At 45.4% G+C, this 142582-nt stretch overlaps 2 protein-coding genes and 1 long non-coding RNA gene across 9 annotated transcripts in view; all 3 read left to right on the plus strand.

Annotated features, from left to right (window-relative positions):
- Positions 1-11130: 11130 nt before the first annotated feature.
- HMGB3 (high mobility group box 3) lies at positions 11131-17531 on the plus strand. 2 transcript variants are annotated; one of them, XM_017816932.1, is made up of 5 exons: positions 11131-11191; positions 13968-14124; positions 14648-14787; positions 15297-15471; positions 16040-17531. In XM_017816932.1, exons 2-5 carry the CDS (start codon positions 13975-13977, stop codon positions 16181-16183), a joined length of 609 nt encoding a protein of 202 aa, XP_017672421.1. In that variant the 5' UTR covers positions 11131-11191; positions 13968-13974; the 3' UTR covers positions 16184-17531. The 2 variants fall into 2 exon arrangements, with proteins under 2 accessions (XP_017672421.1, XP_017672412.1); XM_017816923.1 differs by lacking the exon at positions 11131-11191 and adding an exon at positions 12745-12863.
- Positions 17532-31387: 13856 nt separating this feature from the next.
- Positions 31388-86907, plus strand: GPR50 (G protein-coupled receptor 50). Of its 6 annotated transcripts, XM_017816913.1 has the most exons (4): positions 38918-39092; positions 80475-80691; positions 80798-80836; positions 83775-86902. In XM_017816913.1, the coding sequence occupies exons 1-4, from the start codon at positions 38918-38920 to the stop codon at positions 83866-83868; spliced, it is 525 nt and encodes a 174-aa protein (XP_017672402.1). In that variant the 3' UTR covers positions 83869-86902. The 6 variants fall into 6 exon arrangements, with proteins under 6 accessions (XP_017672375.1, XP_017672359.1, XP_017672402.1 ...); XM_017816895.1 differs by having other exon boundaries at positions 80475-80836; positions 85942-86907; XM_017816904.1 differs by having other exon boundaries at positions 80475-80836; positions 83775-83884.
- A 28233-nt stretch (positions 86908-115140) lies between these two features.
- LOC108497243 overlaps positions 115141-142582 on the plus strand; it is a 71033-nt gene continuing 43591 nt past the window's right edge. Inside the window, exon 1 of the long non-coding RNA XR_001874722.1 lies at positions 115141-115276. This is a non-coding gene — a long non-coding RNA (uncharacterized LOC108497243). The remainder of the gene's footprint in view (positions 115277-142582) is intronic.

The raw sequence follows: 142582 nt of genomic DNA on the forward strand, positions 1-142582 counted from the left end.
AGGAAAGGGAGCCTGAATCCCCTTCCTGCACAGAGAGCTGCCAGGCTGGGGGCCAACACACAACCCTCGGCATTTTATTTATTTACTATAAACCTCTTACATAAAGGCTAGGGGATGTTTTTCATTTGCCGTGTTACTGTATGGAATCAATCACTATAAATTTAAATGGAGAGCTGGTAGGAGCACACTTACCTTTTATATAATAATTGTGCGAGCGCCGCTGCCGAACTGCTATTAGGATTATTCAGAGCTTCTCGGATTTCATTGTAAAACATTAGGCTGCGAGAGGTACTGTAAGGGTGTGATTATCCAAAGAAGGTAAGTAGTAGTAAGCGTTGTTGGCCAGAATTACTACAAGAGGGGAGAAATACTGAGTAGCTGGAAGTAGATGAAGCTGAGGAGCAGCTTCCATTCAGAAATACAGTGCGCTGTGCATGGAGAAATCCCACCTGATTTCTATCTGGATCAACACAGGCTTGACAAGTTTGACTTAAATTGTCATCAGGCGCGATTCAAATCCTTGGCTGAGCGTAGGTGTTAACCCTGTGCTCCTCTGTGGAAACCATAACACAGACTACGAGTCATGCTGACACTCAAGACAGTGCTGCAAAATCCCGCCGGTGTGGCCACACTGGCTTGGGGCATCAGAAAGTTGTGCTCTGCCTTTGATGGGTTTGACTGGTAAGGACCTGTCACAGGTCCAGCTGTGAGCTGGGGGCTGGAAGGGGCTGCCAGCTTGGTGGAAGGGGTGACTGTTCTGCTTGCTGCCCCTGCTGTGGATGCAGTCTCCTCTCCTTCTGAGCAGTGCAAAGAGCTGGGAGACAAGCAGTTGGTGAGGTGGGTGATAGCTTGGCTAGAGGTGCGGACCTGAGAGGAGCAGGGACCCAGGCTGGGGGAACACAGGCAGGGCTCGGTGTCTGGTGACCAGAGAGTCACTGCTCTGAACAGAGCCAAGAAAGGCCACCGTGCTGGGATGGTGCTTGGCTACCCTGGGACAGGCATTGACCATCTCACAGTGTCACCTCTGTAGGGACAAGGCATCTGCAACTTCTTCTAGGAGGCAGGAAAAAAGGAGCAATTCTGTGTAGACACTCGTCTGCTGCCTTGATTCTTCACCTGTGATTGAGATTTTAATTTTGCATCCCATATGATTTTCCTGTTGTAACACACGCCTCTGGGCTGTCACTGTAACAATGCCTTTTCTTGGCAGGGAAGGCAGATCTGAAAGGGAGCTCTTGAGCACTCTACTGTGTGAGTTCCTCGAATGATGGCTCTGTTTCTCTCTCGTTCCACCCGTTTTCAAATAATTTTCATGCTGGGAATAAATCTGAGTGCAAAACAATCATGTTCAGCATATGATAACCAGAGACAATTGTACGTACACAAGCAACCACATGGAAAACAAATGAGCTGATTGAAGGACAAAAAGAGCACAAGACAACCCAGACACCACAGTTACTATGTTCACAGTAAGATCAAATAACTGCCATTTACATGTAATTACACTTTTTTTTTTCCCCCAGGAAAATGAGATTCTGGAAAACATTTTTACCTCCCCAGTTTATGCAAAAAAAAAAAAAACATCTCCCAACTGTGGTGGGAAAAAACCATCTCCTAACAGCAAAAATACTATGGGCCAATTATACTTAAGCAAGACAAAGTTGAATTCTGTCCTGAATTTAATCTGTGAAATTCCAGTGAATTCAGTGGGGTTTTGTAACCAGAGGTCAGGATTTGGACACTAGTTTATAAATCAAAGAACAGCAGGGCCTGTGCAGGGTCTATGCTATTTGGATATTTTTAAACATAAACTGGGCTGCTGCTGATATCCTAAAAGTGTGTTGTCTCTGATGATACAAGGAAGGAAGTTTGGCAGATTTTTTTATTTTTATTTTGCTTTAATCTTTTCAGTATGTTTGTCTTTCTTTTGTCATTGAAGCTGTTTCTCTTTGAAAGGCATCTACTTTTAGTTGGGGGAAAGCACAAAGCTGAGACTTTTGGAAGAATTTTATCAACTACCTTTGTCTTGATATGAGAATTTGTAATTAATTAAAAAAGTTAATTATAGATATACAATACACACCCCAATCTCAATAGACAGTGTCTTTTAAACTTGAAATGGGTTAACAAACCTAAAAGAAAATTTAAATAGCGCAATTTTTTAGGAGGAAGTTCATCTTCCTTTAACTGTAAAGTGATTCTTAATGTATGTGTGTATACATATGTGTGCCTCTATAAAGAATATGTGCACACATAAATTAACTTAAAAATCATTTTCATTGTAAATACATTTTCTGTTCACTCATTGTAATGTTCCTACACTCCTATGCATAACAGGGATTAAATATGTTAACAAAACAGATGTTCAGTGAATGTAAAGCAGAAAGAATTCAGGAGAACTTGGCAGAAATCTACACCCTTTATTATTAAATTCCTTCCCAAATCAATTGTTCCTTCGACATCATCAAAGATTGATGTAAGCACTTGCTGGTAGCAACCTGAGTTGGATACCTTGTCAGAGTCTATGAGCACAGAGTTCCTGGGCTTTCTGTGATGTAAAGATATTCGTGTAAGTCCCAACTGTGCATTGCAACACTCCCTTTCCTCTCCTTCATTGTTTCATCATCCTGTTGACCTCTCTATCTCCCTGCTGTCCTGCCAAGAGGAACACCTGCATGGTCCAGCAGCAGGATTGAGCTTCGTGTGCTTCAGTTTTTGCTCAGATCCATCCTCACTGCTGGGCATCACTTGGGAGGCACCTGGACCTCTGGTCTTTCACAAAATATCACCCCCAGGCTCTGGTAGCTCGGGCATTGCTGGCAGTTTGGTCCATGCCAGCATAGAGGTGTATGTAGGGGAACTGCCTAAGATGGACCCAGCTGCCCTTGCGGGGAGTTGTGGTCCAGATCTCTCTCCAGAACTTGAGGTAGTTACTTTAAAAGCAGCTTGGTGTGCCATGGGAGCTGCTGTCATACCTTGATGACAACGTAACTGTATACAAGTGTACTACTGAAAACATTCCTGCCTCTACTGATAGTTTAATTGGTGGCATTTACTTAATTGTGTATGTTCTCTTTTAGTGGAAATAAACCTAGCATTATGCAACTGATGATTTTTCCAGGGAGTCGCTCAAGGCTGCTGCGGTAGGAGAGCCCACCTGAGTCAGCCAACAACTTCCAGTTGTTCGAGCTGCTGTTTGCTGTCTGTTGCTATGGTGAAGTGATGGCACAAAACTGATACCAAAAAGGAAACGATATTTTCTGAACAGATTTATAAGAAGAAAAAAAACACATAGGGGAAAGAGAGGTCATGGGAAAGAGTGGGTGAAGCTTAAAGGACTTTGAGGGCTTTCCTGAGCCAATGTTTCTCCTTTGCTTTTTAACTGAAGGTCCACCTAACCCTTTGAAGACAATCCAAGAATCCTCCTGTGCAGTGTCACCCTGGTGGGGTTTTTTTTATAACCAATTTAATATTCTCCTAGACTGTAAATACTTTCAACTTCACATTCTTCCCTTGCTTTTTGGAAGTTTACATGCATATAGGCAATGTATTAATGTCCTAGCTTTACGGTCAGTTTTTCAGATCTCATGTCCCAACAGTGTAGTGCAGATCACAGATCAAGAAACCTGCTTTACTCTCCACTTTGCAGGACCTATATTTCTAAAAATTAGATTTTTAACCCCTCCTAAAGCCCTGTTGTGCTGGCAGCATGTTTCCCCACCTGGCCAGAATCACCCAATGCTTTCCTTGTTTTCTTACACCCAGACCTTCAACCTACTTCAGATGCCAGCTGGAGCAGCTGGACTGTGCAATGCAACCCCGCAGCTGATTGCCCGGCAGCCTGACCAGGCAGGGAAGAGACCGAGCTCCTGTGGAGAGAACTTGTTCCTCCTCTCTAGCCAAGGATTTTGTATGTCACTCCCTGTCTCACAGTGACACTGGCGTTTGGAGACAGGCAGCTGGTCTTGAAAAGTTACAAACCGTGGCCAGACCCAAAGCTTCATTCAGAAATGCGTTGTGGGACAGCGTAGCACCAAGATTATGCTTCTTGAAGAACATTCTCCTCTCTCACATATCTGCACGAGTGGTTTTAGTGCATCATCTCGTCTGTATGCCGGGTGCTGTTTGGAAGTGTGGTCAGTGGCAGGATGGCCAAAGAGGAAAGGATGCACACTGGAGTTCAGATATTGCTGAGTGGGGGGTGTGGGTGTGGAGTGGGGGCAGGGGCAGGTATTCATGGGTTTGGAAACAGTTATTTGGTGATCTGAAAGCAACTCTCCTTATAGCAAGATTTCAGGACTGTGAAATAAGTATCCAGTGCAGCTTTCTTGTCCCAGTGCCAGACTCTCTGATTGCTTCGGTTAGTGTCACATCAGTGGTGCCTGAACTACACTTTACCTGTATCATCACTGGCTTCTCTCTAATGTGGGGTCATGCTTCCTTTTATATCCAGCCCTTTGCTGGACTGCTCTTGGGTTGTAATTGCATTGGATTCTTAATAGAGTTTCTTGGTCTGCTGTCACAGCGTGATTGCAAGAACTTGTGTTGCATTGAATGTGGTCTTGATTACTTGCCAATTAAAGTGCAAGGGAAACACTTACAATCTTCTCCTTTAAAATTACATCTAGATTCCATCTCCTCTGAAGGCTATGTGAAACACTCAGAGATTGTTTCCAGTTGTCCTGTCTTCCTACTTTTAAGTCTTTGGCTTGGTGAGGTAGGTAGATAAATGCGCTTTTTTTTATTTTTTTTTTCATTCATTAAATACCTTTTTCTTTTGTGTGTGTGTGTGTGATTCTTTGCATTGAAAATGGAAGCAGAAAGGCTCTCTGAAGTTGAGTGTTGCTCATTCCTCTTACACCAGGTCGTTTGGGGTTTACAAGGTTTGGGATAGTGCGTCTTTAAAAAGAAGATACGTGAAAACAGATGGTCCTGTGGTAGCTGAGCATGGAAGGAGATGCCTGAAGAAAGTGTGTTGTGGCAGGAAGGATGTGTTAGATGAGGGAGCAGAGACGAGCCAGGAATGTAAGGAGGCAGTATGCAGGGGGCACTCGATTTCCAGGAGCCTGGTAGCGTAGGAGGTGCTGTACTGCGGTGGCAAATCTCATGGAGCAGGTGTGCAGGGGCAAACTGCCTGCCTGCCACCCCCTGGGCAGCCTGGCAGTGTGTGCTGGGAACGAGCCAGGGCCGAGGTGTGAAGGGAAGCAAAAACAGGGAGAGGAGAAAGGAAGGAAAAAGCCAAGAGGAATGTGGACAAGATGACAAGACGCAGGGGGAGCCCACCTGTGAAGGTAACCGTGACTTTCTGTTTATCTTGCCTGTGGTTATACTGCAAGGAGGTTTTGAACTGCTGCCTAGCATGGCTGTCAATTATTTTAACTTGTATTTCTCACCTCAGTCCCCATGAAGTGCATTTGACAATAATTAATTTTGCCTGTGCAACTGGGAGTGTATCCTACTCCTGCAGAGGTGTCAGCTTAATGGGATATGGCTACAGGGGATAACAGTCTGTGCCACCCCACTAGGGAATTTGGGGGGTCACCTGCTCATCTGGACTAATATTTAAATAGTTGGAACATTAGGTTTCCCATAGTTGAATTGGTACCAGATTAACCTGTCTCTCTGAACTTACATGCTGCCAAGCTCCTTAAACAGCATTGCTAATTTTATTTTCTACTTTCAGCATGTATTTAAGATAACTCTTTTTGTTTCATAGGGTAAAGAGGAAATATTCTAACTGGCTGAGATCCCAGTGAGCAATTACAAATATTTTATTATAGTTACGGGATTTGGAATTCAGCCTCAGGCCGTGGGCATCAGAAAATCCATGTGTGGAAATCCCACATGTTGTAAGACTAGGAGTGTTTTGCACAGAGGGATTCCTCCTCATCTTGCTGAAGTCAAACTCTTCATTTAAAAATAAAAAGCCCAGCTCTCGGACTTGTAAATCAAACCTCTGCAAAGAGTTTTTGACTATACCAGTTAGAGAAGGGTTAATTGAGCCTCTTCATCTCCATTGCATGTTAACACAGAAGGTCAGTGGTGGGAGAAGCTAGGTCCACACTGAAGGCTTTTGAAACAGCCCCCTAACTAGCCTAATGAATATGCTGGTGAGATGAACAGGTCATTTAACACTTTTCATGTCGCTATTGTCCATCCAACCTTAAATGTCAACTCTGTCACTCTGATAGGCTGGTTCTGCTTAAAAAGGTTTCCTGGCTTTGTTAGATTCCTCGGAGGGATTTCCCCCCCTCCCTTATTCCTAATTGCTGGCAGAACCCTACGGATGTATTTATATCAGCCTTTTCATTCGGGTCAAGTCTTCACTAGAGAATTTTGCCAGTGGGTACGGGTTGTGAAGAGATATGATGTGGATAGAAGTGGAAGCGCCAAATGCAGTTGTAATTATCCTGGTGGAACTGCAACTCAGCGACCACAACGGAATGACTGGCTTTGCTGAGGGCAGGATGGTTTGATACATCTGATGAAGTGCTGGGATTGCTGTGTCCACACTAGGGATGTTTCACAGGGCTGGTGAGCAGAAGCTCAGCTGTCTGTGAACCCCCCAAGTCCACTGCGGTGCCATCCTCGAGGCAGGGCTGGGAATGGGGCTGGTGGAGTGCACCTTCTGCTGGCACCTGCCTTGGAGCTCAACCCTCGTGACAGAGTGGGTATCCCCTTCTCTGGTGTTTCTGCCAGGGCTGTGAGCACATCTTTAGTGTGGTGTTGTTGGATTTTCAGGTTGCTTGAAAAAACATCTCATGTGAACCAAGTTGCATGCGTTGGTAGAACTGAATATTTTTCACAAATGTTTTCCTGAACTTCCTCACTCTGTGAAACAGCAAGCGTATGTCTTTTGGGGAGACTTATTTTTTTTCTGTGACCCATGGCGTTCTGTTGTCTAGAAGGCCTCAGAAAATTACTTATCTCAGGAGGACAGCAGGCAGATGGTCCCAGGCTCCCCTGTGAGATTTCTTGTCTCCTGTACTCCTTGCCTTGAATGAGCTCCCCCCACATACCCCCCAGTGGCATGGTCAGGAGCACAACAGCACGGGTAATTCTGATTTAACCACACAGTCATGGGCTCAACATATTCCAAAGGGGGGTAAAGAGCAAAGGGACTGATGCTGTGTTGGTATCCAATACCTCATTGTAGCTATCTGCAGACTTTCTTGGCTTTCTGATACCTGCATCAGCTGACGGATAAAAAGGTGGAAATTCAGGTATCAGCAATGGAAAATAAATGCTAATTGGGTGAAATAGCACATCTCCAAGTGTGCATGCTAGAGACCAGAGGAGCTTATGTGGCTATTGCCAGTAAAGCTGCCAAATCTGAGTCCAAGAAGCTCCTCTGTAAGGAAACTGCTTTGACAACGCACTGTGTATTTAAACTGCCCCTCCAGAAGGGGAGCCAGGTAACTTTTATTCCCCTTGGAAATTATAGTGTATGTTTGGGAAGCTTTTCAGCATGATAGCTCATTTTGAGCATATCATTGCATTGAAGGCAATCCAATTCACTGAGAAGCTTTACAGTTTCAATGTGTGAATTCACACCAGCCTCCTCCTAGCTACTAGTAGGTGATGCTGCCCATGATGAAGATAGCCAACAGAACAAGCACAACATGCTCTGCCCAATATTGGACAAACCCAGTAAGAACATCCCTTCAAGGCATTCACTGTCTCACTGATGGGAATGAGATGGTGGAGGTACCTTGTGAGAATGGGTGGATGAGCTGTGGAGCTGATCAGTGGTGGGAAGGATGTAGTTTCCCTCCTACACCCATAGAACAGTGTTCCACAAAAATCAGTTATGGCTCTGGTCCTTTTCAGCACTTTCGTTTCTGAACAGCTTAAGTACATGGTGGGCCTTAATTTGCTGGCCCTCTGGCACAACAGGAGCTGGACACAGCTGTGAGAAGGCCAATCCCACCAAGCTGTCACTAGTGTTCAGGTGAGATCTGGCTGTTGGCTGAAGGATAGGTGAACTTACTCTAGACCTCGGGCAATTACAGGGAGCAGAAGGCAGCGTTTCATTGCAGATGACTTTCCTGAATTTAAAGTATATTTATGTAGTCTGTTGACTTGTTAGAGAACTCCTCAGCAACTCCAGAGTTTTTCACAGCAGCCTCCCTGTTCCATCATCTCCAGCAAAAGAGAAGATATTGTTCCACCTAGGCAGGTAATGGTGTGGTCTCAGGTGTTTGCAGCTCTGCCATTTCCCAGACAGCACCAACTAGATGTACGTGGCCCAGAAGCCTTCCGTGTTTGGCAGCTCTAGCTGGGACTGGTCTTTGCAATCAATCTTCTCAGCAGCAAGCTACTGCAAGTATTGGGAGATGTCTCTTTGCTATGGGACCTTGAACCACATTTTATGCCTCAGTTCTTTTATTCAAGATATTGCCTGGCCTGGGTCCCTGCTGTGGGAGGCAGGGTATGGCTGACAGTTGCTTAAAAACATAGCGTGTGTTTGCAAAATAAATCCTGCCTGGTGGGAATCAGGTCAGAACTTTCTGAAGGGAAGGTCCAGAACTCTTCATTGAGCTCTCCTAGCATCACTGAAAACCTTGCTGCCTGCTGTGCCAAAAGCCAGGCCTCTTAAAATTTCTTTTGGTTTTGGTTTTTTTTTCATGCTTCCTATAGCTAAATATGCAGTAACCTATAATATTAAAACAAAAAAAACCAAACAACCCCACTAAAAGTTGCCAAACCTACACTTGGGAGTGTGTCCCTGCTCCTGGCTCTATCCTTCTGCACACTCCTTTGCCTTAGCTCTGGTACTCATCTGAGTCCTTGGTGCACTGGTTCAGGCCACTAATCCAGCAGAAAACTAACCTAGCAAAAAAACAGGTAGAATTTTGGGCTTTGTTTACTTTTTGTCGGGTTGGTGAGCTGCCTTGTCTCCCAGAGGGGCCAGGTGAGGACCCAGAGCTGAGCTGTGAGAGGCAGAGGGACTGCGTGACCTGGAAGATGTTACAGCAAAGGGTTGTATTTGCTCAGCCAACTTTCTAGGCTGTTTTCTTGGTGCACGGCAGGAAGGCACCCAACGCAGGGGCCAGGTGCAGTGTGTGGGGCAGAGGCCACTGCAGGAGAATTTCGGCAGTGGCAGTTCTGGGGGCGAGTCGAAACTTTCCCTATGGGGGTTATGTTCACCCATTTGCTACTCAGCCCTCCTCTGCTTTCAAAAGCATGCTGCGAGTGCTAGGATAAAACCTTCAACCCAGCTGTCTCTCAGCTACCAAAATATCTCCTTTGCCCCTTGACCAGCTGTCAAAACTTTCCTGGCCTTCCTAGAACAAGCGTCTTGGGGAATGTTTCTCTTGGCCAGTGAGAAATTGGAGGGATGCTCTGGAGATGACTAGCAGGACTGCATATTCGATGTCCAGTGCCTGTCCTAAGCCAGCTCCTAAACAGCCTATCCATCACCTTGGTAATGCTCCCTGCTTGATGTTCTCTGTAGGATGAAATTGTGGTTCAAGGAAGAAAGTATTTCAGAATAAAAAAATTGTGCAACTCAGGAGCCAAGAAAAAAAAAGCCTTAATTATTCAACTAGTTTAGAACACTTGAAAGTATCCCTAAAAATAGGTGAGAGGGAGGTTTGTCAGCTACAAAGAGATTATCCTGCAGTAGTATTGCTTGTCTTATTTTATGATGATGCTACAGAATACAGTCCCTCAGGTAGCATCATTAATGTTTATGAATGAACCCCTTGTTTTATGTTTTTGGTTTTAGAAAGCAGAAATAGGGCAAGAGGCTAATAAGACTGGTTTTACCATATATGCTTTGGAAAGCCCAAGGACACGGGTGTAAGGTCTCCATAAGCATATGGATAACAATTGGATTTTTGGCGCTTGTTAGACTGGCTGAGATGTACCCTAAGGGAGAAATCCAGCCAGGACTTTGGCTAAAATCCTGGGTGAAATTCTGCACACTTCCCAGTGGATCTGTCAGCAGGAGGTTGGCACTCTGTGTTTCATCAGTCGTTTTGTTTTGATCTCTTCCGGCAAAGGCAACCTGTGACCATATGTTGTTATAGCCATAAGCACTTCCACAGGGCAGTATCTGGTAAACCCTGCTGCCTGACAGCGTCTCAGCCCAGGCCCAGGGTGGAGGCTTCTTTTCGCTATCTGTTCTTTAAAGAGGGCAACTGTTTCTTCTGGCTATCATAATAGTGTGGCAGTTACGCCCAGCCCATAACATAAGGGGTGGTTTCTGAGTTTTACCACTCCATCCTTAAAAATAACAGCTCTTTTTTCCGAGCCAACCAACAGTTGTGGTCAGCCACTAATACCAGTTTAACCATTTGGCAGCTGCCCTATAGGAAATAGCTCTTTCAAGAGAGCCAAAGGAGCCTATGGCCCCAAAGCCGCGCTGGGCTGGTTTCAGTCAGCAGAGCATGTTTACGGATTTCCTTGTGTGCAACCAGCCTCTTTAATAACAACCAAATCTTAGAAAGTTAATACCAAACAAATTGTGGAAGTATGTTAGAAAGAGTAACTCAAGTTGATCCTTTCGGCGTTTTATTTCCTGAACGAGCGGGCAAAGCTCCGTTCCTCCCCACCAACGTGCAGTTTCTCGCTCTGTAGTTCCTTTTCCATCCATCGCGTGTTGGGACTGTCAGCAGAGTTTACTTTGGGCTCGGTTCCCTCCCTGCTACGCGCAGAGTACCAGCCGGCTCTACAAACAGCGCGCTGCGACTGGAACCGCCCCTTACACGGCTTTAGGACAGAAATCAGCAATAAAGGGTCAGTGCTACTGTCGCACGGGGTGCTGCCCCAAATCCCTGTGGCTCCGCTGGACTGGCTGCGGGGCTGACTCTCCGGCGGGGCAGCGGCGTGCGCGGCGGGTGAAGCCCCCCGGGGGTCCCGCTCCGGTCCGGGGGTCCCGCGGGGGGGAAGGGAGGCGGGATCCCCGCGCCGAACTCTCCGCGCCCGCCGCGCTCCCCTTTTTTTTCCTTCCCCCCGGCGGGCGCTTCGTTTTGAATGAATGACCTCGCCCGCCAACCGCCGCGCGGCCGCGCTTAATATTCATGAGGCGCCGCGCCAATGAGCGGGCGAGGAGGTTGTTTTAAACGGCAGAGCCCCGCAGCCAATCAGGCCGCTCTCGTAGGCAGCCAACGCGAGGCTGAGCCGCGCCGAGCCCCGCGTCGTGCCCTGCGCTCCGCTCCTGTCCACACTACCGCGAACAATACAGGTACGTGCAGCCCCGCCGCAACTTTTCGGGGGGCGGCTGCCCCCTGCCCGCCCCCGCCCTGCCCCCGCGCCTTCGCCCCCTCTGCCCTGCCTTGGCCCCAGCCTGCTTTTTTTTTTTTTTCCGCTTTTTTGCCCCCCCTTTTTTTTTTTTTTAATCGTGTTTCCCGTTTCTTCCGTCCTCTTGAGTTTTGGTGGTTTTTTTTTTTTTTAATCGAAAAAAAAAAATCGGGGAAAATCACCCAAAACTTTGTTTCCCCCCCCACTCCCCGCTGCCTCTCTCACGCGGGGATCGGCGGTGCCGGGGCAGATGCTGCGCGCAGCTGGCGGGGCGGTGGGCAGCGGGCGAGGCGCAGCCTTTGCCCCCCGTCCTCCTCCCCTGCCCCGCCGGGAGCTCCCCCCGCCGCGGAGGGGCCACCTGCCCCCCGGTGCAGCCCCGTAGCTCCGCGCCGGGCTCCCGTGCCGCCGAGAGTAATATGGCTGGTGCAGCAACTACACCGGGACTAACTCCTCTTCTCCCCCGCATGGGCAGGGATTTTTCTCTGCCGCCTCCTAATGTCGCACGGCAAAACGCGCGGCGCCCTCGGCTTTTATGTGCCCCCTTCCCCGGGTGGGCTCGGTGGGGCTGGTGGCGGTGGGAAAGTTGTCGGCCGTGCGCAGTGCCGTGCCCGCTGTTTATTCTGCATTAATATGGCTGTCGCTTTAGCATCTGACAGGGATAAACCCTGCGCGCTGCGCCCGGCGGTCCCGGCCAGGCAGTTTTTTTCTCGCCGCCGACGCCTCCAAACTCCCCCGATCCCTTCGCTTCTGCCTCCACTTCTCTTCCCCCACCCTGGAAGGTGTCTTTGGTGGGGCTGCGCCCGCGGCGGGGCCCCGCATCGCCTTCTCCCCGCGCCGCGCCGCCCGTGCTGTGGGCATTAATATGGCTGGCGCTGGAGAGCCCCGGCGAAGGGAAGAAAGACGTGTGAGCGGCACGGCGATGGGGAGGGGGGTCGCGGCGGGGAAAATCTCCTTCCCGGCGCCCCGCCGGGGGCTCAAACCTTTCGCTTTCGCCCCGGCTCCTCTCCCCCCACCTCCTCGTGCCCTCGGACGGGCGCCCGGGGGCCGCCCCGGGGCTCCCCGCACTCTTTTTCTGGCGGCGCGGAGGAGCGTAGCGGCGGCGGTAATGGCTGCACGGGAGCCTTTGTTAGAGAGCGCTGCGCTAGGCAGGGGCCGGGGGGGGGGGGGCCCCCGCCCGCGCCCCGGCCCCGCCGCCCCCGTCGCCCGCCGGGGGGCCAGCGGGGAGCCCCTTCGCGGCGGGGGCGGCGTTTTGGCGGGGCCGGCGGCCGGGGGCGGCGGGCGCGGGGGGCCGAGCGCGGCGGAGGGGGAGCGCGGCTTTGTTCGGCGGCGCGGCGGCGGCGGCGCCGGGAGAAGCCATCTTAGCGAGCGGGGCCGGCCCTGGGCGCGGAGCGCGGCCGCCGCCGCTGCTCCCGCTGCCGCTCGCCCCGGCCGCCCGGGGCCGGCCCGGCGCCCCGCGCCCCCGGCCGCCGCCCGGCCCCCCGGCGCCCCCCGCCCGCCGCCCCGCCGCATTTCAGGGGCACTTTCTTTCATCAGGAGGCGTTTCACAAAATGGAAGATGAATTATTGGCGTCTGGCGGAGCCGCCGCTTGCCCCCGCCGGCCCCGGCCCCGCCGCAGGTGCCCGCGCCCCGCGCCGCGGAGCGCGGCCGCCGCCGTGACCTTGGGGGGGCGCGGGTGCGGGAAGGGGCGCGGAGCGGGGCCGGGCCGGGCCGGCGCGACCGCCGCGGGCCGCTCGCCCCTAACTTCGCCCCCAACTCCGCTCCCCTGCCCCGCTCCGCGCCCCGGCCCCCGGTACCGCGGGTTTTCCGCTCCCCGCGGGGCCAGCGGGGCATCCCGGCGGCGGCCGGGACAGGCAGGGCGCCTCGCAGCTACTTGTGCTGCACCTGGGGGGGTTAATGGGCGCAATTAAATATTAACGTTGTGCTAATAAAAGTTAAATTTTCAAACGCCTGGGAAGCTGTAAATAGGAAATATTGTTGCGGGATTTTTTTTTTTTTAATAAAAGGGGAAAAAATTAATGCGGAAGCGGGGCAAGAAATAGAGCCCAAAAGTTAGCATCATCCTCTCGGTGACTTGCTGATCGCATCTTTGCGCTGACCACTATGCCTGGAGCATGTGTCACTTGGTGGAGCAAGAGCAAGCACTGCTCACCTCGCAGGGCTCCACGGGGTCCCATCGTGGTTGAAGTCAGCCTTTATTTGCGCCCTTTTTTATATATAAAAGGTTATTGCACTTTTATGGGACGAGTAATCTGTCCTACCTTTCTACCTGAGCAGCAGCCGCTAACATGCGAGCTCCAGCTCCTGAAGGAATAAGTCACAGCCTGGCACTGTGCACACCCAGTGTGGTAGCCAACTAAAACAAATATTTTATATTAGTTCATATATAACGCTTAATAGGTAGAAGTATGTATATTTAATAGGCTGTCTCCAGTCTTTTGGACATGATGTAAATATATATTAATGTAAAATTTAAATCCAGTGACTGGTTTCTCTTGGCTTGTCTGCAACCCAAGTGTCAAGGAAGAATAATTTAAGTCTCTGTATTGGGAATGGTAAGAGGTGTCTGGGGGAAGAAAGGCCTGTGTTACTGATGGGACATAATGTCAGGAGAAGGTGGTGTGTATATATAAATATGTGCACACCATATATGTATATATATAGGTGTATGTGTTCATCCATATGTCATTCACTTGTTATTTTTTCCCCCTCTTCTCTGCAGAGTCAAGATGGCTAAAGGTGATCCGAAGAAGCCCAAGGGCAAGATGTCTGCCTATGCCTTCTTTGTGCAGACATGCCGTGAGGAACATAAGAAAAAGAACCCAGAGGTTCCAGTCAACTTTGCAGAGTTTTCCAAGAAGTGCTCAGAGAGGTGGAAGGTACCTTAATTTGTGGCTTCCTCAAGGGATAACTTCTTACAGTATCTGCTAGGATGACACGTGTGTGTCTGAACACCAAGGGAGCTGGTGCTGTTTTGGTCTGTGAGCCGTTCTTGGCAAGCTGTCCTGGCCATTGATTGCGTGTTGCTGATGCCTGTAGCACTTGTGAAGGTTTCAGCCTGGTATATCTGTTCACTTAGGTGCTTCCACTACAGTCTGGCCTTTTTTCCTCTTCCCAAGCAATGCCCTTTAGCAGTTACCACCTTCTAGACATGTGTCCCGAAGAAGACTCTGGCTGTTCTTGTTCCATTCCCTTTGCTTCCCTCTTACTGAGTATTCTAGTAGTGTCTGTGATTCCTGGTACAGGACCTTCGTCCCCAAGGTGGTCCAGTTAGAAAACAAACAAATTCTGAAACTCCCGTATTGAGTTGGTATGTGTTGGCTTGTTTACATAAAGTTTGCCAGCTATTGAACAGTTGGGTAATCACAGGTTTGGTGTCTTGTTTTTGGGGGTTTTTTTTAGACCATGTCAAGCAAGGAAAAGGCTAAATTTGATGAAATGGCAAAGGCTGATAAGGTACGATATGATAGAGAAATGAAGGACTATGGACCAGCTAAGGGTGGCAAGAAGAAGAAGGACCCCAATGCCCCAAAGCGACCACCGTAAGTAACTTTGAGGCTTTAAATGCACAAGTGTTTTCGTTCATTTTCGCAGTCTGTGTGTAACACAGGTTTCCACGAAGGAAGTAGATGGGGTCATAGTGTTGGTGTAGCAGGATTGGTAGGGATACTGTCCTGTAGACCTTTTAGGCAGCCTGTAATCTTGAGCATGTAGAGCACTAAGAGTAGTTATCAATACTTGATACTGTCAAACTCATAGTTATGGAAGACATGGAAGTGACTGTAACACAATGAGCCTTGTGTATCAGATGAAATTGGGTGAGGGGGATACACAACACTTAATTAAAAAGAGCATTGAGTGAAGGCTGCAGATCTGGGCCTCAGTAAAATTGAAACACGTTTGGGTTTGTGTTTCATTTTATAAATAAAAATAAAGTTTCTACTCAGTGTGTGAGTGCACGTTTGAGTGTTGTGGGTGAGGGATGGAGGAAGGGGGTGTTCCCTGGGCATGCTGCTGCAATGCTGACTGTCCTCTCGTGTTTCTCCCCAAGGTCTGGCTTCTTCCTCTTCTGTTCAGAGTTCCGCCCCAAGATCAAGTCCACAAACCCTGGCATATCCATTGGGGATGTAGCGAAGAAACTGGGTGAAATGTGGAACAACCTCAGTGATGGGGAAAAGCAGCCTTATAATAATAAGGCAGCTAAACTGAAGGAGAAGTACGAGAAGGTAAGTCTAGTTGTCACTTGTGCCTCCTCTGTACCGGCTCTTGCACTGATGTGTTTCTGTAATTGTCATGGTTTGAGACATGACAGTAATGTAGACCCAGCTCAGGTGGCCCCAGCACAGTGAGCACCTCCAGCTTACAGCCCTGTTCTCATCGTGCTGCGCAGCCGAGCTTTGCGTAGGTTGGGGCAGAGCAGGATAGAGAGCCACAGGCGGATTCTAGCGAGGAGGGACAGCTTTACCCAGTGATGCACAGTGTTGCTCCAGCAAAGGGTTTGCTGTGCTGTTACAGGAACTTTGTCCCATTATCAGGAAACTTTTAAGAGAGGCTGGGTTCTCATCTCCTCTTCAAAGAAATAACCGTAAAACGCAGGGTTCCCAGCCTCCATCATCTGTGGGCAGTTGAGCACCCTGAGGTGTCAGCACACCTGTGTACTCCAGTGCTGGCTGTCTCCCCTCTGGGGGTGCAGCTCTGGAAGGGCCAGTCCCTTTATATAAACACCTGCTGCTGTACAAATGCTCTGTATGTTTGCTGCTTAGAGCAAATTAAGACATCCCCTTGACTTTGCAGGATGTTGCAGACTACAAGTCTAAAGGAAAGTTTGATGGCGCAAAGGGAGCAGCAACCAAAGCTGCTCGGAAAAAGGTAGAGGAAGAAGATGAAGAGGAGGAGGAGGATGAAGAAGAGGAGGATGAAGATGATGATGATGAATAAAACTGTACAATACTTGTCTCCATGTGAATACCATAGAGTAGGGGAAACACCATAAATGAAGCACCTCTTATTCGAGATGGTGTCTCTTGCCCGTATTAGGCTTAATTAAAAAAAAATTTGGATTCCGATCGCGTTGTAGTTTCTAAAAGTGCTCTAGAAATTGTAACTGGTTTACATGAAGTGGCCATGGGTGTAGTGAGCACCCTGAAACTGTATCAAAGTTGTACATATTTCCAAACATTTTTAAAATGAAAAGGCGCTCTAGTGTTCTCCTAACTCTGTGCACTTTGCTGTTGGTGTAACAAAGCATTTAAAAATGTTTCAAGCATTTTTTTAATTTGTAAGGTGGTGTTACTATATGGTTATTGGCTAGAAAATCCTGGGTTATAAACTGTACATATCTATAGTTTGTAAAAACTAGACAGATTCTTGTGGTACATGCTTAGAGTTATGATGCCTTAGAGGAGCAGTGATTACTTGGAAAGGCTGTACGTTCCCCGGGGTGCCATGGCCCAAAGCATGCACTGTGAGGGTAGATCTATTTACACTACAGTGGGCGTCCATTTAGCTTAAAGTTGTCTTTCTGTATATAGTGAAATAGCATTCTGCTGCCATTCTTAGTTGTGGAAGGGGGTTCAGCTGGCATGAGAAGTGTATGGATTTTTTTAGTTAAGTGCGGTAGTTTTTAAACTGAAACTGTAGACATCTCTTCATCGTCAACTAAGTGAAGAGCCAGTGCAGCAACTGAAGTTCAAAAACACTCTGTACTTAAACGAATTTGCAACGTTCTGTTTTTTTTGTATGTTTAGAATGCTGAAATGTTTTTGAAGCAAAATAAACAGTATTACATTTTTAAAACTGTTCTTGACAACATTCTAAATTTCTGGTTTAAAAAAGGATCTTAACAACAGCAAGAGGTTCATTTTGAAGTCTGTGGCATCCCTCAGGGCTGGTGACTTAGGAAACATTCTGACTCAAGGATTAAAAAAAAAAAAAAATAAAAAAATGGTGGCCAGCCAAAACTGGCTGAATTGAAAGAGATGGCTGCTCCAGCTAATATGCAATCGTAACTGTTTATGGCTGAGTGGCATAAGATGCTATGCAAGTTTGAACTTTATTACTTGAACTTGGGAGCCTAAATGAACATTCATGACGTAATTGTTTGTTTGTGTGTGTATATAGCAGCATTCAGAGATGCAGAGAAAGGTAGGTGGCTAGGAATGAGGCTGACACCATGGAATAAGTATAAAAGCATAGTTTGGATTTTTTTTCAGTTGTGTTGGGTAAATTTATAGCCCAAATGCATTGCTGTACATATTAAAATGTGCCTTTTTTGTCCTGTGTTAAACTGTTTCAGACTTGTGGTTTTTTCTAGCCTCTTGATTCGTGGCAGGAGCCAGGCGCCTACCCTAACTCCCTGCTGAAGTAGGAGCGTGGCGCAGGTACTTAGTCTGTGTCCTTTCTCTAACAACGCAAGTTTTAGCAGGAATTGGGTGCTGTGAGGTGGGTTGGGGCAGCTTGGCATGTCTTCCCCCCTTTGTTGACCAGCTGGCTGTGTTGAAGTCTTACCTTCTTTCCAAATCCGAGCTGAGGATGTTTTGCAGCCCTTGAAAGCGAAAGGTAACGCCTGGTCTCTAACTGGTGACTCTAATCTCATTTTTCCTTAGCACGGAAATGGCACCAACTGGGAAAACTACAGCACTCTCTCTCTACCCCTGAATTTCTCCCTTGTGCTGGCTGTAGCTAGCAGTTGGTGTTTGCTTGGCAGAGAGGAGGAGATGGGGTGTGCCAGGGTACTCGGGTAAATAGCAGGTCAAAGCTGTGGGCTGCTGTGTTCAGCTGATTTAAGAGTCCAGGGTAACTCAGGGGTGTAAATGGTAGGTATGGGCTGCTGCCACTGCTGCTTTGGAGCCAAGTTGTAGATTAATGAGGGCCAGGCTTACAGGCAGTAACTACTTAGAATGTGGTTAAAACTTCTTTGTTGCCTAATTGGGTAGCACATCTGGCTTCCTCTGACTTCTCAGCAACCCTACCGTAACTTAACAACAACAGCTTGGCAAAAATCTGATCTAGTGTTGAGATGAACTGAAACCTGAAAGCGAAACTTTCAGGATGGAGCAAGCTAATAAACTTTCATGAAACATAGCAACATGTAGCAACTTTTATTTTTAAGGCAAAGTTACAGTTCGATCACTTAGAAATACTTTTATAGTTGCTTAATTATGCTAATTTTTAGTGTCTTTAATGCACAAAAAAACCCCAAGTGTGAAATTTGCCCCTATTTTATGGGCAGTTGCATTTTAAAAGCCTCAATAAAGCTGCATCTGGAAAAGAAATAGGTACTTTTGTATTTGCTACCCTTTCTGCACGTCTTCTGATGCAAGGGAGAAGGCAACTGGAGATTCCAGCACGTGGAAATTTGATGGGGAAGTGGTGGAGTAGAATAAAAAAGTGATGGCATCAGTTCAGGAGCTCTAATACTGTTTCTATTGTCTAGTTGGCAAAATCTCCCCTTAGCCACATATGGGAATTAGTGTAGATCACTGCTGTGCAAATCGAGCTTGGCTTTGAATTAACTGCTAGTGAGCTGAACCCCTATTGATAGTATTAGCAAATGAGGACTAGAGCTGACACCTCTTTGTCTTTGTTATATTGGAAATCTATTGAGTTGCAGAGCTTGATTAAGGTCTTGGACCTTACAGTACACTGCCTATTGCTGCTCTGCACACACCTAAAATAAGGCATGCCTCGGGAATGCTGTTCAATACAGCGCTAGTGCAGGACTCCAGGGACTCAAGTTTGGGTATTGCAGATGTGATGTTTCTTTCCCCAATACTCTGCTGTTGATAAATACCACAGTGTGGATTTATATAAATAACACAGTTCCACCCCCCCACACTGTTTTCTATTCTGAGATGTCATCTCAAATATTGGGAACTGCTTAATTTTACCCAGCTCCATTTTTTTTTTTTTGATAGAACACCCTCCAAATGCTCTTCCTCTGCTTTGAAATGGTTGTGATGTTTCAGAGCAGACACTTCTGCTTTGAGCTGCTGCACAGCTCAAACTTCTAGTTTGACTTTAGTCTCAAGCCAAGCAGAGTAAATATGTCTCTTATTAACTCCACAATATGTAGAGACGGGTAATGATAAAATAGATTTGGACAAAGGGAGGGGAGGGATGAAAAGAGACTCTTCCTTGCTTGAATTTGACAGAGCTAGCTTGAGAGTGCCTGCATTTCCAAAATGTGATGTGTTGCATCCCCCTGTGCCTGCTGAAGTTAGGCTGAGGTGGGGATTGTGGGGGACTAAGGTTAAGAAAAAGGGAGTGTCCTGGTTTTGCAGCTGTTAAACCCCCACTCCCTGCTCTGGGGAGGCAGAGGGTAGCTTGGCTGGGTGGGATGGTCCCTCCAGATGCCTAAACCAGTGGCAGAGGTGTGAGAGGTTTTGCTCAAGAGAAAGTGTCTGAGGGTGCTGTGGGGCAGAGACAGCACTGACCCATGTCACGCAGGTCATTTCCCATGGTTGGTGCTGTTTGATTTGCACTCAGGCCTGTGTGTACTTTTGAGAACACAGTTGCTACCAAAATGCACCACGTCCCTCTGAAATCAAACCAGCTGGGGGGTGAGAGGATGAACAGGGCTGCTGAGCTGTGCTGTGCAGGGCAGAGCCTGCCTCTGCTGAAAATGAGCCCTGGAGTCTTAGCACTACTCAGGGAGGCAGAGGATACTGCTTGGTACCCTGTGTATTCCAAAATTCAGTTGAGACATGGTAAATGTCTGGTATGAGCCAAATGTGAGCACTTTGACTGGGAGTGGGGGCTCTGGGGGAGGGGCTGAATTGAGGGAGTCCCCCTGAGAGTCTGGGAGTCACTCTCCACAAGCAGGCACAAGGAAAGCCACGTTGCAGGATGGTTTCCTAGTGCTGTGTCGGTACCCTATCGCATCTGTGGGGAAGCAGTGCATTAATTTTTCTATAATAAAAATTAATTAAAAATCCTACTCCAAATGCATATTGAATCAATTAGCAGTGAACGTCTGCAGCTCTAATGAAGGTCCATAGGAAGGTGAGAGTCTGCTTTGGGGATAGGGGTGGGGATACAGGCAGAGTGAAAACATCTCTCTTATCTGCTCGCTTTGAACAGCTGATTTTTAGGTAGTTTTATTCACTCCTAATAAACCCTGCAGGAACAGCAGTGAGGTGCAAGGGCTTCTGTTGGCTCTGGGTCAGGCGGTGGCAGGTGAATGGCTTTTCACTTCCAGCCTCCAGCACGATTCTGGCAGCTGCCTCAAGTTTGTTTTCCCTCTGCTCACTCAAGCTGTTGCTTCACAGGCAGAGGAACATCCCCTAAGTAAGCCCTCTTCTGCTGCAGGTTTTGGGAAGCTTGGATGAGGAGGAGCAGCTGAGATGGGAAGTCCCCACTGGGGTGAGAGCAGGAAGCTGCATTTCTGGCCAAGCTTCCTGATGAGCCCCACACTCCCCTCTCTGAATATTCACCCGAGCTGGCTTTCCTCTAAAGGATAAAGGAACTGTGACAAGTGGCATATTTATTTCTTTCTACTAGGGCTGCACCACATTTTAATGCAATAAACTGAATTGCAAATCACAGCAGCACTGCAAACACAGTGTGCTGGAGACCCTGTTAGGAAGCTGTTGCTCTTTAAGTGTGTGTCAGCTTGCAGTGGGGAAGGGACCAAATAACCAGCATGCCTGAGGTGGGGGGTTCATCCCCTATGAGGTATCTTTGTCCCTTTCTGGCAGGCTGGGCTCCAGTGGGAGTGTGATGTGTGCTTGCCCGTGCTTGGGCAGCATTTGGCAAAGCACTTTGCAAACATCTCATCCTTCCAATAGGTCTGATCTGTACGTGGTAAAGCAGTATGTGGATGAGGGGGAGTGCTCCTTGGCTGTGCTAACAGTCTTGATTGGAGTTGTCTGCTGCTAAGAGCTCTTCCCTGAGCACCCTCCTGCACCTGGATCCCTAAATTAGGCAGGAGGAAGCAGCACAGCCCTGGTGGAGCTGACAGCAATGTATTCTGAGTGGTGAGTACCTCCTTCTCTTGTTCCTGGATGTGGCATGTCCTCACAGAAACATTGTAAAGTGGCTAAACCAGGGCTAGTCTTTTATGGAGCAGGGATGGTAGGTGACCCTTCCGTAAGTGGAGAGCCTGAATGCTGAGCAGCAAGCTGGTGCTGTGGTGGGGCTAAGACCTTTGGAGGCTGGGATGGATAAAAGCAAATCTTTGTCTTGTTGAGATGAAAATGCATTAACCGTGGTAAAGGGATGTCTGTCCTGTGTGCCCTGACACGGCTGACATTTTGTCCCTGGCTGAAGCCAGCAGCCAGGAAAACCACAGCTGGGAACCAAGCCTTGCTGTGGGGCTGGGCGTTCTGATGGTATTTGTGGTTGACTTTTGAGCCCATGAGTTGCTTTTTCTTCCCAGCCCGTCCCCTTTGTAAAGCCCCTTCAGGTATTTCAAGTCAGAAAAATGCTCTTTTTTAAAATATTAATCAAACGTGGCCTGGCTTTGTTGTTGTAAGAGCTTATTGCTTGTAAGTGTTTTTAACTGCTGCTTTGTGAAGCTTAAAATTTGCCTTATTTAGTTTAGAAAATTAATACCCGTAGCAGGATGAAGTGGTTTGAGGGATTGCTTGAGACAAATGCCTCTTGTCTGCTGCTAATGACTGTGTGATTGCTCTTTTACTGTATGTTACCTGGGATGTACCAGCAGTAATTAATGGTCCTGCAAAAGAGACTTGAGAAAAGTGTAAGCAGGGACAATTTGGTCTCCAGTTTTCTTACAAAATGTGTTGGTGGAGTTTTGTTCACTTTAGCTTTGTAGCTCAGACTGGGGTTCTTCCCTGGACTTGCCTTCTGCAGTTATTTAAGGTAGTTGCTACCTGCAGCTGCTAGCCAAGGTTCCTCCCCAGTAGCAGGGAGAGCAGAAGGAAACTTGCTGGGTTTTCTGTGGCTTTATTTCATTGCTTCATATAGTAACTTAGTTTTTGTAAACTGCTGAGAAGTTTTTCAAAGCAAGCTCAAAGATCAAGGTGTTGTGTTAAAAGTCTTAGAAGAGAACCCTTTCTTTGAAGGATTTGTCTGAAAGTAGACTAAAATGCGACCAAATAGAATCATTGAATGGTTTGGGTTGGAAGGGACTTTAAAGATCATCTCATTCCAACCCCCCACCATGGGCAGGGACACCTTCCACTAAACCTGGTTTCATAGACCTCCTGGCTTTTAAAGATCCTATTCTTCACCTGTTTAATTTCCTCCTCACCTCCCATTCCCTGCCCAGCTCTCCCTCAGTCCAGTGCAGCAGCCGTGCTCAGCACATCCAACCCAGTGGCTTATTTGAGGTGGTGTAATTTACACCCAGGTTTTGGGAGCAGACTGGCTGGTGTTTTCCCAGTAGTTGGATCACTTAGGGAAGATCTTCAGCTATCGTGGGCTGTTGCTCTGTGCCAGCTCAGACACCCACTGGTGCTATTCCCCTGAGATTTTTGTGCTCACAGCAGCATCGGGGTGAGGGTGGAGGTTACAGGGATGCAGGAGCTGCCGCTCCAGGAGTGTGCCGGACCAGCCGGCGCGTGTGGGGCTGAACGGTTGTGATGGAGGTGGGAAATGGGAGCAGGAGGCAGCTGAGGGGTGCGGGTCTCCAGGTCTTGAGCAGACGGCATCCAGCCCACAGGGTCTCTCTCTGTGTCGGGGACCATATGGTGCAGTATTTCACAGCCGGCCCTGTGTGATAAGGTTCGGCAGCCAGTATAGATGAAAGGGAAGGGGTGGTCCCAGAAATGTTTGCTGCTGCTTGTGCTTGGGTCTCTCATGGAGATGGTGATTGCCGATGAAATAGGTTAGGTTATGCCACAGCTGGGCTGGACACACCTTCTCATGGCAGGGACAGGAATGGGCTGCTGTGGGGTGAGATAAGGTGTTAGTTAATGTGTCAGTGGGAAGCACCTTCATATATATCCTCATCCTGCCAAACCTGAGGTTCCTGCCCATCAGAGGCACTTTGGTAGGGTCTCTTCCCCATTTACCTCTTTCCAGACCGTGCTTGGTTAGTGCGGCTGTGCCAGAGCAGGTGGCAGAGCCACACAATGAGAGCCTCTCCCAGCACAGAGCTGCAGATCTCTGTGATCTGGAAGTGGGATTGCCTCCAGCCCCAGAGCCCCAGGGGAGTGAGAGCCTCCCTCTTGCTAGGAGTGCTTGGGCAACCCCATGGGGAGGGTCCTGACAAGGGCTCAGGATGCCCATGGTGGGAGATGGGATCCTGTCAGAGGAGCTGCAGGTTTGCTAGAAACCTTCTCCTAAATATGGACATGATTATTTTTATTTATTTCTTTGCTTGCTCTGGAATCTTTGCATTTTTCCCTTAATCCTGGAGGAAAATCAGCAGTGCCCTGCATGCATGTGACATGGCTGTGCACAAACTCCTTTTGTGACTTCTGTCTTTCATGGGAGAGAAACACATTCAGGAAAAGCAGGGCCCTAACAACAGGAATCAAGTGTTTCTAAATATGGACATCCCTTTTTGGACTAAAAAGTCTTTTTTGTACCATGCATATTTCCCCTGTTAATCATTTCCTTTTGTTCCTTGCAAACTTGGGTCCTCCAGTGTTATAGAAGGAATTATAGCCTCTCTGTTTGTAAACTTTCCTTTATGATCCATGAACTGCCTTGCATGTTGGACGGATTTCTCTTTAATGTGGTTGGAAAGGCCAGCACTCCGGTTACTCACCCTTGGCTTTCCCTTTTTTTTAAAAAACAGTCATATTTGGCCTCAGCCCTTCTGGAAATATTGGGGATTTTACAGGCCATTGAGCTTTGCCTGGTCCTATTCACTGCTTTTGTGTTGCACTAATTGGCTTGATAAAGAAGGGCCTGGGCTCTGTGAGGCGCTTCTCCTCCAAGGTGAAATGTGAGATCGAGGGGGAAATATTCAGATGTTCACTAGCAGTTATGCTCACTGGATAATCTGAATGCATCAGAAATGAGCTAGAGCTCAGACAAAGTAGAGGATTAGGAGTCTGAGATGGGCGAGCGGGTGGACATCTGGAAGCCTGCTGTTTAGCTCGTCTGCTGGAGTGGGTTGTGTCTTCAGTATATGGGTTATAGGCACTGAAAATGAACAGCAAGCTGGGATCTCTGTGGTTATATTCCAAAATAACAATTTCTGTTGTTATTTATGGAGGACCCCACCCTCCCCAGCAGAGCTGTGTGCGTTCAAGCTCCCCCTCTGACGCTGGAGGGACATGCTCCGATGGCACTGTTTGTAAGCACCAGCTCTGCCTGCTGCTCTGAGGTTTTGGGGAGAAGCCTCGCACGCCCTCGTGGCTGGTGTTACAGTGGATGCTCAGGCCCTGGGTTGCACAGTGCTCCCTGTGATTTTGGACAGGCACCCAAACAGAGCCCAACAGAAAAGCAACTGCTTGGGGGAGGAGGAGAGAAACCCAACTCGGGGCTTCTGAGCCCTTCCGGTGTGCAGAGCCCAGTTCTCCCGAAGTTGAGCTTGCTGTTACAGCACGGGGCTGCTTCTGCCCCCACCAGCATCTGCTGTGGAGCATTGTCTGCCTGGGGTCAGCTTCCCCCACCCCATCCTGCTCTCCCCTCCAGCCCCTTGTCCTGATCCCTGCAGGCACGAGGATGTGACTCGGTCCTCAGAGTGTGGGTGGAACAGAGTTTTCTTCATTTGATGATGAAATAGGAGTTGAAAAATCCTTCTGCCTTTTTGAAAACACAGTGTTGGAGAAGGAATTACAAATATGTTGTGAACAGAAATAGCAGACTAGTGGTTTGTTTTGTTTTGTTTTTCCCCAAAAAAGTAATTTCTTTCTCAGCCTCTCGGCGTGTTCTCCCTTTCTGCTCCTCCATCTCCAGCACTTTGCTCATGTTTCCATCCCCTTTCTGGACAACCTGCCCTGGCAGCTTCAATTTTGGCCACAGCTGTAACGTCACTAAATGTGGCTGTACACAGCTGGAGCCTTGCAGTGCTCCCAGCAAATACCCACTGCTGCTGGAATAGCGTCCCACCTGCCCACAGGTGGGAAGCAGAAACATCACACTGAGCAAGCTGGCCCTGTGAGGTTCCTTGTTCAGGGGAGCAGTGTAATTCTCACCCTACCCCATTTCTGGCAAAGCCAAAGCAAAGTGGCTTGAGGGGAAGGTAAAGAGGGGACCTCCAGGCATGAATGCGTCACCCTGAGGCAGATGCACGAGGTTGTGCTGCTGTGGGTCATGCTTGGGGTGATAAAAGCAGGGGGATTTTTAATTAAAAAGAATAATCAATACTGCAGAAGAGAGGCAAGTACCAGGGCAGTAGGGACCTGGGCAGGACTGGTTAAAGGACATGTGTCCATTGCTGCTGGACATGATGCCCCAGGGAATTAAAGCAGGACTGAGGAGTGAGCCCAAAGCAGACTCTTCTGTGTGGCAGCATCCACTGAAAGTGCTGACTCAGCGATACGTGCCCGTGTCATGTCAAAGCTGTGCAAAATTCAGGGAGAGAAGGAAAGCACCGTTTCCATTTTTCTGTAGTTTGTGGGGAATGTTCTTGTTTTGCCTGTCAGCTACACACAAACTCATCTGGCCCGTGGTGCTCTGGGTTCAGCACCGATGGGTGGCGGTTCCTGCTGAGCTGCCCTTTTTTATCACCTGTTTTTTGCAAAACTGCCTTGTTTTTATTTGGGAAGACCTTACTGGGGAGCAGAGCTGGGTTCTGGCAGGCACTGGCAGCATTTTTACTTGGCGCCTCTATGACCTACTGGGGCTGAAATGCGATGTCTTATATTTTCTCCATGTGAGCTTAGGGAGCTGCTGCTGAGGGCAACCTGCAGGTGCTGGGTGGTGTGTGGGTACACAGGTAAACCAGCTCCTTTATTGGGATCAGAACACTGAGGATCCTGCCTCTCAGTCTGTGCTGGCTGCACCTTTTGTCTGGAGAGATGGAGGTCTGGAGGAGTGGTACAACACTGCTGCCATCACCTGTGGGCACCCTGGAAGCCAAACCTCTGGAAAGCTGGATTCAAAATCCTCCTTTTCATCCCAGGATGAGAGGAAGAGTATGTTTTGCCTGAAAAGCAGGGCCAGAAAGGTGTGTCTGTGCTGTGGGGGGACTCCAGATTTTACACAGAATAAGTGCAGTTAAGCATCACGGTCCCAATTCTTCTGCCAGCAGCTCAATGCATTGGAATTGCTCCATGCCAGGGGCAGAGCCTGAGGGGCTGCCTAGGGGTTTTAGGAGCCCCATGGCAGGGACAGGGCACCCTGCAGCTCCCTGATACTCTTCTGGGCTGGCAAAGCCTTTGCTGTGAGGCGGAGGGTCCAGGTTTGGAGGAGGCAGCCCTGAGCCCCAGGTCAGTTCCCCAGCTTCGGTGGGGGATGCTCCTGCAAACAGGAGCTGCTGGGAGTTCGCATCCCCCTTGGCCTCAGCCCCGAAGGAAGCCTAAAGCCTCGGTCAATAATAAGCTTATAAGACAGTAAATCTTGGTAATGAGAAAAACAGAAGACGGCATCTGCTCAACACAATGGTGCTGTGTATGGTCTGGTAAACAGCTATTGAAAGGAGTTGCCCGTTATCAGAGGGGTTGCAGCTGAACAGCCCAATTTCCCTGCAGGATTGGGGGGTTTCACTGCCCCCAGCCCTTTGGAGTAGCTGCTGGAATCCTGTTGGGGCTGAGCATGGGGAGAGGTGACTTGTTGCCCACAAGGCTGGGTATTTGCCCACAGGCACAGCAGCCCTTGCTGTGAGACCAGAGGCAAGTTGCCATTGCCCTTGTGATGTGTGGAGCTGGAAGTGGGACCTTCATAGTGGTTGTCTTCTTCTCCTGTGCCCATTCCAACATCTCCTTGCAATGGCTGCGCTGGGAGATGTACATAACTTTGGAGGGTGCTCTGCTGCAAATGGCTGGGGTAAAAATGGGAAACACTTTCTTCTCTTGTCGTGTCTTTGGAGATGCCAAAGTGAGATGACGTGATGGGCAACAGGCACCTGGGCATGAATGAGTTGTGCAGGGGGCAGCAAGAAAAGGAAGAGGCTGGATCACCTGAAATCCACTGGGATGAACCTGGTGCCCATGTGGTGGGAGCTGGCAGTGATCTTGCTCCTGCTCCAACTGTGTGAAGCCAGGTCTGCAAAATAGGAAGGAGGAGGACGGGAGAGTTAAGGGGAAGGAATCTGCATATGGTATGTAATGCATTTATGAATTGGGTCTTTAATAATTTACATTACCAGTTTAATACTTTGAATACAAATTATCTTGCCCATATGCTGTGCTGACAAACATAAAAATGGAGTAATCAAAGCTGTAATAGCACTACAGCAAAAAGACATAAAATGCCACTAGAAGGCTTAGGATAAATTATTGCATGCACACACTAGCTCTACGGCTCCCTGGTGCCAAAGGATGCATTGCAATTTCTTCCTTAGACTTTGCATTTGAGCTTGAGAACTGGTGCAGTACCAGGAGCACTGCTCAACATTCTGTAAGATGGGCAGCGTTTAACAAAGAAAAGGAAAGAAAAAAAGGCTCAGACTTGTTTGGTAAACATCACAATTTAAATTCTTCTCCTGCATTACATGGGCTGCCAAGAAAATATAGCCCTCTTATTTGTAGGGAGCCCCCTTCTTCTTCCAGCAGGGTTATTTGCATGTATTATAAACTGCAGTGCTGGCTTGCCATCTTCAGGCAGCTGCCACACACTGCACAGCATCTCTGTGCATCCTTGTCCATCCCTGTGCTAGTTGGAAGTGGTGGGTCCAGCCTGGGTCCACAAGGGATGCCTAAGCAAGGATGGACCAGGTGATCCAGGCAGTAGGCAGCATCAGTCCAGGAAAAACAAAATTTCACCTCATTCCTTTTCTCAACTGTACCTGCTCCCTTCTGATGCCTGAGTTCTGAGGGGCTGGAGGAGGTGGGAGAGGATGAAACAGTCCTGGGCCTTTGGTGCTGCTTTTTGGCCACTCTTGGGCTGCAGTTTGGGTACAAGGAAACAGTACGGGTGGCCCTGAGAACTCGTGGATTCTGCAGGTGACTTAGTGGTTTGTTTTTAACAGTCTTTTGGTGCATGTGTGCTGGTGTACCAGGCATCCCGAAGGGCATGGGGCTCTGCAGCAAAAGGAGCAGGTTTGCTGCTGAGCACAACAGCAAGTTGTGCTCACAGGGAATAGCTGCAGTTTGTAGATGTCAGTAGACCTTGTGTTGTACCTTGTGGCAGAGCCTCTGCTTTTAAATACCAGCCCATTCATTGGTGCCACATCTCAAACGCATCCCAGCTACAGGCAATCTTTCACAGAAAGAGCCATTTAAGGCTCACATTTGCATACACTGAATTTCTCAGCTATCAAGGTTACTCCATGCTGTAATCCATTCTGTGCTTCTAATACGATCAGTGAAAAATGAGGCTTCTTCCCAAATAAATCATCAGCAATGAAGGAAATGGTGGTTTTCCTTAAGGCCTGAGGTTCCTGCGGTAGCAATGTCTTTTCCAAAAGTCAGAGAAATCTGGGCAGGCTCCTTCTGTGCTGCCTGAGCTCACTGCCAGTCACCCAAGGACCCAAACCCTTTGTATATGAATGAGTTTTTTCCTGCCTTTACCTCCCCCAGGATCTGCTGGTGTGTGTCTCCCTGGAATGTGGTGCCAGCAGCTGGGATGTAGCACCCCCAAAGGCTTGGGTTGCCCTCTTTGGCTCATCCATTAATCCATGCATTGGTACACACATACCTCTCTCTAATATGCTGAGGGGAGAGGAATGGATGCCAGTGTTTGGAATCCTGTGTCCTGGTGAAGTGGTTTTGTTCAGGGCTGCAAGAAGAGAGAGCAAGCACCCTCCTCCTGCCCACCCTGCCTGTCCCTGTGCTCCACCTTGCTCAGCTTCTCATGCACCCCCAAAGCCTGGGTTTCCCTCTGAACAGGGCATTTTGAAGCAGTCTCATTCCATCCCCCTGGCTCTGGGGAGCGGTCATGTGGCACAGAAACCCTGTTATTGCAGCCAAAACCCTTGGTGCAGAGGGAGCATGAGCTTGTCCTGCCAGGGGTGATGGGAGCTGCCTGGGTGGGCAAAGGTACCTGCATGGGCCAGAATGGGGAGGGACAGGTGGGCATCCAGCCCCCACTGGAAGAACTTTTCCCATTGCCAAGTCTTCTGGAGAATAAGGCCCTCACTGATCCTTTTGCTCCACAAATAAATTGGATGGATCAAGACCACAATGAGAAATATCCCCATCCTCATCCAGAAGGGATTTTCAGCATAAAAGGCTTTATGTGACTCATAAACTCTAACATTTATTTCTGCACACGAGGTAAATATTTCCCTCTCTGAACGTCTAAGCAATGCAATTTTGTTTGAAGCCTCCATTTGTTTAAGTCTGGAGGTGACAATAATTCACCTGTTTTCCCTTCCTGTGTTCCCCCAAGCAATGGCATAAGCCAAAATAGAGCAAACTCAGCTCTGGCTGTTTGTCACTTGTCAGCTCCCTCCTTCAAATATGTTCAGATGAGCTTTGTCCTGGAGTTTACATTTGGGCACCTTCTGATCTCTAGCTGTTGGTAAATGGCCCTGCATTCTCCTGTTTAGAGGAAGAAAAACAGCACACCTGTATGCAGCCACTGCCAGGGCAGGCAGGAAAGAGAGACATAACTTAATCTAACTCCAGATAAATCACGATTTCACAGCAATCTGCCTGCCACAGGCAGTTGAGAGTCCCATCTCCTTGGCACCGTAACAACACTTGTCACTCAATGTCCCAAAGAGACCCGCTCATGGCCAGAGATCACAGATGACCGAGAAGATGCCTGCAGTTGTAAACGCCATCAATCTGGAGAGAAGAAACACTCCTGGGAGCCAATGTCAGATGGGGATGTACGAAGTCAGTGCTTGTCTCTGCAGAGCATGGGATGTGCCCATGGGCCACACGGATCCCCAGCCTCACACCTCCCCAGGTCTGTTGCCACCTGAAGCTCCAACAGATCCAGGGAGTCAAAGTGCTGCCAGTCCTCTTCCCTGGGAGGGTTTGGGTCTCCAGCTTTCGGAGGCTGTAACCCACTATGTAGACCCCACACCCCTCTCAGGAGGTGGGACCAAAGTAGGAGATAGCTGCTGAGGGGCACAGGTGTTGGGGGGTGGCCTTGAGGCACTGTCTGCTTTTGCTCTTTGAGGGAGATGAGAAAGGGATGTTCCCATTCCAGTGGTAGAGATGGCTTCTGGCTCCTCTGCCCCTGCTCTCCGCTTCCCACCCAGGACTCCCCTGTTCCCCCTGCAGCTCCCAATGCCTGTTCTCCAGGACATGTCCATGTCCAAGCCTAAACTCAATGCTAACGTGCACAGCCTGTTTCTTTATCTGTCTGCCTCTTTTTTCTTTTTTTTCTTTTTTTTTTTTAAAGGAAACTGAATCCAAGGCTGCCATGTAGTGATGATGATGACATTACTGTTAGTCATTATTTCTATTTCCATAGCTCCAAGAGGCGGAGAACAGAGTCCCACTAAGTTAAATGCAGCACATGCTGTAACAAAAAGACAGTTTGGGTGCCAAACAACTCACAATCTTCTTTTAAATATAAGGAATGTAAAATTAAGATTACTATAGCAACATCTTGCCCACGTTGCACACAGATAGGATTTGTTGGTCTTTATATATATATGCGTGTGTGTATGTGTATATATATGTAATGTACATATACAAATCCTAAATATCTCTGGCAACTTTCCCTATAGTTGAATTTATATTTAATTTCAAGCTCTCTGTATCTCAGAGAGATAAGTTTGCATCCAGCTTTCCTTCAGCAGCCTTGCCTTTTCCTTCAGGCTACTTTGTGCACACTGCATGCCAGGCTCAAGTCCCCTCTGCCTGGGGAGAGCATTTGGCCCCTGGTTGGGAGCAGGGACAAGCCCTGACTGGAGCGGGGGTCATCCCATCTACTGGGGGTTTCATTTTAAGTGGGTACAACCCTGTTAAACCTTATAACTGACTTAATGTTAAAACTCCAAATTTACTTTCTTCAGTTAGGTTTTAGGAGAGTAGGGTGAACCTGAGACATGCAAATCCCAAATTTTTCTTCCCATCTCTCTTCTCTCAAGTTATTAGTTCAACTTTAAATGAAATTTCCTATGAGTTATGAACTGCAGCTCTCATTTCTTCTCCATGACTGAATAAAACCTGGGCCCAGAAATGCCTGCAGGGAGGGCAGAGCACACCCAGGAGCTGAGGGAAAGGCAGCAGGAGGATGGATGCTCTACAGCTTAGTGTCCCTTAAATTCTCCAGGAAAGCAGCAGAAATGCAAGCACAGTTTTCACCTTGTTGCAGAGGTAAGTGGAGTTACTGATAAAGGAGAGTTTTAACACCTCCAGATCTGAGGAGCTGTCTTTGCTTATGAGTCTACAATCAGGGAGGAGGGGAAAACCAGGCACCAAACTGTGCTCAAGAGATCCGAAGGGTACTGCTTTCTGCCAAAGAAAGACACATCGGAGGGATACCCACTTCTCCTGAGGAGCAGGAGGAACTTGCGGCTCGTTTGTAGCAGCTTTGAGGAGCTGTGGAGTCGAACGTGCACAGTTGGAGGGCTGGTGGATTTGCTGTTTTGAGACCAGACTGTAGTGGAGATCTGAGAACCAAAACTGAAAACGTCTGCTGGCAGGTCTGGATGGAGAAGCTGGAAAGCAGCCTGGAGTTGCCAGCTGCAGATTTCTGGTGTCTCTGACTTAGCAGAATTAAATACAAGGAAATAAATCACAGGCAGCTCTGCCTGCAGGGTCTAGAAGGAAAGCAAAGTGGCTGGGGCGAGGCAGTGAGCAACCCCACTTCCCAGCGTGTCTGTGGGCACGGCAGAAGTGGAAGAGTGAAGAAGGGATCTGCATGGCACAAAGGGGCCAGCTTTCAAGGCCCATCCAGGCAAACACAATGGCTTTTCTTCAGACAGAACTGCTCTATGAGCAGGAATCAATACCCTTCTGCAGAGCCTGCAAAAATGCTGATGGGTGTAAGTGTGCAGAGCTGATGCCGAGTAGGAGGTTTCTGGATGGAGCTATTGAAGAGATGGGCAGGACAGAGCAAGCGTGAGTGACGCTTCACACAAATGCTGGTGTGGATCTTACAGTGGCAGCAGAAGGCACAGGGGCAGCTGAAGATCGGATCAGGCAATGGGGAGTGGGTCGAAGACCAGTGGAAATTCATGAGCAATCACGTGTTATAGGGCAGAGCAAAGTGATCGTTGTAAGATGGGCACTCAGCTGTTTGCTGCAGGAAAGTTGTCCCTTTGCTGAATCAGCCCTGACCCTAGGCTAATCCATAGGCAGAAGAGACATTGCTACCTCTTTCCCCAAAGGAAGGACTAAAGGTAGGCTCCAGGGGTCTGACAGGGCAGCAGGACTGGGAACCTGGCCTGGGAGAAGCCAACAAGGTCTGTAGGGCTTAAGAAGCCATCTCCAAGACCATTGGTTAAAATGCACACACCCTTTCTCATCCTTTTCTCTGGAAAGGGAACCCACCAAGACAAGAGACTGTTTATGATGAAAGTTAATTCTGGGCTTCCACGGGTAAGGGCAGCTGCTGTGGGCAGTGTGAGCACCAGTGCACTGGGTAAAGGTTTGGTGTGCAACCTCAGCCCAGAGACGTGGTTATTCACCCCTTGGAAATGCTGTGTGGAGCTTTGCAGGTGTCCTGGAGTGTCCAGTGAAATCAGGGCTTTTGGTGTGAGTACGCCAAGAGAAGGGAATAATTTCCCTTTCCCCAAGGGGTGCAGAGTTTCCCATCTGGGGGCTGCACATTGCTGATACATACCAAAGTGACAGCCTGAGGAAAGGGAATCTCTTCACTGGGGAAAAAAACTTTGGCTTTGGAGTCAACTGGCTGCAGCCCCTCTGTTAACTCTGCCACGCTGACGCTGTGGTGGCTGCACTTCCATAGGGGCAGGTGGGTACCACACGTCCTCCTTGGCTTCACAGCACTGCTGTGCCAGCCATCATCCCCATCCCCTCTCCACTTTTTATTTCTCTTGATCCCCGTGTTCCCATCAGCCAGTTTTAAGCAAGCCTGCCACCAAGACCATAATCGGTTCCCATGTCCTCCTATTTATGCTCTCACCCAGCAATTTGCGCAGAGCTGTCGAGCTCTCTACTCATAATTGACAGGGGAAAGCAATCTGCTTCACAAGAGGAAACATCTCCACCGGCTGCTGGATCTGAGCAGGCTATTTCCCATAATGAGGATGAAGTAAAACAGGATCTCACTAACAGCCACGGATGTAGCTGAGCCCTCATTACTGCAGGCGCAGAGGTGCTGTTTGGGACATAATTAAGAGCTTGATATTTGGAGTGCAGTGTGTCGCACTGTCCTTCCCATGCTGCTGCCTCATAGCAAGGCAGTTAGAGCCAAGTGCTCCTCAAGTTTGCTCGAGTCACAGCTCCCACAGTCCAGGCTGCAGGAGGGGCTGCTTGGGGAAAAGGGAAAGCTCTTTTCTTTCTTAAGACAGTTGTTTCTCTCCTTGCAGAGGGTGACCGTGGCAAATTTCAGCCTTAGCACTGGAACGCAGCTGCCAATGGCAATGGCTTGCACTGTCCCCAGCTGGAAAAGCAGCTTGGACTTGGTGTGGGCAGAATGTTTGCAAGTGGGTGTGCATCTGGGTGAACTGCAGTGCAAATAGGGGATGGGAAGGGCAGGAATGTGGAGGGGAGAGTCCCCAGAGCACCTCGGCAGTTTCTGTCTCACACTGTTCCCGCCCGACAAGGCAAGGTGCCTGAGCCATGCTGAATGTCTGAGGTGCTGCACAAACTTTTGGGGGTGTTGAAGATAAGAGCAACCACCTCTGCTTGGACACTATCCATGTAGAGGAGAGCTTTCCCTCTAGGCTCTCAGAAAGGTAGCCAGTCTTATCTCCTAGAGGCCCAAACCCCACCAGCTGGATCATTTCCATATCTTTCCTTCAGCGGGACTGTCACCTGGGCAGAGTCCTCTGCTACCACTGGGCTGAACATCCTCCCTTGGCAGCCTGCACAGCAACCAGGCTGCCTTTGCTGGGAGCAGGCCCTCTGATTTGGGATTTTTTTGGGGCAGGATTTAGTAAAATCATTGAAAACCCCCACATTTTGTCCTAGCACTTTGAGACCTGTAGCAAGACCTGTTCCAACCTGGCCCAGCACAGGATGCTGCCTGACACAGCTGGTGGTGAGAGCTGCCCCGATGCCCAGCACGTGTGTGCCCAGGGACACGGAGCTGGGTTCAAGCCACTGATGGCGCTGCAGAGAAGAGCTGGAGTTTCTGTGCTCGCATCGGAAGGGCTGAAGTTATTTGCTAGCAGTGACTGTACAAATCCCATGAATAATTCAGCTCTGCCATACAAATCATCCCACCAGTAAAAGCCTTTTCAGAAAGCACGACTTGATTGCAACAAACTTTGACCCAAATGTGCTGCAGCCGACAGCCCCGTATGACAGGTTTTAAACTTTTGCCGTCACTTCCTTCTGAGAGGCAGAGTGAATCTAGGTCACCCTCCCTTGCTTGTTTGTAATGAGGCTAATTCTGATTTCATTCATGTTGCATCCTCGAGTTTGAGATGGGGGGAAAAAAATGGGAGATTTGAAAAGGCAAGTCAGCCTCAAAGTCATTCTTCTTAAATCCCATCTCGGAGCAAAGGAAGTGGTTTGATGTTGCGTCCCAAGGCAACACTGACGGTGTCATTTAATATTCAGGGTAGAAAAGGAATACGAAGTTTTTCTTCTTTCCCTTTTTATTTAGATTGCAGTGTTAAGCAGTTGAGCTGAATGAACAGGCCTGTGTCCGCAGCTTTTTGAGCGATTAACAAAAAGGTCTATTCTGGGTGAGTGAGCTGTGAGCTCTGCGTGAGGCTGCTGCTCCAGGGACAAAGAGGGGAAGTGGCTGAACACGAGGTTATTAGTTTGTCTGGAGTTTCCAGGCAAGCACGACGGCACAAATAGAGCCGCTTGTTTGTTGATCTGTTCTGCGAAGGCAGCTCGGGGCAAGCTACTGTACTCATCTGTTTATTGCTGAAGCAGCCAGTGCTGTTTTTCCCAAGACTGGGATTCTCCTACGCCATGCGCAGGACGGCTGTGTTGCCTCTGCAGTAAACAGCTGCACAGTCCAAATGGACAAGAAAAAAGTTTGGGAGAGAGGAACTACCGCTTTATGTGTTTGGCTAGAGAGCTGTGGGTGGATAATGGTGAATCCCTCTCTGATAATGGTTTGGAAACAACTCTGCTTCCCAGACACATGCTGGATTTAAGGACAGAATTGAGTTATTTGCTCTGGGGAAACCACTAACCTGCCCCATGATCCTGGTGGTCCCTGTGCTCCTGGTGCCTGCTTTTGCAGGGAGGGAGTTACAGATCAAAGACACTTGGCCTGCACCCTGCCTGCAACTAAGTCAGCATAGAAGTTCAGGGGGAGGTTTCCTGGTGGCCTGATTTTCTGTCTTTCTGCTTTATTCTCATGTCTCTTCCTTCCTTTGAAGAGGGACACCAAGGCACCTTTGAATGAGCTCATGTTGGAATTCTGGATTTTCCATCCTGGTATTCCTTATCCAGTGCTAACCTACCTGTTCTAGGGAATGCCCAGGGGGCCACTAATTATTTTGGTAAGCATGAGGAGTTCCCCAGGTCCGGCTAAAGGGAATGGGTATGTCACTGTCACTTATCAGGCTCAGTCAAAATAGCAAGACAAATTGGCCTTAAATATGCCAAATTCTGTAGAGTAGTATTTGTGGAGAACAGCCATTGTCTTTGTATATTTGACAAAAGTTAATTGTCTCTGTGACAAAATCAGTGTAGTAGTCAGCCTCTCCCTGTATAGGAGGAGAAAAAAAATCCTTCATTTATAAGCGATTCATTAAGTAGCATTAAAGCTGTCTCTGAAGACAAAATAATCTTTTTAAAGAGGACTCATGGTAGCGAGAAGGAAGATTAATGCCTCAGCTATTTTTCAATTATGTAAGCTTTCATTTATTACAGTATACCTGGATTAACTCTTACTAAGCTGTGTGCCCTGGTAGGTAGGTTTGGGAAGGGGGGGGTGTTTTGTGCCCCTGGACAAGGCAGGGGCACAGAGAGAGGGATGAACAATTCTCTGCACGTGGCTGCTGTGATGGGTGTGAGTGGCACGGCAGGAGTGATGCCCCTCTCAGCCTCACCCATTACCAAAGCTGTGACATTTTTGCACAAGGAGTGTGCATTTATGGTGCTTCAATATTTTACAGTGATTACATTCTACTTGATCTTCCTGTTTGCATACAGGTACACACCCTCCCCAGTGTAGTTTGGGTACTGAAGAGCTCCAGTTTCTGACTCTAATTCAGTTGCCTTCTCCTGTGATCATGTTCATGATCCTTGCACAAGCAAATGAGCCTAAATTCTTCTAACACACTGGGGATACTCTTATTTCAGTATGATTTATGTCAGCGGTTTCCAGTAAAGTGTAATTAAAAAGGTCTTATTGATACCTCTACCTTCATTTTTTTCCCTTGCCACTGCCTCCTAGAGTCTTGTCTTAATTGAAGCAGTGAGGAGACCATTTAGCAGGAAGGTGGGAGGAAACAGCCTCAATATCATTCATCTAAATCACTCTAGTTGCTCACTACATCTATCAAAATTTCTTCTAAGTGTCTTACGAGAGATTAGTTGCTGCAACTGTGCAGATGCACACGTGACTGGTAGAGCTCTGCAGGCCTTCCCATCCAGGGCACCCACACCAAGGTGTGGAAGAAGGCTGCTTTTTGCAGGTATAAATTATGCACCAAAATAAGTTGGGCAGCTTTGGTGCTCTTGCCGACACACCTGTATATAAAGTTCAGGTCCTCTGAAGTCACGTCCCAGCTCTCCACAGCCAAAAACCACCCGAGAGCATCTTAAAAGTGGTGCAAAAGCTGTCAGGGAAGAGCAGAGTGAAGGTGAAAGGTGCCGAAAGGATCTGTCCATATGAGCTGACCCTGCTTCTGTACCACAGGTAGGTCCTGAACACAGAGCAGCTGAAAGTCTGTGAACAAAATTACTTGGTTTACGCAAAACCTGCAAAACTATGCAGAATTCAGTGCAGAGTCAAAAGGAAGCCCAAATAAGCTCAACTTCAAGCCAAAATGCTCTTTTAATATTTGAGAATGTAGGACTTTGATAATTACCTTTAAAAACTCCATTTTTGTTTCAAAACCGAGTGGTCTACAGCCATGGGGGAAAGGGAAAGAGACATTTAAGGCAGCTTGTCTCAGCTAAGGTCTGAGTGCAGATGCGGGGCTGGCTCTGAACCCGCACTACCAGGCTGGGACAGACCCTGTTTGCTGCTGCTTTCGGCTGTGCTGTGCTGCTGCTTGTACTCTGCCGGCGGGGAATGAGCCATCAAAGCGTTCGCTTTCAGCTTTGTTATTGATTCACTCGACCGGGCAGTTGTAAAACCCCCATGACGGGTTGTGACACAGGCTTTATGTTTGCTTGGGCACTTTGACCTGCACGCAGAGGGGTGGCTTTGGGCCGAAGCCAGAGGAGGTGGCGATGGGCAGCCCCAGCGCCCCTGCCCTCTGTCCTGCCCCCATCCGGGCTTCAGCACAGCGTCCTGGCTGATGCTGAGCAGCCCTGCTATGGAGTCAGTCTGAGAGAGTTGGAGTTGTTCAGCCTGGAAAAGAAAAGGTTCCAGGGACACCTCACAGCATCTTCCAGTACCTAAAGGGCTACAAAAGAGCTGGAAGAGAAGTTGTAGATGCTCCATCCCTGGGAGTGTTCAAGGCCAGGTTGGATGGGGCTCTGAGCAACCTGGTCTTAGTGGAAGGTGTCCCTGCCCACAGCCGGGGGATTGGAACTGTGTGATCTTGAAGGTCCGTCCCAATCCAAACCATTCTACAGTTCCATATTATCCATAAAACTTATGTTCTGATTTTGTTCTCTAAACAAAGCTGAGAGTTCATGTGGTTGCAGTATTGCGGCCACAGTCTGACCACAGAGGCTTGGTCTCTTCTCGCTCATGCTGGTGTGGAATGAAACACAGAATGTGCCAGGAAGCCCCTGCCGCGGGTCTGGGCTGCGAGAATCCCGGCTGCGTGCTGTTTTCCTGCGGCTGAGAAGCGTGCCAGGGCGCTGGCTCGAGTTTAAATTGTTGCTGAGGCTTCCGCATCGCGCACATTGCAACCGGTAAAAGGTATTACACCGAAAGCGAATGGTATATTATTCCGTGGCGTAAGTGGTTGAAAAAAGTCCCTGTGGGGATGGGTTTGCCTCGGGGGTGGCTGGCTGGGAGCGGAGCCGCGGGGCAGCGGGAAACACAGGCAGAGGGAAATACAGGCAAAGACTGGCAGAGAGAATCCTTCAGCTACTCGGAAAACGTCAGAGGGCGGGAGCGTCCCGGCAGCAGCGCAGGCTGGAGGCGCTCCCGGCCGGCCGGGAGGGTGAGTGGCGGGCGGGCGGGCAGGGGGTGCGGGGCCGGTGGCACCGAGCGGCCGTCAGCGAGTCCCCCCCGGGGGTGCGGGGGTCCCCCCGCCCCGGGCCCGCCCGGCGCTGCCCGGCGCGGCCGCGCGGTGGCGCCATCGGCCCGGGAGCGGCGCGGAGCCCCCGCGCACCGCGAGCCCCCGCCCCGGGCAGGGCGGCGGCGCCGCGGGGAGGGGGCGGCGGGAGCGCCCCGGGACGGGCCCGCGCGGGGCCTGGGGCCGCTCCTCCCCGCGCCGCCCCGGCGGGGAGCGCTGCCGTCGGGGCGGGAGGAGGAGGAGGGGCCCCGGCGGCGGCGGCGGCAGCGCGGGCAGAGGCGCGCATGGAGCGGCCGGGGAGCAACGGGAGCTGCCCGGGCTGCCGGCTGGAGGGGGGCCCGGCGGCGGGGGCCGCCACGGGCCTGGCGGCCGTGCTTATCTTCACCATCGTGGTGGACGTGCTGGGCAACGCGCTGGTCATCCTGTCCGTGCTGCGGAACAAGAAGCTCCGCAACGCCGGTGAGCGCGGGGCGGGCGCGGGGGGCGGCGGCGGGCGGAGCGGAGCGGCCCCGCACCGCGCCCCGGGCTCCGTTGCTCCGGCCCCGCACGGCCCCGCGGCCCGCTGGTGGCGGGGCAGGAGCCCGCGGGGGGCGGCAGGGGCAGGACCACAGCCCCGCAGCGGAGCCGTGAGGGCATCTCCGCTGGGGACCCCCGGGTCCGAGCTGCCCCGGCCGACGGGTCCGAGCTGCCGGGGAGCCGGAGCAGCGCCCGCCCGTCTGTTCTCTCCGGTGAGCGGGCTGCCGTCGGGTTCCCGGCTCGCTCTCTGTCCGTCCCGTCCCGCTGCTGCTGTCCTCCGACTTTTCGAAACTTCTGTCCCCCAGAGGCAGCTGAACGTGGAGGAGCCCGAACTCAGGTAAAACCCACGTCCCTCCACCCGGCCCGCGCTGGGAGGAGCGGGGCAGAGGCGCAGGTGAGAACTCCGAGTGCCGTGTCAGGTGCGGAGGAAGAGCGCTCGGGTTTTTGAGACGAGTCCATTACAATGCTGAACACTTGCTTTTGTGTTCCAGCCTTGCAAATGTTTTAGTATTTTCATCGTAAAGCTGCGATGCTGAAAGCAGAGTAAGATTTTACATGATTTTTTCCATGGGTAATTTAGAAGTCTGCTTTGAAGCCTTATGTATTAACCTCCCTAATGAATTAATCCAGGAAAATTGTGCAGTGGATACTATTAAACGTTTTTAAGAGGGCTCTATTGTTTGAAGGTGTAAATTTTTTTTCCTTCAAAGTCTTGTTATTTTAACAAAGAAATAGTACTGGATATCAATTTTAGCAAAGAAGTAATATTGGATGTAAGTTGCTCTGTAAGGAGTTTCAAGTAGTGTGTTGCTTAAACTGTGCTGTAGCGTATGTTTTGCTGAGGAGTACACCGCTGTCTGCTTTTATAGAGAAAGACATAAAATGACCTTCAGTTTTATAGCTTGTAAAGTGGTTTTAATGAAATATCTCCAGTGTTCATGATGTGTTGTAAGCATTTTGAGACGCTGATCTCTGTCTCTCTCGGTCCTCCGTGACTATGGAGTAACTCAACAGAGTTCTGTGAAAGTACCTGATGGGTAAGGCTGACGGGACAATTTCTCCCCAGTGCCTTTAATATTTGATTGATTCATTAATGATAGGTAGTACAGAAATGGCCATTGGCTTGAGCAGGTGCTGGATGTAGGGACCTTGAACAGTGAGTTGCTCTTTAACTGGTACGCAAAACGCTGCCCGTAGCACCCACAGTACACAGACATGCTATATTGGGTTTATGAGAAATTTAGTATGGTTGGAAAAGGTATTTGCTGTTCCCTTCAGCTTTGCTTTAAAATGTGGGTGTTGCGAGCTTGTGATCAGTGATTCTGGGAAAGAAAAAGAGACACACTTCCCTTCTCCCAAGATAACTAGTGGTTAATGTTATCTGGCTGGTTGGGAAGCAAGCAGATTTGAGTCTATTAACTGCTTTTATTACCTTCAAATTGTTAATCACTTGAATGCATTTCATGTTTTAAGACTGCCTCTGCTGTGAGTTGAGTTAAAGTTCTTGTGGAAGTGAAAAAGAGCAACTTTCTCTTGAAGTGATCACGGAGATATTTTCCAAATCTTAATCCTTGTCAGTAGCTTGTTGTCTGCTCTCCATACAAGCTATCGGGGTGTATGAGTAAAGCTAACACAAGTTGCTCACCTTCCTGATCTGAGGGAAGGTGGCTCTTGTTGCACACAAAACTTGAGTGTCACTAGTGGGGAATTCAGTGTGACAGGCTTTGAAGCAGTGGTAAGTGTCAGGAGACCCATCCTGCTTTATTCACCTGAGTTCACTTCTGCTTCTCCTTCAGTCACAGCCTAAACTGGGAATGCCTGTGCCAAATTACTAAGGGTTCAACAGCAGAAGGGTGACATGGTCAGGTTGATGGTGATGGTCTGAAGTTCAGTAAGGTGAAATGTCTAACCAGCGTCTAACTGTTGTTGTTTTGCTGAGAAGATCATGTGTGTTTAGGATGTTCAGACAATACTGCTTCTCTCCATGTTGGGAAAAAAGCAGTCTGTCAGCCTTCTTGGACCTAGGACAAAAAGTCAGGGATCTCAGCTCAGTTCATGCTCCTCCTGACATGTGAACAGCCACGTGAATGAGAGGGGCTCATTTGGAGCCCAGCAGCCAGTTTGAAGTCCTTTGGACAAAGAGTTTATCTGCTCATGTGCAAACATACCCTAAGCCAGTTCAATAAATGAAAAGGGCACCTGTGATGGCTGTGTCAGCTCTTGCCAAATCCTGGAAGCGCCAAGCCTCGTTCCCTCCATTTCTGGAGCAAGCCCATGCAAGGTTGTCCAGCTGGACCTAAAACTGCATTGGCAGGATAAGCTGTGTTCAGGCTGGGATGTGTAACTGGCACTGCTTCAGTAGCCGTGGTGGGTGATCACTCTTGTGGGGATGGGGTTTTTGGTCCTTTCCCCTGGACTTCCCTGCAGTACTTGTCACATTTGGGCACCTCTGCTCTGCACGCAGCTGCGACGGGCAGAGTACGAGTGTGTCTGTAGGGCAGGGTCTCATATCAACAGTTGCCTGGAGCTGAATGAGGAGAAGGAGGTGGGCGGTGCTTGTGGGCAGAGGAAGTCGGGATTCACTGAAAGCCACAAGCTTCCTCTGTGATGGACAGTTCGCGTTCAGTCAGTCTTGCTGGAGAGCTGCTGGCGTTAAAGTTTCCTACATTCAGCTACCCGGACACTTGTAGCTGTTTGTGTGGTCAGAGAGGTTCAATCAGAGCTGCAGACTTTGGTCTGTATGTTCACAGTGCAGGACAATTATGTGATTGAGGGTGAAGGGCGTGGGAAATAACTCTGCTCCTCTGGCAGGAGAGATATCTGTGTCTTTATGGGAGAGGTGAACTTCTATGGCAATTGAAAACTCTGACAAACCTGACCACCCTGATATCCCTGCACTGGGGGAGTTGGGAAGCAAAAAAACTGCTCTGTAAAACTTACCAAGAGAAATCACATTACTCCACTTACCATGTGGGAAGGTGTAAGGTATGTTGATGTGTCCAGTGTTGTTACTGGAAGGTGCTCAGAGCGCTGAGCACAGATTAGGACCCAAGTGGGAAATAATATGAGTGAGCCATGTATTATGTGGCACGTGCAGGATCAGGACCAGCCAAAGGCTGCTGGCATGGCTGAGTTTACAGCTTTCCATTTCTGCCTCTGGCTAGCTTTTCAAGTGTGAAAATCAGCACTAAAACCAGCCAATGTTTTTCAATGAGTTAGCCTCCTCCCTGGGCAGAGGCTCTGCAATACCCTTCTCTAGCTCTTCTGAACTCACTGCAAACTTAGGCACACAGCCCAAACATGCATTCCCTGGAAACCCACGTCTCCCAGCAGTGCTGCCTGGAGCTTTGTGTGCAGAGAGCAATTTCTGCTGCCTCACGGGCCCTTTTCCCTCTTGGGAACGTCATCTCTTGGGGGATCCAAAACCTCTGTGGGGGCAGGCAGTGCAGGTATAACTCTAACGAGGTCACTGGACTCAACTGGCTTTTAAATCCTCTGGATATACACTATACACTGCTGTTTGCACAGTGCGGGGGATTTTGTTCTTGGGCTGTCACACCAGCCAAAGTCAAGCGTCACACAGAAGTCTGCGTGTATTATGTCAACACAGTTACCTTTGTCAGCCAAATGCAAACTCTCAGAAGAAATACTAGATCCGTTTGACAAGCCCTCCAGCCAGAAAACTGTGTTGACTAACAGGAGTTGTGTTTCCACCCCCTGATTGCTGGCTGCTCCCTGCCCTGCCGGGAGCATGGGCAGGGTGACCAGCCTGCACTTCCCGGGTCAGCCGTTTGCCCTCTGGAAATACTGGCGCAGTGCTAAGTTTTTGTTTGCTTGAGCGGGGTTTTTTATTTATTATTCCAAGACCTCTGGAACTTCCTGGCTGGCCTGGGACATGTTTCTGGTGTGTTGGTTTTTTTTTTTTTTTTTTTTTTTTTTTTTGTTTCCCTTCACTTTAAAAGCCTGGAACATGCCAAGCACCTCTTTTTCTGAAACCAAAAAGGTTTTTTTTTTTTTTTTTTTTTGCTTTTAAGTCAGTGTTGGGAATTTGGTGAGCTCCTTCATATGCTCTGAGTGCAACTTTTCTAGCTACAGATGTGAAGGATGGTTAGCAGATGGTGTTGGGTATATTCCCAACTGACTTTTCGGAGAATTTTGCTTCTATAGCTGAGATTTAAGTCATCCTTATTTACAAAGATAAAAAGTATTGCTTATATTTCCACCATCTTGTATATCAGGATACTTTCACTTTTTTAGCATCAAGCCTATTGTATTGATAAATGGTTGCTTTTTTTCCTGATGTACCTATTGCCAGTAGTTATTTTGATATCTTTTAGCTTTCTTTATTAAATGTGTTGATTTCTAGCTCTAATTTTATAGTGAGTTCTCAATTTGTTACATATTTATTTTTTAAATTTGTGTCTTGTCTTAAAAAATTCTTATTTTAAACCACATAAACATTTTTTTAAACATAGTATTGCTGGTTTTGGTGCGAAGGAGGGCTCTACTAAGGCATCTTTAAACATTTCCCAATAAGGATTGTCACAGTTACTTATATTTAGGTGTTTTCTCTCAGTTATTTTTGTTTGATTGTTTCTAGTTTTGGGAAACTGACCTTTTAGAGATGTTGTGTTGGACCATGTTCTGTTTCCTTACCTCAAATGCAGTTGAGAGCTCTGATTGGTTTTCTTTCAGCTACTGCAGGATTTCCTTGTCCTAGAAAGCTATCTATATGTAGGTGTGTTGAGATTTATTTTTTTTTTAGCACCACAAACCCTCCAGCATCTGCCACAAGCCTGAAATTACATCTCTTCTTGCTGTAGATTGTGGGTAGATGCTTCAGGAGCTGCTCATCTGTTCTGCTGATTCATTTGTCTACAGCAAACTCCCACCAGTGCTGCTGATGTACCAGCCTCTGGCCCTCTGAAGTGTGGGGGACCCTGCCCAGGTGGCTGGGCTTTCGGGGGGGCTCTGCTGAGGGAAATGTGCTGTTTATTGATTAAACAGTTCGAAGGTTGCAGGGACTCCGGGGTCTTCCCTTCCCCACTCGCTGTGTCCTCAGTGTGGGAGTGGGACACCCGGCATGCCCCCAGCTGGGATGGGCACCTGTGACATCCAGCAGATGAGCTGCTGACAAATGGTCCCACTGGTTCTTCTCTGCTGTTGGTGGGGGATAATCCATGTCAATGTTCTCTTTTAGCTTCGTTGTTGACTCACCCAGCTGGTCGGTGATGAATTTGCCATATCAGGCTGACTGTCAGTGCTGCTCCCTGTGCCACCAACCATGGGAATGGTACCTGCAGCATTAGGGCTGCTCTGGAAAAGCCTGGCTGGGGCTGGGGCTTGGTGTGGGGATGGCATGGGCTGTGGGGTTGGTGCAGAGAAGTTGTTGGAAGTGGTCTGTTGTGGGGGGTGTACCTGAATGGGCTCTGGGAGTGGCAGAGCAGGAGTGCAGTTGAGGATGTGTCGATCCCTCCCTGCATCCCTCTGCTGCAGCCCCCTGCCCCCAGGGCAGGCAGGTGCTGGAGTGGGGCCACTGGCTGCAGGAGGTGGGAGAAGCAGGAGTGGCAGTAGGATGAAACCTTTGACAAAATCAATTTGGATTAAGGTGAAGAGTGAACTTCAAGCATAATAGCAGTGCAAAGTGGGGAACAGTCTTGATCTGTCTTTTTCTAGAAGGTAACTTGCATAGTGAGACACAGGCATGTCCACAGCTTGGTCCATGTCAGAGCTGTCCAAGAGGTCCATGTCCAAGCTGATGTGGAGAGGTCTCCAACAGCATCACCTTCAGCTGTTCCAGCTTTGGTGAGGGTTCAGGTTGGATTCCCACCCAGGGCCTGGCACATCCCTCCTTCCAGCAATGCTGCACTGGGTTTCTCCTGGGCTATGGGAGCAGCGTGGTGCCCAGAGTGCTGAGGAGGAGGCTCAGAGCCACCATCCTGCTCAGAGTGGCATTTGTGGCCCTGTTCTCTGCTGCTCCCATGCTGTGCTCCGGGAGCTCTGGAGGAAGCGGCAGCTCCCTCAGGCATGAGCAGCTCCTAAGTTGCTTTGGAGTGCAGTAGCTTCAGAAGTATTTCTAAATTGGTCCTTCATGCAGCTCCATAGGGGTTCCCAAGGGGATTCCATCCCCTCAACTCTGTGAGGTCAAAGCCATCGATATTTGGGTTTGCTTTTTTTTTTTCTTTTCTATTTTTGTTTTTCAGGGAAAAAAACCCCTTCATGTAGTTGCAAGTATTTTAGGAGTGTTGGATCTCAGGAGCCTCTTTATGAAAGTTTGTGTAACTTCCAGCAGATATCTCTGCTCTCCCTACTTCCAGGCGTTGGTTTTCAGGACAACCCCAGTTTGGAGCAGGACTTGAACACAGCATTGTAACTTGTGGGTGTGTGGCTGGGGAGTGGAGTTGAAGCACTGTTAGTCACTCAGTAAGTCAGCAGTACTCAGCATGCACTTCAGGTGTACCAGTGGTTTAAGAGCCAGATGGTATGTGGTCAAGTGAGTGATTATATGATAAATACATGGTTTGAGAGGAATGAATCAGGTTTCCACTAGAAACAGTAATTCTGGCATTTCTGAACTGAGGAATATTTGTCTTTGCAGTGTTTAACAAAAATTCTGTTACACACATAGGTCTCTATAAAGTTACTCACAAATTAGTTGAAACAAAAATCCTATAATTAGTCAGATTTTCATCTTGTATCATATAAAATAATACTCAGCCTACCCAGGAAGGCCACCCTATGGACCTTCGAACAAGAGAGCAAGCCGGGTTCAGCCCAGTGCTGAGCTCCTGTTCTCCCTTTCTCAATCCTTCCAAGCCCTTTGCCCTTCCCTGTCTCTAGCAAAGGTTCTTCTTTTTCTCTTTTCAGCCCCAAAGGACATTGCTGCCCCAGGACTTGATGTTCCTAGAATTTTTGGAGAGCCAAGTAGTTAATGGTAAATAATTAATTACCTTGCAGACAGTCCTTCAGCATGAGCTGGAACGTGTTTTGGGAAGGGAGAAGGTGGGCATACGTGCCCAAAGTAACTGTTCCCTGTGATTAATTAAAAGGCTCAGAAGTATCATCTGATAGCCTATAAATAAAATGGAAATTAATTTAGGGATGAGGTTTGTATGCTTTTTTTTTTGATTTTGTTTGCATTTTGTTGTCTGCATTTTGTTTGCTTTTCCCTCTCTGTGAAGGATGTTTAATCCCTTCCAAGTCCATCCCACAGCAGAGAGAAGGGGTGGAGAAAGACAGGATGATCCTTTGGGTTGGTTGGCAAGGAGAAGGCTGTGCCACAGTCCTGGGATGCTCCTGTCCCCAGCTGCCCCAGTCTGAGGGGTCTGCTCTTTGTGGAAGGTGTAGAAGGAAACCCCATGGTGTAGCTTTCTCATGTTTAACTATTCTCATTCCTGAAAGTTGGAGTGAGTACCAGTCAGTCCCTGTCTTCTGAGACCACCCACTTGATGCCTTCTGTTGAGAGACATCAGAACAATACCCTCTTGAACAATACCCAGTGTCACCTTCAGATGTCATGTTGACAAACACTGTGATGGCTGTGGAGGACTGAGGTTCAGCAGCCCGAGGTCCAACCTGCCCCGAATCCCTGCTTGCCCTTTGACATGGGTGCAACATTTGTGGACCTGGGCAGGAGGATGCACGGAGAGTGAGGGAGGAGGGGGATAAGTGGGAATGCTGATGGAGTGGTGAGAATCTGGCCACAGCAGGAGGAGTGGTGGTGGGATGTTCCAACCACAGCAAAAATGAGCAAGGCTGGGCTGTTGGATGCTCAGACTGACCAAGCTGCACCTCTTCCCCATCCCAAGGGGAAAGGTGGGAAGAGCTGGCAGCTCTGCCTATTGCAGACATTCATGTCTGACAGTAAGGGTAGCTGGGTTCAAGAGACCCTGGTGTCTCCTGGGAGTGAATCCCAGCCCTGTGGTGCCGAGCAGGAACAGAGCCTGTAGTTCCCATAGGCTCTATGAGCTGTAAGTTGAGATAAATGTATTTCATCTTACTCCTGGCCCTGTGTCTGGCCTTCAGGTTTTAGCCGTGAGTTTTATTTCTGCAGATACTGCAGCAGAAAGTAGAGCAAATTCAATCTTAGTGGTATGGGTGAAATCCACAGCAGAGTTGCTTTTGGATGCATTAGGAACTGGAGCCCTGGCCTGTGCTGCCCCAGGGAAATGCTGCCTGACAGCCAGGTAGGAGGGAGCAGCCTCCCTGGTGTGCCCAGAGCATGGCTCCTGCAAGGCACAGACTACCCTTGTGGCTAAGATGGGGGCACAGGGTTCTCCAGTACTTTAGCTGTGTCCTACTTGTGAGGAGATTCAAAAGGAGCGATTTAGGAACAAGAGATGTTCTCCAAGTGGTCCAGGATTTTCCAGTGACTTGTACAGAGTTACTAACTTACCATCCTATATGCTGCAGGACGAGGAAACCCTATGGATTTAGGTGATCCCAGCAGCTTAAGCCAGCCTTGGGACTTGCATATGAACATGGCATAGGAGGGTTTGTGGAGTGGGCAGCAGGTAGAGAAGATAAGAGGGAGTAAAAGACTGGAGTCCTGGTGCCTGGGAATGGATTTGGGCTCTGCTTTTAGGGTGGAACTGTTGGGGACTAGGAGATGATGATCTGTGTTCGGGGCTGGTTCTTTTGCACCCACCCAATCCACCTACTTAGTCTCCTGCTTGCATCTGCTGGCCAGTTTCAATGGCAAGAGCCATCCAGATCTCACTGTCCTCCCACTTCCTTGGCCCTAAGTCTCATCTGCAGGCTGCTGAAATACCCCTGCCCAGCCTTTTTAGGGGTTTACATTTGCCCTCACAATGCATTTGTCAGCACTTGGTTTTGGGGCCTCTGTGGGCCAGCAGAGAGTCCCTGGCTCAGAGGAGAGCAGGGTCACAGCAGCCTTGGCAGGAGGGATCCAGGCTTGCCTCTCTGCTGGTGAGGGAAGAACTGACGAGAGCTGTGTTTTTAGGCACGCTGATGGAGGAGGGAAGGTTTGGGGATGTCAGGGAAGGCATGTGAGGTTCCCACTCCTGTCCCTGAGGGAACAGTGGGACAGGGATGGCAGCGTGATGGCACTTCCCTTGTGCTGCTGTCGGTTTTTCTTGGCTGGTTCCTAGGAAAATGGATTATACCACATTCAAAATATTCACTACTGGATTTAATAATATTGCAAAAATAACTTACATACAAAAATGTATTTCTTTCAGAACCTTATGGTATTCCATGGAAATGCGTTCTGTTTATCTGCCGGCGTTGCCAAGCATGTACTCCAAAGCCAGTGTTCATGCAAGTCATCACTCTTTTAAACAGAATACAAGAACAATAGCCTGTGTCATTAGCTTGGCCCCATGCTGTCTGAGGACAGTGGCTGTGTGTTGTATCATTCCCTACCTGCAGCTTTTCACTGAAGTTGTCTGGGTCATATCTTTGTGTTGGCATCGCCAGAGAGGCGCCCTGGGGAGCAGAGCCAGGGCTGAGTGGCTGGGAAACCTCCTTCCACCACTATACCTTAGTTTGTTTTTCAGCCTCTGCACCTATAGAGACTGTTCTTCAGTCTCTGCATGTCAAGGGCCTTCCTCCTCATCCTTTCTTTGGACATGCTCTGGAAGTTTCTGGACACTGCCTCAGTTGAGGAGTAGCTGGGAAGGTGGTGAAGGTCTCTCAACCCTGTCCTGATGTCTTCTCTGCAGAGCTGAGTGAGCCAGCCCAAATAAAAGCAAACCCCAGTCCCAGGGATTGATTCCCCAGCTGAGTGACGTAGCCCAGCCTTACAGCACCCCTAGGACAGGCCTGTGGCTTCTCTGCCTTGTCGGGGAGGAGGAGGTCAGAGCTGAAATTCAGGAAGAGTTTGGCTAGTGGTGCCACGAGGATGTGGCATAAGGAGCATTAACTTTACCTCAAGTATAGTAAACACTCTTTCCAATTCCTGGTACAAAGATTAAAAGCAAGGCATGGAAACAAAAATAACCCTGGAAGAGTCTTCCAGTAGCATTTGGAAGAGTCTGGAGCTGGCAAAGTTAATATTTCTGCTTTCCTCTCAAGCTTCCCTCTCATCTCCACTCTTCTGACTCTTGGTGGAGGGCAGATCATGCTCTCACGATCAGTATCTGTTAATATCTGACTGAAAGTATCTGTCTCTTTTGAGGTTTGCACTGTTAGCTTATTTACAAATGGCCAGTATGATCTCAGCAGCTCAATAAACAGCAGGGGCAAAGATCATAGAATCACAGAATAGTTTAGGTTGAAATGGACTTTTAAAGGTCATCTGGTCTAACCCCTCTGCACTGAGCAGGAATGTCCTCAACTAGATAAAGTTGTTCAGAGACCTGTCCAACCTGACCTTGAATGTTTCCAGGGATGGGGCATCTACCACCTCTCTGGGCAACCGCTTTTGGTGTTTCACCATCCTCATTGTAAAATACTTTTTCCTAGCATTTAATCTAAATCTACCCTCTTTTAGTTTAAAACCATTACCCCTTGTCCTGGTGCAACAGCCCCTGCTAAAAAGTCTGTCCCCATCTTTCTTGTAGACCCCTTTAGGTACTGGAAGGTGATCTAAGGTCTCCCTGGAGCCTTCCCTTCTCCAGGCAGAACAACCCCAACTCTCTTAATCTTTCCTCCATAGGAGAGGTGTTCCAAGATGATGATTTAAAGAGTTAGCTGTCCTCTGCTTTCCATCACTAGTTCTTTCTATTTTCTTTCCGGCCTTTCCAAAAATATTGGCACCATCCCTGGGGTTTTCAATGCTGTGCTCCGCAGGGAGAAATTAGGCTTGAATGAGGTATACTGGTCCCTTTTGTGTAAAAGTAGATGTTGTCAAGGCAGAGATTATATCTTGGCTTTTCCAAGGGAAGACTAGAAATAGTAAAAACCTCTTCTACCATACCTAAGATGTGAACATTAAGTCAATGGTGAGCTCTGCCTTTATGTCTTATGTCTTAAACAATCTTTTTATTAATCAAAACTGATTAGGCAAAATTATTTGGACTAAGTTGAAAGCTTGCTGACAAAAGTCTTTAGAGTCAGTGTAGCTAATAGGCACTGAAACAGTCAGATATTGCAGTATGGATTGCAAGCTCTGCCTCTTTCATGCTCATCTGTAGGGAAGGCAGAACTGTGAGACGAAAAACACAGGTGTGACCTGTGCCAGCTGTGCCCTTGCACAGCACCCTGTGTTTTAAGGGTTCAACAAACCCAGTCTGTTGGAAGGTGCCCTTCTCAGATCACTTCTCGCCCAGGTTAGGAGTGGACTGAACATCTAGCCACAGGTAGTGCTCTGCTGGTCCTTAAGGGGTAGAATGAGAGAGTGGTTTTGTTTGGAAGGGACCTTAAAGATCATCTCATTCCATGCCCACTGGCACCAGTGTTATCCTCACAGGCAAATAGAGAATTTGTTAGGCAGTGCACTCATGTTGTTCCTGACAAGTGCTGATGAGCCAGTTCTTAACAACCCAAGACTTTGCTGGAGAGTTCAGAGGGCTCTGCTTTTGGGAGGATAAAACATTCCCTGCCTGCTCTAGATTCCTATGGAAAGGTGAGGTGATGCTGTCTGCAACCACCTAGCTTGAAGTCCTTCCAAAAGGCAAGTCAGGACAGAGGAGCTGGAAACTGAGAGAAAACCTAGGTAGGAAAACCAAGGTTTCTCATGCAAGACAGTGAGGATGTAAAACTGACTTGCCCTGCCTAATTAGGACAATAGACTAATTAAGTAATGAGAGAAGCCTTTCCAGTGTGAATGTACCATTGGAAGCCATTAATTAAAAGTCTTACTAAATCCCATGTTAGGCAAAGCCTTTGATAATAGTGTGCAAGAGCAAGAAATAACCAGCATTGTGTCCCTTAGCACATACACAGCCTTCTCCGCCTTCTCCGCGGAGTTTTTAAAATAATAAATTTGCTTTGGAATAAATTATACAGATATGGAAACAGAACAGAGGGGAAGCAACAAACAGGGCTTACAAGGAGCTAGACTGTTTCAGTCTTGCTGTGGCAGCATCTGTTCTTCCTTACTGGTATTTTGACTCCAGTTCTCTCATTTGTTATTTCCTTTTTGAGACAAATTTCTCCCAGGAGAGGCTGGATTTCTTCTGATTGATTGTTAGCCTTACAAAACCAGTTGCTGCTGCTGGGCTGTTCCCATTGCTTTGACAGACCAGGCTTTTACAGTTTTATCTTTGAAAGTGATTCTTTTGCCCATTTGTAACAAATGTGTAAAGATACCCCATTTTCCTCCCACGTGGAATGAAGACGAATGATCAAACTCTGACACCTTTTCCCTGGAATGTGATCCTGGTTTGTAATCAATCTTTCTACCACAGAAGATAAAATTTGACAGAGGTGGCTGGCATGAAGGCACTTCTGGTGTAAAGGGGAGGGTGGTTGTGCTGTAAAGTTGTGTACTGTGGTCCTGCGGTCGTTGCCATACAGCTCTAGGACTAGGGTGATACACCTGTGTTGTAAGGGTCCTTACTGCAAAGCTGGGGTGTTGTTGTACCAAACCCCTGGCCACAAGCTGTCCTTAGCTAGGGTAAAATTCTCCCCAAACTGGAATGGGAGGATACAGCATGTCAATGAAGAGGGAGGGCTGAGCAGCCCTTTGCTGAGATTTAGCTTTCTGCCATTTAATTCATTTTGAAATAGAAAGCTGACCAATTATTCTACACCATGTCATGCAAGAAAAACACTTCTTTTTTTAAAGAAGAAGAGAAGCCAGTTCCTGCAAAGCATTAGTTTTGTGTTTGTCCTTCCACAAACCCTTGCTTCTCTAATTCTGCTGAGACTGATCTTTCACCGAGGAAACGAGGAAGGCTGGGGAAAGATGCTGTGCTTGGGGCATCTAAACGCACTTGGTTGCTGACTGCAGGATGAGGATGCCAGCACAGACGGGCTCCTGGCAGTGTGTTGCACTTCTGTCTTCGGAAACCAGTGGCCCTTTTTGTTCTGTTGGGTCTGTTTTAACTCTTGGACTTTCCTCAAAGCAGGGTTCTCAGTGTGTGCTGAATCCTTTTAAAAGTATTTGGATTGAATTCAAATTGGCAGCCCACTAAATACTGTAAGTAGCTGGTGGCAAAGCTGCATTTGTTGTGGCATCCTGGCTGCAGTGCCACTAGCAGAGCATAATGTGTTCCCCTTTGCATAAGAGGGACAGATGGTTGGCACTGTGTCGTGAGCGTTGGTGTTTTAATTCTACCAGTAATGCAGGTAGAGTGGGTGCTTGTCCCAGGACACGGCTGTCCCTGCTGGGTCACTTGCACTGGTTTTGCAGAGAGGAGATGGTGCTGTGTGCTGCAGGAGGCTGCCTGGGAGCCTGCCATGCCAGTGCTGTGTGTAGGGCTGGCCCTGCTGTGGCCCTGCTGAAGGCTGGAGCGCTGACCTAAGAGCTGCCATGCTGATGGGGACTGCAGAGCTTCGCACTTCTCTGCTGGGAACAAAGACAATGGATGCGACATATGTTGTGTCCATGTGTAGGATAGTGAGTGCCTGTCCTGTTGTCCTGCTGTGCTGTGCATTCCTGGGGGCAGGAGAGTGGGGGAAAACAGGGTGGATTCAGGAGAGAGAATGACCCTTGCCCTCCCAGGCATCCTAGAACTCAAAACAGAATCACAAAATCATTAAGGTTGTAAAAGACCTCCAAGATCATGGAATCCAACTGATAATCTAACACTGCCAGGTCCGTCACTAATCCATTTCCCTATGTGCCACATCTACATGGGTTTTTTAACACTTCCACCAGTTTCATTGCTCTTCTTTGGACACAAATCACTTGAATATTACTTGAACGAATACTTGAACATCTAATGGGAAGATAGATACTTTGCAATCATGCTAAAAAGATACTGTATAAAAGTCTTCTGATTTGGGACCTTTTGTCCTTCTGATTGGTGCTGTCTTTAAAGGAGATGAGGTCTCTACTGGAGTGGCCTTGAAGTGACACAGGAATAGAACAGGGAAAGCTGTTGTGGAAGTTCCCTGCAGTGTTGGCGAAAGGACAGTCAGAAGTTAAGTGTCCTTCAGTGGCAAAAGAGAAAGAGATCAAGGTAGTTCTGAATACAGCCCCTTTCTTACACCCCTGCCTGTGATCTCTGTGGCTGTGTACTTGTCAAAAATGGTTTTCAGTTTCCTGTTGTGGAGGGTGTGAGTGGTTAGAAAGCTCTTGTGCTGGCTTTCTGGGCAGCTGTGAACAAACCTCAGTGCTATTGATATCACTACCACAAAACTGGACCTGGCAACATTTATTCTTATCCTTCACCCTTGGGAAAGTAAGACAGAAGATGTGATTTATTTAGCATGATGACGAGCTGTGGGGCTGTAATGAGAGCATTCTTTTCAGGGAACCGCTGCTGGACCAGCACACTTCAGACCCACTATGTGCTGCTTTCTTTCTCCTAGACAAGGAGATTTAGAGCTGTGATACCTGGAGGAAGCTAAGATGTATTTGTGTCCATCTATCCTACTTTCAGCTGGGATAGAGTTAATTTGCTTCCTAGTAGCTGGTACAGTGCTGTGTTTTTGATTTAGGACTAGGGGAATGTTGATAACACACTGATGTTTTAGTTGTTGCTAAGCTTGATTTAGTGTTTACACTAACTCAAGGACTTTTCAGCTTCTCATGCTGCCCTGCCAGCGAGGGGACTGTGGTGCACAAGAAACTGGAATGGGACATAGCCTGGACAGCCGACCCCAGCTGATCAAAGGGATATTCCAGACTATAAGTCATCACACTCAGCATATAAATTTGGGGGAAAGCTGGCCAGGGGCTGCTGCTCAGGGACTGACTGGGCATCAGTTGGCAGGTCCTGAGCAATTGCACTGTGTTTCACTTGTTTTGTGTGTTCTGATTCTATTATTATTGTTATTACTTCCTTTCCAATTATGTCCTATTAAACTGTCTTTATCTCAACACACAAATTTTGCCTTTTTTTTTTTTTTTCCCAATTTGCTCCCCCATCCCACTGGAAAGAGAGGAAACTTAGTGAATGGCTGTGTGATGTTTAGTTACTTGCTGGGTTAAACCGTGACACCACCTCGTGTTCTGGTTTACTTTACTTCTGTCAGAAGTGCCTAGTTTGCATTTTAACAGCTTCATCAGGGATAACGCTTCTTCCTCTTGAATAATGCTGGTGGTAGGATGTGAGATGTATAGATCAGCCTCCTGTGGAGCTACAGTTTCACCTCACATTGTATTAGTTTCTCTGTCTCATTTCTCCCTTCGTTTAAAGTTACTTTTGCTTTTAGGTGCATTTCCAAGCTGTGGAAAGCTACTGACATTCAGAAACTCTCAACCTTCATCACCAAGAGCACAGTTCTTCTGCATTCTCTCTCAGAAAGTGTATTATAATTCATTTTTCCACTAATACCTAAGTTTTCAAATGCTTAGGGGTTGTTTTTTAAATACATTAACTCCATTAATTCAGAAGGCACATGTCTGCTAATGCATCAAATCTAGTCCTCATGCCTCTTGTATTTCTCTGTCTTCCTCACAATCATGCTGTATTAATTTCTTCAGGGACTGACAGTGTCTGCCTATAACTGTGGTGGCAGAAGTAAAAAGCCAGCTGAAATTCAGAGCAGGACAAGGCAATCTTGATATGGAATTTGAAAGTGCTGCAAAATTATACATAAAAGAGATCAAGCACCTCTGCTTCTGCCCTTTCCCTTCCCTCTGAGTAGTAAATGACTTGCATTAAAACAGTTTAGCTGAACAACAAAACACAGGTAGATGTAAGCAGCAAAAAGACAGAAATAGAGCAAGAGGAATCCAAAATGATTTTGGGAAGCAGCATGGTGCCTTTTAACTTAAGATCTGTGTTCTGAATCATTGTGCAGAAACATGACCCTTAGTCCATGTAAATGGATTTCAGTAGTGTGAGATGAAGTTTGGTGTTTGGGTTTGCTTTCAATGAGCACACTGTTTTTGGGGTCACCTCTGCTGTCATCTCAGTCCCCCCTTTCCTGTGATGCTCCCATGGAAATGGGCCAAGACAGTTTCATGCTGGGAAGTGATGTAAAGGCAAGGAGCAGGGTTTCACAGCATGGAAAATATTTGCTCTCTTCTGCCAGTCTTCTCCTTCCTTTTCCTTAATCTCTGAACATCTCCATGCATAATCTCATCTATAATTATAGCTGCATTGAAACCGAGAGCATGGTATCTATTTATCACTTAATTAATATTTATTTGTTCACATAAATTTAATTCTTTTTCACCTATGTTAAAAAACAGATTTTTATTTACCATTGTTCAAAGTCAAGAATGTAGCATGTATTTAAAAAAACACAGACAAAACCGACCCTTTTTCTCTTTGAGGGAAAAAAAATCCCAACCACAACCCATGTTCTAGCCTTCCCAAGTATTTAAGCAAAAGTAGTAATAGTCTTTATGAAGTTAAACTTGTTGGGTTTTAACTACATAACCCTTTAAGGTGGTTGTGGAAAAGAAAGATCTGGGGTATGTGTCCAGTTTGTTGTCTGGCTCTGGGATGTCTGTTTTTCAAAGCAGCACCTGGGGAGGTTTAAGGGGCTGGAAAGGTATAACAGGAGTGAGTTGGCCTTGCAACCTGCCCTGTCCCTTTGCTGTGAGCAGGGACCATGCTTGGGCTGCCAGACTGGAGCTCCTGTGCTGAGCTCCTGTGCTGCTTGGCCCAGGCACTCACCCACCGACACAAGTGATTTGTGTGCCCTGTCATCTTACAACTTCTGCAAAAGAAAATATTGTTTTATCAGTGATTCTGGCAGCTCAGGCAGGGATTTCTGTGAGCAGCTGACTTAAAGGCTAGAGGGACCAAACAGGGATGCATGGTTCATGTTGTTCTGAGAAAACAGAGATGAGTCTTCAAAGCTGGATTGTGCTGGCAAACACAGCCAACCAAGTTGTTTGAGCTGAGCAGTGGAATTTTGAATTTGATAATTGGTAGACAGAAGTTTTCTTGAAATGTGTTGGTTAAAGAAAAATAATGATCGCATCACTTGGATACCAATACATTGTATTGTTTAGATTGGAAAAGATGTCCAAGATCACTGAATCTGCCTGTTAAGCCAATACTGCCATATTCACCACTAAACCATGTCCCTCAATGCCACATGTACAAGTCTTTTAAATCCCTCCAGGGATGGTGACTCAACTGTGTCCCTGGTTAGCCTGTTCCAAAGCTTGATAACTCTTTCAGTGAAGAAATTTTTCTTCATATCCAATCTAAACCTCTCTGGGACAAATTGAGGCCATTTCCTCTTGTCGTGTTGCTTGTTACCTGGGAGGAGAGACTGACCCCCACCTGGCCACAGCCTCCTTTCAGGGAATTGTAGGGAGGGAAAAGGTCCTCCCTGAGTCTCCTTTTCTCCAGCCTAAACACCTCCATCTCCCTCAGCTGCTGATCATCAGACTTGTGCTGCAGATCCTTCACCGGCTCTGTTGCCCTTCTCTGGACACGTTCCAGCTCCTCAGTGACTTTCTTATCATGAGGGGACCAAAACTGAACACAACATTTGAGGTGTGGCCTCACCAGTGCCAAGTACAGGGGGACAATCACTGCCTGTCTTCCTAGCTCGTGGCTTTGTCTAATTCAATGTTTGATTTAGATTCTAATTTTTCACACCATTCAGAAAACTTCCCTGAACAAGGAGCAGGAAAGACTATGGAAAGCTGAGCAAGTGTTGGCTCTTGTGGCTCAGCCTTCTACAGTCTTATGCCTCATCTAACTAGCAAAGCGTGATAACTAGAGGGCAGCATTTTGTATAAACTAATCAAGACAACCCAGTGTCTTGCAGGGTTGTGCAGAGCAGGTTGTAAATCAGGCAGTGCCTCTTAAGATTCATGTGGCTTCCTCTCCTTCTCTGAGTAGATAAAAGGAGTATGAAAGAGAGCAGGTATTGCTCATGCCAACTTTACACGTGATGCTTCTTTTAGGAATGTTTCCTTCTCCAAAGAGCCAAATAAGAACTGTCATCCTGAAAATGATGACATTAAGAAACTGCAACATGGAAATTTTAGGAGAGGGAACAGCACGTGACCCTTATAAAGGGCTGTAGCAACTGTGGAGAACAAACAAATGGATTTGGTTCCTGGCGATACCTTTAAAAATTCAAACGTGAAGTAACCCGAGGAGCTGATTGTGCAGCTGTGTGCATCACTGATGGTGTGCTCTGGTTTTGCTCCAATGCCTTCAAGCCAAAACTTTGGAAGAGTTTCAGTACAAAAAGTACATTGTAATTACACAGTGGTTAAAAAGATATCGTTTCTTGACAGAAGTGTATCTGGCCAAATTTTAAAGACTTTTTTTTCCTCTTCTTCCATGTCTACTTCTGTTTAAGACCTGCTTTGCAGCAATGGCAGTAAAACCAAAGCTTTTTTACTTTAGAATGTGGAGGAAGATAATGCAGATTTATTGACTGGATGTATTTTATTAACAGCACCATGGGGGAAGCCTAATTCTGATTTATTTGCAGAAATTTCACCATTTGGCAGTGCTGTCTGGCAGACTTCCTCTTGATTTTCAAATGACTGAATATTAGGGCTGATCTGAGTAGAAAGTTTTGTTTGAATGGGAACTTCAGCTAGAGATTACCTATGAACTTTCTTGAGATCCTGAGACACACACGTGAATGTTAAGAGTTTAGAAGAAACAAGTAGTTCCTGATCAATTCAGTCTTTTTGAAAAGTTTGAAATAGAACTTTTCCAAAAGCTTTTGTCTAAATTTAAATGGACTGTTTATAGCAACCAGCCAATAATATAATATACTGAGCAAAATGTGCTGAGCATGTGAAGCAAACAGGGTTATTAAGCCGTGAATAAATCATTGGTTCAAATCAACTTGCAGTAACGATAGTGCCCATTTAAAGAAAATGTACCACGTAATTCAAAGTGTTTTAGAAATAATAATAATAATTACATTCTTAATCACCAGGAGGCAATGTTTCTTTCCCTTATGGCTGAGGAAACCTTAGTAATGCAGGATTTATACTTCTCTAGATATAAGCCTCTAATTTCCCCATGGCAATCATATTGGACACATGCCTTTGTATGGGATTATTCCCCTCTGCTGAATGGGGAAAGGCGAAGAAAGATTACAAATTTGGCCCTGTATATTGTTTTAGCAAGAGAATGACTTTGACTCTTAATTTCTCTACTATGGGGAATTGCTATGTCCAGATTTGAGTTTTGGTATTTAGAATTGGAACAAACAGACAGAATTCACTGCAGACTGGAGAAGGTTGATTCCAGCTTGTCAAAATACTTTATTACTGCTGAAAAATGTAAATATAAGCATATAAGGTAAAATTGAACTTTTCAAGGCAGCTCCTTCTGGCAGTTGGCACGGGGCACAGGACCAGATGACCCTCGGGTCTGCTTTGATGTGGCTGTTCTCATGCTGAGAGTGTTCATCAACCCTTTGGTCTCCATGAGGTATGGGAAAACACTACCTTAGCAGGCCTCTGTGGATTAATTCAGTGTGGTAAATATTGATGTTATTTGTTTGGCTTTCTGGAAACTTTTTGCTTCTAGTGAAGTAGTAGTGAAGTCCAAGGCATTATTTATATAGAGAGCTGAAAACACAGGGTACTAAACCAGAAGGAAAGCAATCAAAAAATGACCTTTCTAAGAACTTGTCCAAGACACCACGTATTACAACTCCTTGCCTTAGTGCTGTGATTTCTGGGGAAGCCTGTTATTTATTATATGGGAAATAACTATTTGACTTCATACACTTTAGATATATACAAGTATATTCCCAATCAAGAGGGAGAATTTAAAGTTACTTTATGAGCAAGTACTTTCTGCAGGTTTTATTTTTTATGGTGCTTGATGCTCTTCATCCTCCTAAAACTCGAAAACAGGACAGTTCATGCCATGGGATGGGATGAGGTGGAGTTTGAAGAATAGAAAAGCACCAGAAACAACTTCTTAACTTATAACGTTGCCTACAGCTCCCTGCTAAATACATCCTTCAAAAGCATTTTTAAAGTGGTGGTCCTGATGTTGTTGCCACAGGAGCAGTGTGAGTGTTCCTGCTCGCTTCAGTACACCAGGATCAGCCCTGTTGGGAGTGTCCTGAGTGGCAAAAAAGGGGAAAGAGGGAATTTACCCTTGAGACTTGCCAGTCCTGAGAAGGCAGATACCAGGTGGGTTAGGTTTCCTACAGTATCAGGTTTCCTGCCGCAGTTGCTTTTCCTTGTCCTTTGCTGAAAAATAGAAGAAAGCACCAAGGGAGTGGGATAGAAATGAGAAAGAGAGGAATGGTAAGGATATGAAGGATTCCATAGTCTGTGGGATGTGGATTTATGGGCCTTATAAAAGGGCTCATGGTTTTCTGCTTTTCCTAGTGAGAAGTAGTCATCCTGTTCTGTTCTCTTGAAGAGAAGGATAATTTATGTTCTCAGCATGAGTGCTATTCCCAATTTTCCACATCCTTTCAGTGCCTCCACCATGTTGTGTGAAGATTTCTTTTTACCAGGAAAGGTTGGACCAAATGATCCTTGGGGCCACCTTCCAGCCTGGTATTCTATAATTCTATAATCAAGTGCGTATGTTGGTTCTTGTTATTTTTTTTGCCTTATGTGGTTGTGTAGTGTCCTCCATTAAGGCTTCTGTGACTGTATCTCTGGGAAAGGTGGGTAGATAGGTAATCATTCTCATAATACTGTGTGCCAGAGTCAAAATCTGGGTAATTATCTAAATGACTGCGCACCTTGTAGGCTGCAGAGTTGAAGAAATTTGTGGCTTCCAAGCTGGAATTTATCTAATATCTGGTTTTGTGTTGGATATTATGTGGGTAATTCACATTGTGTCATTCAAGTTTGCAAAATACATCTCCAGAGTATTGGGTTTTGGATGGTTAGTAATGAACATTAATCATAATTACAGGCATGTCATTCTTTGAACTTTTGAATTTGTGTCCTCTCAGTGTTTATGTGACTGTTGCACCAGCTGCAAATATTGTTGTAAACACAAGACCACATCCATGGAAAGAAATCTGTAAATGATCAGGAGACTGTGATGGATACTGAAGTAGGGCTTTCCTTTCATGGAATTTAAACAGTGTCAACAGTGCCGTTACCTTCCCAACATATTTTCCCTTTTCTTCATAATACAAAGAAGAGCAAACTTTGCCTTCCTTTACAACAGAGCCCTGCACGTGGATAACAATCCAAATTATTCCTGATACCATCTTTATATAGCATTTGCACATTGCAGGTGAATGTGTAAGTGAAAGAGGGTAAATATTTAGAGAAAGTACTCTCATAGCCTAGCTAAAGGGTGTATGACATGGACACATCACCCCCAAATGTGTAGTAGACTGCACCGTGGTGAGGTGGGGCACAAAGCATCTTTCTCATCATGTGCCAAAAGAGGCTGGACCCAATACTTCCAAGAATCAGGAGGTTTGGGTTTGTTTCCAGAGGGCTTGTTCCCACGCAGTCTCCAGCATGCTACCCTGGCTCGGGCTGCGTGTTGTGAGCAGAGCATTTCAATTTCCAGCTCTGCCTATAGGGAAATGAAGGAGCATGTGTTTTAGGACCTACTACTTCTCCTTGCAGAGGTCAACACTAGTTCAGTGAGAACTGGATCTGGCTTCCCATGACACAGCAATCTGAGGGGAAGAAATAAGTGAATCCCGTTTTAAATGGATAATGTGAAATGCAGATGTGTCAGTCTGCCTTGCCCTGCTGTCTACAGGAACAGGGCTGAGCCTTGTGTTGCTGCTGACATGGGTCTTGCATTATTCCCTGAAAGTGTCAGAAGTGGAAGGCGAGCTGCACTTTTTGGGTCGCTAGAGGGAGTGTGCCATGCCCCCGCCCCCTGACTTCCCCAGCATCCCTCCATCCTTGTCCCCTTCCTCCCTCACAACCAGTCTCCAGGTTTCGGTCTTCCTGCAACCCAATCCTATATGCAAACAACAGAGAGAAATGGGAGGGGGTATCATTTTCCTTCTGCTGTCGCATCCATCACAGAACGAATTCAGGCGTGGCTTATGAACTTCAGGTGAACTAGCAGAAATTCCAAGCATTGTCCTGCACATTCTGCTCTTGCTCCTGATTTTTCTCTATTCATTGAGTGCAACCTCATGTTGGGGATTTTTTTTTTTTTTGCTTGGTGAGGAAGAATAAAATAGTGGGTTTGTCATCTTCAGAAATTAAGGTTTTAATGTAAAACTTCCCTGGGGATAAAACCCAATACAACACTTCAGTTTTATAAAGAAAGTAAAAGAGCTTGAAGCCACAGTGAAATATTCTGCTCCTATTTTGTTCATTAAGAAATTTCTTCTTGGTTGATGCACTGGAAATTCCATTTTCTGAAGTAATAATGCAAAAATTGTGTTGTAGCAGAAGCCAAACACTCTTGTTCCAAACCAAAGGCTGTTTGTACAACCTGTGTACTGGAGTGTGCCAGGAAGCATACAAGGAAAGAGCAGTGACACTCCAGATGCCACACTTTGCCAATCCTCCCATTTTCAGGTTTTTTAAATTACCAAGTTTATTTTATGTTTTGGATGGAATAACACAGATCCAGATCCAACAAACAGTCTGTCTTCAGTGGCCTGATAAATTGTTCCTTATTTTCTGGAATAGGTTAATTTCATTTAGGTAAGGAAAGGCAAAAAAAAGCAGGCTTTTCAGGGCACTGCCAAGTAGAAGATTAAGTCAGCATCAAATCCATTAGGGAACTGATTTTTCTATGTTAGGTAACACCATCTCAGCCTCTTTGTCTTACTTTTTTTGTTTTCCTTGCGTTGCAATTTGGGTAACCCACCATCTCACTGCTGTATTGCTGCATTACATGGTGGCTGCTCTGCTAAAACCAGGTTTACTGCCCTCTTAAATTTTTTTTAAGCAGATTTCATTTAGTTTTATTTTTTTTCTTGGAGGCTTTTTCTTCTTCTGCAAATGTACCATTTCTTTGAAAACTCGTTTCTGGGACTATGCATTCCTAGTCATTGTTGTAGGCTGCTGCAGAACATGCCTGCAACATTGAAGTTGCCTCTATAAATTGTGCATGTATATGTGTCCATTATTATTCAGTGCCAGCTTTGAGTTTCCTTTCTGGAAACCTGTTCCTGGTCTCCATGGTGCATTTGCTTGCAGTTTTCTTGGAGGTCTTTGTTTTCCTGGAGACTTTTTTTACCTTTGGAATATTTCTGATGTGTCTGTCTTTTCTGGATTCTTTGCTAATTTCCTGATCTTGGATTTTTCAAGTTCTACCAAGAAATGTGTATGCTGACAATTTTCCCTGCCTTTGCCAGTGTTGCTGAAGCAATCAGGATTTATGGAAAAAGTAATGGCTTAGAGGAGACTTCTGCTGATAACTTCTTGCCCACAATGAGTTTTCATCTTTTAATTTGAGATGTTGAAGATGACTTAGTTTCACTTGAAGCAGAAGCAACCTATCAAGAGCGTTGTGATGTTAGCTCTGATTTTCTTAGCCTTTAGCATCATTTGTACAGAAGATTAAAGTGTTGATAATCAAAATGAAATCAATTTTTGCATAGGCTGGTTCTGCTTTTTGTTGAATAAGACCTAGTGGAAGATGTGTAAGTAAGAGGAGCCTGAAGGGGAAGCCAAGGCTGGACCTCAGTTCTTTAATCTATAGTCTCTGGGTACAGGGAATTAGCTTTGGGCTCCAGTTACAAAGAGGGGATTGTCTGCAGGCTGTGTGTGACCACCTCTGTTCCAATACAGGCATAAATAAGACAAGGAACACTCCTAGTTTACCCCTGAGCCGCACCACTGCTTTCTCAGATGCTGACCTGTGAGGCCGTAGGCAGCTTCTACCCTGTTCCAGGGGGACAACGGTGTGGTTGTTCTTATGCAGTGTGACACTTCAGACACACAATGGACCTTTCAAATTATCCCCTAAAAATCAGCTGGTGAGGTTTCTCTGGAAGAGATTGTCAAGTGCTTTGTAAACTGACACAGGCTGCAGGCATGGAAGCGTTGACTGACCGTTTTCAGTTGCATCCAGTTTAGAGCGTGAAAGAATTTCAAGTCAAGTGGAAACTGCAGAGTAACTGCTGGATGCCGTAGTCCAAGTTAGGAGTTAATCAAGGGCTCTTCTGATTCAGAACACTGTGAATTCCATGTTAACCCTCCTAGCTCTATCCTTTTCCAGGGCCAGCAGCTCCAGTCATTGCACCTCTAAGCAGCAAAACGTGCCTCTGGTACCGTGGTGGGGGAACGACTCCATATAATTGTCTGGGAAGTGAAGTTCAGCATTTCTCATCTAAACTCCTCCTGCTGTGGGGGGTTGAGGGGAATGCCAGGACCACCACAGCCTCTGCCAGTTTTATGCCACTTCTTTTGATAATTTTTGCATATCTCAGACTCCTGAGCCCACTCTGCACGGGGCTGTTCAGAATGAAGTGTTCAGGGTGGGAGCACTACCCCAGAGCCAGAAGGTGAGCATGTCAGAAATATTTTAATTTCTGTTCTGCCTTGCAGTGAATGACATCCTTGTTCTTTTAGGTATCAGTGAATCCAAGGGAGGCAGATCTTCTACTGGCAGAGGCAGTGGCTTGCTCATACTATATGGCAATTAACTGGAAAAGTCCTTGCTTGAAACAAGGACTTTTGTCCTTAGGTTCAGTTTTCCAATACGAGATTAGCTCTGACTAATTAAATGCAGAATTACGCACTGCAATCACCTACTGTCCTCTAAAGAAACAGAGAATAAAACCTGTCAGCACTGTACCCTCCCGCTGTGGGATAATCTGGAACTGGCTGGCTGGTTATGTACTTAATTTGTTTGGTTTGTCAGTGTTTATTTTTGGCCTGGTTGAAGCAAAATCCCCTCAGGAAATCAGCATCCTTCGGCAAAATGTGTAGCTGGGCTTGCAAGATATTTTTTCAGCCCTGAGAACTCCCTGTGGTTGCTGTGGTACCTCCACAAAATCAACTTCAGGTGTGACTTGTATAAGCCTTGTGCAGTCCTGTTCCCTCCTGGCAATCCCAGCAGTTTTCATGGGTGAGACCAGTGCCTGGTGGTGTAGAGAATTTGGGAGTGCTGATATTTGGTGACGGGTGGGGCCTTGACCTATTTGGGAAGAAGGAAACGCGTGGTCTGGTCCAGGATGGCATTGCTGTCACTGCTGAGTACTTGCATATTATGAAGGAATATTGGAACACCAAGTGAACAACAGTAAAATTCAGTCTGGTAAGATTTATTGGAGGATTTAAGCTGATACCAGATTAACATATTCATAGGGTTTTAGGAGCTGCTTGGGTATTAAGAGTTACCTTTTAATCTGAAAACTTTGCAAGGGTCTGATGTCTCTTCTGTGCTAATGATTCAGTCTGTCTTTATAAGAGGTTGAATTTCTTTACATGATGTTTTCAGACTGAGGGATGAAAAGAGGGAAAATGGCCCTTAATTTTAACAAGTTCCCATTTGGTTTAACAGCTGCTGTGAGATCTGCCTTGTCTTTTCGGCTGTATTTGCCACTTTGGCAGTGTGTTTCTGGCTGTTAGAGTCATACAGAGTTTTAATGAAGTGCAACACTTTTCTTTTTCTTTTCCCCACGGCTGTTATTTGTCATTTGATAAAACTCTGCCTTGTGAGAGTTTTATTCCTAAATAAATGATAAAAGGACAGCTAGTATCAGAAGGCATTGCTGGCATGAGAGTTTCTGCTTTGTTGCCAACATAGGAGAATCCATTACTCTCCTTTTAAAGGATGTGTTGTGTGGCTGAATTTGGGAAAGACTTTCAGCTCCTGAGGGAACCAAAGTCGACTTCTTCCCCTGTTCTGCCCTTTGGTGCTGTCCTGTCCTAGTTAGCAGTTAAACTCCACGCCCTGCGCTCCCAGTGCCAAGACACTGACTTCTGGCAATCACTGCGGGTTTGTTTTTCATTGTGGTGCAGTAAATGCTGTTTGTTTCTCCACTTGCTCCCAAATGAAGGCTGTGAGTTGTGCTGAGTCAGCAGACGTGGACCTGTGCTCTTTGGGGTTCACCTTCCCCCCTTGGAGTGGGAGATAGGGTGGTCAGAGCTGGGTGATGTGATAGCCTGTGCACAGTGTGTCTCTGGGGAGGCTCTTGGGTGGTTCAGGCTGAAGAGTTTGCTGCAAGATCTGGGCTCTGTTATTTTGTGTAAATCTCTTACTGAAGCTGCAAATCCTGGTTCCTGCTAGCTCTGACGTTACAAATAACCTCCTGATTCCTTGGAGTATATGCAGATCTTGACTGAGCTATTTGAGTGTTAGACACTTCACGGGGTTGTGCAAGGGTGGTCCTGCCAGGCTGAAGGTGACTCCCATGCTCTCAGAGCTGCCTAAATGAATGTACAGCCCATGGTGTACTCCCATGCCTGACGAGGGAATACACACCATAGCACACCATGCTGCCAGCTCTGCTTGGGAAGCAGAGAGTGTTTGCTGGCCTCCACTCACTAATGTGCAAAGCTCTCGTCCATTGCCAGCAATGTGCCAAGGAAATTTTTTGACAGAATCTCTGCAAAGATCTTTGTAGTGCATGCTAACCTCACCTCGCATCTCCTTGTCCTCTCTGTGTGCTTCTAGTTACTTGCCTTTGGGACTCCCTGTGAAGGAGAAGGTGGACAACATGCTGAGAGTTTTCGTTGCCTAGCTTAGTACATCTGTGTTACACTGCCGAGGACTTGGAACTCTCATCCTTTCTAACCCTGCCAAATCAGCCCCATTTCAGGAAGGTATTTTTAATGATATGTGATATTCCAACTACCCTTAAGATTTCACTATGATTTATGACATCAGTGATTGTGACAAGCATTTCTCACTAGAAGACTCTGTATTAAGCCCATGCTTTGTTTCATCCTTAAATCTTCTCTTCATTTGGAGTTAGTTCATAAACAAAATTACTTTATTGATGACAGATAACAACATGGGATTTCAGCAATTAAATGAAAAATAGCAGGGAATCCTGCTAAGGAGAGGAAATGGAGGGTCACAAATGGCTCTGAAGAGACTTGAAGGCAGGAATTAATATCTTATGCTTAATGAATGACAGTTCTTTAAAAAATACTGTTGTTAGATAAAGCAATATAGGACTGGAGAAGAGGGCTTTTCAGAAACTGCATAGAGAAAGAGAGGTTTTTCTTTTAGAAATTTAGGAATCTTGACCATTTCTCTTGTCATAGGAGAGGAAGGCAAATGAAAGTGTGACCCCTAAAACTGATAAAAATTCAAACACTTCAGGAGCAAAAGGCAGTGTGAAAAGCCATAGCTCTTCCTCTATTTTTTCCCTGCCTGGGGGGAGATCTCACACTATCTGAAGGTGCTGTTCAGTTATTCCTTTGTTTCTGAGATTACTCAACCAGCACATGCCTAAACCCCTTTTTTGTAGGAGGCAGGGTAGAATGTAGCTTGGATTTGAATAAGGACAATATCTATGTAGAAGTCATAGATTCATCAAGGTTGGAAAAGACGTCTAAGAGCATCAAGTCCAACCATTAACCCAGCACTGCCATGCTCTTGACTAAACCATGTCCACAGCTGCCACATTCTTACTTTTTTGAATGCTTCAAGGGATGGTGATTCTACCACTTCTCCAGGCAACCTGTTCCAAGTGAAGAAATGCTCCTTCTTGTCAGTAATTTTTAGGAGGAGATGCTCTTACTGAGGGGGATGGTCAGCCAACCTTGCAGGGTCCCTTCCACTCTGTTGTTGCTGATGGGTTTCATAGTCAAACCCTTGGCTATACAAACAGTGAAGGAGGGAGCAGAGTCTCCCTTAACAACCACCAGATGACTTAAAAGGCCCACTTAGGGTTAACATTTAAAGGGTTGCATGCAGCCCTCTCCAAGCGTCCCTGGTTCCTGATGGGAGTCAAGTTACATTTTACCACTTTCAGATATGGTGGTGTGGATGTTAAGTAGCTTCAGAGAGAAGAAATCTCTTTGATTTATTTCTTGCTGAGAAAAGTTCAAAAAGTTCATTAGAGGGAAAAAGGGAAACGGGGAGAAAAGTTTTAAGGGGACATTGAAAGCACCATCACTTGATGGTGATTATACAACTCTAAAAGTAGGCCTGCCCTTATCACTGCAGATGAGAAAGTAGGACTCGGGTATTTCAGGATTAGGCAATTGAGCTAAGTACGTCAGAGGTTCTTTGGCTTATGTGGTTGGCCTTTTTTCAGCATCTTTTATTCTTTCTGTGCTTTTTTTTCTTTTTTTTTTTTTGAGGGCAAAACATTGTGTGGGAGCAGGATGCAGTGATGCTCTTGTATTGGAAGCTGTTGATAACAGAAGTGTCTGTCAGCCTCATCAATTATTATACACAAGTGTGAGATCTGCCTTTGAATGTGTGTATTGCTGCCTACAAGTCTGACTTCAAGATGTTCCTCCAGTCACTGAGGTGTCACAGTCCCATGGAGTCTTATTCACCTTCAAGCCAGATGGATATTATCCACCATTAGACTCCCACTGAGCTCAGTGTTAGAGCACACCCCCTTGAACCATTTATTCACACAGATTCATGTTGGAACATGTTTACTGTGTACTTTAATGCAAAAACGTATTTTCTCTTTTAATAGACCCACACATTGCACCTCAAAGATAAGTAAGTTTAATAAGTCCTTAGGAATAAAACAGAAGCAGATGCCACCCAGCAATACATTTGGGACTCTCTAGTCCAAGTTTCTCATGTGATTGACCATTTCTTGTTACTCTTTCTCCACCCAACCTTGACACGAGTCCTGTAAACCCCGTGGAACATCTGGAGTGAAGCTTTTGATGGTGTTCTGGGAAACACTGGTTTTTGGACTCCTTTCTGGGAAAAGGAGGGCATGAGAGCATTTTTTCCCCCGCCAGTATCATTATTGCTCTTGCTGAATCAACTTTAACTGTTTGCATTGGTCTTTTGCCGATGTAATTGTATCAGAGTCCCTAAAGTGTTTGCAGGTGAAAGTAACTCTCCATGGGATTAGTAATCCAATGGGATTAGTAAATAGTTATGAATTGACCAGGAGGTCCAGAACAGATTTTCTTTTACTTTCTATGCTTCTATTTGCATGAAGTACTTCTCTCACAGTTCACATAGTCTTGACGAAGCCATGAAAACCTTGGGTCTCATTCTTTGCTCATCCATAATGTAAGGAGTATTATTCCTCTTCCTAGCAAATTGTGAAGCTCAACCTCAGGTAGCTCAAACTTTTTCCTTGCTATAGGGCTGGATGCTGGGTTTGGAGGACTAACTATGAACAGGAATGTAAGTAGCTCCCAGTCATTTCCTGTCCCTCATGGCAGTGTTTCTCTTCCAGCCTCATCCTCGCTGCATGTGCATACTGTGGCTGTACCTGCCTCATTGCCAGTTTTAGTGTGAGGACACAGGAGAAACACACGTGGGCTGTATGGAATTCTGTGATCTAAATCTATCCCATGGGAGTTTTTTTGTATAACCTGCTTTTCTAACACTGGCCACCAATTTTTTTAAAAAAGCACGTTAAGGCCATCAGAAGAAAAGCCTCACAATTGCAGCACAGCACTGTAAGGCATACCAGGACTGTGCTGTAGCCTGCAACGAGACTATCACCTTGGAGATAATTTGGGTCCAAATTATGTTTCTTTTCCTAATTGTAGTTAGGAAACTCTGCTGTGCAGAAGTAGAATAAATATCTTACCATGATTATCACCCTGCTACTGCTCTAACACCCAAGCCTTCATTTAGGTAACCTCTAATCAGTTCAGTACTTAACTAGCAGTACTTAACAAAAGTTGAGCAGAGTGGAGCTGGTTTGTTACCAAGGCCATTTATGAGCAATCTGGTACATGCTCAGCATGTCTCCATTGACACCAGAGTGTGTTGGGTCCTGCCCATGAGTCATGGTCAGGGATGTCTTTGCTTGGCCCGTGAATTCCTCACCCCAAGCCCAAATCAAGGAGGGACCAGCTATGATTTAGGGAGGCATCCAGCCATTGACTGATCAGATCAAGTGCAAACTTGGTGCATGAGACAGGAAGACCCAAGTAGGTTAAGTCTGGGGAATATCCAAGGAGTGAGGATGGAGAGAAGCAGGTCTGCTTTCCTCCATTCCCTGGCAGCCCTATTTTCAGCCTGTTTACTCAACACATTGTTTATAGCAAGAGAAAAAGGATGCTGTGCCGTTACATTGAGGACAGATTTAAGGCAAATCTAAGCTGTACAAAAAAGGACTGCTAAGGCACATGAAAGGCAGCTCTGTCAGGGCACACTGCAGTGTTCATTTGGCTATGAGCAAGGCAGCTTCCCGCTGTAGGCTGTGCATCCCACAGCTCTCTGCATGATGGCTCTCTTCCTTACATCCCTGCATTCCCCTTTCTTTGACACCTGCTTTCAAGACAGCTTTTCTTCATTAATAAACCTAATATTTGCCCTGTAATACTCTTAAGAAAAGTGCAGACTGGTACAACTTAAATTTCATGCCTTTCTAGACAGCTTGCAGGGGTAGCAGATTGACAAGCCCACTTGCGCTGCATTCGTTTCAGACTGGCCCTACCTATGTGAGATCAGATTCTGGTTCAAGGAATGGCATTTGTTTACCCTCTTCAGAACAGATGAGAAAAGAATTTCAGCCAAATAATCTGTATGGCATGGACTAATCTGTCTTGGCAATGGAGAACTGAAATTCATTAAGTTCCTGAGGAGGCAAGATCAGCTAGGCAGGGAAACAGCCTCCAGAACAACCCAGAGTGGGGAAAGCAGATCACCTTCCTCTGGCATGTGAGCCCATCTCTGCCTCCCCGAGGTAAGGATGCTCAGAGCACAGCTGCTCTGTCTTAGTATCTGTACCCAGAGTAACTCTGTTCTTAGCTCAAGCTCTTCTGTTACTATTCCTCTAATTATTGATTTAGGCTTAGTTATTTCATATTTTGATTACCTTTTTGATCTAAAAATTACCTCTATCTTTGTACAGCAAGTGACTTTGTATGTTAGTCTCTTGCTCTTGTTGAACAGAGTGCTAGAGGAGATACTGATGCCAGGATCAGTACGTGTTAGAGGTCAGTTAGATCAGTCTGTTAGGGGCTGGATTTCGGGCAGCATACTGTGTTGTGCTGGTCTGTGTCCAGACTGAGCTTTTTCCTTATGCACTAAGCTCAGCTTGCTCTTCTCTGAAGTTGGGTTCTGTACAATGCTACTTTAAGTCTGAATTTTTGAAAAGGTTATTAAGGTCTACCTTGAAAATGGCATCTGAGTTTGGTATCATGGAACCTAATGCAGCCCCAGGGTGAACCTGTGTGTGTACACAAACAACCCTCATAAAACGGCCTTTAACACCTCCTGGGAAAGCCAGCTGCTTGGAGTCTTCCCCTCTTTGCCTTGGACAGTCCTCACCTCACACAACTCCTTCAGTCCATCCTAAGGCTTAATCAACAGACTTGCCACAGTCTGCAAAGGTGTTGCCTCTAACAGACTTGAACAAGATTTGGTTGAGAATGAATTAAAGGCTAAATGGCCTTCACTGATAGAAACATTTTTGTCTGGTAACTTTTTTTTTAGTAGGTTCATCGTTTCTATATACAATTGAAAAGAGCTACAAGGAAAAAACCCACCTCCTGTTCCCACCAACTAAGCAGAAAAGGCTGGGACTAGAGAGACTGATCCCTGGGATGGCAAGGCTGGGATGTCAAGCTGTTAATTGTGGCAGGGTAACATCTGCTCCTTTTCAGTGGATGTCCGTGGGTGTAGTGGCTGGTGCCGTCACCAAGGTTTAGTCAACAAACCATGCTGGTGAGACACAGGGAGGAGAAGGAGCAGCTCCTGGGCTCAGCTGTGGTGGCTCAGCAGGGCTCTCCAGGGCAGTCAGACAAGATTTTCATCAATAAAATCAGCTGTGTGTTCACATCCGACTGTATGCTCTGCCTGACAGCTGCCTAGGAATCGGTTGCTTGCACACAGCCCCTTTCCAGGCCAGGAACACACTTTGACCAGCAACAATTGCAAAAGAGCATTATTAAGTCTATTAAGCCTGAGTTCACAGATTTTTTTCTAGAATAGTAACAGATGGCAAATGGTGGCAGTACAGCTGCTGGGACCTGGAGAGGATGGATGTTGGTTTGTCATTTCAATGGATGCTGGCAATAATAATGTTTTGTGTTTATACAGGGCCTTTCCTCTTTCAGGGCACTTTACAAAACAGTTGAGAAATAATGGGCTTGGAATTAACGTGGGCTGGTAGAGCTTGCCCCTGTGCCCATGTGGCCAGTATAGGAGGGTAAACATAGGAGCATTGGCCTGCACTCTACACAGCCTGGATGTGAATTAGGTGACTTCTTAAAATCACATAGAACCACTCAGCAGGGATTTCAGGCAGAAGGAGACAGCTGGAATTCAGAGGGTGACACTGGTGTCTGAGTTGTCAAGTGTGAGTTTAGGTACCTGGACTCACTCTCCTTTGGCTGCATGGGGTTTTGTTTAGACTCTTCCCAGAGACCACTGTCTCCCAAGAGAAGCTGCTGTAGTGAGTAGGTGTCCATCAGCCATGGTGTCCTTGCAGAGTCAGACACTGCAGCCAGTGCTATGCAGGCTCAGCTGGTGCTGACAGAGGTGCTGAGGCTTCCTCTTGCTCGGTGCAAATTGGAGGGTTGTCCCAAGGGCCTCCTGCCTCCGACACTTGCTCTCCATCAGCCTTGCTGCGATTTGCTGTGAAGGCAGGAGGTGTTTCCAGGCCCTTCTTTAGTCCAAGAATTTGGAAGTGATACAGGGAAGAACCAAGATTTTAAGTGGATTGGCTCTCTATCTCACAGCTTTAGTGCAGGCGATGAGTTCAGTGGATAAAACAGTGAAATGTCAGGAGTCTGGAGCACATAACCAGAAGGGGCACTTTTTAGCACTTTTTTTGTATTTATTAAGAACTGGATCAAGACCACCACTTATTCCTCCTCCATTACTAGCAGATTTAGTGGTCATAGTTGCATCCAGGAAAAACATCACACTAACAAGAGCTAAGTTTAGAAATCTGGAAGAATTGCAGCATTGTGGTTTTCCCTCATGAAAAGGGTCAGAATTTCCAGGAAAACACAGGAAGAAGTCATTAAAAGGCACTTAACTGAACAGAAAATGGTATTTTTAGAAATTTGAAAATTTTTGGAGGTAGGTAAAATGTCAACTTTACATTGTTTCCCCTTTCTTTATACTGTGTTCAGATCATCTTTTCAGGAAGGTTTGCCTAAGCTGAGCAGGACATGTTAGGATTAATGGGGAATAATGAGGAAACTTGCCAAACAGTGTTTCTCTGGGATGGTCTAAGAACTTCTTTTTGTTTATAAAATATCTGGAACTCTGAAAATGGAGAAGTCGCTCTGCACTGGTACAGAAGAGGGCTGACCACTTTTTAAGGGTTCAGAAGAAGACGTAATTAAAATACTTTTTATTCATTCAAGAGTGAATGTCCAGCTACCATCTGCGTCACAGCAAGAGAAAAATCCTCCCCTTTACATTGTTTTCACTGTAAGGGTAACTGATATAAGGAAAGATATGAAATCATGTGAACAGGGCTGGTCTCTAATTTCCAACCCATTTCCACAGACCTCTGAGCTCAACCAGGACTGTGAATCTCATTGGCCTTAGCCAGAGGAAAGTTATGAATCTCTGGGGTGTGAGCACTGCCAACTCATGCCCTTCGCTGCGTTCAATCAGAGCAGCTGAAGGCATGGCTCAAATATGGTCTTGGCAGCAATACAATTAAAAGGTCATGACCTAAAGTAAGTGTAAAATCCAGTAATCCAGTCCTTCACCTGGCAATGTAAGCAATTCTTTAGCCATCAGCCAAAAGAATATATGGTGCATAACAAAATAAATGTAATTGAAACAGGGGGGAGGGCTGGTCCTTTCTTCTCTGGTAAATACTGGGAGGTTTTTCTCCTCCTCCTGGAAGCAAGTCTCTCTCACAGGTCCAGAGGGAAAGGCAGCTTTCACAACTGGAGCGAGGTACTGATGAGAAGGCTCATGTAACTGATGGTCGTGGCTCCAAAATGATGCCAAAGTGCCTAGTCAAGGAAGACAGAGGAGGAGGAGGAGAGTTCCTTCTGCAGACTGCCTGCTGCACTGCCTTGGCCTTGCTCCTGTGCATCTACAGGGCTGGCACAAGGCAGGGAGCAGCTCTAAGTGCCCACAGTTTTCCCATGGGGAATGATGCCAACAAACAAGGTAATGGTAGCCCAGCACATGCTGCTATTCTTTGTCTTCACGGTTGTGCCAAGAGATCTCAAAGGACTATTTTCAGGAAAAAGTTAAATTATTCTGGAGTTTTACGCATTTTTTAGGACCTTGATGATGTCCTTAAATTGAATATTTCTGTGTTCTCTAACCTTATGTCCTAAGGGTACTATGGGTTGGCAATACCTCCTGTCCTTTGTGTTATTACCCTCTGTATCATTTTATGCAGCACTGTCAGGATTTGAGAGCAGCTGACAGCCCAACTGCACTGTCTGTTTAACTGCAGGAAACCACGTTTTATCCCCCTCTGAATCCTAATGGAGTAATGATAACAGATAATTAATTGAATGCCTTTTCCTTTCTTTTGTTTATTCCTCTCTTTGAAAAGGCTCCCTAAATACACAAATAAAATCCTCAATTAAAATTTATGGATTAATGAATTGAACAACAAATATTTTTTTCCCCCCTATTGCCTGTATCTCAGGGAGAGTTTCTCCAGTTTTCACTTGTGCTCCCCTGTCAAACATTTTCAGTTGTCAAAATGAGTAAGTACATGCTGGGCTGTCATGTGGGCATGTCAGATGTATTAGTGCTTATCAGAACGGTGGAGAGAGATGGCAGTTAACAGTCTGGGATTCCTCCTGTGCCATTGTGTGTGGTGTTCTCAGTGCCCTGGAATCCGGGAGCTAGCATGGAGCAGTGCCATAGGTCATGGTCCCCAGCAGAAGGATGGTTCTTAATGTGCTTTGGTGGGGTAAATATTGTCTACCCCAGAAATGACCCTTCAGAGTTGGTGATATAAGAAATGCTTGTCAGAGCAAGGGCTGCAGGATCAGCATCCCCCAACACCAGGGCATTGTTACCCATTTAAGTTGCAGCAGTACATGATCAATATGATTGCATGTGGTCAGTGGTATCTTTATGTTATAAAAGGAAGAAAATTGATCGGAAAGTGTTTTCTATGAACTGCCACTTAGTTTGCAGAACACACTTCAGATCTGTAGGCTGGAGGTTAGTGACACACAAGCAATCACACAGCAAAGTGGCAGGTAAAAACAAACAGGAAAAGGAGGCTATCAGAGGTAATAAAGAGTCTTGTTGCATGCTGAATAAAGCTCTTTATGACTTTTATCTTTTTGCTTCAGGCAAACAGTACATTTTGTTTCTGCTTTGCAGTGAGCATAAGCTTTGGAGGGTTAAACAGAGAGTATTAGATTATGATAAGTGGTCATCAGAGGCTTGCTTTACAGTCATTGCCTGTTAAATTGTTTACTGAACCTCATTATATATATATCTCTGTGAGGTTGACGTGTGTCTTACTTCCAGTTTATCTGGGACACATGCGTCTGTTGACTTTTTCATAAAACCTGAATGAACAAACATAAAGTTTAAGATTCTATTTATTGTAAGCTGTGGCTTATCATTATGATAGTAAAAAGTCACTGCAAACATACCAGTCACACCAATAAACTTTTAGCATTATGTCATTGTGTATCTTAGCACCTTTTTCTCAATGTAGGTTTTCAGACTTGCTTTTCTGCAGCTGTCAGTTATTCTGGCAGCAGCTGGACAGATGCCAGGGTCTGATGTCACTGCTGGGAAGAGGTTGGAGCAGCAAGGTGACTGGTCATGCAGTGAGCCCCCTGGCACTCATGTCCATTGTGCTCATGGGTCAGCTTCTCACTTGCCACCTTTGAGGCTGTTGTATGTGGTTTTGTTTGCCTTAAAATGCCGTGCTGGGCACTGTCTATTTGGACTCAAATCCCTGCACAGTGGCTGGGAGGAAGGGGCAGCCTGGACAGCAGGCTCAGTTGGAGCTGGACTGTGCCAGCTGAGCAGAAGTTGATCCACACAACTGTATTTCTGGTGCAAATACTGTCATTCAGGACAATTACAATTCAGTTTCAGCGTTGGCTTTACAAAATAACAGTACTGACTTCAGGTTGCATTGAGCATCTCTGTCTTGTTCACCTGAAGGAAGCAGTTCTGTAGCTGTGTAATACTTCAGCAAAGAATGTGAGTGTGAGAGAGCTTTATATGGATAACAGAGAAACAAGAGGTTTGGGTGCTTGCTTTGGACATTTTGAGATGTAGAAAAAGAGACAATTTTCATAAAAATATTTTACCTCCCTCCTCCTCCCTCCTTGCCTTTTACCCTCTCCTATAGGTTCAGGATACCTAAACCACAGCCTGTAAAGGACAGCCCACAGCTGCTGTGTGGGAACAGTAGGGAGAGGCTGGATCTCTAGGACTGGAATTTGAGCACCAGGGGATTTCCAACAACCTCTTGAGGCAGGCAGGGCCAGTGACCCTGCTGTTTCTACAGCGGTGCTCAGTTAATCTCCGTGGAACAGTACCACAGAATGAAAGTCAGGTGCTGTTGGGGCAGCCTGCCAGTGAAGAGCTTTACGTATGTGGTTTATTGATTTGCAGAATTCATTGAGGTATTTCCACATTTCTTAGAACCAGGGCTTGACAATAAATCCTCATATAAACTGTGTCATTGGATAATCCAGGCAAAATGAGAGGCAGGGCCAGGGAACTGCTGGAGTACAGGAGCAGAGTTAGAATGAACAGAAATAGATTTATGGGAGGGAGAGGGGGAGCTCAAAGACAGGAATACTAGGGTAGAAGATGTTCTGGGATAAATTCCCACTTGTATTATTTGCACATGTCTATAATCTGCTCAAGCAGCTAGGCTCCAGGTTGTTTTGGGGTGGTTTTTTTTTTTTTCCAAACAATTGTGGATTACACTGTGAACAGTGTATTGTACCTCTATAATCTGAGCTTTGAGTTGGACTTCTGTAATATAAAAGGATTTATAGTTTCTCTGAAAATGTAGCCAAGTCTGTATTACCAGTATCCATGTGTTAGACATGCTTTTCTCCACCATTCCTCCCTCTTTATGTGTTACTCCATAACTGAGGGATGGAGCACAGTGGCACACAAACCAGTTTATACTAAGTAGAAGTTAAAAAAGGAACGGAAAATGTGAAAGCTAATAAGGAAATACAGTCACATGCCAATAAAGATAAAAAGATACATCTGAAAATAGTGTCACAGAAGCAGATAAATTTAAGTTGGAGATAAAGTCCTGATGGTATTATTTATGGGCAAGACTCTTTTGTTTTATCATGGAAAAATGCAAAAAAAGCAGTGATGAAGATCATGTATCCAGCAGGATACTGGTCTTTACCTTCCCTAAAAGACACATTAGATGTCTTAATATTCTGCAGTGTCCTTGGGAATGAGGGTCTCTTCTCATCCTCCAGAGGGAAAGCCATGAGCTATTTACCACAGAGCTTGGCACACAGTGGTCTCACAGCAAACCAGGGATTGTGAGGCTGAAGCAATGTTTAACCCAAGTTACTCCTATTTTAATAATTAGCCAATAGCACAGAGCATCAGTGCATGGCCTGGGAACCTGTGCATGGTGGCTGGTGGTGCCACCTTGGCCATACTGGGCTGATCCCCAAGCAGGAGGGACACCCCAGGGGGATTTGACAGGGTTGCTGTGAAGGATGCTCATGGCAACAGCTTTCCCACCAGGCACTCCAAGCCCTTTGTTATGGGCAAAGCCAGCCCCTGGGGACGTGGGGTGCAGGCCAGGTCCCATCTTTCTCCCAGTGGACCAGTCACAGACGAGCACCATTAGAAAACTGAAATCTTTTGTTAAGATTTTATTAGAATTTTAATTATTTTTAATTATTATTATTTTATTATTTTTTAATTAAGTTAAATGTCTTATGATTAAGGGGCCTTTGTGGCCCATGAGGTTTATAGAGCCTATGGGGTCTATGGTGCTGCTCATGTGCTTGCTGTGGGCCAGGAGATGATCTCCTCTTGTCAGCCTGAAAGGAGAGAGAGGGATTTGTAGAGGCTGCCTGGCTCCCACCAGCCAACACCTGCTGAGACAAGGATGCAAGAGATGATGGGGCTGCAGAGGTGGGGTGCACAGAGAGCCTCATCCTCCTGTTCCCTGCCATTCTTGGCTCTCACTGTCTCCTTTTCCTGCTTTTGGGGCTCCAGCCCATGGCAGGCCCAGCAGCTCAGCTGCCTGCACTGGCTGTGGTGCTGCCTGGCAGCAGGACACGACCAGGACAGGACTTGTGCCACCACGGCCTCTGTCCCTGGGCCCCCTTGTCCTAGCTGGGATGGCTGCCAGTGCTCCTCCAGTTCTGTGTGCAGGAATGCCATGATGCTCTGTCCCCACGGAGGGCTGAAGCCTGGCCCTGGCTGCCCTGAGGCTGCTGCTGGTCCATGTGCAGGGAAAAGAAGGAGCTGTGGGAGGTGTGGAATGGAGGTGGCAACCTTGTCACAGTGCCAGTGAGCCTGACCCTGTCCCTCAGCTGGAGCCTCCTCTTGCATATTCTGCTTTGGTGGCATGCAGTGTGCCACCTCTTTTCGGTACTCAGTCATTAAAAATGCACTGATTTTCAGGACTGACCTTCCAGTGTCTGTTATATGGGTCTGACCTTCCCATTCATCTCACCAGAAGAAAATTATGAAGTTGAGCACTTCCCAAATAAAATGGAAGATGGTTTTCTTTCTGTGAAATAGTACTGAGTGAGCCTTTCTGACCATATTTTCAGGCACCTAGCACCCTGCCTGTGCCATAGATGTGCCAGCTGACAGGGGAGCTGAGGCTGCAAGGTGAAAGCTTGGGGCAGAGGAGGGCAAGTTTGCTCCCCACGTGGAGGAGATTATTCTTCTCTTGATAAAACCATCTCATTTTCTCCCTGCTGGAGCAACATGCAATGAAGTCGTGTCAAAATAGTACACACAATACTGTGCTCTTGGATTGAATCCAAACTGTGAAGACCATCCTGTGAAAATTATTTTTATAGATTTTTTTCTTTTATATTTTTTACTTCCACACAACTATTCAAGTTAGTGAAGAAAGACTGGTGGAGATTGCTTATTTATCCCAGCAGCTGGCAGTGATGTGAGACTAATAATTTTCCCTATGATTTTACTAAACTTTGGATTAAATCCACTGATGTGCTGTCTTAACTAGGAAATACTCGGCTTTGTTCTGTTTTGCCTGATTCAGAACTGGGTGCTGAATGTGACTCTCATCCTCAGCAAAGGCAGAGACTTGCTCTCCAGCTGCGTGTGTATTTAAACGTGTATCTAAGTGAAGAGTTGTGGTCCTATCAGTTGAGTCTGTCTCCAGGCGTCCTCTGGAAGTCTCCTAAATTGGGTTGCTGATACCTCTCTGTTTTTCTGCCTTGAAAATGGTTTTGGAAAAGCTTTCCAAAATGAAATCCTGGTGCTGGGGATGCATTTTGTTGAAGTGCATATTTTTGATAGAATGAATAAAATTGGTTCAGAAGAGCGTTCCGACTCTGTGGTGCCTGCACCATCACAGGTTAGAACCAGTGGTTCTGCCCTTGAGAGTGGCACAAATGGAGTTATTTACATAGGGACCAGCTTTGGTGACCGCATTTTATAGAGCTCTCAGTAAGTTATTAAATCAGCAAGAAAGCAGCGCCGAGGCCCAGCAGCCAAAGAAGCTGTGTGCTCTGGTAAACCTCTCTATGTAAAATTTCTCTCTGAAAAGATTTCAGCACTCCACATGACCTCCACTAATACTTATTTTTAAGTGACACTGTGTCAGCTGCCTCAGCTCCACAGTGCCGGGGGCCGTTCTCAAGTCTGGACTGTTTTCCGGTCAGCATGCAGTGGCCTGATATGAACTGTTGACTTGTCCTGATGGTTTTTGTTGGCACAAACATAGCAATGAGCCAAATGCAATGGCAATGCGGCCATGCTTTCTGACAGCCCTTGGGTGTGTTTTCCAAGTGCTAAAGCCACTGACCTGGCTGAACTGAGATTTGAGAGTCCTTTCATGGATACTACAGAAAAATACCTCTTTTTAGTGATTTTTAAAAAAATATGTGTGCTCTAGTAGACAGCAGGATAGGAGGGTTTGAAGAGGAAGTGCAGGTGTGAACAGTTGGCTGGGATGTTGCCTGTATCACATAAGGGCAGAGGTGTTAACACCTTAAATGTGTTACACATAGCCTCTACTGTATATATATACACTCTATATATATTTATATAGATCTACTATTTAGTAATGTTTTCCTTTACACCACCGCGGATACACCTCAAAGTAGCAGAGTTTGGTAAACCACTACTTTTTCTAGTCTGCTGCCCTATAACTGAAGTGTTGAGCTCCCACTGAAACAACAGTCTCTCTGGTCATCAGAATACTGAATATTCACAGATGTCCTTTTCAACATTATAGCTGGTCCTGTAGTTACACCAGTTCCCACAAGAGCTCAAGGTCCTTTTCTTAATGCAATCCTCTACACTGACTGGCAAACTGAACAGAAAGGCTTTTTGCCTCCCTAAAAATACGCCAGACTCATAAAATGAGCGTAAGTGCTGTTAGGAGGTCACTGGTTGCCTGGTTCATTGGAAGCTGTTCCACACAGTGGAGCTGACAGGTGGTGTCCCATGCACTGTGCCGTTTTCAATCCAGCAAGGCTTAAATTATTTTATACTTGCACAGATTCTCAACTCTCTTTGTTTTAGAGCCTAAATGAACAATCTGCAGCATGTACTCTGCAGAAATGGCTGACTGCAGCTTATTAATTACATTGTCTGCCCAGGACAAGGCAGTGAAGGAGTGACTGACCTTCCGTATTGCATTGGACAACTTCAATATTAAGGGAACAGGAATATATACCAAATAAGCACATCAAGGCTGGCTGCACCATGGCTCCTGGAAGAACACACACTCCTTAGCATGAACGTTGCAGTCATTCTGCTGAAAATATACCTGTTCACATGCAAAAGACTGAAAAAGACCTTTCCCGTGCAAGTGCTGTCAGTGAAATGAATAAACACTGAAATGTAACCTGCCTGCCATACTTCTTTGGCCTGTGATGGACAGAAACTGTTGGGCTGGCTGATTAACAAGGAGAGCAAAATCCTTCTCTCCTACACAACTTAGAGGACCACAGGTATCTGACCCACAGCTATAGCCAAATTAAGGGTAACACTTCCAGTTTAGAGTATTCCTAAGAGGAAACATGCAGGTTAATTGTGCCTTGTTACTCTCCATTGCTGTTACTAGTAGAGCAAAGTCTTATTTTCTAGGGTTTCAAGTTCCAAAAGGAGACTAGAGTGAAGCCCATGAGAAGAGTTAGGCCTGAAGAGGAGTTCTGAGTTGCAGGTTGTCTATCTGGACATACGTTAACCTCTCGTGGTCTCTTTTTCTTTTCTGTAGGCAACATCTTTGTCGTCAGTTTGTCCGTCGCAGACCTTGTGGTTGCAGTTTATCCATACCCTCTGATCTTGAGTGCCATCTTCCATAATGGATGGACCATGGGAAATGTCCACTGCCAGATAAGCGGGTTCCTGATGGGCTTAAGTGTCATCGGGTCCATTTTCAACATCACGGCGATCGCAATCAACCGCTATTGCTACATCTGCCACAGCCTTCGGTACGATAAGCTCTTCAACCTGAAGAACACCTGCTGCTATCTCTGCCTGACCTGGATACTCACGGTGGTGGCCATTGTGCCAAACTTCTTTGTTGGTTCCTTGCAGTACGACCCCCGGATTTACTCCTGCACCTTTGCCCAGACGGTGAGTACGTCCTACACCATCACGGTGGTGGTGGTTCACTTCATCGTCCCGCTGTCCGTCGTGACGTTTTGCTACCTACGGATCTGGATTTTAGTGATTCAGGTCAAACACCGGGTGAGACAAGACTGCAAGCAGAAGCTCAGAGCAGCTGACATCCGGAACTTCTTGACTATGTTTGTGGTTTTTGTCCTTTTTGCTGTGTGCTGGGGACCATTAAACTTTATTGGCCTTGCTGTTTCCATTAATCCTTCAAAAGTGCAGCCACACATTCCAGAATGGCTTTTTGTCCTGAGCTATTTTATGGCCTATTTCAACAGCTGCCTCAATGCTGTGATCTATGGGCTTCTTAACCAGAATTTTAGGAAGGAGTACAAAAGGATATTGCTGACACTGTGGACTCCCAGGTTGCTGTTCATCGACGTGTCCAAGGGCGGGACAGAAGGGATGAAAAGCAAGCATTCTCCAGCCATAACAACCAACAACAACCACGCTGAAATACACTTATGAGTCAGGACATACTATTTATTCTGGATTACAATTGTATATATAGTATATAAGAGCCTTTCTAGCTGTGTGCATTGCACAGCTGGCATTGCTTGGCCCCTCATGCAAGGAAGGAGTCTGCTACCTTTCATGCTTGGCTTCCTGCTGCAGCATCAAGGCTTCGAGTGAGGAATGTCAGAATGGAAAGGACTGATTTTTTTTTCATGTGCCGTCTTTCACTGTGTGCCTCATTAATAGGTTTGGTTGCTTTTGCCACAAGCATGCCAATACCCCAAAAGGGAAGCGTTCGGAGTGCATGGAGAAATGCAGTTATGCTTGAAATGCAACCTTCAGGAGACAGCAAAATTGCCATTTATTACACGTAAACCTTTCTCCCCTCCCTCTGAATTCTATTTTTCTAGCATTAACTTAACCCATACTATATAAAATGAAGTTTAAACTGCATGGCTTTTTACCTTTTAGTTAGGTAAAGGCTGTATTAGCCAGCAGATGTACGTATGGGCCTGGCGACTTCCACTGTGTGTGCGTTCATTTCCCTTTTTCTTTCCTCTTAAGATTTAGAAGCAAGCCTGGACTGGATGTGAGGCAGGCAGAATCCAGACCAGTGAGTGTCTGATGCACTCATTTTAATTGAATATCTACAAATATTAAGTACCCTTGCACTCTCCTTCCCAGGCCATGAGTAAGAATATAACGTATGACATAATCTAATTGCAGGAAGATACTTGGAGCCTGATTCTAATTTAGGCAGTATCCTGTCATGGCCAGCATTCATTCCAAATGTTTCTTTCAAGTCACTGCTACATGAACATCATAAAAAAAGAAAAGAACATAGCAGAGTCCCATCTGTGTAATGCAGATGCTGGCTTTTAGGTTCCAGTACCATTTGCACTTGGAGGAAAAGGGAGAAGGGGAAGGCAATGTTCCAAAAATCCCTGCTTTTGCCCACCAAAGAACATGAATTTGCTATGGGGAGAAAAAGTGGACTTTTTTTTTAATTTTATTCATGTATAAAACTGTAATTAACGCATGGAGCTGGGAGACAAAAGCTACTTAAGCATAATTATGCATCAATTCTGTTAAAGCCTGAAGTGTGCTATCTGTATGATTGGAAACAATGTCCTGAAGTGCTGGGGAGTCCACTATCACGTTACTAACAAGCACATGGGCAAAGATAAGGCTATTTCTTTAATGGAGTGTGTGTGATGGCAGCTCTCTGTAAATATGATGACTTCTTTGTTTTCTTAGTTTCATTGTGAATTCATCTCTTTATGCTTTTAAATGTGTGGATCTTGCTTTGAAACTGTCCCATAAAATCAACAGGTAAAACTCCCCCTGGTGTAACTCTGCCTTCAGGCTAGCACACCTGACTTAGTGCAGGTGCACCGAGTGGCACAGTGGGGAGAGGAGCAGGTCTGAGCCCCCGGCGAGGACAGCAGGCAGCCCTGCCCCTGGTTGAAGACAGTGGTCTTTTCTCTTTGGTTCTAGTCAAAGCAGGACTAGTTCCCGGGGCTGAACCCTGAAACACTTGAGACCAGACTCTGCAGTATCATGTAGGCACCTGGAGATGGAGGCACGTAGGATTTTCCAAACCCCTGGCTGGGCTGTGTGCCTAATCCATAGTGAAGATAGCGAGCCATTTGTGCGTTGCTTGCTTAAAGCAACTTGCTGCTGAATGTTCTGCTGATTTTTGGGGGGAAGAGGAGTTGAGAGAAGTTAAGCCCCTTCATTAAGTGGGCCAAGAAACTCTACATGAGTTCTGCAGCGTGCCTGCTGCCATGTGGGGTCTCTGCAGTACCAAGGGGGGTCCCTGCATTTGTAGAGCGCCCTGGCACTTTATGAAGTTTCAAACTTGAACATCTCAGCCACTTCAGATGATTGTTGTTTTAAAATGCACTGCAGCCAGCCTCCCATAATAGGAATCAAACAGAGTTCTGTTTTGGTCTCTTAATATGCCTGAGCATGGCCAAATAAAGGTATTTTGACCCTCAGAAAAAACGTGGTCTGTTCGCCTTCCAGAAAAACCACCCTGGGTGAATTCACACCATTCCATGCAAACAAAATCATTTGGAGTTAAACTAGGATAAGAAAAGCACTGAGGAATCCATAACTGCAGGGAGTGTTTGTCCCGTTTCGCCAGGGAGATGTCCTGTGTTCCATGACTAGTCTTCAAAGTCATTTGCAATTAGCCACAACAGTGTTAGTTAGACTCACATTAGCAAATAATTTGAGGCATCTAGCGCCAAGGGAAACGTACTCCTTTAAGACAATCATGAAGAATCTTGTGCATGTTTGCCAAATATCTCAGATACCCTAAAACTGGGGTTTCATCTTTATGGATCCTTGTCTTTTTAACTGAATGTTCAGTGAAGGCAATGTGGTTTGTTTTTTTTTTTTTTTATTTAAGCTTGTATTTGCACTATTTCTTATTCAGGCTCCGAAGTAACAGCCAGCAAGTATTTGAACCAAACCAAGTCCAAAGAGGTCCCAAACAGGCAAGCTGTGAGAGTCCCTGCTACACCTGGTAGGAAGGGGAGCAGCAGGAGGGTGGTAGGTCATCTCTCCAGGACTCACAGAGAGTCACTGAACCAAACTATGCAAAATGGTAGTGGAATCTGCTCATCTTCTGCTGTTGGGTCTGAGCCCAACTCCTGCCCAGGTCTCCACAGGGCACAGGCTCAGTCCCTGCTGTGCTGGGGTGGATCTGAGCAGCTCCCTGAACGTGCAGGCCCTGCTACCACTGCAGGGTGGGGATGAGTCTGTGATGGGCACTGTCCATCTGACAGCACAAAGAGCCCTGGCATGACCTGTTCAGAAGGGCTCTGGGTGGCCCAGTAAAGGTGCCCAGAGCCGGGCTGATGCAACCACCATGGTTGGAGTCCTGAGCTCAGTCTTGCTGGAGCTGAGGTTTGCAATATGAACCATGAAAAGCAGGGAACATGGCCTCGAACACTGTGCCATTTGCTAGCACTTTGATAGAGGCAGCACTTAGGATAGGATAGAGTTTTATATTGACTTATTTAAAAACTACCCAAGCAGCTCCTTATTTTTATGTTAAGAAATGGTTAACAGGGTACAGAGAATTTATTTTTGTTAACAGTTGTTTACAGAAAAAGGGAAGTGTGTTATAACAGGGAATCCTGAGCAGTGTCACAGTTTACCTGTGGGAATCTAGCTTTAATCCAAATTTGAGATTTCAAGGGGATCCCACCGCTTAAATCATGCTCTGACAATTCCACCTGCTGCATACCTGGCCTTAACTCTCTCTGAGATCTCACATAAAGTGATTTCAAATCACTTGCTCTAGATTTGACCTGGTGGTGTTGAATACCTATTCTAGCCCCAAACTCTAAGATTGTTGTAGTGGAAACTTGTGGAGAGTCAGTAGTGCTGTGAAAGAAGATGATTCTCTTGCCATGAAGAAATATTTTTGGATATTGCTAATGAATGTTGTTTAATCTATTTAAGAAGAATGTAACCAATATATTTATATATAAATGTGTATTGCATATGCTGTTTCCATTTTATTGTTTAATTAAGAATCATTCAGTATACTTTCCTATTGCTATTTTTGTTGATAAAGTAGATTCATTCCCTTTACTTGTTAAAACTGTAATAAATCTGCCATTGGACTGCTTATTGATATTTCTTTTCCACTTGCAGTTATTTTTTAATAAATATTTGGAACAACAGCTTGGGTTTTGTTGACTCCCACAAAGCAGATTGAATTGACAAATGAGTTCAGATATAACTCAGCTGTCCAGCTTAGACCTGGAAGTGAATGACCCAGAACATCTGAGACACATCCTTGGATTCACGTGTTTTCTTCCACCTGCTGTGAGCCAGCTGCCTGCTGCACCCTGGCCTTCCTCATCAGGGAAGAAACTTTCTCTGTGCTGCTGTTGGTCTCCTCGCTGTGTGTCCCTCCAAGGCCCTTTGCCTTTCTTGTGCCCATGTGTATCCACCGGGTGCTGTGGAAGCAGAGTTTGTCACAGCCATTTCCTTGCCCTTTCCTGGGAAGGAAAGCATGGCCAAGCTGTGAACAGGAGGGTGTGAGAGCCAGGGTGGTCACAAGCTGGGGCACAAGGTGGCATTGGGTTGTAGGCAAGGGGTGGAGACAGGGAGTCACCCTGGGCTGGAGGCACAGTGAGGGCTGACACGCACTTTCTCCATTCAGGAGCTTTGTGAGCATGAAGACTGCTGTATCCAAGATGTTCTATCTGTGTTCTTTCCCCACCTCTGTTTTTGGGCAGATTTTGCTGTATTCATGCAGTTCTTCAGCCAACAGGTTCTGTCCATAGGCTACACCAATTATATTTCCATGCTGACTTGACTGGAGCTGGTTTTTGGGGAGTCTCAGCGCTGCTTCCGAAGCGGGGAAGATGGGAGAATGGAGTCATCCAGTTGTAACTGCAACCTGAGCTCCTGTTTCCTAACCAGATGTCACATGTAACTGTGGTGTTAGGGTAGTAAAGGCTGAGATTATCTACTAAAGAGTTGCTGAAAAACCATGGAGCAGACGTGTTGAATGAACAGGCAGTGTTCATTCAGTGACATCCCAGAGCAGTACTGCTACTTTTTTTGCTAATCTTTTCCAACAGGCACTGGACTTCACCTGCTGCTTCCACAGTAAAGCCTGCAATGCTCGGTGATGGGACACACTGTTAATTATAGTTGCAGATGCCAAAATGTCTGTCTGAGCAGAGCTGCTAGAAAACCCTTGCACAGACTTGTACCTGCTGTTTCTGCCACATGGAACCGAATGAATCAAACTGTCAGAAGCGAGGCAGTGTTATTTATTTACTTACTTGCCACAAAGTAATAGTAACAGGGAGATAAGATAGAGCTATAAAAGGCAAGAGGTGTGATAATTCAATACCAGGATAAAGTCTCACTCATGGTGACTATTTGGAAGTCAATATTTGTTCTAATGTATTTCCTTCCAAGCTTATAATTTATAACATGAAGTCACTCAATAAAGAGCTACTGCATATGTATTTAGAATTTTATTGGAAAAATGTAAATTACTGGACCTAATGCAGTATTTCTTAGCATAAAAACCCTGAGATAAGAAATGCAGAATGGGTTCTTGCAAGAACTCTGTGATGGGATATGCAAATTTTTTTTGCTGGTGATAAGAACCATAACATTTGTATCTCTCATGAACTACAGTTGTGAAGGGAAGCTGCATAATATTGTTAACTGAATTTTCACTTTGTAATGCTTGTTTATAGTATCCATTATTCATGTACTATAAGTAATGCACTGTACAGCAGAGATAGAATTTAGAGTCCGTGGTCAGTTTCCAGAGCAACCAGGTGGGTCTGAACCATTAACTGAAATATGTTTCTATGTTTTCTGCCAAGCATGGTCTCCTGATAAGGTTTTTAGCTCAACTGATTGCTTCTAAGAGGTCAGGGAAACTTTAATGTCTTTTAGATTAGTTGCAATGTCTGTGCAGTCACAGCTTGCTTAGATTACCTTTTAAATAGACTTGAGTCATCAAACCATTTTATAAGTCTGTCCAGTTGGAGCACATAATTTATTTTGTATCTAGATATTTTATCACAGCACATTTAATAAACTGTTATGTTTTTCCTTCTACATTGTACTCCTTCTGTGTGCAAAATTTTTGAATTTCCCTATAAATAAGATGCAAAATTTTTTCCTCAACTGTAAGCAGGTTGCTTTGCCTGGAGGTAGGTTTCCACTGGTTTTGATAACTGTGTAGGATAGAGATACTAATGTGACATCAAAATACAACCATCTCCTGGGTGAAAAGTGACAGCTGTTTTGCAATCAAAAAAAAAAAAAAAATAGGCATGGAAAAAAGTCCAAAATAGTTTGCAGGAAGTAATTTAAATAGACATTTCTGGTTGAAGTAAGAGAGGAATATTTGGAGGGATTGTACATACTCAAACTGGGACCTGGCCAGGACAATGAAGTTAATGAACCCCTTAATATAAAAAATGGGATTTTTATGACACAGGGACACACAGCTGGCACAAAGCCAGATGTCTGGCTGCAGGATCCCCTGTGACATGAGCAGAGAAACAGGAAATACAGTAAGGACAACTAAAGAAACCTAGAGAAGACCAGAGCATACTTCTGAAAATATTAGATGCGCGCACGCACTGGTAGTTAATATAAAAGTTTAGCAAGATTTTCCTTTTTGGTCTGCTTTCTCTTTCCCTCCCCAGCTGCAATTTAGTTGTAAATAAAATGAAGGACCATTTTGTTTTGGTTTGGTGTTGGCTTTTGAGAGCCTCGAGCACAGCTGGGCGAGGCAGGCCTGGGATGGGGCTGATGGGCTGATGAGCTACCCCTGAGCAAGGGGTGTCACACCCACCTCCATGGGCTTAAATCCCCCTGGGGAGGGGATGTGTTTTCCTGGACAATGTATGGCAAGAAAAGGTTGAAGTTGCTGTGCTGTGGCTGCCAGAGGGGTCCTGGGGGCATTACAGGGCTCCAGCATCCAGTGAAACCAGGACCATGTCCAGCTGCAAGGGGGACTGGTGAGACTAAACCATGAGAGATGCCTCGCTGAGGTAGGAGGGGCCTGTTCTACCCCGACAGTGGGGGTGCTGAGAGAGTGAGGCTTGCTTCCTTGGCACAGTGTTCTTTTTGTGGGGAAGTCAAAAGATGTTCTGGAAAGCAGATGTCTCCTGTGGAAAAGCAGAGGTGCTCTATCCTGGAAGCTTTTTTACCTGCTGATGGTGGTGCAGGAATTAAGGTGACAACAAAGGGCTTCTTTGAAATGCAGAACCTGTCCCTGTTGTTGCCCTACACTGGTAGTGCTGCTGCACAGCCCACTCCTGCCCCACAGTACCTGTCCCTGCAGAGCTGCTGTGTTTGTGATGGAGCTGGTGACACTGAGCCCCAGTGCACCCAGCCCAGCCTGGGGTGTGTGAGAAATGAGAAAATGTAGGCAATGAGGCAGGCTAAACCCTCTTTGGGTTAGTCATAACCACGCTGGTATGAAAGCAGCCCTTGTCTGCAAACCTTGAGGGCAATTGCTTCCACATGAGACTCTCTCCTGATATGTCCTATACCAGAAATTTCTCTCCTTCCCTCCTGCTCAGGACTCACCCCTTGCCTGCAGGCCAGCATTGAAACAGAGGAATAGAGAGGTGAAGGAAAAGAGCTGCACTTAAACCTGAAGCCCTATGGATTCTAGAGTAGATCTTATACTACTTTCCTCATTGTATAGAAATGTATATGTGTGTGTGTGTGTATTTATATTTACACGTCCTGGGTTTTCCTAAAGCAATCAAGACCAGTCATATCTTACAAAGTATTGACTGTATAAAAGTTCTGGTTTTTTTCTCCTGGGTACTTCAGAGCAGATGGAAAATGCGGCAGGTGCTGCTAATGTTTTTCTACCCTTAGGAAGACTTGTCACAGTTACCTGTTTATCTTATTTTGACATTTTATTGCCCGAAATTGCTCTGTAACATAAAAGCACATGCAGGGCGGTTAGAGGTGAAATCTTACAGATTCACTTGAAGAACTGAAAATCAATAAGCTACAAGCAAGTAAAAAAAATAGCTTTTTCTGTGCATGTGGAGGAAGGTTGGTATTTTTATTTTTGCTGAGGAAATACCATGGAATCACAGAATTATTTGGGTTGGAAGGGACCACAAATGTTCATATAGGCCCAACCTCCCTGCCATGGGCAGACACACATTCCACTAGACCATATTGCTCAGAGCCCCATCCAACCTGGCTTTGAACCCTCTTGGGGATGGGGCCATCACAGCTTCTCTGGGAAATCTATGCCAGTGACTCACCACTCTCACAGGGAACAACTTCTTCCTTATATCTAATCTAAACCAGCCCTCGATCAGATTGAAGCCATTACTCCTAGTCCTGTCATTCTATGCCCTTGTAAAAATCTCTCTCCAGCTCTCTTGTAGCCCCTTCAGGTACTGGAAGGTGCTGAAAGGTCTCCCTGGAGACCATGTATTCTCATCAGGGAATCCAGGGGTTTGCATTTTGTGTATTAGTGACTGGAAAGTGTAAAATGAGCTTCGCTTTAGCTGCCATGCATGTGCTTTTTCCTTTGCTTTTTCAGTAGGTGATGGAAGCCTCTGTTTATTTTTACCATGTTCTCAGGACTGCACAGAAGAAGAATTAAAAGACTGGTAATACAGACATTGAAGGGTTTTTGTGCCCAGCATGTTTAAAAAGTGAAGTTTATAGAAGATGAAAAGCAAGGCCAGTCCTGCTGGCTGGTCTGCATGAGTCCTGCTCTGCAGCAGTGCCTTTGTAAGAGCTCAAAACTGGGGATGCTTCTCCCCTGCTGATCCCATCTGAGGAGTGGAGAGATTTGGCCAGGCTTTATTCCAAGAAGGAAATAAAGAGTTTGTTTGTAACTGGGGGTCCTTGGGCTGACAGACTGTTGTTTCGGATGCCAGACCTTTCCCTTGCTTTCTTCTCTGATGCTGAAATTTTGAAAAACAATGAATAGTTTTTACTTTTCCCACCCTAATAGGCGGCATCTTGCAAGTGCTTGTAGCTGGTTGCTCGCCTTGGAGTGCGTTCCTGGGTGGTGTTGTTTGAGGAATTGCTGTTACATATAAGTGACCTCTTCGCAGGAGCACTGAGCTGGGTTGGAACAGCCCAGCTGGTGATAATAGCTGGGGTGGTAATTGCACAATCTCTCCATCTTGGTGCTTTGTGGAGTATGGTAATCAGGCCTTTGGGTAAGTAACAAATTGCACCTCCTGAACTGCACTGTCCCCAGGGGCTGCAGCAGAGAGTACTTATTACAGCCTGGGATGGATGTGGAATGGCCACCTTGTAGCAATTTCTGTAGGTCTTCTCAATTCTGAATTTGCTGGTAACTCAGACTTCTTACTGTGCAGTCACATCTGAAATTCACTTTTGAGCCTTTGAAGTAAAATGAATCCTGAACAACTAACTGAATTCAGAGCTTTCAGATGAGAGTTATGTCTTAGTATTTAACAGAAATTAATATTAGCCATTAAACCTCTCAGCTGCTAATTAAATGGACTATTTCTATGTTATGTGTAAATCCATCCATATCTTCACATTGCAGGCAAATAGAATTTCATTAAGGCACTTGAGTAACTGTGAAGGGACAGCAGCAGCATTTTGGGGTATTTTGGTTCTAGTGAATTATGTCACTGTCTTGTACGGATTACTAAATACTTTAATGATATGTCTTGTAGAATTTATTTTTTGTTCTGGCAGGGCCATTAGGATGATAAATGGCTTGTCAAGGAAGAGTAAGTTACAGCTGAGCTCGGAGGAGGTGCTTGAATCTTTAAATCCATAGTTGCTCTAAGTTATTAAAAGGGTGTGTAAAAAGAGCTAGATAACTTTGTATACAAGTCTATTTGTCAGACTTTCTGCGTATCAAACACTGATTTAAGCTGTGTTCCTTTATATGATTAATGTGGAAAGGCTCCCTTTCCCCAGCCTCTGTTCTCATAGCTTTTTGGTTAGCAGCTGGTATTGACTTGGTTTTCTAGATTTTGCATCAGCTTGAAGAGTGGGTGCTACCTAGTGGCTGAAGCAGAGGACTGAGTAGAGGTGACAAGTCAGGACATCTTGCTTCTGTTCTTGCCTCTTTCTGCTTGTTTTGTGACCTTGAAATGTAGCTTGGTTTACCTTTGGTTCAGAGGTATGGTTAATTACACTGCAAAGCACTGAGGATGAGACAATTACGTTATCTAAGGGAATTGCATAATGATTAAGCCTTAATTTGCTATGTGGTTTCTTTCTTTCTCATTACCTCTGCTGAAGCAGGAGCTTTGAAATGAAAATCTAAGGTGAACATACTTTTAAAAAGTGTAGAGGACTAAACGAGTCACCTGTGACAAGGGTTTGCATAGCCTTTTGTTTTATATTGGCCTGGGTCTTGTGTCCTGGGTAACAGGTTATCACATTGCTGCAGAGCCCTGGTACTTTATTTTTTTTTTTAACTGATGTGCCGCTGTGTGGGAGCTGATGTGGGGGGAGGGAAGAAAAAAGCCCACAAAACCCAAATACCACGTGGCAGAAAAACACTGACGACAAAGAAGCACAGCCATCTGAGTTTTGATCTGGTCTTCTAGCTCATGATCCCCCCACCACCCCAAACGTGATGTGTGAAAGGCAGGAATATGTGCTCTTTGCTATTGATGCTTCTTGTGCAGGTTGGATGTGGGTTTACTTGTAAGGATAATAACTTGTCAGTGGGGGAAGTTATCTAAGCAGGACACTTGGATGTCAAACACTGGCCAGAAACATTCCCAGGTACCAAAATGGAGTTGTGATCTGCTCAGCCTTGAAAGGGGTGGGATCTTTTTTTTTCTGTAGCAGAGCAAGTGTTGTGGGAACAGAGCAGTGGAGGAAAAACCAGATCTGCAGGCCATGTTTGATTTGATTAAATGTGTAATTATCAGTAACACATTAGAGTCCAGTCAAGCCAATTCATCATTTCCCTCGTGGTATTTATTGAGTTGTTTTAATGCAGACATAAGACTGATTTTATTTTGGTTTATTTGGTGTTCATACTAATGTGTACTGTCTAATTCTACTGTATGCAGGGGTTGTGATAACTTAAATGAGCCAGTTTTTGTGGTGAAAAATGACTAATGAAAATGAAACATCGATTTTGCTGCAATACTCTTTGGCCCTACTGAGTAATTCTTCCTCCAGTATTGGGTCATGCATATGTACTTGTGGGCTAAACTCCTCCTGTGGTGTAGTAGGGAGTAAACAGTAAGACTGACCTTTTTCCTTTGTTTCCCAGGAAAATGAACAAGACTAACTTCACTGAAAGCTGTGGTTATGCTAATGTAAAACTAGTGTAGGAGGAGAACTGGGCTCAATCCAGTATGATTTGGTTTCATCAGTTAGAAATTAGGACTGTTGGAGGTTTAAGTGGCAACAAAAAATGAAATTGAGAAGTGATTTATTGGTATAAGTATAAATAGATTAAAAAAATAAGTTGAAGATTGCTGCAGGAGTTCACGTGTAGACAAAATTAGCAGCATTTTTGTTTGTGGGGGAAAAGTACCATGTTCAGCTGACATGGGGCTAGGGATTTAACTGGAGTTGGTAGGCAAAAGCAGCAACCCTTCTAAGAAGGCAATGCAGGAATTACTGTCTGTGTGTGAGGCTGGGGGTCAATCTGTCTCACTATATTGATTCCTTTTGGTATTAAAAAATCATTTCTGTACTTTACAAAGCTACATCATGTCTGAATTGAATTTTCTTAAATCCAAAGGAAGATTGTATTTGGAGAGAGAAATTGGAGGTACTGCATTAACATATATATGAGCACACACAGGTAATATTGTTACTGCTAGAGTCTCTCAAGTTGAGGAAAAGTAGTGGTGGCCGTGTGAACTCGTGAGAGATACATTCATGTAGAAAATGTATATTTTAAGCTACAGTGAAGGCCTGTCAAAACTGAAGCATAATAGCTTGTGCTCTCAACAAGAATATCTTATCACTTAGATTAGAATCATTTAGCTTGGAAAAGACCTTTAAGAAAAGTCCAACCAAGCACTGCCAAGTCCAGCACTAATCCATGTCCCCAAGTGCCATGTCTGTGTTTTTTAAATCCCTCCAGGGATGGTGACTCCACCACTTCCCTGGACAGCCTGTTCCAGTGCTTGATCACCCTTTCAGAGAAGAAATTTTTCCTAATATCCATTCCGAACATCCCCTGAAGCAACTTGAGGTTATTTCTCCTTGTCCTATCACTTGTTGCCTGGGAGAAGAGACTGATCCCCACCTGGCCACAACGTCCTTTCAGGTAGTTGTAGAGAATGATAAGGTCCCTTCTGAGCCTCCTTTTTTCCAGTATAAACACCGTCAGCCACTCATCAGACTTGTGCTCTAGACCCTTCCCCAGCTCCATCGCCCTTCTCTAGACATGCTCCTTGTCGTGAAGGGCCCAAAACTGAACACAGGACTCAAGGTGTGGCCTCACCAGTGCCCAGCACAGGGGGATGGTCACTGCCCTGGTCCTGCTGGCCACCCTACTGCCGGTGCAGGCCAGGTGCCATTGGCCTTCCTTGGCCAGCTGCTGTCAACCACCCCCCAGGTCCTTTCCCACTGAGCTGCTTTCCAGCCACTCTACCCCCAGCCTGGAACCCTGCAAAGCTTTGTTTTGTTGAACCTCATACATTTGGCCTTGCCCCATCAGTCCAGCCCATCCAGATCCTGCTGCAGAATCTTCCTACACCCCCCCAGATCAACACTCCTGCCCATCTTGGTGCCATATGCAAACTGACTGAGGGTGCCCTCGATCCCCTCATCCAGATAATTGATAAAGATAATAAACAGCACTGGCCCCAACAGAAACTGTCACAATTAGCTGTAAAATTGCATCCACTGCTTCAGTTTGTCAGCTGCATTGAGGCCTTACTGCTACTAATTCAGTTGGGATGAATTTTTTTTTAGATGGGACAAGACTCGTGAGGGGTAAATGTTTTGCAGACAATTTCACAGCTGCTGTGAAATTAGATATTCAATTATATTGTCTGCTGGGTTTCATTATTCAGAAAGATATCTAAGGCTTTTGTAACATCCTTTTCTAAATTATTTAACTGATTTTAGGACTGTTGTCAGCTGTGTGAAATTCCACCTAAATGCTTGTCCCCGGGCCAGCTTCATGAAAGCAGCTTGTGCAGTGACATACTGGCTCTATGCCATGTGCCTTAGATACCTGTTTCTCTCCATTTCCCTGCTACTGGGGCATGGGTGATTTCAGTGCTCAAATACAGCCCTAAAATGATGTACTACAATGGAGTTAGGCAGGAATCCTGAGAAATGTGGGCCTGAGTTAGGAGACCACCTCAGCACTGGACTCAGCTGGCCAATGGAGATCTTTGAGCACCAGTCTGGCTCCCTCTGGACTGCTTTTGGCTCTAGATGAGGTCATAATATTATTGTTATTCTAGTAAAGAATAATTACCATGATGGTATTTCTTTCTGTGAAGGGAAGTGCAATCACTTCTTCCTTTGACTTACTTCTGATAAACTGGTTAAATCTGCTATTAAATGAAGGTGTTCTGTTTTGGGCCTTCTGTTCTGTTAACAGTGGAGGGTATGAGTCAAAAGGGAAAAGGAACACCAATAAAGTGGGCAAAGAGGAAGATGAACAGTGGTTGCTCTGAGGGGACTCCCTGGTCGTGGGATCTACGTGCTCAGTCAGACCAGAGCTCTGCAGTCACTTGTGCCAATAATACCATCTCTAGTGGCTTGACCTTTGGGGTGCAGTTCTGCCAGAGTCCTTCACAGTGCACAGTACTGCTTGGGAAAGTCTGTGGAAGGGGCTTTGGTAGCCAGCCAAGCCCTGGTCAGTCCTCATTCAATGTTTATGTGTTTTCTTGTCAGCATAAAATATGCTTGGGAGTCTAGTGATAGGAAATGGGGACTAATGAGTCTGGAGGAAACACTGAAACATACCAGGATTACTGCTCCTGTCTTTCCTTGTTCCCACTTCTGTCCTCACTTCACTGACTGTGCCTGGCCAGTTCCAGACTGAGAGGATGGCTAGAGCATCAGTGACCAGGTGGCTCACTGTTGTAGGACTCCAGCAAAGCTGAGTGCAAGAAAAGCTAAGAAATACCAAGCAGGTATTTGCAGTGATGAGGTGCAAAAATGCATTTATTGATTACTTTTTAGGGTGAATCAATCTTAAAAAGAAGAGCCAAAAAGACTCTTTTTATTATAACATTATTAAGACTTGACTTGGGCAAACTGCCACTATAGCAATTACTGTACTTTGCTGTTCTTAAGACTCCCTATGAGACAGGGTTAAGAGGTGAAACCATTTGTTATTCCTCTAGTATCCAAATAATATAAATTATGTGTCCTGTAGCATTTGGTAGGACTAGACTTCTAAGAGAAATCAGAAGCTCAATTATTCATGTTCTATCAATATTTCATGCATAAGAAGAGGCATTTATGTGAGCCTCGTGAGATTTTTAAGCCTCCTTTATTTTTGTGTTGTATTTAGGGAAATACTTTAACTCTGGAAATGGGCCTATAAACTGATGCATGCACTTAATTCATCTGAAGTTGTCCTGCTCAGCTGCAACTTCAAAACAGAATGATGGGACCATGCCATACTCAATTCTCATCATGGTGCAGATCTCTCTTCTGAATATGGTGTGGGACATGGAGCTCTTGAGACATGATGGGAAGTCTTGCTGTTAACTTAGCAGGATGGTGGAGCACATCCCATCTGGGTGACATGCACCTCAGTTTTGAGGACTTTGTGCACACAACTACAAATTACATAAGTGTCCAGAGGGAAGCTTCACTGAAATACAGGTCACAGAGCCCAGCAGTCTTTTTCAGAGGCCTTACCTTGTTAATCTTGAGGATATAACCTTGGAGAGTTGCATGTTCCCATCCGACAAACGAGATGAAGTTGTTTGCTCTGCCGATGTGCAAAGATGCTTAAGTGGTCCCCATCTTGACTCTCCTGTGTTCAAACTTATAAGCCTATACTTGAATTTGAGTTGCTCTGGTGAGGAGAGAGAAATGCCCAGAGTAGGCTGAATCCTCTATTGGTGAGTACCATAATAAAGTCTAGATAAAGGGAAAGAGCATTTCAGAAAACCCAGGGAAATAAAACCTGGTGATTTCTACAGGGGTAAGGTTCATGGAGATGGGCAAGAAGCTTTCACTGAAGGACTCATAGTGTTGCAGCCCTGCAATGGCTTCCCTCTGGCATGCCCTGGTCCTAACAGGGGGATGTTGAGAGGAGAGCTTGTGGCAGAAGAGGAAGATGAACCAAAACACTTGGTCTCTTCCACTCCAGCATATCTATTAACCCAAACGTTGCCCATTTTTTGAGTTACCTTTCTTGTCTGCACTCTTATCCCTGATATATTAAGAAAAAAAAAATAACCTGCTTTTTGGCTAATCTAATTATGATCAGGTCACAGCCATTCAAAAAAAACCAACAACAGCAAAAAAAAATCCCCTTTCTGAAGTCTTCCCTTTGTGCCATGGTTCAGCTTTGATGTTTTATTAGAGCAGCAGAGTTCACACTGCTGTAATCAAAGGGCAGCTGGTACTTCAGTACAAACCTGGATTCCCAAGAGTCTCGTAACTCGCCTGTAAAACGAGTAAATAGCTGTTGTCTTGTAAAACTGAGGTATTGTCTTAAAAGTATTAATGCCTTCTCCTCCCTTTTCCTTTCTGTTTGCCGCACCCTTCCCACCACCAAGGCTTCCCCCAGTACTCCTGCTCAAATTTAAGCACACTGCAAGCAAGCAAACAGCCGATGTTGGCAGAAGGAATGGTCAGGTGAGGGAACAGAGAGGAATACATGCTCCTTGGAATGTGGCATTTTTTTCTGTTGTGTAGAGCTGTCCTGTGGATGTTTTACTCAGTTTTGAAAGCATCAGTGACATCTAAACAAATTAGGGTAAGTGGAAAAACAATTCGAACTTAAATGATGCTCTAGGACTGAAAATGTTTTTGGGCCTCTTCCTACTGCAAGAGCTGAAGGCTTCTCAAAGGGTTGGAGAAGTCCTGTGAAGAACCTCCCAGTGTGCTTTAAGTATGACTTTTCAGCGATGCTCTGCATCAATCATGCTTCCAACAACACTCTGCAGCGTCAAAATGGCACTAAAAATTAAACAGAATCATTGCAATTTGCATATGAGTTTGCCCTGGCTGTACACTTTACCTCTAAGTTTGGTCAAGTTAGATGCTTCAAAAAAAGGAAAAAAAATTGCTGTCAGCTTACTTTAGGATCAATTGAAATGCCTAATAAGTCTAATAACTTTTTAAAAAATGATGCTTATTTCTGCTGCTGTCCCTTGAGGTATATCTGTATCTAATACTGACTGACTACAGCAGTACACTCTGCACTTTTTCGTCAATTTTCCATTCATTACCTACTGCTGATGGCAACACTTTCCTTACATCTTTATCTTGAGTCACCATGTTCTGTTATTTGGAAGAGGGGTTGATACTTGCTGTGTTCTTGCAGTAATATCCAGTATCATTAGGCTTGAACTTAGCTGCAAGTACCGGTCTGTGTTCCACTGCTAGTACTAATTGATGTCAGTTTTAATTTTGTGAATCCCTGACTATTTGGATGTGTTTGTATATATACAAGTATACAGAATGCCTGTCTAAAACATCATGTCACTGGTGTTTGTGGGAAGCGCTGGGATCTCCTGTGAAGCATCTTAATTAGTTTTGCCTTTCATGTTGGCATCCTAAATTCTAGGCTTGAGTTATGTATTAGATTTCTCCCTCCTTGTTTGTCAAAACAGAACAACTTCTTTAGAGCAGAACATAATGCAAATACTAATTAAAACTGACAGGTCCAATTGATGTCACCTATTTTTAAGTGGAAGAAAAAAAAATGAGTAAGAAAAATCTATTCTGCCTTTGTTGAAGCTGACTGAAACGTGATTACTGAAATCTGTGAGCACAGAATGAAGCTCCCTATTCTGCTTCTGCTGTTCCTTGAGGCAGGAGTCAGCCACCCGTGACTTCAGAGAGCAGAGCTGTTGCCCATGGGGGAAGGACAGCAATCCCAGCTCCCAGCTTGCTTTCAACGCTGATGTGCTGCAGTCACCAAGAGGTGGTTTGGTGTTACCTGCTGGCAGATGGTCTTTGGCCACATGTGCAATCTGAAGAGATCAGCTTGTGGAATCATATGTGAGTGTTGGGACAGTAATCATCAGCTCTGTCTCTTCAAGGTGCTCTAGAGACTGCTCAGGAGTGCCTTGGTTTGAGCCTCCCAGTTTGTATCCTACAGGAGCATTGCCCATGCCAGTACAGGCAGAGTGGTGAAAGCAGCCTCTTTCAGCTGCTGTTTGGCAGGGGGAAAGGCAGGTGCTGCCCACAGAGTACTGGCTGTTGTCAGAGCTGACAGGAGCGTGGGAGCCCTTATTGTGTAGCAAGGAGTTTGGATGGCTGATAATTACTTCTTTCCCTCCCTCCCTGGGAGGCAGAAGGTGTTAGAGGCACCTAATTATCATAAAAACCCAAGAAGTTCTTCAGTTTAAATCTGGTTTTCTTCCAACACGGAGCACTGCATCATTTCCAGTGCATCCTGGTGGTGCTGATGGGGTTCTGATTGGCCCAATAAGTAGTAAATGCCTACACTTATTTGGTGAAGTGCATTTCCTTGATGGTGAGGCATGTAGGTGCTGAGAACAAAATTATTTCCTGTGTGGATAGACACCATGTGTTCAGTGCAACCCTAGCGTGAATAAACCTTCATAAATACAAAAATATATTAGATATACTCTGATCATGTCTTAAAAGAATCTTTGTGCTATGATGATCAGTGCCTAGTATTCCCTTTCAGTCTGTATGCACAACTAGTGATAGCTACTATTTATATGTTTCTTTTTTCCATGTCTTGTGAAGACTCTCCCACTGCTCTCCAAAAGCCTGGTTCTTTCTTGTGGCTGTTACTCTTTAAGCCACCCCTGGGATCTATCAGTGTGTCAGCTGCAGTGCCCAGTGAGTTTCTGAGTGCTGGAAGAGTCCCTACGTCAGCGAGATTTTTTCCTTACTCTTCTGCCAGCCCTCTGCCTGGGAAGGAAAGGCTACTATGGAAGAAAGCCATCGCCTTTTACTTCCTCCAAATCAAACCCTGTTTTTTCATTGGCATGATGGAGTATTACTCAGGAAAAACCCATTGCTCATGTTTGGCTTTTTTTGTTATTTCAGAAAACCCAACACCCCTTCTTTCTTTCTGAACCCTTGTAGCTTATTGCAGTGGCTGGAATGGGTTGGTTTGTCTGTAGCTTGAGAATGAATTTCCAAGAAATATCTGAGTATCTCTTTAATTAGAATTCACACTTCTTGTTGAACTTTCAGACTAAAACTCTTGTAAACAAGCCTTTCAGAGCACAAAACACTTGAGAGAGGCTCCATGACGCTCCAGGGAAGCAGGCTGGTATAATCCATTTGCACAGATGACACTCGGGGGGCAGTACTGTGGCAATCTGCTGAAGGCAAATAATGGCTCCCATTTTTTTTTAATGTCTGGGCTTCTGCAGGGTGAATGGAATATCTGTGTTTTTCAAATGAGGATTGAAGGCCGGATGCGGGGCTGGGCTTGTGCCAGTTGCGGTTTTTAAAGTTTAGGTCTGGAATATGACAGGAGCTGCAGTGAGGCACGTGGAAAATCAGATGTCTCAAAAGGCAAAGTGGCGATCAGTAACCTGACTTAAGTGAGACCATGGGAGACACTGGGGACACTGTGATCTGCAATCTTCTCTCTAGGGAAGGTAACTCCCTGCTCTGGAGTTGCAAGAGAAGCTCTCTGCCTGGGACGTGAGGCCTGTCTGCTTGTGCAGCAGGCACCATTGCTGCCACCCAGGTCAGATCTAGCCTGTGCTGGTGGGTCACTGCTGTTCCCAACACCTGAGCTACCTGAGTGGGACACTGCCAGGGCTGTGAAAAAGCAGAAGTGAAGTACCTGAAGTCAGCCAGCAAGAATCCAGATCTTGCCTCTTGAGAGATGCAGCAGTGAAATTCAGGAAGAGGTGGGTAGGTGCTAAATAACACATCCCTTAGAGCATGGCCATGGTGCTGCAGCTGAGCCTCATGGGGCAGATGCTGTGGTAAGAGGCACCAAGGAGCAGGAGGAAGAGCAAGTGGCTCTGAGCTCTGGAACACAGAGGAGCAGATCGATGGCTCTGTAAGGATCTTCCCAATGGCTTCTGTTCATACCAGACAAACTGCTCCAGCAGGAGAGGAGAATATTGAATACAGAGCTGAGAAGAAAAAAAAACTAAACCTGCTACAAATGTATTCTTTGTAACCCTTAGGCAGCCAATTCTATTCTAAGTGAAGCCCCATGTGACTTGGACCCATTTCCAGGGAATCACAGTAGTACAAGTGTACCAGACTTTATGCCACTGATCACCAAGGAATTAGTGATATCAACCTGTAATCACTGGTAAAGATCCTTATTTATGAGAAAACCTTTCTCTGGTGACAGTGCAACCTTGCTTCTTTACATTTTTGAAACAGGTGAGCACAGACCTGAGGGAGTTGTCTGAGCACTTCCAATTTTCCATCCATATGTTAACAGCTTCAGCAATGGGAAATAAAAGCTTTTCATTGTTTGGCAGCAGGTAATGGTGTGATGTGAGCCTGTACCACTCTTAACAATTAATACCACATTAAAACCAACAGGCAAGAAACCTGCTTTTAAGTAAGAGTGCAGTCTCAAGTGAAAGTTATCATGGCAAAAGCTGTCCTTTCAGCACCATCTCTGTTGGAGTTGAGTAAGGGGCACAGTAGGGACTGGATTTCCACACATGACACAGGGTTGGGCTCTCTCTGGCCTGAGCAAGTGAGTGGAGCTGTTGGCAAGGACAGTCAGTGGGATTGATGGAGGGAGATGAGGCAGAGCAGACTGGGATCTGGCTGCTTTTCCTACAAGCTGTGTCTCCCTTCTCGCTGCTTCCTCCTGGTGTGACCTGTGGGGAGCTGAATGCTTTTGCACCAGAAACATTGTCATGTGAAACCTGGATGTTATCACAGTAATGGCTCGGCTGCTGCAGGTTGCTGTGAGCACACAGCTCTCCCCAGAACAGCAGCGTGCGTCTGGGGAATAACTGGGTAACACTGCTCAGCAGGGAGAGGGCAGCTCCAGAGCAAACCCTTCATGGCTGAGGGCAGCACAGGCTGCCATGGGCCCGGGGGCTTTTAGCTCCCTGAGTGCTGGGGCTCATGTCTGGGCTTGGGGGAACCAGTGCTTTAACCTGAGACAATTTTCTTCCAGTATCTTATCTCACTGTGGTAGTGCAATCCAGTTGACAGGTCACACTGGGATGCAGTCTAAAGCTGCACTTGCTGACTGCTTTATTCTGAATGAGTCCTGGCAAGCAGCCCATGGGCTGTAACATGGCCAGCTAACAGCAGGCTTAATGTGTATCTGAGCTGGATAGTCAAAGCCTCAGCAAAAGTAACTGGAAGATGTTCCTAAAACATTTCATAGGAAAAACTGTATTTTTTCCATGGAATTGCAAATAAGAGTGCTATTCTTTGGCTGAATTTCTTAATGTATGAAATTCTGAATTATTGTCATTGCTGATTTTGAGAAAAGCCATGAATTGGGATCAGCTGAGAGGAGCTCAGCTCACCTAATGTCAGCCTGCTGTTTTTACCCAAGATCTTGGCTTGTGACTGAGTGAAGCATGGAATCCATCTACCAGATGCAGAAAAGATCTGTTCTAACATCTGTCCAGCATGATAGTCACATCTTTCTGTGATGGATATCACAGTTTATTTAACTGCCCTGGGTGAAGTGCAGTTAAATTGCCAAAATACTTGGCCAGTTTTGCACTTCATGCAGTTTTCCAAGGTTAATGTTTCTCCTATTTAATTACTAGAGGTAATGAAGCGAAGATTGACAGGTGACTAAAACCAAAAAATGTTGCAGGTTTAGGTAACTTGCAAGTAATACTGGAGATATGAGACTACTGAAATGCTGCTGTTTCATAACCAGCTTTGCACATGTAATCCCACTAATAGCAAAGATACTAAAAATTTTGTATAGTGATATCTTCTTAGAGACGGGGGTGTGTAGTTACAATGTGGGTTGGATGCTGTTATTTTCTAACTACTGCTAAATTACAAATTTTCTGATTTTCTCTTAACACTAGCTACTGCTTTTCTTGCTCTCTGGTGTTTTACCTGACAGATACCTCAAGCTTTCTCTCCTTAACAGCTCAAATCATGTTCAAAGTAGAGTATTGTTAATAATGACACCAGGCATCTGTCTCTCTGAAGGCAGATATTGAAAATTCAAAGCTAGAAGACACAAAGCAGAGACCAGCAATATTTGAACGTAAAATCTGACATCAGTTTAGATTCTGGCTTTAGTGCTGATAATCTCTCAGAAATGTCAAATGCAGAGTCCCTGAGGGTAATTTTTCTTTTCCTTGAGACGAAGGAAGAGAATTGTCTGGAAATGCAGAGCTTAAACCTTGAACACTGGTTCATACATCATTTTTTGAAGTGAGAGGCATTTAAGTTTTTATTTTTTCTCGTGTTTACAAGTGCTACACAAGTGAAATCCAGCTTTGCTCTATTAGACTGAGAAAGCTTCTTTAGCAATTGGTGTTGGGAGGTGCTGAGGCCCTTGGTGTAGCACAGCAGAAGCTGTTGTAGTCTAAGAAACGGCACTTCTGAGCAGTTCAGCACCTGGGTGCTCCTTCCTCATGGTTCTCTGGTCAGCTGAGCAATCCTAATGGCTTGACCTCGGTATGGTTTTTAAAGACTTCTGGATCAGGATCAAGGGTGGGTGTTGTTTTGCCCTCAAAATGCCTGAGTTACGTCAATGACTTGGATTTATTTGAAAACTTAGGAAGGAAATAGACCAGTAGCAAAGGGGAAGGCAGCTGAAAAATAAAGATATGGCTCAGGGTCAGCGATACGTAGAAATAATCAACATAATATTTTTGAGAAATGCTATTAATGCTAGAAAGCTGTGTCTAAATGAAGACTACATTGACCCATGATACTTAACCCCTGAATCACTCAGTAAATAAGGACACTTCGTGTTCCCTGGCATGGCTTGTTCATGGATACTTGATTTAGGATTAGGGTGTAAAGGCTGCATCGTGCTCAAGTTGGGCTCAGCAGGTGAGGATCATGCCCTAGTGATTAAAAAATGAGCTTAATGTAAATCAACAGTGACACATTTTATTGTTCTGTTGTTGTTTTTTTTTTATCCCCTTGGTTCTTCTGCAAGGAATTTAAACATCAGGAAGTAGCTTGGTTTTTCTTATGGAAATTTTCAGCACAGACAGACCTTTCTGTTGCAGGGGAGATAACTGACATTTGACTGTCACAAATATGCAGAACTTTTCTCCATTGCTTGGAATTTGCAGGACCTCTTTCTGTGGAGTACTCATGACCTGTACAGTAGAGAGGATATGTGTAGACTAAACAGCTCTTTTTAAAAACAATAAGAGGAGCAGAACATGTGAAGTGAATGCCTTGTAGTATAAATCCATTGTGTGTTTGCATCCTGCCACTGTGTGTCAGACACAGGCTTGAATTAGTTAATCTGAAGAAAGTAGGGTAAAAATTCTCTTCTTTCCTGAGGGACCACAAAGGAGTCAGCTGAACAACCTGAATGAGGTCACCCACAAACTGCTGGTGGCTCTGACCTGACCCTTGCAATGGGATTGCATATTGAGTGCCTGAGCTAACTAAGTGTGGCTCAGAAAATCTGCATAAAATTTTTTTCCCCCAGATAATTTTGAAGAAGGTGTGGGTTTCTTGCCTAGACTACTCTTGTCCCCAGGTAAACTTGTCCCCAAGTTTTTAGTGCAGTCAGGAGCATGATTTAGTCCATGAATGAGAGAAGTCTTGTCTTTCCCCCCCTTTTGTCCATTTAGTGATAGTTATGCTTTTGATTTGCAAGGTTTAATCCTCAGGGAGGCCTCGAGGAGTCCATTCTCTGGGAGCTCTGAGGCTGGCAAACAGTTTTGCTCCCAGGTATGGATGCAGCTTCATGGTGGTGGAGGATGCTGGCTGTGTACATGGAAGGATGGATAGGTATTGTAATGTTTTTTACCTAAGCAACTTCTCCTTGATGTTTGTCCTGATCTCAGCCCAGAGTAGACAGGAACAGTAGGAGCAGAGATGGAGCCCTATTGAAGCCTTTTAACTGCTCGTGGTAACTAATGGCACTGGTGTGGTTGTGCCTGTCAGCCAACAGCACCCAGTCCTAGCAAATCCTGAGTAGGTCTTGGGTAAAGATCCTGGTGCTGTTTATTCGAGATCTGGAATCTGAACCCTCACCTTGCTCACAGGAAACTTGGCCATGGGAAGAAAGAGAATCACACAGACTGAAGAGTATAAAGGAAAACCTCTGGGCCTGACAATCGGGGAATATCTGTGAGTTGTTTTCTGAAATGTACAGGATGTCTTGTTTTGAGGCAGAATAAATAAGAGATCCTTGTGTTCTACTGAAATGCAGTTAAGGGTCAGACTTGGAAGGAATTTCTTGACTGGGTTAATGAGGCTGAAATCATCTTTTTTAGTCATGGTTCCAAATTTTGGACTAACTTTCTGCAAATTAATTTTCTGCAGCTTCATCACAAGGAGTTGGAAGCTCAGAGTGGCCTGCTCTCCCAGTCTGTTCCTTAACAATTATTGAAGAAATATAATCAAACTCTTGATTTAATTTCTTCTCATTTGGCTCTACTGGTTCTTTCCCTGGGCTCAACCAGAGACCAGCAGTGATGGAGATGGAGATTAGTGGTGATCAATCTAATTTAGTGGTTGGTACATCTCCAGTGAACTTAAATGGACTATAGTTAATCTAGTTTTCAAGTATGCTTGTGTTGTGAGTGCAAGTTAAAATTTGCTTTATATGCCTCTTACCAGATGGCCTTACAGCTAAAAGTATCAGAGTGGGAGGAAGGAGATCTGGCATTAGTTTGTAGCTTTTCTACAGCTTCTCTATCTCATCTTGTCATGACTCAGTAAGGAATTCTCCTCAACACAGCGACTTAAAAACCTCTTCCCCCCACACACATTTCTTTTGGAGTAAGAACAGCACACATGGTTACCACAGCTCAGCTTGTGTGGAGCCTTAGAATCACAGAATGGTTTGGGTTGGAGGGAACCTTAAAGACCATCTAGTTCCGAACACCCTGCCATGGGCAGGGACATCTGCCACTAGACCAGGTTGCTCCAAACCCCATCCAACCTGACTTTGAACACTTCCAGGGATGGGGCATCCACAGCTTCTCTGGGCAACCTGTGCCAGGGCCTCACCACCCTCACAGGGGAGAATTTCTTCCTAATATCTAATTTGAGTCTGCCCTCTGTCATTTTAAAGCCATTCCCCTTTGTTCTGTCACTCCATGTCCTTGTAAGAAGCCCCTCTCCAGCTTTTTTTGTAGCCCCTTTAGGTACTGGAAGTTGCTATAAAGTCTACCTGGAACCTTCTCTATTTCAGGCTGAAAAAATCTTGGGAGTTTGTTCTTTCACACTTGATTCTGCATCAGGTAAAGGTCTTCTTGCACTACTAGTAGGTGAACTTAATAATAATAATTTTTATTTCATTTTTTAAATTTTATTACCTATATTCTAAGATAAACCTGGGGCCAACATCTCTGATGATCAGGTTGCTACTGAGTTCTGTGCCTCACTGACTGTGCAATTAACCACACAAAACAGATTAAAATGCAAATAGCAATGAAAGTTGTGCAGGTGAGAAAATGCTGATGTGTGCTGCTAGTAAAGGTGGACATATAAGGACTTCCTTGCCTTTCTTTTTTCTCTGCTGCTGTTTAGTTTCTGTATTTCCAAAGGCTAACAACCAGAAATGAGGCATTGAAAGGATGTTTCACTTAAATCTTTTCCCCTCCAGCCTTTCATGTGGATGTTCAGATTAAGCCTCTAAAATGTATAAACTATATTTATAAAAAATTCTTCCCTGACAAAATGAGGCTAATTCAGATTCTTAGAGTTTTACGACTCAGCTGAATGCAGAAGCCCAGGTGTATTAATTTTTTTTTTTAAATTCCCTTTTAATCTTCAGAAGGCAGCATGTTCAATAATTGCTGTTTGATGCAAAAATATTCCTGATTCTCCCTCATTAGAGCTTACCTTTACCACTTGCAAAATTCTAGGGCTGTAAACCCCTCTCTCACTTGAATGTATAATTTGTGAAATAAATGGGAGGGCAGAGAGGGGAGAGGAGCATCCCACGGCAGCTCCTTGCTTTGGTGGGGACACACAGGCATGAGGTGGAGTGTGGTGCAGTGACACCCACAGGGTGCAGGTGGGCTTGGGGGTTGCCAAAAGTGAGGAAAAGCAGCAAAACTGTAATTAACCAAGATAGTAGGAGGTTGCCCAGGAATCTTCTATGCATATCTGGTGGTTTGGACTGCAAGTCCCTTGCCCTTGTAGATGCTGAGATGCTCAGGTTGCCCAGGGGTGGCAGATGCCCCATCCCTGTAAACGTTCAAGGTCAGGTTGGAGGGGGCTCTGAGCAACCTGACCTAGCTGAAGATGTCCCTGCTCATGGCAGTGAGGTTGGACTAGATGACCTCTAAAGAACCCTTCCAATCCAAACTGTTCTGTGACTCTGATGCTATGAATTAGCTCAGTAGAGGGAGAACTAAGTCCTGGATACTCCACCAAGGACAGCTCTGAAGCCAGCTCTTCTCGAGGCCTTGTAAAGCTTGGTCTTTGTAGCTGGCTTTCCAAAACGGACAGATAGGGATGAGAACCATCAGAGGTTCTTCATTCCCCTTGTTTAGCAAGCCCCCGTCAAGGAAAACCACTCCCATGAATTTACAGAGGTGTTAAAACAATGTGGGGCTTGGCTCCATCTGGTTGCAGTGCCTGCCTGCATACAAGTACTTTGGAAAGAATAATCTCCTTTTAATGTTGAAAATGAAACTTTATTGGAAGAAAAAGTTGTCATGGAAGTTACTCTTCCTCACTGCAGCTTCTCTCACTCCTCTGCTGCGTGACTGAAGCAGTGAGTCGTGCAGCTTCCCAAGTAGCTTGAGCAGGAGAGCCTACATGATGACACCTGATTATTGGGGGGGGGGGTTAAACTTTTTGCTCCTGCTGATTTGCAGGAAGCAAAATGAAGGGTTTGTTTTGATGTGGGGAAGATGTGTCAAATGTGGGGGTGGGGGGAGTGGGCTTGTTTGCCCTCTAACATTTCTCACTGTACAGCAACCTCTGTGTTTTCCTGGGAGATGGTTCCCACCATTCTGGTTTTTTTGTGAGAATCACTCAAGATCCATAGAACAATTGCCTCGAGCAGTTTCTCTTTGGAAGGAAGTTTCATTAGGCAGGAGAAACATGGATTTATGAGCTTCTTTGGGGCATGGTCATATTCAAGACCAACTGTGCTTGGTCCAGTAACAATGCACAAATTTTTGTGTTAGAGGAAATCCTTATCCTGTCATATGGAAAGGCATGTCAAAAATGAGAAACAGCAAAAGATTTGATATTATTTTCTCTTTAACAGTTCTTTGATTCTATGACAAAGGTGAAAATGACCTCTAAGACCACCAAGTCCAACCACTAACCCTGCACCACCATATTCACCACTAAATCCCCAAGTGGTATTTTCCAAAATGACTGCTCGCGTAAAAAAACCCCAACAAAACACCACGACTTTTGATGCCACAGTATTGTGTAATCTCCAACTACAATTTGTGTTAAGTAGTTTATTGCAGTTTAAGGTAGAGCTTGTGGTAGGATCTTGGTGTGAAGCAGGCCTGGTTTGCTTTAGCTCACACAGATGAAGGTGCAGAAACCACTTTTCAAGGCCTTCCAGCCCCATGTTTCAGGGAAGTGTATTTCTAGTCACTGGACAGGAGGCTGTGGAGTGGGATGTGCTCAAGGAGGAGCTGGCAGGAGATATGGGAGGTGTGGGAGACCATCCTTTCTATCTTGCAGCATGTTGTATTTGTAGGAAAACATCCACTTTTCCTTCAGGCTCTGACAAGGTCTGGTGGAGGATGGCTATGCTTCCAGGCACAGCTGTATTGCTCGTCCAAAAGCAGCCCCTTGGGCAATTTGGATGAATTCTTTGATACAGCCTACCCTCCATTTCTGAGGTATTCTATTACCTTTTTCAAAGTAACAGTTAAAACTGTTGGTAATGGCACTGCGTCTGTGGATGGATTTTCCTCAAGCTACCCTAGGTGACAATTTGCTGTAGGGTGTTTTGTACATTTTACCTTGTTCTTAATATTCACCTTATGCAATCCATGAGTTATGAAGAACTACATAATACAGCAGTTGTTATGCTGTTTTGAGGATTCAGAGCCAGGTAATGAAAAAGCTGAGAAACCTGCAACCATAAATTCTGTTAATCCATGCTCAGTATTATTTTAATATTTAAATATTAAAAAATTAAACTCCACCATATCATTCATATTAACTGTATCTTCTATGTCATGATTTGGTGCTCTTGTGTCTTCCTTCCAGCAGCAAGTCATTACACTTTATTGTCTAGGCTAGAAGGGAGTAATAAAATAAAATCTTCTTTTTCATAAATAACTGGATTGTATCATAAGACTATCAGCAGTGACTTGTTTTACGGCTAACCTTACTGAAAGTCACTGTTTCCAATGGTAGCATGAATTACAGCAGCACAAGAGCAACGTGCCCTGAGGATGAGGAAAAAAAAATCATGGAATGTAAAATGTTTCTTGGAATTAGTTTATTGACGTTGTGTCATCCCTCAATGAAATAAAAATCATATCTATATGAAAAATAATTAAGCAAGGCATGGAAGTGATTGTGAAATCCAAATCTTGTGTATTGATACTGATTTGTTGTATGGTTGAAAGGGTTTGGAAAGTTAAAGAAAGATAGTTTATAGTGATGAACTTTATTACAGTCACAGCATTCTCTGAAATTTCCCTTGTGAACAGTAGCTGAATGAGAATTTATCACCTGACATAGATTTCCACCTGAAAAAAATCACTTGCATGTAACTTTTTGGGAGTTTTCTATGCTGAGAAGGCTTCTTCCAGGCTTTTGTTTCTGCATGTCAGCTTTCTGAACTGATAATTCCTGGAAATAGTGTCAGTAACTCCAGTGTCAACCTTCTTCCCTTTGAGTCTCCCGTTCAGTGCCCAATGCCCCGGGTGGGGGTTGTGTCCCTGGATGAGCTCTGTGCTTTCTGGGGCTTCTCCCAAGGTCATGGTGAAAAGGAGACTTGAGGATCTGAACAGAACCCTGATCTCTTCCCACAGGTTTAGTATTCCCAGAGTCCAACCCAGAGAACTGGCTGCTGTAGGGATTTCTCCATGACACAGCACTGGCATGTGCATCTGGATGGGCACAGTCACTGCTCTCCCCAGTGAGTGTGAACCCTTCAGGTTAATTGCAAATGTTTTATGTGAACTCAGCTGTTCTCCTACGTGTATCTCCTCGGGTTCTGCAAATTACCTTTCTCTGATGGATTCCAACATGTTGTGCCACATCCAGGCTGACATTTTGATTATGTATTATTTGCATTGTCGAAGAAATTAACAGTTGAAGCAGCTGAAGCTTTTCAGGATATTTTCCCCCAAATAAATTGTATTTTGAGCGCCAGCCAGATTCTCCATATGGCTAAAATGTACTAGAACAGAAAGACAATTAGCATGGCTTAATAAACTTCATGCATGGTTTGCTATTGCAATATCAGAAAGAAAACAAATATAGCCACTAGTTCTCCTTGGAATAACTTTGTTAAATTACTGTCGTTTGAAATGAGCTCTTTTATGGCTTATGGCTGATATAATTTGCATTGTGATAGGTAAAGCAGCATTCTGTATGTTTAGTGCCTTTGGATGTGATGCAGGCCTGCTTGGGTATTGTATAAATTTTCTCCCTAGTGAGAGGGGCAAGATAATAAATTGAGTTTTGGTATGGAGCAGAAAGCAATGGATTTGGGGGACACTTGGGGCTCTCTTCCAGACTGTACCACGCAGCACAACTTTTGCTGGTGGCTTTTTAACCTATTTTCAGTCTTTGCCAATTTGCTTTTCTTGGTTAAATGCTGTGTTTTGAGAGCCAGACCTTGCCGGGCACACAGACCAACTTTCCCCATGTCTTTCACCAAGTGGTGAGGTGTCCACAGGTACATTGTGCTGATGCATTTGATCTGTCAGTAGAGGATACTGTTGAGCACACTGCTAATTGCTGCTGATTCAGCATCTGAGTTTGGTATGTGTAGCATGGGGGGGAAGCAAGCCCAACGTGTCAGAATTGTGACTTAAATGAGCTTTGCACAAATAAATCTGACAGTCAAATGCTCACAAAAGCTTGTGTTTGGTTTTTGGGCATGAATGATTTAGAGAAGACAACTGTGTGTGAGATTTGCAGGGCTCAGGGTGTTATGCTGTATTGTGGCCATGAAAGTATTGTGAGAATCAGGGATAAACTGTGCCCTTAGGACACCACTAATTCCCTGTTCATGGCCTGCCCATGGTGACATTGTCTAGATCACCCTGTGGTAGGAAAACCTGCTCTGCCTACCACAGGTGTCTTCTTGGATGCTTCTAGGTGTGGGGTTACACACAAGGATCTTCTAGTCTCACCACAGAGATGCTGGTGCTGGATCTCATGCTCCCAAACCACTGTTCAGCATTTGGCACTGAAGGAGGATGAGCCTGGGCTTGTTTCCCCTCGAGGAATGGCAGATATCTCCTTGCTACTGATGCAGTCTGTCTCCCACGTTTTCATGAATGAGAATGCCTGTGAAAAACGTTTATTTACAGGCCACTAGTTTGGAAGCACTTGATGTTTTAATTGACTTCGGGGGGTTATGGTCAGAATGGTTCACACAGCTATTCCACAGCCTGATTGGAATCTCTCTGGATTCAGAACACATCCACTCTAATGCCTTTGGAACACATGAGTGAGTTGGGATTACCGATGTGCACAGGATGAATGTTTCTTTTACCCCATCATCATTATCATCACCATTTTACTCCTTGCTAGCAGAGTTGACAGTGAGGCTGTAATTAGTATTGATTGTGCAAGGTGGCAGGAGTAATGGGGAAGGTGTTACAAGAGAGGGGCAGGCTGTGATTCCCTCACACTACTACTGCTGGCAGCCTGTGGGTGCAGTACTATTTAGAGAAGGGGGAAGTGCTGCTAGAAAGCAATCTTCCCTGGGAACACTGTTTCCTAGCACTCTGGGCTTAGGAGGTCACAGTTCAGCTCTGGCAGTATGTGAGTCTCTGGGCCGCCACCCATACCATGGGTTTAGGAGTATTTCTCTGCCGATTTCTGTTCCATAAAGAAAAATACTGCAGGTAGGAAAAAACTTCAGTAACTACCACAAGTATGTAAGGTTTCTTACCTCACCTTAGTGAATGCCTCTCTCAGACTGCTTTTCTTGGGTAGGAGATCCACACCATTTCCATGCTGTGCCTGCTCATATCACCCTGTGACATATCTTGTAGTTTTTCCCTATAACCTTTGTATTCCGCTGTTTCACGATGCATTTGGTGGATTCACTCCTGTTGATTTAGAGAAGTAACAATTGCAAAATATTTTCTTTTCCTGTAGCGCACTGCAGCAAGCTGGCACCCCAGGTCTGCAGTCTGTGCTTAACTGCTTGCAGCTGACACCAGGCTCTTGAAAATACTGCTTTGGCACAAAAAAAGAGATGTTTGCCACATGGAAAAACCTGTAGAGAGAGTAGAGTGCTCTCAAGCTCTGTCTCTGGGGCCTCAGCCTCAGTGAGTCATTCAGGGATGCCAGTCAGGGTGTGGGGGAATCCCTCTGGCTTCATGCAAAAGCAAAGAGGAAGCGGAGCTGTGGGTAGGAGATACCCAGCCAGTAAAGCTCGTGAAGGTCCTTGCAGTAATGCTGAGGGGAAATCTGCCTTCACTGCCTTGTCATCGCTCTGCAGGAGCTGCAGCATGGAATTGGTGCTGGTACAAACTGGAGCAAAGCGTGGTCGAGTGTGTGTCGGCTGCCTCTGCGAGCCACAAACCTGCTCAGTTGAGAATAGCTGAGATGAATGGCATGTCTGAACACAGCACATAAATAATTGTATGGGTAGCTTAGTGCTCCCATGCCAGTGTGTATAAATATTCATATTATTCCATGAATCTGTCATTATGTGCAAGTGCTTCATCTTTCCAACTTTACTCCTGCCAAAAGTCCTCACTCATGGAAACACTCTCACTGGAGGCAATCAGATGATTGATGTGAGTAAAGGGCTGGGGGAGCTCTTCTAACAGCCTGATTTACAGCAGTATTTCATTCCTAATTTCTGCACACTGGGAAACAAAACCCAAACACAAACTCAGCTGTTTTTGAGAGACTTTCTCACTGTAGGGTTCTTAACTTCACGAGGACTGAATGAAACCACAGAGCTTTTCCCCAGCTGCTAATCGTCTGTGTCTGCTCATTATTATCAGCAACGTTAGTGAAGTAATTTCAGGGGCTGAATCCTGTCTCCTGAGCTGCTGCTTTCCATAGTCTCAGCCAGGCTTCTGGCATGGATCATAGCCCACAGGAGTGGCTCCCTTGTTATGGGTTGTTGCAGTTGTTAGTGCAGGGTGAAATAGCTGGGAAGTGATGGAAGAGCGAAGCGTGCTCCGAACTCTGATACCTCTGGAGCATATATTCAAAAATACTAAAGCTTTCCTTACTGAGGTTTTAGTGTGGCTGTATCTCTTGTACTAAGTTCCTAATGCTCTCTGCATTAAACTGGATGGTGTTACCCACCATGGCAGGTTCAGGGAGCCTTGATACTTACAGCAAGCTACCTGGGGGAAAATGAGCAGCAGAAAAGGGACGTCAACTCCAACAAAATTATCATTTCCATAATAAGTCTTCATATGAAAGATGAATATTACTTAATTTAATTTTACCTTTTTGGAGGGCTGATTCCTGCTTTCATTGACCAGCCATGGATGGTAACTAGTAAGGTTGATTTGTTTTTAACAAGAGGAAAAGTGTTAACCATGACAAGCCCAAGTTTCCCTGAGAAACGCCAGTTAGATTCCCACCATACAAAAACTGAATGATACCAACTGGTAGTTTCCATACGATTCTTCCCCCTCCCCAAGACTTTTTTTTCAGCAGTTATTAGCAGTGCTGAAACAGAACAAGTTGGGTCAGCCCTTGCTTGAGATGCAAGAGCTCTCAGACTCTTAGGAGGCTGTGGAAGAAAGAAACTGCCTGTGTGAAAGATGTTTGGAGGGAGATGAACCTCCTGTTTGTGCTTCTAGGGAAAAGCTGAGACCTTTATTTCCAGAGCTGTGGGGGAGGAGTCCTGGGGCACTGGTCACCTGTCCCATGGGTTGTGGTGGGACTGTTTTGCCCCTGCTCTGTGACAAGGCAGTTGTATTTTTGACTTTCTGGGGGTGCTTCAGAAATGTTGGTTGATTTTTGCAATGCTTTTCTGGGTGTGTTCAGCTAAATCCTGCCTTGTCTTTCTGGAATGTGGAGGAGAAACTACTCAATGCAATCAGTCTTCTGTCTTCCCTTTGTAGGGCCTGAACCCAGTCAAAGAAAGAGTTTGAGGGAGCACCTTGTAGTTGGGAATATCAGATGAGGCTACATGGTGACCCCTCTGGGATCCACAGGCAACACATGAGCTGGCCAGGGCACCAGGCTGGCAGCCCTTCTTGGAGAATGTGTACCAGGAGTAGGAGAGGGCAGAGAAGGAGGTAAATGCAGCCTAGAGGAGGCACAACCAAGCTTACAGGACAGGTGGGAGAACCAGCTCCTGGTGTCCTCTCTTTACACCGAGCATGATAAGGTAGGGAATCCAAAGGGAGAGCACAAGTAAACTTAACAACAACAAAAAAAATAATCTCACGTTTATATATCCAGCAAATTGTAACAGCTGTAATCCTTAAATATGTATTTAATTGAATGACATGTAAAATTTCATCTTTATTGTTTACTGGGCAAGCAGGACAGACAGTGCTTATGCTGCAGCTTTGTTTCAGTGCATTTTTTTTATTTTGGAAAACAACGAAATGTACTGGACTGAAAGATGGGCTATTTGCTTGCAAAATGTCTTTTTGCTATCAAAACTGATTCCAATCATGAATACAGTCGCCCACCACTATTGACAAGCTTGTTTTCATTTCCATATTCTTCTACATATTCTCTTATTCAAACGAAGAACTTTGAAATAGCAGAGGTGGATGGTGCCTACAGCTTCTGCTCAGTTCAGAACTGAAGAGAAAGGCTTTGCATTTTCCAGCAAGTGGCTTCTCTTGGTGTGGCTGACAGATACAGAGGCTCTGGGTGATGCTGTCCCCCAGATCCATCCATGCCTAGTGAGGGGACAAGGACCAGACTTTTTGCTCTCTTGTCTTATTGCCTCCTGTTGGCATCAGTGCTTGAGATGGCATCTCTCTGCCATCCTGGGTATGGCATTTTGGACAGAACCTTGTCCTGCCACATTCCAAATTACAGCATCGGAGCATGAGCAGGTGTTGTTTCCTATCAGCTGAGGTGCAGCAGCTGACTGTCTGTGTGCTCCTAACTGGCTGAAAATACCCTCTCTGCTGAGTTTGTGTAAACCTTGAGTTGCAAAGAGAGACACTGCAATAAGTACAGGCTGATACTAGAGAGAGAAGGGATCAGTGCTTTCCCATATGGCTTTCATGGTCACATGCCTCATCTGTACTGTTTCTACGCCTTCTCATGCTTAAATCCTGGTGTTGAGTGTAGAAGAGCGTGGATCAAAATGAACACAAACGCTGGTGCCAATTAAAACTCCCATTGGAGAAAAAGTGTTGGCAGTTTTCCCAAAAGTATCCTTTTCTCTGTTTTCATGGTTGTGTAGGGCTGCTAATTTCCCCATGATGAGTCACTGAAAGCATTTATAGAGGTGTAAGAGGGATTTCATGCTCTAAATATAGTCTCAAGTCAGCCCACATGGAGCAACCACAGGAGCTGGCTGCTGAACTAGTAAATACAACTCAGTGCTGGTCCCAGCTCCTCCTGACTGATGGGGTTTTGCAGGAAAGGAACAGTGAGTTACAGAGCAGGAAAAGAATCGGCATGTGTAGGCTGGAGCCACAGGCCTGAGATCACAACATGGTGAAATAAATCACAAGATGCAGATGAATGTGGGTGACAATGGGAGCCCTTTTTTGATAGCCTGTTCTCAGCTCCTCTTTCAAGCAGTAGTCAGGTTGCAGCTGTCCCCATCTTTCCTGGCACTAGCTGTTGCCTTCTGTAGTTTAGTTTAAAGGAAGGAATATGGTGGTTTCTCACCAGTTAAGTCAATACTTGCTTGGATCTCAGCTTTGGCAATCCAAATCTTTTCCTAAGTGTTTTATTTGCAATGATTCCAAAGCTGGGTGGGTAAAAACCTCTTAAGTCTTTCTGTGTTTGAATAAACCTAGAGGAAAGTTTTGAAGGCTGATGTACTCCTGGTTTTAGGTCACTTAAAGGAAAAACCATCAGAAAGAATCAGACATAAACCTCTACCTTCCAGTGGTAAGAATTACCTGAGACTTATTTCTGCTTTAGTTGTTAATTACTAAAAATTTAATGTGAAATTAGATGCTGCTTTATGTTAATTTCTTGCTATACATTTTGAAAACGTGATGTATGTGAAACTGTCAGTAAACCATGAAAGGAAATCATCTGCTTATTTGACATTTGACCTACATTTTACCTGATGGGAGGAATCCTCTACAGGTCTTAAAACTATAACCTAAATTCATGATAAAGCCACAGTAATGACCTGTGTGTACAGGTGTTGTGGTTTAATCCCAGCTGGCAACTTTGGGTCAGTTGGGGTCAGCTGTCCTGGCTGTGTCCCCCCAACCCCATGTGCACCCCCAGCCTCTTGCTGGTGGGGTGAGGAGCCAAAAAGGCCTTGTCTCTGTGTAAGTGCTTCTCAGGAACAATACTCAACACAAATCCCAAACACAGCCCCAGACCAGTTACTGTGAAGATAATGGACTCTACCCCAGCCTAAACCAGCACAACAGGACTACAGGTGATCTGCAAATTTTTATTGTATTATCTCTAATGGACTTTTCAAAGTTACCTTGAACATAGCGTAGGAAAAAGATTGCCTGCGTGCTTTATACTATCTGAAATCTATATGATGACTTTAGAACTCATTTAGGCAGAACTGGCTGTAAAAGGAGCTAGAAATATTTCAGAGTTTAGACAGACCCTAAAAGTCAATTTATAGGAAGGCTTCTCAAAGCAGAAATTATCTACTTGGGAACAACCCCAATAAATGCACAAAACTACTTTGCCAATACGAAAAATGAAACTGTATATTAAACGAGTACTTTACTCTTCATTAATTCTGCTGTACTTTCATCCCTTCCCTGTGACTGTTCCTCCCAGGCCAGGGCTGGGCAGAGGCAGCTCCTCTCCCTACACCTGCATAGCTGAGCTCACTCTCCCACTGGGGTGGGTGTCGCTGTGACCACATTAGTGTGTGAGCCAGAACAGACAATTACAGAGGTACTTGCACACATCATCTCCCTCCACAGCATTTTTGCTATGCAGACACTGGAGGGAGGGTGTCTTGAGCTACTTAGTGAAGCAAATGACGTGGGGGACAAAGCTAAACAACTCCTGCTTTTTCCTGTTCTCCTGGCCCCTGGTGGTGTTAGCTGTGAGGTGTGACAGCTTTGGGGGTACTTACTTTGGTTTTCTCAATCAGTTTGCTTATTTTGGGCTAATTAACCACATCCGTCTGGTGTGTTTCCAAAGAGGTTATCTTCAGACTGCTCTTTGTTTGCCTACAAGGTCTCTGGGCTCCTGTGTCATGACAAGTGTGTGATGGGTGTCCTCATCTGTTCGGGGTGCAGGATGTGCTACCAGGGCACTTCCCTGCTGCCAAGTACATCTGCTGGCAATGAGCCTGGAGGGTGGCTCTGCTGATAACATTGTGATGTCCATCAAGCTAACGTGAATTAGAAAGTTCATTTTGTAAGATTTTATCAATGCTCTTTGGCAAAGTGTTTGGCCAAGGCTAGCACATTTGTTTTTTTTTCTGTGAGCAGATAAGACCCCTTTGATGCTGAAAGATCCTGAGCTGCCTGAGCTCTGGTAAGAACAACACTTGCTTGGTTTTCACTGACCCACTGGGATGTGGCTTTCTCCAGCCCCAAGGCCTGAGCCTGCTCCCTGTCTGCAAAGCAAATGAAATGAAGGATTCATTAACGTATTTATGTTCAAATGAAGTAAAGCAGCTCAAATGGGAGAGCCCAGCAAGCAGCAAATATAGGGGGCCAAGGGATGCTCCACCCCAATTGTGCTCACATAGGTTAGTGCCAGGAGGAAAAACTTGGTATTGGACTTGTATCCTGGGAGGCTTTGAGCCTCTGGACTTGCAACATCTCAGCTGGAATAATGTGTTTGAGCCTAATGCTGTGTTTTAATTACTACTTTGAGGGTAACACCTGTGTCTTGGTTGGACAAAAGGTGAAGGAGGGTAAAGCATTTTGTTTATTTTTCAGGCGGTCTAGTGCTGTCACAAAGACAGTGATGGAAATGTGGGCTGGGATGCAGGGGTAAGTCACTGGGGTATCTGTTCCAGCAGTGAGGGCAGCCAATGTCAGCTGAAACTAATGTCAAAACTCAAAGTGGGGATGCTGCAGAGTCCTTTCTCCACTGCCTGAGCTGCTCATTCCTGCCCTGTAACCCTTGGTCTCCCCTGGCACTGGCAGGGGTGTTATGAGGCTGTGCAGGGGGCAGGACTGGGTTAGGAGTCTACATCAACCCGCAATAAAAACCCAATTTTGATCTAAAACAGTCCTTCAGTGTTGCTTTTCTGAGTGCAGGAGGGAAGGACAAGAGCAGAGAGGAACCAGCTCTTTGCTTTAAGTGATGCTTTCTGTCAGCTTAAGGCACTCATGAAATTACAGTGTAGGCAAACACGTGGCTGTGTGTGGGAGCTGCCCTGCCTGCTGCCAGCACAGGACACGGAACAAGGAAATTTGCAAGAAATGTCGTCTTTGAGAAGATTGATGAGGCCTGTGGCAGCCTTGGTGGGTGTGCCTCTCGTGCTCCAGTGTGTGCAAGGGCGGAAAATGCAACCTTTGATCCAGCACTAATGGATTCACTGGCTGTGTGTGAAATGTCCAAGTGTCCCACCCGCTTGTGCTGTGGGCACACGGCAGCACGTGGCTGCTGGAGGGCTCGAGGGCTGACCCTGCCTGTAACTGCAGAGGGGGACCAGGGAGAGCTGTGGTGACACTTGGCGTTTGTGGCTGGAAACACAAAAAAAAAAAAAAAAAAAAAGGAAATGAATCTCTCTAATTACATATGTTTATTGTCTACAAAAATGAACACAGTTTTTAATGTCACACTTGCATGTTGAACTGGCTACTTGTATTTCTACAGGTCATGGTTTTCTTTTAAGGACAATTTAGAGCAAGAGAAAGGAAAGGTTAAATCCCTTGACTTCAAGAAAACCGACAGGGAACATGCTTTTGTTTTAGCACATCCTGACAGCTGTTTAGTTGGGGTTTCTACGTATGGTTTGGGGAGTATGACGGGAGCCCAGATCATAAATGCATAGGTCACAGAGTTACCATCCTTCCACGAGAGGACTCTCTTCCCACTCTCAGAATGCTTTGCTGTGTTCCACAAATGCTGTGTTAGGCACCAGTTTGCTCTTAGTATGGAATAACTTGTTACTTTCTGGGAAATCAAAGAGCTGTTCTGCTGCCATGAAAGCACGTGGCCTGGCTGTGTGCAGTGGCAGGGGCAGCACTCAGGAGCGTGGAAGATCCATGCAAGTCCTTCCAAACAGATTCTCCCCTTTTATCATCCTGGTCTTGTGTGCTGTGGCTCCAGAAGGCCCATGCAATGTCCCAGCAACATTGCCCCAGTCCACACATGCAGCATCACTGCATCCAGCATGGAGTACAGGGGAGAAGCAGCTTTAAGCCCCACTCATTCTTTAAAACACTTTATTTTTCAGTTGCCTCAGTTCTTATTCCTTAGACTCAAACTGGCTGCAAATTTGTCCTTGAGTTGGAAGAGTCTTGCTGTGTGCCTGGGGCTTTCACCATCTTCCTCCCTTCTGTCCTTCCTGGGGCTTTCACCTTCTCCTCTCCTTTTCCTTAGCAAAGGTCTCACTCTCCCTTTCACACCAGTACCAAGCATCAGCTCTCTGAGAAAGGACATCCTGAGGGCTGTGCAGGCAATGAGCACAGCCTGACTGACTGCACAGGGCTCTGCACTTGACTTCCAGCTGAAGCTCTGATTTGCCTTCTTAACTTTGCCCTTGGCAGCTCCCTCATCATCTCCTCCAACTAAGCAGGGCTGGAGGAGCTGTGATGCCACCCTCAGATGTGCTATTCCTTCCCCTGTTCTCCTGGGACAGGAGGGAAAATAGGGATGGGGATGGTCTACTTATTTGCCCAAATGCTCAGGAATAGTTCTGTTACTGCTCCTACTTTTCATATTTCTATTTTCATTTTATACCAACCTCCTGAGCTGTTTCCCTTATATGGATCAGTGTGGATGGCTGGATGCTCTCAGAATGATGTTGTGAATCAACATGGGGCACTGGTTGCAGCCCCATTAGGGTTGTGCTAACCAATCCTTGTAAAGAATTATACAGTAAAATAATTGGAAATACTGCAAGTTAATACTGATTTTCCCTTTTAAGTTTCCACTCAATTTTACATTCAACTCCTGAATTAAATCCACTTGACCAGATTGTATCCAGATAGTGCTGTTATGTTGTTGTTTTCTCTCTAAATCAAATTACTTAAAATGGTGGCCTGTTGCCTGAACACAAATATTTTGAAGTTACTTTGGAAGATTTTTTTTTTTCGCTTTTGGCAGTAACTTCCCATAGATAATATTTTCTTTTCTCCCAAGTAAAGTCACTTTTATGATGCACACAAAGTAACTGTAGCAAGTCAGAAAAAAAATCCTGTCTGTAGTCCCATGTATAACTAACAAAAAATAATCAAGTGATGGCTGGAATGTTTTTGTGCTGATGGCTGTGATTTTTGTTTTGTTTTTTTTTTATTTTGTTATTGCTCCTGTTCTGTTGAGAAAACTGAAACAATGAGTTATCCTGGAAATATTCGAGGTCAGGTTGGATCAGGCTTTGAGCAACCTGTTCAAGTTGAAGATGTCCTGGTTCATTGCAGAGAGGCTTTGACTAGGTGGCCTTTAAGGGTCCCTTCCAACCCAAACCATTTTTATTCTGTGATCTGCATTGAACTGGGTAAAACACAGGTGGTGCAAGTAGCAGCATCACTCCAGCCTCGTGGAGGCCCCACTGACCCCACATGAGCTGATGAACACCCAGTTTAAATCACTTCATTTGCCAGTCTCCAAGCATGGAAAGATAATGAAGATGAGAGCAGCTCAGCCAGTGTACAGCAAATGCAAGCAGGAGAAAAGTGGGGAGGCAGCAGGGAAGTGGTGCAAAGCTCACCAGAACCTGCATATAGGGCATCCCAAATCCCAGGATGAGCCTGCCTGGTACCAGCTTCAGTGCTGACTGTGGGTGCTCTGCTCAGGAGCTGCTTTTCCCTGTGCATGTGGAAAGTTGGTGATGAGTTCCCAAACTTTTGGCACTTGCAGGCTGGTAATCATTGTTCCCATCACGTGCTAAAGTGGTTCCTAAAGGATACTACGACTGGGAAAAATGTGTTTGCATCAGAAATGGAACCAGACTATTTTCCTGACACTGAAATTTATGTAGGAAAAGATCATTTCAATTATTTTTGCTCTCTAGTTCTTTGGTAAATATATCATTGTGTTTACTATTGGCTTCCTTTTCTGCTCTTTGGGGGAAGACAAAGTATTTAGCAGCAGATCTCAATTTTAATGTATGAGAATAAATTCCTCCTAGAAGAATTCCATTATGCTAAATGAGGCTGTGATGTTTGTTATCTCCTGAGGAATTTGCTAAAGTAATTTCATTAGTAAATGATTTCAGGGATAGCCAAGCTCAAGAAAACAAAAAAGAAAAAAAAAAGAAAAAAGAAACAATGTGCTCCTGTCTTAGTTTAGCGCAGCTTGTGTGTCTATTTTTTAAGTCAAATTTTCTTATCTGAGGATAGTTTGCAAAAGTGGGGACTGAGTTTCCTGGGAGTGCCAAGCTAGTACATCCAGCTGCCAAAAAGTGTTGGCATCTGGCAGACCAGGTCTGGGACCCCAAGTTGACTTGGGTGCCATCCAGGCACCTACCTGCTTTTGAGTATCAGAGCAATATTTCACTAAGTAGATAGCTCTTCAAATTGGATTGGTTGAGCAGCAGGTCCCTGGTTCTTGGAAGCTTCTTGGTGAAGGAGAAAAGTCCTGAGCTCCTGGCTTGGCTCTCTGTGGGGTCTATGGAAGTAGCTAGTACTTTTTGAATGGTGGCCCTTCCTTTTGGGTGCAGTGTGTCACAGGGCTGGGACCTGGCTCCCCTTGGTGGTACAACAGCTGTGCACAAATGGTCTGTCATCAATGGCAGCAGCATCTCTGGGGTTTGGTGGGCAGTGGGAAAGGATGGACCCCTCCCCGGGGTGAGGGACTGCAACCCTCACCTGCCACCTACGGACAATGGCCTCAGCAAGGCAGGGCCTGGATAAGGAGCATGAAATATGGGTGATAAACTGTCAGTTGTCATCATTCAATGCAGAGTTAAAAATGTGGAGAGGCTGCTCCATCGTCTTTCCTGCCAGAAGAAAAGTTTCACAGTCTTTCTTTAATTCACCATATTTAGTGGTGAATTAAAAATGGAAATGGAAAGAATTTGCTGAGGCTCTCAAGAAGACGAATGATTGTGTCATGTGTTACCTCTCCTCTTTCAGCCATGCTCTTCCTGTTCTTGCTGCTTGAGTGAGGTGTGTTAGGAAATCCCATGGCTGGAGAGGAGACCTCAGCTGTGTTGTCAGGGTGTGCTGACCCTGGGCAGGTGGCACAAATTTGGGCTTTCATATGTGCAACTGGGGGGTTGCTTCCTTTCCGTTTTTTAATCTGGGTAATTTTCCCAGCTCTCTGTTCTCGGTATACAAAGATATTTTTGGAATTAAGCTCATGAAATGTTTTTTCCTTCGTGATTGATAGATAAATATCACAAGCTTCCGAGCAAATAAATTCCCCCCTCCTGCTTTCCCTGCTCAGCAGTCACCCAGAGGACTCATGCTGCTGCATTAATCTGTATGCAAGCAATCAGGTTCGTAATCTGTGCCAATAAAGGGATTTATGGTCTCACAGAGCACAGAGGCTACATTCAATCTTGCTGACAGCACTAGGGCATGCCCCATTTAGTTGTCGGAAGACAGCAGGGTGTTATTTCCTTGCTGACTTTAAAGTGATTTCTGTGACCTGAAGGACACGAGTGTGAGGAGGACTAAGGACTTTTAAAGCCCGTTTGTGCAGAATCTATTTTGGAGTGCAGAAAGAATCTCTAACACCTGCATGAAACTAATAACAACAGTCTTTATTTCCACTAACCTAATCTTAAGTTATGATCTGATGCCTGCACTTGCTGTGCTCTGATGGGGGCCATAGGAATGCTGATAGGATCTGAGGTTCCTTTAGGCCCTGCAGTGTTTGCTGCTGAGTTGATTCTCCAAGGAGCCCACACCCCATTTACATATGACAGATGGGCAAGAAGCTTCTCTTAACGCCATGGCCAAAGATGTGGTCTCTGCTTTTTTGGCTGCCCTGGAAATATAATTTTACCTGGAGTACAAGCTGGGGCAGAAACTATTCTATTTCTCTGTGCTTGCTAAGCTGGTATTTAGGCTGTTGCAATTTTGCCTATAGCTATTTCGGGTTCTTCATTAGATCTGGGGTGTGACTTTCAACTCCATTAAAGCATTGACTTAAGCATTGATTGCTGTGATTGTTACACGAAGGCCAAGTTAGGCTGGCTTATTACTTGGAACAAACTGGAAAAGTCTCTCTATGCCCTCTGACAGATCCCAGGGGTAAACTGTAGGATGAACACGATTGCTGAGATGTCCCAGGTCAGTGGAGTCAGGAGGACCACCTACCTAATGTGTGTGTCACTGGGGGCAACTTCCATCAGTAGTGGACATAGCATAGTGTGGAGTGATGTTGTGTCTTGCAAACATAAATTTAATCTAAATGACATTTAAGTGACATTTAAATGAAAACGGTTCAGTGCTTTTAAGAGATCAAAGGTGTCAGAATGCTCTTGGAGTGACCAAACTGGCTAGAAAGGGGGGAAAGGCTGTGTCTAAGAAGCACAAGTCAAAGAAAAGACGGGAGATGGTGTTTTTTCAAAGCTATTTTCCTGTCAGCAGCTGGAGTGTGGGAGTCCAGCCTCATGGGAGATTCCTGTAGAGATCTGTTGTTCCATGTGAGTTCACCTGTAACCACTTTATCCGACTCATAAATCCTAACACCCCCTCACACTCCATTACTGAAGTACCTTCTCCACAGATTCCTTGGTGTGACAACATGACCAAACTGAGCAACAAGAATAAAAATCTCTACAACTTCCTTGACGTCATCCTTCCGTGATGCATCCATGCAGGACGTGGCTCTTGTGAGCTTTGCCACCTGCTTCAGCACACAGTCACTCCTTTCTCAGTTTGACCTTTTCATTAAAACTACCAGGAAGCCCCAAGTCTCTGGCTAGGATTGAGCCCTTCCATGTCTGTAAACAGTTTAAGAAAAATGAAATGCAAAGGTTAGCAGGAGGCTTGCAGAGACTTTGCTAAACAGGTGGCCATGTCATGGTCTCTTATTAAATAAACAGAACTAGTCTGGAAATCATCCAAGAGACAAAGAGGTGTTGACATTCTCATTTTCATTGCTGCATTTAAAATTTTAACTGTTTCTTACCACTGTAAAATATGATTGTGAGCTTTTTGAGCATCAGTGACAGCACAGTGTTTTCAAGCAGGCTTTCTGTTTCAGCACCTCTCGGGGATGAGTGCTCCTCCAGACCTGTGCCTTCCACGTAGGAAACAGCAGAGGGAAGAGATTCCCCATGCAGTATTAATTCAAGAATAGGAATGAAAGTCCCTCAAGACATCTGGTAAAACCAAGGAACTCGAAGTAGTTGAGAGGTATGAAAGGGGAACTTGCCAGTACAGGCAGCATATAAACCCAGAGCAGACAGAGTACCTGGGACAATGGCTTTATCATTGAGTGGGGTGAGGTGTCTATTGAAAATAAAATGCACAATTCCAGAGAGGCAGAGGCTTTGCTAATGGCCCAAAGCTAAGGCAATGATTAACACAGCATTAATTTTATTTGCATTTTACTCTATTCTTTTAAAGCCTTATGGGGAAGAAAAACTTATGGGGTCAGAAAGAGGTACAGTTTTCCAGTACCATGCCCAGGCAAATAGATGCATAAATCCCATTAACAGTAATGGAAATCAGTTGTCTAACCCAAGTAATTGAAATTGCGTGCTGAATTTGCTTTCTTCCACAGTAGTGGCTCTGACTCCTGCCTCTTTGGTTGTTGTTGGTAAATAAAACAGGCTTTGTTTCTATCAGGACCATGCATAAAGAAAATGTCATCTTCCAGATCTGAAGGTAGTGCAAGAGCTGCAGAATCATCAGGACTTCTTGGCAAAGACTAGTTGCCAGATGAAAGTGGGGACAGAAGGATACTGCCATAAGGGATGTGCTAGGCTGCGTCTGGACAGATATGTGTGGAGTATCAATTGGTGTCCAAGAGATTGTACTTGCATGGCTCATCTTTGTTCCCTGCTGAGGCAGGATTATATGATTCCCTGTGTTTTCTAAAAAAAGTACCACTGTACTGTCCTGCTGGGATCAAGGATGTGAGCCTCCAGGCTAGGTGTAGAATTGCTCCAGGCCAGGAATTGCTACTTTTTAAAAATTTTAACTAGATTTAACAAGTCACATTCTTTTGGTAAAACTAGTTCTTCCTTGAGGGCTACTTGAATTTACTCTCAGCTTCCAGTGGGATTTTAGTGTGGGCAAGACAAGGAAAGGAGGACAGGAGTGAGTTATCATCAGAGCGTTTACTGGCCCCAGGTGTTTTCCCCCGGTAAAATTGTGTGCCTCTAAAGCTTGGATGTGCTCTTGACAGGTCAGGTCTTGCAATCTGCATGGTGCCTCCTCCTGAGGATATCAGAGACAGCTCTGCAGGCAGCCACTCTGCCTTGTCCTGCCTGTCGCCTTTGGGATGTGGACATGTTTGTGTGTGAGCAACAGGACTGACCTGGGCTCTAAAACCTCCTGGACAGATGAGCTCCTGTGCTGTGTAAAGACTCCTGGTTGGTTCTGGGTGCTTCTGGATGGCTCCACACAAAGCAGCTGTGGGGAGAATCCAGCACAGCATTTAACTGAGTAACAGAGGCATCTCCCAGCAGGTGACAGGCTCTGAGGGCCATCGAGTCAAATGTTTTTGCTCAGTAGTTTGTATCTGCACATCCTGGGGTACAAGGAGGAAGAAGCCTTTTCAGGAAAGATGTGGTTAGCTGAAACATGAGAGTCAGTCAAATACCTGTTGTTGATGTTCCAGCATTGGGCAATTCTGATTTGCCCCAACTTCTGCTGGATAAACAAATCCTTAATGAGGTGGGGTATTTTTTAGAAAGCTGTGTTCCTCACACACAAGCGTGTCCACATCCCAAATGTGACAGGCAGGACAAGGCAGAGTGGCTGCCTGCAGTGTCACGCAGCTTTGGCAGTCAGGAGGCATGTTCAGTTCTGTCCATCAGCCCTTCTGCAAATGAGAAGCAGCAGTGTTGGTTAGGACAGGATTATTATTCCTGCTGTGTTAACACTCACACGAGTAGCAAATACATTCATAGTGGATTGAGAAATTACTGTGAAAGTTTCAATTCAGACGTTTGGGTATGGTCAGGAAATTGTTTACCATTTTTTTTTCTAGTTTATAAACCTGGAAATGAGATTCTATGGAAGTTCCTTCATTGGCAGCACAGCTGGGAGAGACTGATGAGTGTCCATTGCTCTGCAGAAGGATTGGATCAGGTACCAAGTTATGTAGGCATGATATCTTCATTTTAGATCTAATATGAAATTCATTTTTCGGCCTGGAGCTCACAGGCCTAATGAGGCTACTGCTACCTGCCAGCTGGTGGTATCTGTTTCTGTGTAAATCTCCTTTTCACTGGGAAATCAAGAGTGACTTGCCTGAATTCAACTCACAGTGTTAGTGGGTTTATGATTTTACAACTGCTTCTTGTAAAACTTTATCAGTTAATGGTCTTTCAATTCACTTTGATCTACACTGATGTATCTATACTAATCTTAAACCATAATGTCATGCAACTCAAGGAGTCATAAAGTCGTTCACTTAAGTGAAAAAGATGGTGAACTAACATGGTGATCTTTATCAGCCATAGCTGGCAGTTTTGCAACAGAGTTATCTGGATGGGACATTCAGTTGTGTTATCTTTTCGTTCTTTTGTGTTTGTGTAACATATTAGTCTTCCTGTGATTTTGCTTGGGTTCATGCAAGATTATGGGTTCATGTCCATCTGCTTATTCTGGCCATCTATTTCTTTCCAGCCTTCTGGAACACCTGTAGCATTCCAAGCTTTGTCAGAAGTCAACACTAAAGGATGCTAGTGCGTGTCAGGGGAAGTAGAATAATAACTGTTGCCTGTAGGTATCTCTCTTCAGCTAAATTATTCTGCTGTGATACCCAGAAATGATCAGGTGCAATGAAATTCATTCTCATTCTACAGACCCTTGTGCAAGAGAGATCCTCTGAGGCTCATGGACTTCACAGCTGTCCCTTGATCTGGAGTATTAGTGATAAATGCCAACGTCAGCTTTCTCTAGGCAGTTTTTCTAAGCTTTTATTTTTCTGGCAACTCCAGCTTATCAACTTTATAAGTTTGCTTGTATTCCAAGTTTTGACATTTTTTCCCATTAAAACTCCCTAAAGGTAAATGTTATTTCTTCACAGCAGCCTGTAGCTGGGTTTGGGACATTTTTAGACCATCAGTTTCAGGGAAGACTCAGGTGATGGTTGAGGAGACAATTACTGCTGTTTGATTTCCCACAAATTTACTTAGACTGAGATATTGGTGTAAGTTTGACTGTAAAGAGAGTCACCTCTGTGGAATTAAGAATCCAGAAGGAGGCACCAGGGGTGGACTACCTCCCTTCTGTAGGCTTCTGGTAAATAGCTGCCTTGACCATGTTGGTCAAGCCCTTCAGAAACCCCAGGGTAACCCTGTGTGTGCAGCTGTAAACATCACAAGGCACAATAACTGAGTCTGTCTAAGAAGCAAATGTGTTGCAGCTTGGCTCACCCCAAGTAGTCAAGACCTTCTGTGCCCTTAGCACTTGTGTTGTTTTGATATAACTGCATTGAGGGTGGAAAAACGTGCAGCAGTGGGGAATGGCTGAACCCAAAGGACTCTCTGTACCTTACTAAAAATAGTGTCATTTAAAAAAAAAAACAAACAACAACAGTTTTTTTGCTGTTCTGTTAGGGGAATGATAGGACAACTTGGCCAAACATATTTAAAATGTGAGCTTTGAGGGATAGAAGAGATGATGTTTCCAGTTACAGTGGATCCAGTGTCAAAATGAATGCGTGGCGTAAGTAATCACAGAATCTCATAGATTGGTTCAGGCTGGAAGGGACCTTAAAGATCATCTAGTTCTACCCCCGTTGTCATGGGCAGGGACACCCTCCACCAGACTGATCACATCCATCAGATCCATATTTCTCCAATTTAGAAACAAGGATGTCGTGCAGAACAGTGTCAAACACTTTGTACAAGTCCAAGTAGAAGATGTCAGTCGCTCTTCCCATAAGCTTTGATCAGTTCCTTATCCATCCCCAGGCAGAGCTCCATGCACCCCAGTTGGTCACTGACACAGAGAGCAACACCCCCTCCTCCTCTCCCCTGCCTGTCCTTCCTAAAGAGCCTTTATCCCCATTCCCCATGTGTTTGCTCAAGGTGAGACACCTCTGCATCCCGTGTGTGTGTTCAGCCTTCAAAGAGATTAGCACTGATTGTTGGCTGTCTTATAATAGCACCCTGCCAGTGCTGCAAGAGGTGTGTGAAATGTGGCAGCAGGGCTCAGAAATGCACAGGACCATGGACAAAAACTGTAAGACCCTAATTGGCAATATTCCCAGTGAAGGTACCTAGAGGATGTTTGCTCCACTCTCCCAAGCAGACCTGCAGTTATCTTCACTGAGTGTTTTCAGCCAAATCACAGTGTGTCCTCCAGAAAAGCAGATGTTCTTCACAAAATCCAGTCTGATAGAACTGGGATGATTGTAAGAAGCTGAAGGCAATGGAGCAAAAAAGACGATCCCTTTGGACAGACAGATTAGGATGGGTATTTTGTTGCAGGGAGGGAGGCAGTGTGGAAACACTGATCAACTGAGATTAAAAATAAAGCCAGGAACCAGTTCTCAGCTAAATGAATGCAGAGGACAATGGCATGTGCCATTACTTATCTTTAGGAGCGACAGAATTGGAGAATGATGGTGATTTATAAATATGGAGGGGGGAGATTTTTTGGTATTAAAAGTTAACAAATTAAGCATCAAAATACAGAGCTAAGATGAAATTTAATTATTCTTTTCAGCACTTAGAGCATATTGGAGAGGCTTGTCTTCATTTCTATGTTCACTTAATAATTTGCATAGCATAACACAAACTAGAGATATTTATGGAACCCTCAGATATAGTAAATTATAAGGCAGTACCAATTTTTCTTGATTAAATCGATATGAAGTCTAGGTACACAAGGCAAAACCCTGCTTCTGGCACTGTCGTATAATGTTCTGATTTGAACTGAAACATCTTAGTTGGCTGAAAAACAGCCCTGAATATTTCACAGGTCTTTAAAGGGGTGTTGTGCTCATGTCCCATTTCCCCATGTGGCTTTCTATTTTAAACCAGGTTGAATTTTGGTGCAGGGTTCTAAATACATGTAGTATCTTTCCACATTCAGGGAAATTGTCTCTCTGTGTTCCTATTCATTAGAAGGAAGTTAATTGCATTGCTAGTTGCTTCATTTTGTCTTTCTTAAAGCATAAACAGAGTCCATTATGGTTCATGTCCCAGAGCAAATCAGGATTTTTATGAATGTGAACTTCTCAGTCACTTAAGAATGAAGGTTAGAATCTCTCAAACCCATTGAAGAGTATGGGTATGTTTTCAAAGCTCAAAATACAGAAACTACTATTAAAATATCCTCTCTGTCATTTTTAATGTCATTTTTGCCCCCTTCCTCAACTCTAAAAAGAGGCAGAAAATAAAACAACATAGTAATAGCTCTTTCAGAGTGAGCCCTTGTTCCTAATGCAGGCATGATTTAATGCTTATTGTTTCTTCGCCAACTTAATTCTTCTAACTTCTGGCACGTCCACAGTGTAAAGTCAGCCCAGATTTCAAATGCTTTTTCATTTCCAAAAGGGTATGTGATTTATATGTTCTGCAATGACTAGCAGAGCTGCCCTCAGGTAGGGGGAGAGGTAAAATAAGGGTACACTCTCAGCAAACAGCTGTTGCTCTAAGATGAGGTTACTTGTCCAAGTCAGGAGTTGGGGAGACCTGAAGAGTTTGGTGTTCTAAGTATAGGGAGAAATTTTGGCATCTTACTGAAATGACTGTGAGAAGTATTAAGCTGTGTGCAGGATTTCTGTTGTGTCGTCTAAGCAGTGTCCTAGGTAGCAGCACATATGAATTATTTTGACTTCACTTCTCCACAGTCCTGCCTACACACTTAATTTGGTGCATTGCAAGTAGGTGCTAATGGCACCATGTGAGAAGCCTTTGCAAGAATGGCTTCTGAACACTGCAGCTAAACAAAATGCCTCAAAATTAATATTATTATTTTTCTGTAGAGGAGAGTCACTGCAGCAAGCAGGTTTTTACGGATAACCTCCAGCTCCCTGCAGGCACAGAGTCACTTTCGTGGGGGTTCTCATCTGAAGGTATTAAGTTCTGTTCGAGATTTGCTTTCTGCATGGAGTAAATCCCTCATTTTAGTCAAATGCAAGGTTTTGGAAAAAAAAATCTAAGTGTTTTTTAGTTAAGATTAAGGATAAAATTTTCAGGAGTACCTAGAGAAAAATGCTGTGGATCTGATTTACAAAGACATTTTAGCTGGTTAAATTATGGAGGGAGGGTTACTGGGAGTTATAGAAATGGAAGGGCACCTCATTCTTCTTGCAGTCACACTTGCTAGGATCTTTGACTTTTCCTGTCATTCTCACTAAGCACCGCTCTGAACCTTGAGGGAATTAAGTAGTTTTTTGCATAAGCAGCCTAAAGCTGCACAGGCATGGTTGCAAATTTAGCCAGATAGGCGGCTTCCCCTGAGAACAGCCTCCTACAGCTTGTCTTGGCAGTAGTACTTGCTGAGGGATGTCTCGGTGGATGAAGTTCACAGGCATAGTCCTACACTTTGTGTAGCTTGGATGTTGCTCAGTTTGCTCCTCATTGTTTGTTTCCTTGGAACTGTGTTGGGTTTGGTTTTTCACTCCGTGGGCAACTCTGTTTGCTGTGGGAAGTCTTTACTGCATAAAGACATCCTAGCAAAGCCAAGTGCAATAGTTCCTACAGTTGTTTCTCATTTGAGTATTACTTTCAATGCCCTTAAAAGCACTGATGTTCCAAGCAGATACTTCATATAGGTGTTCTGTACCATCTGGTGGGAGTTACTTTCACCCACTAGATAGTACTTAATAATTAAAAGTGCTGATCTCTAGAATGCTGCTTACTAAGCAAGTGAGCAGGAGTGGAGAGCTGCTTCAGATAGCGAGGTATATCCATGCCATCTACAGGTAGAAGAATGAAGCTGGGAATGTGCAACTTTGACATCTCCCATACTGTCTGGGTTTGATCTCTTGCATCCTGCTGCAGGTGGCAATCAACTCTGCCACGAGCTGCAGTGACCAGCAGGAAGGGGCAAGGGCAGTGCCCTGGCTATGGACCCCCATTGCTCCCTCTCTGGCAGGGTTGGTGTAGGCAGCAGGGAAACAGCAATTTTGTGGTGTGTGGCTGGGACTGTGTGGGAGCAGCTCTGAGGTTTTTGTTCCTCTGTCAACTTGGCAGGAGACATGAGAGGTGCCCAGTTGTGGGTGCCATGGTGTTCCTCCATGGTACAGAAGAGCCTGAAGAAAGTCATCCAAAAACAGGTTGCTGAAACAGGGTTCCAATAAAATCCCCATGATCAAGGGGAGAAGGTGAAAGTGTTTTATGGGAAGGGAATGAGTGGAGGAAGTCAGTGGAGCCCAACAATTTGTCAGGGAAGAGAGAACTTTTTAATTGACTGTCAAACCATAACCTTGGAAACCTAAGGAGAAGAGGCATCAGCATGTCTGTCAGCACAGATAGGCATCAATCTTCCCTGGCGAGACAGCAACATGATTACTTCTGGGATAATGTCAACAACCTGGAAGTGCAGTAAGCTGATTTGGCCTGTTACAAAGGAAGGGAAGAGGTGGGATGCACCTCCTCCCCACGTTTATTCAAAGCTCTTTCATTTAAATAGATTGTTTACAGCTACATTTTTTAATTGGGAGAAATTAAAGCCTATATATTTATTTTAAAAGATTCACTTTATTATGGCCTGTTCCAAAATAAGGTCAGACTGAGGACAAATATCATCTTAACAATTTTCTTTCCGTATTTCCTAATGTTTTTGTGACTTCCTTCATCTTAGCCGAAGATGTCCTAGCAAAACATATGTAGTGGTTGATAGGAAATACTACAAATACCTTTAATTTTAGCAGAAAAAAAAAACCTTAAATTATCAGGAATATTTTACTTAAGAACAATTTATTATCTGGAAAATATTTGGAACCAGTCAGCAGTCTTGCACATCCCATGATGGGAGCTCATCTCCTGACCAACATCCAGCATTACTGATGGAGCACCTGAGGCAGTTGTCTGTCCCACTTTGCATGGAGTTGATGTGTCACAGAAGCCCTCTTATAACCTTGATAAGGGGCAACTTCACTGTCTTGTTCCAGGTAATTTTGTCTGCCCTAAGACATGAGAAAAAACACTGCTCCCACTCTGCTTTCCAGCTCTGTGGAGTCATGGGCTTCATCCAGGACTTCTTGCCCATGGAAGTACATGTCCAGAACAAGCTGTTCCTTCTTGGAGGGACCACTAAACATCCTTCTTTACCTACTTCTCTGGTCACCTGCATCTCTTTGTGGCGGCTCTGTAAGACCAGAGTGGCCCCTGTCTGCTGTGCTCTGAGAGGCACATATTCAGAACATTATCACTTCGTCCACATGTTCTTCATGCTGTGCTTCCAGCTCAGAACTCAAACACCCTGCTGGGCAGTAAAGGCAGATCAGGAGAAGTCTTAAGCAAGGGGGAGTGCAGAGGCACTCTGCCTGCCTTGGTCTATGGCAGAGATTATGAGTAGAGTTGTGCACAGAGCTGGTTGCTCTTTTTGCTGATGGATGGCTGAACGGTCCGGTGTTACAAACACTGATATTTTTTCTGTTCTTGATGAAATGGAAACCATAAAAAATTAACTTTGCATCAAATTAGGTGCTCTTAATAACAAGTAGTTTTGGTTGATCCACGGCTGTTGGATTTAGCTTTGGTTTTTTTCACCCAAAAAAAAATCTTGTTATGCTCCAGATAAACTACAGCAGTTCTTTTTAAAAGGGAAAATGTACTGAGCTTTTGAAAAACTTTGGATTATAGATGTAATGTACAGTGACTATGTGACATGATGAGATTTCTACTGTGGTCATTCTGCCTAGAAAAAAGAAGACTGTTTTCTGGTACTGAAATGCAACTACTGATGAACATGGTCTCTGCTCTCTTCACTTTAGTTGTGCAAGGGCCATGGGAACGAGGTGTATGTTGTAAATGAGGTTATGTCAAGACACTGTGATTTATGACCATAATACCAGAGTCTTGTCTCTACGTCTTTGCACAACTTATCCTAATAACATCTACTGTTATCTGAGAGGGAAAAGTGAACCTTAGCTTACAGCACAATTTATATTAATTGCATTTCCCTTTTACATACCTGGACCAAACTTTTGCTCGTTGCTTTGCAGAAGTTTAGGGGAGGTAATCAACAATACCATGCCCTGTTGTACAGCACATTTCAAACAATTAATATGACATTTTCTGAATTAAAAATAACTAGTAGCATAAATGATCAAAGTGGTTTGTGCTCATTGAAAAGCTTTGAAGGCACCAGCCCATTAACACCCATTAAATTGATGATATATGGGGCTGTGCTAGAGAGCAGGCTTTGTGGACAGCTTGGGGTATGTTAATTTTATCCCTGAGGTGCTGACAATTACTTAAAAAGCCCTTTGGTGTATCTTACCTTCTTTATCCTCACCTGTTCTGCTTTTGGAAGCACAGCACTTTGGCTGGAGGGTCCCATGTCCAAAGAGAGGGTGCAAGGGTATTAAGGGATGTGTGAGTACCCTGTACATGGGCTGACTCTGATACTCTGTCCTGTGGGGTCCAACAGGCAACTTCTGATTATTCAAGCACATCTTCAGTTGCCTTCCCAGTTGCTGATGGAAAGAGGAGGTGAATGGTTGGAGACAGCAACCATTGGTGACAGAAGGATTTACAAGGAGACCTTAGGCAGATCTCTGGGTCTTGGCCCTGCATTGTTTGCTGTTCACCCACAGACAAAACATGGATTAACACAGGCTCAAAAGCTTATCCTCAGCCAGTATGTGTGTAGATGAATACACGTAAGGGGTGTATGAGGTGTATGGTATGATATGGCACCAGGAGAGTGATTTTGCAAATGATTCCAGGCTTGTAAAAGATTTGAGTGGCCCTTTTTTTCTATTTTTTTAGAGGACCCACAATGCCACATTTGCTATACAGATCTCAGCATGGAGTGTTGTAGTGCCTGGAGTTGGGAGGACAGGAACCAACTGGGCAAGGAGGAACAGGAGGAGGATCGATGCTGCCGCTCCTGGGCATGCAGGGCTGGCTCACTGCAGCTCATGGAGAAGTATGTTTAGAGTCTCCTACTGGCTTTGTTACATTAGCAAGTTTAGTACAGTTTCTCTTTCACAGTGTGGGTTTTTTTAGCACTTAATTGAAGGCTAATTGGAAATTGTATGTCGATTTTAAAGGGATGGAAAAAGTGACTCCTTTGACATTGCTGGGAGAAAACATCCCATGAATTTCCACAAAGGCTGGTGTAGAGATCCCAAATGGGGAGTGTCAGTGTCTAATCTGTGAGTGGTCAATCTGCCAAGGCTAAAATCTGCTGAAGTTAGGAGAAAACTGATCTCCTGAACTTGGGTGTATATTGCCCCATGGAAATGTTTTCCTAAAAAAAAAAATAATCTACATATGAAATGAACACTTTTTTTATCCTTTGTTCAATGCACATAGCTGAATTTTCCCAATCTAGGAAGTGCTTGTTCTTGCAACAACCTCTGGACTGGGCTGCAACATTTCTGTAACCTTGTTTTATTGCAGGAGAAGTGGGTTGCAGGAGCCTGCAGGACTCATTTGTGAGAACATTTAGCTACAGAGGAGAGAGGTGAGCCCTGGTGTTCCAAACCCAAGGCTAGTCCCTTAACCCCGGATCAATCTTCTTACCTTTAAATTGATTTATGTGTGGGATTTCACTTCTTTATCCTTGTGTATACCATAACTTATGCAGACACACTCTGCATTAACAGCATTAATATGTGCAGAATATAGGGGTCCTTACATTACATGTTTAAATGCACATTTTGACTAAAGCGGGGGCATTGCATGGATGCAAACAATTGTTTTCATGTCATATGAGGATGTCTGTTTCAGACTCACCTCCAATTTAAAATGTAGATCCCTTTTTGTTATTCATGCTGTAGAGACATCATATTTAGCCCCTTCTGGAAAACTGGGCTTTTTAGCCTTTGGGACTGAAGTCAGTTGACTAGTTAGTCAAGTTGATTAGTTTGTCAAACTGGGAAGCCTGCTGATAGATTCAGAGGAGCAAGATAGGATGCTTTGGTTTAAAGGTAAAAGTTGAAGGTGGAGTCTGCTGCCAAAGCCCAATTGTTTACTTCTGTCCACAGCAGTCAATTATACTGACTCAATTCCTCTTGATATACACCTCAGCTGCTAACAAGTTCAGCCAGCAAATGTCTGATGTAGAAAGCAACAGAAAAACAGAGTTTTAGCCCAGAAACTCAGGGTATGTTGTGCCATTAAGACATTTTTATTCTCTCTGCTCAACTCTACTGCATAAAAATTCCTGCCAGCCTTTTTAAATTTAAGCAAATTAAGGGCACACACTGAACTACTTGTTATTAATATCTCAGCACTATTTTCTAATTCCCAATTCATACTTGAAATGGATTAAACTGCTAATCCTTGACAAGGCAGCAGAATTTGATGCTAATTTATTGATGTGCTCTTTTAAGAAATTTTGGGTTTCTTGTCTATAAATTAAATTTAAACAGAGCCTTCAAGGTCCTCTCCAAGTTAGAGAGCAGAGCTCTGCGTGCTCACACACCACATGTCCTTGAGCTTGCTGTGCAGTGTGGCTGGGGAGGGGTTGCCTTGGTTCCTAAAGGGATGTGTTTGTGCGTTGATAGCTGTTTCTTAAGGCTGCCTGTGCCAATGGCTTCTCCATCCCACCCCATCTGAATTGTCTTGGTTCACCTTGACTACCTCTCCAACCTCTTGTCTTCCACTAAGCTTTTGCTCCTGTCCCCAGCTCAGGCATTGCTCCATTCTGTAGGTGGTGTTTAATGAGCTGTCCCAGATGTGGGATGTCAGTGCTGAGCCTGGAAAAGGCTCTGTTGTTCTGCAGGGAATTGTTTTAGAGTCCTTGCACATTTTTCATCACCTTGGAGCCTAATTTTGCACTTAGTCCTGTATGTTTATGTTAGTAACGTACTCCTTTACTGAAGAAAGTTGATTGTTTTCAGAATAATGCGATTATGTGGCTATTGTTGCTTTCCTTGGTTGTTGTTCTCTTGCTTGGGAAGGAGTAAACACTGTGGAAGCTTAGAATAAAGCTGCTGGTAGGAATCTGTGCTCTGTGCCCTACTCAACACTGAGCAGAGCTGCCCTTTGCTGTAACAAGCCTTTTCCAACCACACAGCCACTTTTACAGCTCCAGGAAAGACAACAGGAATAGCCTGTGCATCCCTGCCAGACTCCTGAGCCGTGCTGGGTGCTGGGCTAGGCTGTCACAGGAGGAGGCAACTCGGCTGTGCTTGAGTGGCCCAGTCATTTGAACTCTAGGAAAAGCAGGTAGCCAACAACATCATCTTGACTGTGGCTGATGCTCCAGTGAACTCTGCATGGACACTGAGACATCAATATAGCTTCCTTTGGGTGGTTTGATTTCTTGTCCTACTAATAATTTTGAGGGGTTTGACATTTCTGTCTCTTGTAAGGTCAAAAACTTGGACTATTTAAAGAAATTTCATGCCAGCCCTGCCTCCCTTGTCCTGTCTGTTGTCCCAGATATTTTTGTTTTAGAAATGTAAAAAAAAAAAAAAAAAATGTTTTGTTGATTTTAAAAGCACCTCATAATTTGACAAATAAGTTGAAATGAAAGCTTCCATGAAGAATATTTTAAAAATGGCAATTATCACCTCAGACACTTCTGGGAGCAATCGACAGCAAGTTTTATCAAAATCTAAATCGCTTTGGAATTAAAAAAGGCAAATTGCTAATGAACCCAAGTGAAACTTTTTGACAAACTGACTGCAGTAACAGTGTCCTTGCCAGCTCTGAAAAAAGTCTTTTATTTAAGACAACCTGTGATTCCAGGCATCACAGTAGGAAGTAACTGTGTTGATGCAGATGTGTTTTTAAAACCAAGAGAGAAATGCAGGTGGAAAGGGACCAACACAGTGCATCAGAAGAGGATGCAACCAATGCCACCTCACTCCAGCCAGTGCAGGGATGACCAAGGCAGTTTAATATATGCCTTAATATGGGTAGGACATAAGGCAGCTCTCCTCCTCAGTCTTTAAAGGTCCCATGTACCAAGTTTTTCCTTAGGTATTTGCAGTGAAGCATTGATTTTCACAAATGCTGGGCCAGAGGAGTCATCTGCAGCCACTGCACCTCCCTCCCCATGTCCCTTTGCCTCACAGGGCTCCTTCCCAGTCCCCGTGGTGTGAGCCACTCCGCTCTTGCTCTCCAGCACTGTTTGGCTGTGCTTCAAATGCTGCTGCCTGGACTCATCCCTGAGCTCATTACAGCAGGTATTTCCTCTATGTTTTTGCACAAATCGCAGTGTTTGTCCTACTGAATCCTCTTTTCTGCATCAGGATTTATCAGCATGCTTTGGGAAAAAGTGCACTCAGGCTTCTATATCCTTCTGGCTGTCCAAAGTTACCCATGGAATAAGGAGAATGTACACACGTACCCGTGAGCAAATACCAGCTAGTGTTTGTCTCTTTATCACGCTTTCTGCAACATTGCTGTGAAGAACTTCTATGCCTGGCTGTCCTTAAAGGGTTCTCAGTTAGCTCAATAAAGTTTTGGAAATTCAGGAGAGAGTGAAACTTGTAATTCCCAAATGCTAGGGCTGGGTTGGTGGGGTTGATAACTGGTGAAAGTAATGCTTGCCCAGGGCTCTTTAGGTGGTGGATGGGAGTTCCTGACAGAGATTTTTCCATCCTGAGACCAAACACATTCCCACCTGTGTGGAACACAGAGTGAGCTCAGCTGGGTTTCCTGGAATGCTTTGTCCTCTCCCCAGGCAACAGCTTCTAAGTGGAAAAAGCAAATGGTGTCTCTGAGCCTGGGTATGGCAGGCGTGGGAATGAGTATCTGGAGATGATTCCTAGCAGAATCCATAGTCTGGAAAGTTATATGCACACAAAATTGTCTCAATATAGTGTTTGCTTCACTGCTAATAAGGCTGCACGCCAGAAAGAGGACAAGACTAGATCTGCCTGGCATTTGAGGCTGGTTTTCACAGGAGGCAGGACTGGCTCCCATTTACACTGCTGAAAATTCTCTGACAAAAAGCCAGTGGCTAAGACATGTAATGTTAATTACAGATAATGTCGACTGAAATACCTGGAGGAGACAGGCAATAGCTGCAGTCTTTAGAATCCAAAGGGACTTGTCTGAGTGGCATTAATTTTTAACGCTTTAATCAGGATAAAATCCCTCTACAGAGTCTTAAGGGGAGTAGGAGTAGTCTGTTTAATTTTTTGAATATAACCTGAAGGAGAAAGCAATAATTTCAGCAATCTCTAGTGATGACAAAATCCTTAACTGGACAATGAGAAAAACAAACTCTTCAGTTTCACCGAAGACATTTAAAACTAAGCTGAAGCCAGACAGAGAACAGCATTTCCATTATCTTTATAAGCCATTCAGTAAGATTTAAATCTCTTGCATGCTCTTTTTCTTTTTTTTTTTCCTAGGTGAGATTTCATGCTGCCCTGATACACACTCCCCTGTTAAAGCTGAAAGGCTTTTGCCCAGGGAAAGGCGGTTTTCTTCTCTCTCCTGCTGCTACAATTTTGTACCTGGCTGTGGGGTGAGCCATGCAGGGAGCACCTGCATGGTGTGGAAGGGGAGCAGCAACAGGGGACTCTCTGCACCCCCAGCAGCTCTTCATCCCTCTCTGATAAAACCCTTCCTCGCCAGAACACAATAGTGTGTTAATAACCTTTCACAAGCCAGAGCTGTATTCTACAGGTGTGCGAGGCATATGGCTTCTCCTCTATTAGCAATGCAAATTTAATCAACTGGAATAATATTCAAAGGGTTGGCTCAGCATGAGCCAACAGCCAACAAGCGGTTGTCACTTTTCCCTGCTTTTGACAAACATGAGAAAGATCTTTGATTAAAACTTCAATTCTCCTTAAAACCAATATCCCTTTGAATGAAAGGAAGAGATGTCCTCTAGAAATTCTATTGTATTTCCACTGTCACTTCCCCAAAAAACTGCTTTTTACGTCCAGATTTCAGCAACATCAGAGAGAAAAATCTGTTACTTTCCAGTTGAAAAGCAATCCCTGTCACCAAGCATGCTGTAATTCAGCAAAGTGACAAAGTTCAGGTTGATCTGCATATTTTCCCGTGTGGGACTTTTATTGCATTTCAGTTTAATTTCATATCACGATGCTGTTTGTTGTTCCATGGCTCTTGTTAACAGCTTCAATATGCTGGATGTCTTCTCCTCTGCCTGTCAAAGAGTGTCAGGTCACTCTTTGGGTTTATGGACTTCACCGCAGAGCAGAAGTCTGGAGTGTTTCGATGCCCTGCTGGCTGCAGCAGCACTGCCTTGATAACCATGGTGGCATTCCTGGGAGGCAGCAGTGTAGTCATCTTTAATTCATGTTGTATCACAGGTGCCACAACTGAGCAGGAGACTCCCTTCACTGACCCCTTTCCAGCTTAGCAGAGTCCTATGCTGCTAGAAGGGGATGCTCTTGTTCTTCTGGGTACTTTGGGGAGCTTTGCAGTGTTTCTGGGCCAGCATGGGCCCTCCTGCCACACAAAGGACTGGCACTGACCACAGATCACTGATGGAGCTGATATTTTTGTTCTGGCTGACACACTAGGTTTGACCTCATGACACTTCACTGGAGCTCACTGATGCTGGTGAAGATAAGGTCTGATCCTTGTCCCCAAAACAGCTGTACCCACATCCTGTGGTAGGTGCTGCAAGGCATGTGGTGCTGCACCCCAGGGTGGCCTTCTCTTGTCATCTGTGCAGTCAAAGGAAACTATAGCATCATCTAATTGTGGGAGGGCTACAAGACTTCACTTAAAATTTTGGATAATTTTTGTCACTTTATTTTTCTTTCACTTAGAAAAGGTAAAATTACCACAGCAGATAATTGTGGTAGTAGTTTTCTCATGTTCTTGTTCATTAAATACTGATCGACAAAGGTTTGCTAGCAACTCTACTATTTCAAATAATGACATCATTTACAGGACTAGAAAAAACTTTCAATAAAAAGTCCCTTTGCCTAAAAGGGCCCCGCATGACACATCCATTTGATCATAAAAATATCAAAGTCCATCTATTATTGCAAGATGCAGAAATAGATTCTGTGGTGAATGATAAAGCAGGGCTTGACTTACTCTGTAGCCTTTGTGCTACAGCAGTGAGAGGATTGTATCTATCTGCTGTTTTCCCAGGACTGTCTGGATGCAGTGGCTTGTAAGTCTGCAGCAGTGGCTGAGGTTTGTCTGTGAGATATGAACTTACCAGGCATGTGGAAGCACTGTGAGGAGACGGGACAAACCTGGGTGTCGTGTTTCCATGAAGGAAATACGAATATGGCCAGCCTGAGGAAAATACAAAGGTAAAAAACAAATGCTGGACTTAGCAACCAGAGTCCACCTCTGGCAGGATTGGAGGGATGGCAGGCAGGTCTCTGAGATACCTCCTCCCAGTGTGCTGCTCCTGGGGCTGTTCTGTCCCTGCTGCCTGCTGCTGCTGTCTGCATCCCTTCCTTGCTTGGGAAAAGGCACTTCACTGCCCTGAACCTTGTGGATGGGGTCCCTCACCCTGCCTGAGGCTCTGTGATTTATGCAGGAGCTTGTCTGCAGGCTGCTTGCAGAGTTGTCTGTTGCTGACAAGTTAGTGTTGTGGCCAGCATGTTTCTGGCCCCTGCTAAGTATGTGCAGTGCTTCCTGAGACACAGTCTGCTCCTTGCTTGAGTGTTTGAGTGCTGCCCCTGAGCCCTTGAGTGCCATCACCCTGCCCCTTCACCCGTGTGTGCCCTCCAGCCTAATGCTGGTGGTTCATGGGAGGGTTGCTGGGAATTGTCTGAGCGCTCCACGGGGCCAGAGGCTGGAGGCTTCTGTGGGCAGGCTGGCACCCGTGGCCTTGGGATGTGCCGTCGGCTCTACCACCTCCCTGGCAGGGCTGTGATGATGGTCAGGTCATGTGGGAGGAGGTAGTGACACTGGAGGGCCAGGAGCAGACCTCCACCACCACGAGGAGAGTGGGACAGAAGGGTGAGCAATGGTCACAGCTCACGAGGGAGATGCAAGATGCCTCTGGAGCAGGGGAATGGAGGCAAACATCCACCCTCCCAGGGAAGCAAAGCCTTGGGGCTCCTGATGCATCATCACACAGGACTGTGGGGAGCAGAGATGGAGTGGTGAGCACAAGCAGTGTTCTCACTGCACTCCACAGGGTGCAGGTCTTGCATGTGACTTTCACAGAGCTTTTATTTTTGTTTCCCTGGGGAAAAGTACACTTCAGCATCTCTTCTTGTTATGTCGTTTCTTCTTCTAGTAGCCAGACAGGGCAGCATGACTGCCTGAATGTCTGTTGTGATTCTGGGGTTGTGGCTTGGTTTGGGTTTCTTGGTTTTAATAGAACTTGTTCAGTGCTGAGAAGCAGTGAGCAAAGACTCTTTGGGCGCTTTGAATCCCTTGATTGCTGATTTTTGTTTACTTCAACCTCTTGAAAAGCAAAGCACTTCTTATCTCTGCACAGGAGATGAAACCATCTCTTCAGCTGCAGCCTATTTAAAAAGGGTGTTTTTCTGATGCCTGTGTTTCCCCCTGAGAAAACATGAAACACAATGGAAGGAGTTTAAGCAAAAAGCCAAAGTCCTTGGACTGCAAAGGCATCAAAGCTGAGCTACTTTCCTTTGAAAATAGTCTTGGGTGGGCTGTGATTATTCCTAAGTATTTATAATGCCACCCATCAGACAGGTTTTATCCTAACTAATTTTGTCTTACATTTCTTGATGGTTTTATCTATTATTTTTTACTTTTGATGCACTTAGCTAAATAAGCTCAAATATGCTCCCAGGAGTAAATCCATCTTGGGAGGTGGTGCAGCCTGGGACCAAGCTGTGCAGGCAGCCCTCCCCAGGAGCTCAGTCCTCCCCAGCCCAGCAGAGTGGCTTCTGCATTGGTTGTGTGTACCCAGACCTGGGTGTCCTATCAGTGCCACTACCCTGTGTGACCCTCTCTGTGCTCTAAATCCATTCCTAAAGAGCTCTTGCAATAAACTTGCCTCCTGAGCTTGAATGTCTACAAACACAAGTGATTCTGGCTGTTCCCAACACGTTCCTGTTAGCCTCGATCAGGCCAGCACAATAAGGTAGTTCAGTATTTTGTTTATTTGCATATAGTTGCTTCATTAGACTTTTTCTTTTGTTCAGATTGCTAGTTGTTAGTTTTGAGTTTTTTTTCATTTACATTGCATTTTTGATCTCGTAAATTGGCTGTTGTCAGGATAGCTGCAAGCCGAGAGAAAATAATGGGCCCCAGAATAGAAGCAATGAGATCAGAAGTGAAAAATGTCCCAGCAAGATAAAAAATGGAAAAGAAAAAAAACATGAGGGGAAGATTTTGTCTCTCTAGCTCACACAAATAAGGAATTTATCCTGCAGGAAACCTTGCTGGTATCAATGGGATGAGTATGGTGAGTGTAAGTGTAACCTGACCTACAGACGAACATGCTTCCAGTTTCCTTGCTTGGAGTTCCTGGGCTCCCAGCAGCCTTTCTAAATGATGATGGTTCCCTCTGTCCATATGTTCCAGGGGTTGGAGGTCTCCAGAGCTACTCTCCATGACTGCATCACACACCTGAGTGGGTGAGTGACATCTCTGCCCGTGCATGTTAGCTCTTTCTCATTCCTCTGTAAATGGCAGGGTGCTCTTGTGGGGTTCTTCAGCCCTTCGATACCAATGAAATTTGGATTTGTCCCAAATCCCTCTCACCACCTCTTTTCAGGGAAGATAAACTACTGCTGGAGGTTGGGTTGGTTGCTTGGTTTTTGATTGTGTTTGATCTGTGAAATTCCCAAGGACCCTGCTTTTTAGCAGTGGGAGTGCAAAGCCAAGCAAAACCTACTGGGAAAGAGCAAGACTCATCTGGCAGCAAAGGGGATGGGCTGCACAGTGCATCAGTGTGAACTGCACTGCCCTGTTCCAGCAGTGTGGCT

This window comes from Lepidothrix coronata, unplaced genomic scaffold, assembly GCF_001604755.1.
Source record: "Lepidothrix coronata isolate B3197 unplaced genomic scaffold, Lepidothrix_coronata-1.0 Scaffold2, whole genome shotgun sequence".
Taxonomy (NCBI): domain Eukaryota; kingdom Metazoa; phylum Chordata; class Aves; order Passeriformes; family Pipridae; genus Lepidothrix; species Lepidothrix coronata.

Coding starts and splice junctions, on each gene's coding strand:
- HMGB3 (XM_017816923.1), top strand. CDS start 12,796: ATGGAAGATGAATTATTGGCGTCTGGCGGAGCCGCCGCTTGCCCCCGC. Junction 12,864..13,967: donor CGGCCCCGGCCCCGCCGCAG/GTGCCCGCGCCC, acceptor TCTTCTCTGCAG/AGTCAAGATGGCTAAAGGTG. Junction 14,788..15,296: donor AATGCCCCAAAGCGACCACC/GTAAGTAACTTT, acceptor TTTCTCCCCAAG/GTCTGGCTTCTTCCTCTTCT.
- GPR50 (XM_017816870.1), top strand. CDS start 38,918: ATGGAGCGGCCGGGGAGCAACGGGAGCTGCCCGGGCTGCCGGCTGGAG. Junction 39,093..80,474: donor CAAGAAGCTCCGCAACGCCG/GTGAGCGCGGGG, acceptor TCTTTTCTGTAG/GCAACATCTTTGTCGTCAGT.